This window comes from Solanum lycopersicum, chromosome 4, assembly GCF_036512215.1.
Source record: "Solanum lycopersicum chromosome 4, SLM_r2.1".
NCBI classification, from domain to species: Eukaryota; Viridiplantae; Streptophyta; class Magnoliopsida; order Solanales; family Solanaceae; genus Solanum; species Solanum lycopersicum.
Window position 1 is genome coordinate 51,493,320 of NC_090803.1, and position 144,179 is coordinate 51,637,498.

At 33.3% G+C, this 144,179-nt stretch overlaps 10 protein-coding genes and 2 long non-coding RNA genes across 16 annotated transcripts; 7 read left to right on the forward strand and 5 right to left on the reverse strand.

The window, feature by feature from the left end:
- The first annotated feature begins 32,205 nt into the window (after nt 1-32,205).
- LOC101263107 (ubiquitin carboxyl-terminal hydrolase 27) lies at nt 32,206-44,431 on the forward strand. The gene is made up of 10 exons (XM_004237433.5): nt 32,206-32,530; nt 32,655-32,778; nt 37,310-37,410; nt 37,486-37,716; nt 38,425-38,493; nt 38,582-38,710; nt 38,934-39,071; nt 39,341-39,403; nt 41,856-42,191; nt 44,015-44,431. Exons 1-10 carry the CDS (start codon nt 32,291-32,293, stop codon nt 44,282-44,284), a joined length of 1,701 nt encoding a protein of 566 aa, XP_004237481.1. The 5' UTR covers nt 32,206-32,290; the 3' UTR covers nt 44,285-44,431.
- Nucleotides 44,432-46,630: 2,199 nt separating this feature from the next.
- Nucleotides 46,631-47,421, reverse strand: LOC138347915 (uncharacterized). Its single transcript, XR_011220476.1, has 2 exons — nt 47,279-47,421; nt 46,631-47,174 (listed from the first exon to the last, which is right to left on the reverse strand). It is a non-coding gene; the product is annotated as an uncharacterized lncRNA (long non-coding RNA).
- A 7,071-nt stretch (nt 47,422-54,492) lies between these two features.
- Nucleotides 54,493-55,093, reverse strand: LOC138347916 (uncharacterized). The gene is made up of 3 exons (XR_011220477.1): nt 54,801-55,093; nt 54,651-54,708; nt 54,493-54,559 (listed from the first exon to the last, which is right to left on the reverse strand). It is a non-coding gene; the product is annotated as an uncharacterized lncRNA (long non-coding RNA).
- Nucleotides 55,094-60,643: 5,550 nt separating this feature from the next.
- On the reverse strand, nt 60,644-62,490 carry LOC104646971 (uncharacterized). Its single transcript, XM_010321499.3, has 2 exons — nt 61,942-62,490; nt 60,644-60,977 (listed from the first exon to the last, which is right to left on the reverse strand). Exons 1-2 carry the CDS (start codon nt 62,377-62,379, stop codon nt 60,933-60,935), a joined length of 483 nt encoding a protein of 160 aa, XP_010319801.1. The 5' UTR covers nt 62,380-62,490; the 3' UTR covers nt 60,644-60,932.
- A 277-nt stretch (nt 62,491-62,767) lies between these two features.
- Nucleotides 62,768-69,948, forward strand: LOC101262510 (uncharacterized). Of its 2 annotated transcripts, none has more exons than XR_011220725.1 (8): nt 62,768-62,868; nt 64,824-64,962; nt 65,140-65,351; nt 65,434-65,675; nt 65,754-66,000; nt 68,438-69,175; nt 69,271-69,494; nt 69,592-69,948. XR_011220725.1 is itself a non-coding variant. In XM_004237432.4 (8 exons), exons 2-8 carry the CDS (start codon nt 64,839-64,841, stop codon nt 69,682-69,684), a joined length of 1,755 nt encoding a protein of 584 aa, XP_004237480.1. In that variant the 5' UTR covers nt 62,768-62,868; nt 64,824-64,838; the 3' UTR covers nt 69,685-69,948. The 2 variants fall into 2 exon arrangements, 1 of the variants encoding a protein (XP_004237480.1); XM_004237432.4 differs by having other exon boundaries at nt 69,396-69,494.
- Nucleotides 69,949-73,225: 3,277 nt separating this feature from the next.
- On the forward strand, nt 73,226-80,967 carry LOC101248190 (probable serine/threonine-protein kinase At1g09600). The gene is made up of 7 exons (XM_010321622.4): nt 73,226-73,632; nt 74,263-74,550; nt 76,112-76,429; nt 76,510-76,728; nt 77,166-77,260; nt 78,436-78,523; nt 80,542-80,967. The coding sequence occupies exons 1-7, from the start codon at nt 73,243-73,245 to the stop codon at nt 80,896-80,898; spliced, it is 1,755 nt and encodes a 584-aa protein (XP_010319924.4). The 5' UTR covers nt 73,226-73,242; the 3' UTR covers nt 80,899-80,967.
- Nucleotides 80,968-103,546: 22,579 nt separating this feature from the next.
- Nucleotides 103,547-109,025, reverse strand: LOC101247907 (pentatricopeptide repeat-containing protein At4g14850-like). Of its 3 annotated transcripts, none has more exons than XM_010321494.4 (5): nt 106,008-109,025; nt 105,466-105,577; nt 105,224-105,366; nt 105,026-105,112; nt 103,547-103,914 (listed from the first exon to the last, which is right to left on the reverse strand). In XM_010321494.4, exon 1 carries the CDS (start codon nt 108,905-108,907, stop codon nt 106,163-106,165), a length of 2,745 nt encoding a protein of 914 aa, XP_010319796.1. In that variant the 5' UTR covers nt 108,908-109,025; the 3' UTR covers nt 103,547-103,914; nt 105,026-105,112; nt 105,224-105,366; nt 105,466-105,577; nt 106,008-106,162. The 3 variants fall into 3 exon arrangements, with proteins under 3 accessions (XP_010319796.1, XP_004237632.1, XP_025886508.1); XM_004237584.5 differs by having other exon boundaries at nt 105,224-105,360; nt 106,008-109,014; XM_026030723.2 differs by having other exon boundaries at nt 105,454-105,577; nt 106,008-109,014.
- A 1,033-nt stretch (nt 109,026-110,058) lies between these two features.
- On the reverse strand, nt 110,059-123,831 carry LOC101261911 (crossover junction endonuclease EME1B). 2 transcript variants are annotated; one of them, XM_004237431.5, is made up of 13 exons: nt 122,469-123,831; nt 121,914-122,057; nt 120,045-120,200; nt 119,866-119,936; nt 118,254-118,436; nt 118,018-118,171; nt 117,808-117,917; nt 115,893-116,068; nt 114,668-114,731; nt 114,310-114,428; nt 112,307-112,396; nt 111,314-111,428; nt 110,059-110,631 (listed from the first exon to the last, which is right to left on the reverse strand). In XM_004237431.5, the coding sequence occupies exons 1-13, from the start codon at nt 122,797-122,799 to the stop codon at nt 110,458-110,460; spliced, it is 1,887 nt and encodes a 628-aa protein (XP_004237479.1). In that variant the 5' UTR covers nt 122,800-123,831; the 3' UTR covers nt 110,059-110,457. The 2 variants fall into 2 exon arrangements, with proteins under 2 accessions (XP_004237479.1, XP_025886509.1); XM_026030724.2 differs by lacking the exons at nt 121,914-122,057; nt 122,469-123,831 and adding an exon at nt 120,726-120,886.
- Nucleotides 123,832-134,197: 10,366 nt separating this feature from the next.
- LOC138348167 (uncharacterized) lies at nt 134,198-135,079 on the forward strand. Its single transcript, XM_069296779.1, has one exon. It carries the CDS (start codon nt 134,198-134,200, stop codon nt 135,077-135,079), a length of 882 nt encoding a protein of 293 aa, XP_069152880.1.
- Nucleotides 135,080-135,243: 164 nt separating this feature from the next.
- On the forward strand, nt 135,244-136,940 carry LOC138348168 (uncharacterized). The gene is made up of 2 exons (XM_069296780.1): nt 135,244-136,188; nt 136,344-136,940. The coding sequence occupies exons 1-2, from the start codon at nt 135,244-135,246 to the stop codon at nt 136,938-136,940; spliced, it is 1,542 nt and encodes a 513-aa protein (XP_069152881.1).
- Nucleotides 136,941-139,352: 2,412 nt separating this feature from the next.
- Nucleotides 139,353-140,201, forward strand: LOC101247313 (uncharacterized). Its single transcript, XM_069296781.1, has one exon. It carries the CDS (start codon nt 139,353-139,355, stop codon nt 140,199-140,201), a length of 849 nt encoding a protein of 282 aa, XP_069152882.1.
- Nucleotides 140,202-140,510: 309 nt separating this feature from the next.
- On the forward strand, nt 140,511-141,053 carry LOC109118735 (uncharacterized). Its single transcript, XM_019213423.1, has one exon. It carries the CDS (start codon nt 140,511-140,513, stop codon nt 141,051-141,053), a length of 543 nt encoding a protein of 180 aa, XP_019068968.1.
- The last annotated feature ends 3,126 nt before the right edge of the window (nt 141,054-144,179 follow it).

Genomic DNA, 144,179 nt, shown 5'->3' on the forward strand with positions numbered 1-144,179 from the left:
AGTGTTAAGAAATTATGCACATTGCATCCACATACATACTTCTAATATGGAGGACCTTATGTATCATCCCGGCTTACCTAGACATTCTTCTCTTCATTAGTTTTTTAATATTTTATTATTATTATTATTATTTATTTATCTATTCATTTATTTATTTATTATCTTTATGATTATTATTTTTTAAGAGAGAGAAGAAATAAAAAAGAAAAAAATAATAATAATTTGGATCGAACCCCCTGGGTTGCCTACGTATCATGTTTGGCCCATGAATCAGATCTTGCGTAATTTGAGAAAGATATTAATTTTTTTTGCATGACATATCCACATAAGGTGACCGAAATCAAATCTTTTTCATTCATTTTCAAATATTCTAAATAATGATTTGAATTAAAAAAAAACAGAAGTACCTAGGACTTAGATAGACTATAAATGAAATAAAATAAGAAAACAAAAAGAAAGAGAAAAAACTAAAAATAATAATAAAATGAAATAATCACTACTACGAAAATAGACTAAAAAAGAAACTGAATCCTCGAATCTCAATCATCTCCAAGACCCTTATAAATCTTCGCAAACGCTTTCGGTAGATATGGAGCCAAAGCACGGGCCTGTCGGTCCAACCTCTCATCGTTATGGTGTAAATATCTAGCATAAACATTGTTGAGTTCATCCCTGAGTTGTAGTATTTGGACTCTGGCTTCATCCATATTGTCATAACAATTCTGTAACCAGTGGTGAGCAGTATTGACTTTATGCATCAAATTTTCCCTTTGTTTTTGGAGCTCTTCAATTTGAAGGTGGAGTGCATCTCGCTCGGCTATCCTTTGACCTCTCTCAATCTCACAGTCTGCATAATAAGCACTGAAACGCCTTGCTATTTCTCTTTGTCGTTCCATAGAGGCTTTAACTTGAGTTTGGAGTCTAGACTATGCGCAGATAAGCTGGGCCTTTTCTTTCTTATACTCATCTTCCTGTTGCTCCATAGCGCCTGTCGCAATGCTCAAGTCTTCTTGTAAGGTTAGAATGGTAGAGCGGTGTTTTCTAACTCTAACTTCAAATATCGTATCACGTTGGGCCAACTCCTCTTTAGCGTTTTTCAGGTCATTACTTAGGATATCCAGAGTAGATTTGTAGCTTCTTTCGACTTTGAGGTGAGCTTGCTTAATCTTAACCTCAATTTCTACTTCTCAATCTATAGGTCCTTTTATTGACCCTTCTGGCATAACCTTAGGAAGGGGCTGACCCTGAACCCAGTCTAAGTACGTTTGGTCCACCTCACCTCTTGTGCGATCCATCACCATATCGTGGAGACTTGAGAGTATGCTGTCACGACCCAAATCGGGTCGCGACTGGCACCCACACTTACCCTCCTATGTGAGCGAACCAACCAATCTAAACCTTAACATTTCAATATGATACCAACAGAAAGTAATGCGGAAGACTTAAACTTATTAACAAAATCAATAACTTCTAAAAACTCAACAACTATTATTATCCCCTTAAATCTGGAAGTCATCATCACAAGAACATCTATCCTCAAATTACTAATCTAAGAGTATCTAAGAAGCTAAAATACATAAAAAGCTAGTCCATGCCGGAACTTCAAGGCATCGAGACATGAAGAGGAAGATCCAGTCCAAGCTAGAAGCATTAGCTCACCTTGAAATCCGGTGTAATGAAGACTGGCTAGAGTTGCGGTTGAGTTGAAGACGACGGCACGTTTGTTGCACTCCACAAATAACAAGGAAAGAAACATACAAGTAGGGGTCAGTACAAAACACGGGTACTGAGTAGATATCATCGGCCAACTCAAAATAGAAAACAGAATATATCAGATAATATCATAAATCAACAACAATACTCAATCTGTAGCAACACCATGTACAAGAATCTTTGATAAATAACGTCAAGTACATTCATGAGGACTCAAGCCTCCATATCATGCTCATTTGGGAATTAGGTTCTTTTCATTTGAATTTATTAACATAATTCCGAGATTCATTATCTTTATTTCTCTTGTGTCGGAACGTGACACTCCGATCCCCTAATTCTACGTGTCGGTTCGTGACACCCGATCCCCTAATTCTACGTGTCGGTTCGTGACACCCGATCCCCTAATTTTACGTGTCGGTTCGTGACACCCGATCCCCTAATTCTACGTGTCGGTTCGTGACACCCGATCCCCTAATTCTATGTGTCGGTTCGTGACACCCGATCCCCTAATTCTATGTGTCGGTTCGTGACACCCGATCCCCTAATTCTACGTGTCGGTTCGTGACACCCGATCCCCTAATTCTACGTGTCGGTTTGTGACACCCGGTCCCCTAATTCTACGTGTCGGTTCGTGACACCCGATCCCCTAATTCTACGTGTCGGTTCGTGACACCCGATCCCCTAATTTCATTCCATTAATTCCTCAAGCCTTCTTTTATACCAAGACATCATCAATCTCATTACTTTAGTTCATCAAACCTTCTTTTATACCAAGGCATCATCATTAACAAGGGGTTTTCAAGATTTGGGATTCAATAGCTTCATCATGCTTATTTCATCACAATTATATAATCACATTCATGCAAGCATACAATTAAGCATATAGAAGACTTACAATACACCCAACACATATCATTCGCTATTAAGAGTTAACTACGAATAGTATAAAAGCCATAACCTACCTCCACCGAAGATTAGAAATCAAGCAAGCAAGTTCCCAAAGCTTTGTTCTTCTTCTCGTTTCTCCTCTTTCTCGTTTGTTTCTCCCTCTCTTTCTGTTCTTTTCTTTTTCTTATTCAAACCCTCTCTCTTTTACCCTAATTAGCATATAATTAAGTATAAAAGATGGTGAATTAACCCATTAATTAATTCAAGGTTACCTCTTTTAACCCCCAAGTAATTAGACTTATTAACATTAACCTACTAACTTTATAATTAAAGCAGAAATAGTCCAAAACGCCCCTTAAATTACTTAACTGAAATCCGACCCAGCCTGGGATTACGCAGCCTGTGACGGGCCGTCGTGCCTGCGACGGTCCGTCCTGCTGCTCCATCACAAATTCAGAGACTAAAATTCTCTGAAGAGTCTGTGACGGTCCGTCACGCCTGTGGCGGTCCATCCTGCTATTCCGTGACGAAGTTCAGAGAGTCGATTTCAGTACCCATTTTTCAGAATTTCTAAGTGTTTTGAAACGAGACCCCTCGACGGTCCGTCGTGCTCATAACGGTTCGTCGTGGGTTCCGTCGTCTCAGCCTGTTTTTCCAGAAATAAAATCTGTTGCTCAAAACGATTAAACAGGTCGTTACATATGCATTCCCCCCAAATCTTAAATATCTCTGATTGCCTTAAAGGTATCTCGGGATGAAACTTATACATGAATTCCCGCATATCTTCATTAGGTGGTAGAAACTGTCATCGCCCAAGTTGTCGCATAACTCTAAGTGGCATGTAAGGTTGGACACCTCAAAGACCCATTAGGACGATGAATGATCGAAAAGAAGACATGTATATCACCTTGGCCGATGGAAACCAGTGATAATTCCACACAATCTTATCAGCCTTCAGATTGCTAAGGTGTTGCTTCCAAGCTTCAATACCCTTCGAAAAACTATGATCTTTGATTCTTTCTTCGTGGCCTCCAATATAATCATTTCATTCTACTTTAAAGTCCACTGCATAAGGGTGATGACGAATGTGTTCAATCATCCATAGTTGTAATAACATATTGCATCCCTCAAAGTAGTCTTTTCCATCCTTGCAAATAGTTAAAGCACGATAGATGTCTGCCAGAATCATTGGTACGAGGGTGATATTAGGATTTTTCTCAAAAGCTGTAATGACTGCAGCTAAGTTCATGCTAATTTTTTCTCCCTTTTTTGGAAATACCATGATCCCCAAAAAAGTCACCACGAAGGCATCATAACTGTGTGCTTCTCAGGTCAGACGATACCCATTATTGCGAAGTTTCTTTCCATACACTTCGAATCCATCACTTTTGTCATACCTTTTGTACAAATTCTAACGGAACCCATCCATTATCGAGGCAACCACATTTATCATTCTCATTTATATGCAGTAATTCTAGAAACCTCCTCTCATTAATATGTTTTGTTATCATAGACTCTCCTTTGTGAAAATGTTTATCCTTACCAATGAATGCCCCTATCTCCTCAAGGGTGGGGGTGAGTTGACAACCAGGAAAACGGAATACATTCCTTAACGGGTCCCAAAAATGCACTAGTGCTTCTATCAAATCCCGCCGTAGCTCAACATACAAAAGGCTTCGTAGAAATCCCAAGTGTTTGAACATCATTCCTCGTCCATGGTTTGTCATATTTTCATACCATGTCTTCAAGAGTGTCGGGGTCTTATCCAATATCATGAATCGAGGTGATTGGTCCTCTCTTTGACTCTTATCTCCCTTTCCAATATGGATTACTATTTTCCTATATTATGATAGTGACAAACTAGGCTTAATAAAATATATATTTTTTTAATAAGAATAACGGAAAAATCATACACGCAAAAAAAGTAATTTTTTTATAATAAAATATTTTTTTTTAAAAAAAATAACGTAAAAATTATACACACAAAAAAAGTAATTTTTTTTTATTATTATTATTTTATAATAAAAAAATTTTCTAATAAGAATAACGTAAAAATCATACACAGATACAAAAAAAAGAATTTTTTTTTATTTTTATTTATTTTTTTTTAAAAAAATGGTTATTAAAGAAAGAATGAGAAAAAAAATAATATATATAAATAGCCTTTAAAATTTTTCCAAAACTAAAAATATTAGTATATTCAATTGTCTTTTATTTTTTATTGATTAAACTTTCAATCTTTTTTTTATATAGAAAAACTATGATGATAATGATAGATTTTTCTATTTGTAAAAGAAATATGAATTTTGATAGAAAAAATTGTGTTTAATAAAAGGATTATGTCAAAACTTTAATTTGGTATTTTTAGTTATAATTAATTTTTCATTATAATTCATTCATCTAATGCCGATCAACATTTGTATAGTCTTCCCAATAATGCAACAAGTAACACAAATAATGTTCATGATAATCTCAAGTAGGGATACTTCTCCTAGACAGGCTCGACCCTCGTGTCGAGCTCCCCATTAATTCAACATTATGCATGACGCATATAAATCGAATCCTATTAGGGATAGTAATTGTTGAGTCTTGTTTTACTAGGTAAACAATCTAATAGGGAAGGTGTCTAGACTGGCCATAAAACGAGCGGACTACTCGAGTCGAGAAGGGATAACTTACCAGTAGCAGGGCTTTCTGGCCTCACTATTAGTCCTTCCCATCCTAAGACACGTGTTACTATAGAATCCTTCCCAGGAGCGTTGCTGCATCTCTGGTATCTCATGGCTCGAGATCGTAATCGCATCTCCGAATAAGTATCTCAGAAGACTCAGATGAATGCGCGACGAAAGATAATTATATGATAATTCACATATTATCAAAAGGGTAAATAAGCAAGCAAATAACATATTATGCCATTAAACACAATATTCACAAATCGATAAGTACATAAATAAATAATAAATTCATGTAGAAGTCCATGTTTACAAGCTCGAATTTTAGTCCCCAGCGGAGTCACCAGAGATGTCACACCCCTTTTTCGTGCAGCGGCGTAAGGGTTTTTCCAATTTAAGTGACGTAATTAATTAGGGAATTATTTTGATTAATTTTTTTTAGAGTCGCCACTTGGAATTAAGCTACGGTGTTCCAAGTCACCTTTTTTGTTTAATCCCTAATCAAAAAGAAATGACTCATTGATTGGTCTGCGAACCAGTTCGGGTAAGGAATTCTGTTGACCGAGGGGAAGGTATTAGGCATCCCTCGAGTCCCATGATTCTAACACGGTCGCTTTATGGACTTTTATGACTTAACTAATTTTTGAATATTATATTGTTAAAACAAATGTATTTACCCCCAATCTTTGATTTATCCAATATATTTAAAACTATCCAATTTTATAAGCATGTCAAGTTTTTATACATTATTTTTTTTATTCCTTCAACATTTTGCTTGTTTCTTAATTTCTCTTTTTATTTTTCTTTATTGTATTTTTTTTTTTGGCTTTGCTGAATTTTTTTTGCCTTTTTTTTTGTGCAAATTTTCTTTTTTACATTTTTGGTTGCTTTTTTTTTTCTTTATTCTTTTTGCACATCTTTTTTTGTTTTAATAATTTTGTTACCCTTTTTTTTAACATTCTTTATATTAATATTTATTTCTTTCATCTTTATTTTATTAATTATATTTTTTGCTTGCATTTTCCCCCTTAATTATTTTGTTTTCTCTTTATCTCAATTTTCTTGCACATTTTTTAAACTTTTTGCCTTAAAAAAAACAAATCTTTTATTATACATTTCCTACTTATATTTCTTATTCTGTTCATCTTTTTCTTTCATTTTTTTTATTTCACACTTTGTTTTCCTTTTTTTTTTAATTTTGTTGTGGTGTTATTTTTTTCTTTATTTGTATATGCATTTTTAACCATTTTTTTCTTACGTTTTGTTGATCTCTTTTCTTATTTCTATTTTTCCCTCTTTCAAGTATATTTTTTGTCACTTTCTGTTTATTTATTTATTGTTCTTTTTTTTCTCTTCTTAAACCCAATAACAAAACAAATTAGATAAAATCTTAATTTAGGTACTAATTATGCAAAATACACATAAAATTCATTAATAGGAATTGCCAGCAGATAACCCATTTTATATATTTTAAAGTTATGCAAAGAGAATAATCACGTTCACTTGTCAATCGAATCAGTCATCAACAAATGTACTAAAGTAAAACTTAAACAAAATAAAGTTCATGACTATCTACGTATTGTATACATAAAAATGTAAATAAATAAAATCAAACCTTTGTACATGTGAAACATAATCATAAAGTCCACCGTTGTTACATTATAGTTAATGGGAATAAAACTCATGATTAATATAGTTATTATGTCAAAAAAATATTAATAAGTTTCAATGAACAACTTTAATGTACGAAATTCAATTCTTACTTAATGGTAACATACATTATACAACATAGGATATAAATAAATGTTACCTCTGACGAAAACTGGTTCACGAGAAAAAGAAAACAAAACAGCAATTAGGGGTCACGAACTTGGAATCGCAAGTATGGACCTCAAGATTTCTATCACAATAAATAAAAATACGATGTATATTGTTTTTTCTTTCTTCAAAAATCCCCCTCTCTATTGTGATTTTTTTTCTTCCCTTTTTTCCTCTTTTTTTTTCCCTTCCCCTTTGTTATGTAATTTTGTCTATATATTATAGTAGTGAAGGTGTGTGCAATGTGTACGTGTGTACATGTGTAGGTGGTCGTGGGAGAGTTGGTAAAGTGGGGGTAATGAGAAAAGTTTTTTTTTCTTATATTAAATATATATATAAAATTATAATCATATAATTATCAATTGTTTTGAGTAAATAAATAAATAAAAGCTAAATGCATATATATATATATATATCTTTTTTTTAACAATCAAAATAAACTTTTCTAATAAAAATTATATTTATGTAGATTGATAAAATTATTTATGCTCTAATTATTGGTGTTAAACTTAAATTCGGTCAAAAATTACGTGTCTACAACAACACTATACATGCTATGACAATTTTTACTTGTGTGTCAACATCATATGGTTCATGCCTTGTCTCACTTGTGTGCATTACGTTTGGTCATGCGATATGATATAGAATTGTGAGATGGAATCAATATTTGGAAATGCGATTTCACGTTGATTTCATCTCATGATATGACATCTCATGATATCATATCATGATATGGAATACCATATTCTCCAAAAATCATGATTTAGAATTTGTTTTACAAAAGAGAAAATGGCCAAAAACACCCCCAAGTTATTACAAAATTCTTAATTTCACACTTACTCTTTACGGTGGTCTTATCACCCCCCTCCCCTCCCCCCCCCTTTTGAACCTTTTAAAAGTGAAATATTTAGCCCCCTACAAACTCAGGCCAAATTTATGTTAGATAGTACTCAACACGCGCTGCCACGTAATATTATCCTTTTTCTATATAAAAATGTCACGGCCCAAATCCGGGCCGCGACTGGCACCTACACTTACCCTCCTATGTGAGCGAACCAACCAATCTAAACCTTAACATTTCAATATAATATCAACAGAAAGTAATGCGGAAGACTTAAACTCATTAACAAAATCAATAACTATTATTATCCCCAAAATCTGGAAGTCATCACCACAAGAACATCTATGATCAAATTACTAAACTAAGAGTATTCTAAGAAGCTAAAACAAATAAAAGCTAGTCCATGCCGGAACTTCAAGGCATCAAGACATGAGGAAGAAGATCCAGTCCAAGCTAGAAGAATTAGCTCACCCTGAAGATCCGGTGTGACGAAGACTGGCTAGAATTACTGTTGAGTTGAAGACGACGGCACGTTTACTGCACTCCACAAATAACAAAGAAGAAAACATAAAAGTAGGGGTCAGTACAAAACACGGGTACTGAGTAGATATCATCGGTCAACTCAAAATAGAAAACAGTATATATCAGATAATATCATAAAATCAATTAATATCCTTAGCATGCAGCATTTACAATTATCATAACCCTTCGTTACAACACCAAGCTCATCAATGAGGACTCACGCCTCCTCATCATACTCATTTGGGAATTAGGTTCATTAGATTGAATATATTAACATCTTTCAAGATTCATTATCTTTATTCCTCTCGTGTCGGTACGTGACACTCCGCTCCTCATATACTATCCTGGTACCGGAACGTGGCACCCGATCCATATTCTATCCTGGTACCGGAACGTGGCACCCGATCCATATACTATCCTGGTATCGGAACGTGACACTCCGATCCTCATTCTATCCTAGTATCGGAACGTGGCACCCGATCCATATTCTATCCTGGTGTCGGAACGTGACACTCTGATCCTCATATACTATCCTGGTACCAGAACGTGGCACCCGATCCATATTCTATCCTGTGTCGAAACGTGACACTCTGATCCTCATATACTATCCTGGTATCGGAACGTGGCACCCGATCCATATTCTATCCTGGTGTCGGAACGTGACACTCTGATCCTCATATACTATCCTGGTACCGGAACGTGGCACCCGATCCATATTCTATCCTGGTGTCAGAACGTGACACTCCGATCCTCATATACTATCCTGGTACCGGAACGTGGCACCCGATCCCCTAATCTCACTACTTTCGTTCATCAAGCCTTCTTTTATACCAAGGCATCATCATTAACAAAGTAGATTAGGGTTTGCAAGATTTGAGATTCAATAACTTCATCATGCTTATATATCAGAATTATATAATTACGTTAATGCAAGCATACAATTAAGCACATAGCAGGGTTTACAATATTATCAATACATATCATTCGCTATTAAGAGTTTACTATGAAAGCATGAAAATCATAACCTACCTCCACCGAAGATTCGTGATCAAGCAAGCAATTTCCCAAGCTTTGTGTTTTTCCTCTCGTTCGATCCTCTCTCTCGTTCAACTTTCTCTCTCTTTCTCTTGTTCTTTCTATTTTCTTTATTCAAACCCTCTTTCTTTTACCCTAATTAGTATATAATTAAGAATGAAAGATGACAATAATAACCCACTAATTAACTCAAGGTTAACTCTTTTAACCCCCAAGTAATTAGACTTATTAACATTAACCCACTAACTTTATAATTAACAGAAGAATAGTCAAAAACGTCCCTTAAAACGTATAAAGAAATCCGACCCAGACTGGGATTTCGCAGTCCGTGACGGCCCGTCGCGTCTGCGACGGTCCGTCCTGTTGCTCCGTCACAGTTTTCAGAGACTCAATTTCTCTGAAGGGTCTGTGACGGTCTGTCACACCTGTGACGGTCCGTCCTGCCATTCCGTTACGAAGTTCAGAGAGTCAATTTTCAGTACCTAATTTCAGATTTTCTAAGTGTTTTGAAACGAGACCCTGCGAGGGTCCGTCGTGCCCATGACGGTCCGTCGTGGGGTCCGTCGCTTCTGCCAGTTTTTCCAGAATTGAAATCTGCTGCTCAAAACGACTAAACAGGTCGTTACAATAGATACCAATTTACCCATCGTTCGTCCCCGAACGATCACAAGAAGGAAAACAAGGGCGAAAAGGAGTACCTGAATCTGTAAACAGATGTGGGTATTTTTCTCGCATATCCGCCTCCTTCTCCCAAGTGGCTTCTTCAACGGGTTTATTCTTCCATTGAACTTTGATGGATGCAATCTCCCTTGATCTTAACATGTGAATTTCCCTATCTAGAATGGCAACAGGTTCCTCCTCATAAGACAAATTCTCATCAAGCAAAACTGAATCCCAACGGATAATGTAGTTTCCATCCCCATGGTATCTTTTCAACATCGACACATGGAATACCGGATACACTCCGGACAGCCCTGGAGGCAAGGCTAACTCATAAGCCACCTCCCCTACTCGCTTTAGTACTTCAAATGGACCAATATACCTTGGGCTAAGTTTACCTCTTTTACCAAACCGCATCACCCCTTTCATTGGGGAAACTTTCAACAAGACTTGTTCACCCTCCATGAACTCTACGTCTCTAACCTTTCGGTCTGCATATTCTTTTTGCCTACTTTGCGCCGCTATAAGCTTTTCTTGAATAGATTTCACTTTCTCTATCGAATCCCGCAAAAGATCGGTACCCCAAGGTCTAACCTCGAATGCATCAAACCAACCAATGGGGGACCTACATCTCCTACCATACAATGCTTCAAATGGAGCCATATCAATGCTTGAGTGATAGCTATTATTGTATGAAAACTCCGCTAAGGGTAAGAAGTTATCCCAATGGCCACCAAATTCTATCACATACGCACGAAGCATATCCTCCAACACTTGAATCGTTCGCTCAGACTGACCATCGGTCTGAGGATGGAACGCAGTACTAAGGTCCAACCTAGTACCCAATTCCGCATGCAATGTTTTCCAAAACTTAGAAGTAAACTGCATACCTCTGTCTGATATGATGGAGAGTGGAACCCCATGTAACCGAACAATTTCTGAGACATAAATTTTGGCTAACTTCTCTGCATTGTAAGTCACCTTGACCGGAATGAAATGAGCAGACTTAGTTAACCTATCAACAATCACCCAAATAGAGTCATACTTACCCATTGTCTTTGGAAGACCAACCACAAAATCCATTGCAATCCTTTCCCACTTCCATTCAGGAATGGGCATCCTCTGAAGTGTTCCTCCGGGCCTTTGGTGTTCATACTTTACTTGTTGACAGTTTGGACATTTAGCAACAAAGTCAACAATATCACGCTTCATTCTGCTCCACCAAAAGTGTTGCTTTAGGTCACAGTACATCTTGGTTGCACCCGGATGTATTGAATACCTTGAACTATGAGCCTCTGTCAGAATAGTGTTGATCAAATCGTCAACTCGGGGTACACATACCCTTCCCTTGATTCTCAAATAACCTTCCTCATTGATTTGTGCTTTCTTAGCCTCTCCTCGCAACACTTTATCTCGGATCTGGATCAATTTCTCATCATTAAACTGCTTTCCCTTAATCTTGTCAAGAAAAGAAGATCTTGCCTCCACATAAGCCAACAATCCTCCCTTCTCATTTACTTCTAACCTCATAAGGTCGTTAGCCAGAATCTGAACTTCTCTAGCCAATGGGCGTTTAGAAGCTTACAAGTGAGCTAGACTTCCCATGCTTCCCGCCTTTCTACTTAAAGCATCCGCTACAACATTCGCCTTCCCCGGATGATATAGAATAGTGATGTCGTAGTCCTTCAGTAGTTCCATTCATCTCCTCTGTCTCAAGTTCAAATCTTTCTGAGTAAAGACATACTAAAGGTTATGATGATCCGTATAGACCTCACACTTAACCCCATATAAATAGTGTCTCCATTGCTTTAATGCAAACACTACCGCGGCCAATTCCAAATCATGAGTTGGATAGTTACGTTCATGCACTTTTAATTGCCTCGAAGCATAAGCAATCACATTCTTCTCTTGCATTAGCACTGCACCCAAACCCGAATAGGATGCATCACAATAGACAATGAAATTCTTACCTTCCACTGGCAAGGTGAGAATTGGTGCAGTAGTCAACAGAGTCTTGAGCTTCTGAAAGCTTTCCTCACACTCATCCAACCATATGAATGGGACATTTTGTTTAGTCAAGTTCGTCAGTTGGGAAGCAATAGAAGAGAATCCCTTGACAAATCGGCGGTAGTAGCTAGCTAACCCAACAAAGCTCCTTATTTCTGACACATTAGTAGGTCTTACCCAATTCTTTACTGTCTCAATCTTAGAAGGATCCACCATCACTCCATCCTTAGAAACCATGTGCCCTAAGAAGGACACTGCATCTAGCCAAAACTCACACTTAGAGAACTTGGCATAAAGTTTTTTCTCCCTCAACATTTCCAATACCATTCTCAAATGCTCCTCATGTTCCTCCTTACTTTTAGAGTATATCAGTATGTAATCAATAAATACGATCACAAAGAGATCCAAATATGGCTTAAAAATCCCGTTCATCAAACTCATGAATGCAGCAGGGGCATTCGTAAGACCAAAAGACATCACTATAGATTCGTAATTCCCATACCTGGTTCTAAAAGCAGTCTTTGGCACATCCGTTGCCCGTATTTTCAATTGATGATAACCGGATCTCAAGTCAATCTTAGAGAAGACACAAGCACCTTGTAACTGATCGAACAAGTCATCAATGCGAGGAAGAGGATACTTGTTCTTTATGGTTACCTTGTTCAACTGCCGGTAGTCTATGCACATCCGAAAACTCCCAACCTTCTTCTTTACAAACAGAACCGGAGCACCCCAAGGAGATGCATTTGGTCTAATAAAGCCTTTGCTTAGCAACTCTTGAAGTTGTGCCTTTAACTCTCTTAACTCCGCGGGAGCCATTCTATAAGGGGGTATAGAAATGGGGCGAGTACCCGGTTCAAGATCAATGCAGAAGTCAATATCTCTATCCGGTGGCATGCCAGGAAGGTCTGCGGGAAACACATCTAAAAACTCACGAACTATCGAGACCGACTCAATTGGAGGTACTTGGGTAGTACCATCCCTGAGATGTACCAAGAACGCTAAACAACTCTTGAAGACTGGAGGTTTCAACTTCAAGAACTTACTGAAAAGTTCATGCTGATCATTTTTCATTATAGGCCCAGTAGTCAGACGTGGAAACGTGCCTATGTCCAATGAGGCATCCATACGAGGAGCCATAGTGGATGCATGTTGTAGTGGTAGTTCCTCATTCTTCACTTGCTCAGTTTCCCATTCCTCACCCTCTCTTACTACTTCTTCAGTCGGTGGAGGAGTCACCGCCCTAGTATCAGAAGGGCTAGGTGCTCGTCCTCTTCCTCTAGAGGACGTCCTCCCACGACCTCTACCACGGCCTCTTGCCGCTACTCTTCCTCGAGCTACAGCCCCAGTGGCTGGCTCAGACGCTTCTTGTTTTGCCGATATTGGTGTTGGCGCAGTCGTTGCTCTAGTTCTAACCATCCGCGAAATAGAGTGAAGATGGCCAGATACCAATTTGTATCACCTAGATACCAATTGGACCCAAGTAATAGCACGAAAGAAAGAAAGAAAGAATGGAATTTTCCTAAAGTCTTATAGCCTCTCAAAGAAAAGTAAAGGCGTCCCCCTACCGTTCCTTAAGACTCTACTAGACTCGTTCTTGTGTGATGAGACCAACGAACCTAATGCTCTGATACCAAGTTTGTCACGACCCAAATCCGGGCCGCGACTGGCACCCACACTTACCCTCCTATGTGAGCGAACCAACCAATCTAAACCTTAACATTTCAATATAATATCAACAGAAAGTAATGCGGAAGACTTAAACTCATTAACAAAATCAATAACTATTATTATCCCCAAAATCTGGAAGTCATCACCACAAGAACATCTATGATCAAATTACTAAACTAAGAGTATTCTAAGAAGCTAAAACAAATAAAAGCTAGTCCATACCGGAACTTCAAGGTATCAAGACATGAGGAAGAAGATCCAGTCCAAGCTAGAAGCATTAGCTCACCCTGAAGATCCGGTGTGACGAAGACTGGCTAGAATTACTGTTGAGTTGAAGACGACGGCACGTTTACTGCACTCCACAAATAACAAAGAAGAAAACATAAAAGTAGGGGTCAGTACAAAACACGGGTACTGAGTAGATATCATCGGCCAACTCAAAATAGAAAACAGTATATATTAGATAATATCATAAAATCAATTAATATCCTTAGCATGCAGCATTTACAATTATCATAACCCTTGGTTACAACACCAAGCTCATCAATGAGGACTCACGCCTCCTCATCATACTCATTTGGGAATTAGGTTCATTAGATTGAATATATTAACATCTTTCAAGATTCATTATCTTTATTCCTCTCGTGTCGGTACGTGACACTCCGCTTCTCATATACTATCCTGGTACCGGAACGTGGCACCCGATCCATATTCTATCCTGGTACCGGAACGTGGCACCCGATCCATATACTATCCTGGTGTCGGAACGTGTCACTCTGATCCTTATTCTATCCTGGTACCGGAACGTGGCACCCGATCCATATTCTATCCTGGTATCGGAACGTGACACTTCTATCCTCATATACTATCCTGGTACCAGAACGTGGCACCCGATCCATATTCTATCCTGGTGTCGGAACGTGATACTCCGATCCTCATATACTATCCTGGTACCGGAACGTGGCACCCAATCCATATTCTATCCTGGTGTCGGAATGTGACACTCCGATCCTCATATACTATCCTGGTACCGAAACGTCGCACCCGATCCATATTCTATCCTGGTGTCGGAACGTGACACTCCGATCCTCATATACAATCCTGGTACCGGAACGTGGCACCCGATCCCCTAATCTCACTACTTTCGTTCATCAAGCCTTCTTTTATACCAAGGCATCATCATTAACAAAGTAGATTAGGGTTTGCAAGATTTGGGATTCAATAACTTCATCATGCTTATATAATCACAATTATATAATTACGTTAATGCAAACATACAGTTAAGCATATAGCAGGGTTTACAATATTATCAATACATATCATTCGCTATTAAGAGTTTACTATGAAAGCATGAAAACCATAACCTACCTCCACCGAAGATTCGTGATCAAGCAAGCAATTTCCCAAGCTTTGTGTTTTTCCTCTCGTTCAATCCTCTCTCTCGTTCAACTTTCTCTCTCTTTCTCTTGTTCTTTCTATTTTCTTTATTCAAACCCTCTTTCTTTTACCCTAATTAGTATATAATTAAGAATGAAAGATGGCAATAATAACCCACTAATTAACTTAAGGTTAACTCTTTTAACCCCCAAATAATTAGACTTATTAACATTAACCCACTAACTTTATAATTAAGGCAGGAATAGTCAAAAACGTCCCTTAAAACGTATAAAGAAATCCGACCCAGACTGGGATTTTGCAGTCTGTGACGGCCCGTCGCGTCTGCGACGGTCCGTCCTGCTGCTCCGTCACAGACTTCAAAGACTCAATTTCTCTGAAGGGTCTGTGACGGTCTATCACACCTGTGACAGTCCGTCCTGCCATTCCGTTACGAAGTTCAGAGAGTCGATGTTCAGTACCCAATTTCAGATTTTCTAAGTGTTTTGAAACGAGACCTTGCGACGGTCCGTCGTGCCCATGATGGTCCATCGTAGGGTCCGTCGCTTCTGCCAATTTTTCCAGAATTGAAATCTGCTGCTCAAAACGACTAAACAGGTCGTTACAATAAAATTAATTATTCTTTTATATTTTACTTTTTGTGTTATACTAAGAGCCTGTTTGGCTCAGCTTAAAAGCTGGTCAAACTGACTTAAAAGCTGGTTTTTGACTTATTTAACTGTTTGGCAATACTCAAAATAGCTTATTTTAAGTTAAAAAAACTTATTTTAAGCCAAAAGTTAAAAGCTGAGGTAGGGGTGCTTTTTTTTTTTTTAGCTTATAAGCTGTTTTAAGTTGACCATATTTTTATGTTTTTTCCCTTAATATTTTTGTACAATATCCAAATTACCCATATAACCCTAACATCTCTTTCTTCTATTTTTCCCTTTTCACGTTTGGCATAACAACTTCAGCACTTTTATCCAAACGCATAACTGCTTATTTTAAAAATAAGTTTCAGCACTTTCAAAAGTACTTTTTTAAAGCTGCTTTTATTAAGCCCATCCAAACGGGCCCTAACTTATTATATATCTTTTTCTTTTCCATTCCTCAATTTGTTTTTCTTTGAAGGCTTCTGTAGATTTGACGACTACCGCTCTTCGACCTTCATCAAAATTATACTTGCTTGCCGAAATAACGGTACCAGACTTGCGGAGGGTACTAAAATTGATTTAGATATAAAGATGGTGATATGAGAAACTCAATTGATGTTTATAACAATTTGAATAAATGTGTCTTTTTCATCAAATGATTTGTTACCCAGTGATTTCTTTAATGATTTTTTCTTTATTAATTGAAGTTATTACTTAGTGAACTCCTCCATTAATAATTAGTTTAAAGTTCAATTTTTCTAACTTTCAGTTTTAATTTTAATTTTGATTTTAAGCTATCAATACATTTTCAATGAGATGAAAAGTGGAGATATGATGAAAAGTATGTGATTTGAAGATGAAAATTGACTTAGTGATGAAAAGTTGATGAGGGCGGTGACCTGGTGGTTAAGGTGAGTCATCGTGATGAAGATTTAAAGGAAAAAGATAAAAGAAGGTAAAATATAAAAGGAAACATAATTTTTTTTAAAAAAAATAGAATATTACTATGAAATAAATTAAATTATTTATAAAGTTAATTTTTTAATTATCTTTTTATCTCTCTCCAAAAGAGAGTGAACTACACCCTCTTTCCCACATCAAGGAAGTAAATAATTTCACTTTAAAATAGTCCAAGGGGGTAATAGAACCCCTTTAAAGTGTGAGAGTGTTGAGAATCCGGACATAGATTGTTTGGGGGGGGGGGTGAGGGGGGGGGGACTTTTGATCATTTTCTTTTTCTAAAAAATAATATATATATATATATATATATATATATATATATATATATATATATATACACACATATATATACACACACACAAACACACACAATACCACAAGTTAATATTTTGATAAAACAATGTCACAATTATATCTATTAACCATTTATTTCATATGTAAATAATTTAATTATCACATCATTACTTTTTAAATTTATTATCCTCACCAACATAAAAATTATTATTGCTTTAAGTTTGATAAATATAAATGATAAAGTAGGAATTGATTTGGTGAATATAAATGAAAATGGAGGGAGTAATACTTTTTTGATTTTTCATAATAAAATACTTTTTTTTTGGCTACATATAAAAATGTTTAAAGCAATTTAATATGGAAAATGAAAAAATTGGTGATGTAAGTTTGATAATAACTACTTTCAATATGTTTGATTTAGCACGAATTAATGCATTGAAAATGTGTAATTGAACATAATTGATGCAAGGCATGAATCATATGCTAGTGACACGCAAGTGAAAATTATCATAATTTGTACATAATTATTTGCGAAAATATTAAAGGAGTGATGAAATATATATGGTCTATGAGCATGAAAATATAGTTGCAAATGATATTGACTAACAAATCGCTCAAAGTAACAATGTTGGTTCGTCTTCTCGATCATATGATCGAGAAATGCAAGTTTAACGTGAGAAGGTTGTCCGTACTATGTGAAAGGATTATATTAAAGACATGACTAGTACACTATAATTTATGTTCGAATTTTTTATTAAATAAAAGTTTAATCAATTAAAGTTAGATGAAACAGATAATTACGTGGAGAACAAATAGTGTTGTAATAATTTATTATGCGATTTTATATTTTTTGTTTATTTGATAAGCTTGAAAAAACAATTGAACTATTTTAATAGTTTTATAATTTATGAGATTGTTATGTTTATGAGAAAATATACAACACAAATTTCATATTGCATGTACAAACAAAACTTCATCTCATGATTTCATATCACAATATTATATCATGAGTCCATACCGCATGATCAAATTGGCCCTTAGTTTATCTCAATCATTTGTCGACTGAGATTGCTTATACCCCTTCAACCTGTGTTTCTACTTATTATGTAAATTATTAAAAATAAAAGTCAGTATAGATGAGTAATATTATAAATACATATTGTCACTTTAGCGAAAATTTATCTCTTTGACCCATTAATCTAAATTTAATCCACTATTCTTGTTCCTTACATGGTCTCACAAAAAAAAATCACAATTCTCTTTTTAGTTGTTTGGTCTTCAAATAAAATAATTTCAATGACTCAATTACATATTGGTTTGGTTACAAGTCAGAAAAATGATATTATATGTGGCTATGAATTTCATCTAGGGAAATTTACATAAATATACTATAATAAAAAAATATTTATCATTTATAGTAATAATATTTTTTTTCACTTGATCACTTTTAATTTATTTATAATACAAATTTAATACATATTACAGAGAACAATTTATTATTCACATATAATAAAAATTTTAATGATGAAAAATACATTTATCACACATTTTAATACACTTATAATATAATGTGCCAATTTTTTACCAAACAAACATGATATATTTTTAAAAAAATAATTATAATTCATACATATTGCATACATAATTCACTTTTAATACATATTACATATTTAACAAAGCATTGCTATAAATGATAGAAAACAAAATGTATCGCTAAAATCAGTAATTATTTTTTAAAATGTATTAATTTATACAATTTTTCCTTTCATCTAATCATCTTGATGTTAGATTGCATTTTCGTAGGCAATAAATCATTTTTAATTTTTTTGTTTAGTCAACTTTAAACTTAAATTCATTTTTGCTCAATAATTATTAATTAAGATTTATCTGTATATGATTAGAAATCGATCGAACTTATTATTTATCTTGCGAACATTTATAAACCATTCAGACAATCTTACACTTGATTTCTTCTTAAGAATCATAACAACCATCTTGTCATATTCAAGAAGAATACACATACCCTTCTTTTAGCAAATTAAATGATAACGTTAAAACATAACTAAAATTAAATGTTACAAATTGATGCAATTGTATGTCTCAAGGCAAATAAAATCTAAAATATAATGATCTACAATTTTTAAAAGTTAGATATATTCATGTACTATTGGAAATAATGAAAATATGTCAAATTCGAGTCTATGTCCTAGTCGAGACACGATACTTGAAATCATAAGTGATTCTAAGTTAACCCTGTACATGATATATATAAGCATATCATATGAAAACTAAAAGGATGTTGTAAGTTAAAATCATAAATTATACGGATTTTCGAAAAAAAACTAAATACTGATGTCCAAAATTTTCTAAATGAATAATATAATTTTTCAAGGCAAGACCCGGAGCTCGCTAAAAATCAACACAATTAAAGTGAATAAATTTTGTTGAATAGTGACTGGAGTCCTCTGAATGTGATGAGCTGAAAGTAGAGGAACTTAGTGAAACATTTGTCCGAAACTGAATTAGAGTGCTAAAATCTATATTATAATACGATGTAGCACAAAGTAGCGTCAATACATGAAATGTATTGGTATGCAAGGTAATGATTGAGATCAACAATTATACAACAATAAAAAGAAATAATGATTGAGATCAACAATTATACAACAATAAAAAGAAATACAAATCTAAGCATGAGTAATACACAAATGATGACCAAAGAATTGAGAGTCAAAACTATGATACATGACATAATATTTCAGAATATATATATATATATATATATATATATATATATATATATATATATATATATTAAAACTACTACAAAAAGGCCTTAGACACACACTAAACTTAAAGAAAAAATATTGCAAGTACCGTGAAACCACGATACATTAACACCCTCAACTTAAATTCGTTGTTTGTCCTCAAGTGACGCACTATGACTCACCGCAACACCTTTGTACAAAAAAAATCTTCATTTAAGCTTTCACAATCATCTGGCTATTAATCTCGATTATTTTCATTGTTTTTATGCATGATATCACTCTTAGGCTTTTTCATGTGGATCAGACCATGACACAGACTCACCACGCACCTCTACTCTCCTTTTTTATCTCTCACCAAGGTACCAACTTTTCAATATCGCAACTTGTTTCCTCACTTTAAAACAACATCCTCCTTTTTCACATAGTGATATCAATTTGAGTATAAGGATTATTTTTCAACGCTCGCTCTCAGAACAACTTCACACCTAATTGATATTTGTCGCCATAGGCTTGTCCGTATTTTCACTGCTTTGAGTTCACCATATTAGACTCTCACGATCACGATAGGACTTTCTTGGCTTGTAACGTAGGCTCACGGTCAAGTTGGGTACATTTGGATGCATTTTAGTGACTTGTTGCCCTCCTTGACATAACTGCTAAGAGTCCTACCTTTTCATCATTTATTATGACTTATTCTTCCTTTTCTTGTATTCTTTGCCTTATTTTCTCCTTTCTTCCTCCTTTTGTGCAAATGACTCCTCTTTTATTTTCATTTTTATTTTCAAAATTTCACTTGATTTCAACTTTGATTGAGTCATTTTTTTTTACATTAATTCTTTCACCCCCACTTTTCGGAACATTCCTCATAATAGCCACCCTCAATACACAATATTCAAAGTTGGGTCAAGACCAAGATGAGATTAGTTTCTGCACTAGCCACTTTTAGCTTATGCTTTTGGCACACTTTGAGGTGCACATGTCCAAGGAGGGACCAGGGCGAACACATTATACCCAGAAACGATGAATTAGGGTAGAATAGAAAGGTCCATTGTGAGCTCAAATCATTTGGATAAAAAAGGGATTAATTTCATGTGTTTTTTTTCTTTTATTTAGGCTAAAGATTGGCTAATATGAACAAGGGCCTATTATCCTTTCCTAATTGTCTAACATAGATTATTTTTTGCAGGACTAATCGGGCAAGTTCTAGCTAGGTAACAACAGTGGACTATTCAACTTTCCTCACACTCTCTTAACACCTCATTCCCCTACCAGATTATCGGACACCAAGATTGAGTGTTAGATTTAGGGTCATGCAATGGTGTATCTCTATGTCATGCTTAGAGCCAACACATTCAACATTCACTACGCCTAATCATGCAAGCATTCATTTTAGAACACGATGTCATTGTATTTAGCCATCATGCTTCAGATTTCACACCATACTTTGTACAAGGTACTAACATGTCGGTTCAACATTAACATAATTAGTCTCTTGGTAAAAAAGAACACAGGAAAGAAAAACCCCAAGAAAGGATCATAAGTTGGGCTACTCAAACTTCACCCATGCACTTACTTTCCATTTACCCCACCACCAACAACAAAACATGCAATTGTCCCTAATGCATAAGAAATATAAAACAGGATGATAGGTGAAGCAAACCTGAGGCGCATAGCGCCGATGATCAACAAGTTGGCTGGTCCGGTTTCGCGGAACCCACTCGCTCAGTAGTAGGGACGCCATAAGTAGTGTCCTCAGCAATGTCAGCACCCTAAAAAGTGTTCCTCTCAACATCAACAATCCTGGAGCTAGACGCCCCATCAGCCAACTCATGAGCACTCATCTGCCGGACCTCCTCATCCATCAATGAGGCTCTCGTCGCAGCCTCTAACTCAGTACTCTCTCTCTTCTTAGAACGAGCCTCATCACCCTTTATAATTCGATGCTTCTTGGCATGCTCACGTGGTGGAGGCGGTGGTGCAGCGTTGGTCTGGAACAATGCAGCAAGCACCGTATCCTTAGCAGCCTCTGCAGGTCTGGCCTCAGGCTCAGGTAACCGCGTATCCAGAATGTCATCCACATCATCCCTCAGACTCGCCACAGTAGCCTGGAGAGTCATCGAGTCAATAGTAGGGGATGGCCGAGCGAGAATTCTCAATTCGAAGGCGTCTAAGCGCTAGTGAACCGCCAGAATGTTCCTCTCAGTCTGCTGGGCAATCCTTTTCTTGATTTGATCCTCCGCCTCAGCAATGGACTTCTAAATCCAAGAATGGATATAATGTAGCAGTGTGGTCATCTAGGCCTCTAACTTCTAGACATTAGCAATCGGGACCAATGCTGCAGATGGAGTAGAGCGGGAGGAACTCGGAGTTGTGCTAGTACACGGGATAGACTTAACTGGGGTGGTGCGGGTAGGCTCTGATGTAGCAAGATTAGCATCTTGGTCTTGCTCTACCGTGTCCGCCAAGTTCTCACCTAGTAGCTGCACCTCCACTCTGGGCCATCTATTATGTGCCGCCTCATTGGCCTCATCCTGGATGAGACCTATATCAACTTTCCCAGTAGGAGTCCTGGGAATATCAATATGTCGTATGGGAAATCCAGTAGACCTGCACTACTCGAAAATCAAGCAGAGAAAAGGGCACGTGGTGGTGGCCTTAAAGGTCCTCTCATGAATGACCTGCCAGCAACAGTCTCGCAACATCCACCTCAAACCCTGCAACCATGGCAGCTAGGGGTGCATATCAGTCGGTTCGATTCGATTTTGAACATTACCAGTTTTGATTATTGGTTATCAGTTTGTATACTAGCTAAACCATTAATGAACTATTAAGTTACCAATTAATCAGTTATCGATCTTTATCGGTTTGGTTATCGGGTTAAGCGTTAACATATCACACATGAACAACTGATCGACCATTACCAAACCAACAAAAAGTACTCGATCAATTTGTAGGAACCCCTGCCTTCTCTCTCTTCTTTTACTTGCTAGTTTCTAACACATAATATAAAGCACAAAGCCACACACTAAAACACAAACAAAAAAACATTACATTTGCAATTAGGCCTGAAACAAAATACTGAAACACCGAAAGCCAACAGGAATTGTAAGAAGACAGATAATCATGGATAACAAAACACTGAAACAGTACATCTGCAAGTCCTTGAAAGATCACAAAATGAACTCTCACACTCACAGTTGACAATTGACAGTTCCTTAGTTTCTTAGAGTATGCTCACCCAACTCTCAATAGTTAATACCTACAAGGCACAAGTTGCTACAAATTAGCAAACTACAAAGCACAAGTTGCAAGCCTGCAAGCTGCAACATTGCAGAAGCCATAACAGAAATCAAAATGCAGCACAACTTCAAATTGTCTATCATAATCAATCAGCCACAACCCACAAACGCGCAAATAAAGTTTCAAAAATTCAATATAGAAGTCATATAATCTTAAAATTGAGTCTAAACATAGTTCTAATAGTTCATTTTCAAGTAAACAAAATAATAACTAGGCACCGATCCTTGAGAGTTCATGATTTTGGTTCCTATTTTCCAAACAACGCTTAACATGCCTTCTTAAGGAGGTAGTCCTAGTATTGCGTGAATGGTAATAAGCACAACCACAATAAATACATTTTACTGTTCACGGTCCATCTTCATTTTCTTCAAGTTTTTCATAGTGATTCCAAACAGGTGATCGAGCATTAGAACCATGAAGTTGAGGCATGTTCTTTTTCAAGTTTAGCAAAACCTAACGAGTAAAGAGTCAAGACTTAAACAATAAAAGTATTAAATAAACAATTCACATGTTTACATGTCATCAATGCAAAGTTCTTTTTCAAGTTTAGCAAAACCTAACGAGTAAAGAGTCAAGACTTAAACAATAAAAGTATTAAATAAACAATTCACAATTTTACATCAATGAGGTTTTTTTCTTACGTTCTTCAAGTTGCTCAAGAAAATCTGAATCTTCCTCATACTTATAGTTGTGGCTCACTCCGAAGCCAATCTTGAAGGCACACTAAAACTTGTACCAATACAGGATTTAATGAACTCCTAAATGAATCAAGTATAAGCCATCCAGTACTAATAGCACATTCATACGCCACATTTGAAACGGGAATAGCCAACACATCTCGAGCCATCTCCAAAAGAAATGGAAATCTTGGTGAGTTAACTTTCCAACAAAGCAATACATCAAAATTTGATTTTTTTAATTTTAGTTTCTTCATCAAGATATTCAACTAATTCTGACATTGAACTTGGACCTCCCTTTTCAGATTATGTTTATGTAATTCCTCAAAAAAAAATTCCAAATTCTCCTACAGAACTTGAAATAGAAGTATCCACCTCAGTTGAAGAAAATTGGCCACTTTTATAATTTGAAATGGGCTTTGTGTACTCATTAAACAAAGCTTCCATGTACGTTCGCACACCATTTTCTATAGCAGCCCCTTTTTCTCCAAACATCTTCTTAAGTTCAAAGCCAAGAGTTCTAAATTTGTGACGAGGATCCAAAACGCATGGTATGAAAACCATCTTATTCATTTTTTCAGCATCACCCCAATAGTTGTCAAATTTCTCCTTCATATTTTCTGTCATTTTATCCAAAACATGATCTTCATTTGATATCAACTGATTCAAGTAAACACCAACTTGACAACTTTCAAGAAAATAAAGATTATATGTAACATATCGTGAACCAGATATCTTCAAAGTAAGATTAAAAAACATTTCAAGAAATTTTGTAATTCTCTTTACGCCCTCCCAGTCACTATTCAAAAGTGTACCTGTAGAATTTTTATCAACAAACTTAAGATATAGTGACAAGCCAATATCACGATCGGCGTACTCTACAATTGCCCTTTCATATTCAATAACCTTGCTCAACATCATGTAGGTGGAATTCTATCTTATTGGAACATCCAAGCATAAAGACTTTTTAGCAAGATTTTCATCTTCACAACATTCTTGAAAGTTTTACTTCCAAGCAAGAGATTGCCTGATATATGTCACTGCTCGCCTAACTCGTTCAATTGACATATTTGCTTCTTTTGTACCATCTTGAACAATAAGATTTACAATATGATCCATACACCTTATGTGAAGGTGACTACCACCCATTAAGTTGGTTCCCCATTTAGTTAATTGTTTAGACAACTCAGTTATTGCCACACCATTTGAACCAGAATTATCAATTGTAACAGTGAAAATTCGATGCAATCCCCACTCATGTAAGCACTTACTAATAGGCTTTTCAAGATCTTCACCTCTATGACTAGTGATTGGACAAAAGCTGATAATTCGTTAATGGAAAGTCCAATTGTTATCAATCCAATCAGCAGTAATGACCATATAATTGATTCTTTGTATGGAAGTCCAAGTATCAGTGGTTAAATACACCCTTTGTTGGGTTTCCTTAAAAACAGCCATCAACTTACGTTTTTCTTCATCAAAAAGATCAAAACAGTCACGGGTCAAAGTGGTACGGGAAGGAATGTGGAAACAAGGTTGTGCTACTTTCATAAATTGTTTAAAACCTTCTTTTTCAACAAATTTGAAAGGAAGCTCATCAATAATTACCATACGACACAAGGCTTTTCTACACTCTTCCTGATCAACTTTCCATGGAACAACAACTACATCACCATTGTTACCCCCTATCATTAGTTAAAATGCTAATCTTGATTGTTTAATATCAATATTATAAGACATCTTTGTGCATTTGTTTATATGAGTAAGCACTGACGTTGTACCATGATCTTTTGTGTCAGCAAAATACTCTTTCTTACAATAGTTAAAAATAGCCTTTTCACTTCCATCAGAATCAGTTTTACGAGTAAAATGATCCCATGCACGAGATCTTTTTTTCCTTCCTTTCTTTACTTTAGACTCAATAGTTTGACTTTGCTCTATTTCATTTGAATTAGTAGCCCCACTTTCACCAATAACCTTATCAACTATGATATTTTCAGTCATGGTACATTCACCAAGAACTGCAAAAAGATATAAACACTAAGTAGTTTTATTAAAGAAAGAACTATAAAGTACAAAAATAAGGCTAAGTAGTATCAAATTTTTACACACTTAATAATAGAGAATTAGACACATCACAGTTCACATAAATGCTAAGTAATAATGATTCATCCATATATGTCCTCTGGAAGAGGTTTATAAAGCTCACTTTTGAAATATATGACAACAAAGAATGAACCTGTTTCATTTAGTACTCATCATCTTGTCTATATCTAAATTTTTTACTTATCTTCTGTTTTTACTTCTCATTATAAATGTATACATGTTGTTTCTCTTTTTACAACTTATATATTTGAAATAAAACATAGGATTTTAGTAACTATCATTAAAATCAACTTGATAAGATTGATCTAATATTTCTGAACTTTTTCGCTCCCGAATCTGAAGTTAAGAAGAGGCAATTCAAAAATTGTAGTGAGTCAAGGCGACTCTGTTTTCCTAAACAGCTAAACTCGTTTGTAAACAAAAATTAATGGTAAATAAAACTAACTCAGTAACTTGGTGAGAAATAATCTTAGAACTCCTCCTAAGCAATTTTAGTTTGGTATAACTTTGAAAGAAAAGTTGGTTTTGTTATGAATGAGAACATGGGACTTGGGAGCCTGTCATGCTATCAAACTCCAATTTTCGTACAATTTTTAGCTTGAGATGGTAAGCAAAGACTCCTTTCCACAGCTAACTAATTATCAATTCCCCATTTACTGTGTCAACCACTTTTACATTAAAATGCTTACTATCGGTAAACAGAAATCGCCTAACACCCATATCATCAAGAATGATTGTTTCACTAGTAGGATGAACTGCAAAGTAGAAGCAATCTTCTAGCCAGACGAAATCATCAATGTCAAATTCAAAACACATTCAACGAAGTACAGAATCCATTAAATGGACAACAAACTCTAATGTGACTTGTGTATGACATAGATAACTAATAAGAGACACTGAATCGTTACCTTGTGACTTGTGTCCTCGGACCTCTCCTGACGCCTGAGCGACTGCCTTACGAGTTACGCTTGAGTGACTGACTGTGACAGTGTGAATAATTGACTGGAGTAGTGGAGGACGGAGGTGAAGCAGTCGTCGCCTGAGTTTGGAAGATTTAGAGTGTTAGTACCCAATAAAAAATTAGAAAATTAGGAATGTATTGTAAAATTAGAAAATTAGGAATAAAAAATATTAATGTTAATATGAGTCTTATTGGGGTATCGGGTAGCCCGAGATTTTGTCTTCCCAACTCAATCCCCGAACCGATTACCCAATACAGTAATTTTCTAAACCGAGCCCTGAACCGTTAGCCTAATAACTTGTTAGCCCAATAACTCAAAAATCAGTTTGGGTTAATGGTTTTGACCCGATTTTTGCACAGGCCTAATGGCAGCTACCAATACTACTCTATCCCATGTGAAAATCTTTTCAGCAGCAGTGGGGGATAGGCAGTGACGAATCAATAGCCAGATGAATTTGGCCACGAATGTAAGGTTGGCTTTCTTTATCACACCTCTGGTTTCCAGCACCCAATGTGCACCCTTACCATCCACGAAAATGTGTTGGGCTATCCACCTCTTGGTGGTCTCTCTCACCCCCACATCATGCTGGAAATGACCCTCCTTTATCACCTTCCAACTATAGTCAAACTCGGGGTAAGGGGATCCCTGATAGCATCTGTATCATTGCCATATCAGAAACGATGAATAGCGGGTAACGAGATGTCCACCCTGCGGACACGAACTCGAACATGATAAAGTGGTGCCCATTTGACGGGATTAGACTGCCTATCCATAGAAGATCGGAGAGTCGCTACATAAGAAGTGTAAAACTCTTGCACCACCTCCTCGGTGTAGCGTCCAACGCTCCTAGCCATCCACTCTAGCCGATGGTGGGTGAAAAGAGCATGTACATCAGGGGCAGAATGGAGCCTCCCTGTAAGAACTCGCCACTCGACTGTCAGAGTCTGAGTCATGACCCCCTTATCGTTGAGCATTGGCGTCCCTGTACACCTGGTATTGTCCTTCTACACACCAACGATTGGTTTGATCAGCAACCGGTGCAGGGTCGTCGGTCAAGGGTGCTGGTGTGGAATCCGCACTATCAGCCTCATCAAACGAGGCAGAATGGACCGGTGCAGCAGGAGCCGGACGCTCCCTCAAATCCAGAAGCGTCCTCGGAGCAAGACGACCCCTCAGAACCAGCGGCAGACCCAGTTGGTATGCCGGTTAGTGTGCACTCCTCATTAGACTTGGAGGAGTGACTACGTCGGATGCCATCTTCGTGGGCATGCCCTGAGTGGTCCTAGTAGAACGTGTCGGTGTTTGGGTGCTTGGTGGCACGTATTCTGGATCGCCATCATTGTCCGAGCCAATCACCAGCTGACGTGAAGGTGCAACAGACTTTGAACGTCCTATGGAGTAGACTAGGTCTTGCTTGGGAGCCATTGGTACCTGCAAAAGAGAGTTATTAGTTTCATTGTAAACATCTTACACACCCAACAGAAGCAAGAACAAATTTAAAACACAAAACACAATCAAGTTTAGAACTACACAACTAAACGACGGGCACTCCTAACGGTCCGTTGACAGAACGACGGTCTTCTAACTTTAACTTGTAAAAAAAAATTAAACAATATTAGTTAGATATTGTCTATTAAAAAAATTCCATGTGTATGATTTTACCTTTTAATTTTTAATTTTTTTATTATTTCACGCGCTTTGAGGAGAGTGACTACATTCACTTTGTCATGTCAGCTCTTAGACTGGTATTTAACTAGTTCAGAATTGTTAAAGAAGGTATTTAAATGCTCGTATAGTTAAAGTACTAAAGTGAATTTTGCTGCCAAGTTTAGGGGGGATTTGATGTATTTTCCCTTTTAAAAAGGGAAATGCATAAGTACTCCCCTAATCTATGCTCAAAATCTCAAAGACACACTTATGATATACTAAGGTCCTATTATCCCCCTAAACTTATTTTATAAATAATTTTGTACCCCTTTTCGGTCTACGTGGCACTGCCTTGAAAAAAAATGTCAACACGCGTTGGACCCACAAGATAGTGCCACATAGGTCGAAATGGTAAAAAATTATTCATAAAATAAGTTCAGGGGGTAAATAGGTCCTTAGTATAGTATAAGTGTGTCTCTGAAATTTCGCGCAAAGATTGAGAGGGTACTTGTGCATTTTCCCTTCTAAAAACAAAATCTTAACATATTTATGTTTTATAAATAAAAAGATGTCCCTCTCCAAAAAAAGAAAACACAACACAAAACATTGAGTTTTTGAGCCACTCACATATAGTCTTAGTAGTTTATACCATTGTTTTCACCAATTTGATACACAAAATAAAATAAGTAGTGACATTTCATGAGATTATTTTATCTCATGTTTCCAATGAAATACTTTCATTATTTCATATTAAATGAATATTTTCTATTTTATGAGATTAATAAAAAATATTTATAAATTGACTAATTTTGCTATTTTGCCCTTTGTTTATACTCTCCCTATCTCATTATATAAGTCATCTCTTTCTAAAAATAGTTGAATCACAATACTTGTTATTTTATAAAATGTATGGATAAATTATTATATTTTGCCTATTATACCTTTGATAGAGTAGTTAAATTAATCATGAAAATGTATTCATCATTTATTATAAAGTTGACTTAAAAAAATTAAATAAGGGAAGAAGCATAAAATTACATCATTTCTTAGTGCAAGTACAAAATAAAAAGGTGACATATAAAATGAGACGGAGATAGTATTAATTAGCCTGTTGAAAAAAGAAGTTTTAGAGCTTCAAAATTTATTTAAACTTCTAAAGTCATATTAATTATAGGGGTAATTGAGAAAAAAAATTATATCATAATTTAGCAAGTGATAAATTAATATGAGACAAATACTTTTAGTAAAATGTCCATCTAATATGAGATGAAGATAGTACGAAATCAATTATCGATATAGTGAGTTTACCATTTTATCTCTATTAATTATGAAGCGGATAATTAAAAATTTAAGATTTTTCAAGAAATTGTATCTTTTTCAAAGTAATTAATTAAGGGTATAATGGATAAAATTATTTTGTCATTTCTTGATTTGTCAAAATCATATATTTATATAAAAGAGAATCCTAGGCCCGCCTATGTGGCGCAACCAAAAACAAGAATTTCGTTTTAAATTTATTTATTTTCAAAAAACTAGACTTCGTTTTTTCATAGAAAGATATGACTTTTATGAATAGTTGAGACTTTAATGAAGGGTTGCGATTTTTATCAAAAGTTTCAATTTTTATGAAAAATTGTGACATTAATGAAGTGTTGCGACGTCTTTCAAAAGTTGTGACTTTTATAAAAGTTGTGACTTTTTATGAAAGATTGTGAACTTTTCGAAGGGTTGCAATTTTTTCAAATAGTTATAACCTTTTGGATAAGGCACAACAAACATTTGATCATACTACCCTTTATTGTCTATAAATAGAGGAATTTTCTCTCTCTCTTTTTTTTTTAATTCTGATCTTCTTCTACTTTCACAAAATTAAATATTTGTTTGATTTGCTTGAGTAGAGTAACATACTGACACCAAATCGTTCTATCATGAGAGGATGTAATTCTTTAAACCTTTGGTATTGGAGGGGAATAGTTTTCTTAAGGGAATATTGTGCATTTAGTAGACTCGATTTTTTTCTTTCTATTGCATTCTATTTTTTATGTATCCTGGTATGTTTTTTATACTCATTAATTTTATGCATATGATGTTAATTATTATTTTTGAGACATGTTTTAAACTCTGTTATTTGTGTTTCTGCAAAATTATTGTCTCATTGAACATATACACTTATAGTACGTATATTCATGTGCAGAAAATAATTATTGTACTCAGTTCCAAGAATTCATGTTATGATATTCTATATTAAATTCTATAACTTTATATAAACTTACATATTATTTATTTTTGTATAGATATGTAATTTCTCAATTGTCAATTGAAGAAATTCAGTACACAAGTTCAAAAGTTATAATTGCTTTCATGTTAAAGCGTAATTTTTTTTGAATATGCTAACAAACTTTAATTTTTTCCTAAGACATATATTACAATTGTATAATCTGAGCAACTTAAACGGTTCTTTTTATCATGAAATGCTTTTGTATATATATTCTTATTTTCTTCTTTATTTTCCTTTTAATGTTACTTAAAGAATTCGTGAATAATATATTCATTGGAGGTTCTTTAGTTATGTGATAATGAAAAATAATCAAATTCATGTTGGAATACTGCTAATATTTTTTTATATACCTATTTTCCCATTATTTTCTATATATATATATATTAGTAAAAACTTATTTACAATTTCAATGCACTTATTATTTATGATCGCGCGACATGCGGGCAAATTACCTAGTTGATAAATATTTAGAAATAACTATAAAATAAAAAGTGGACAAATAATTAGGGACATAAGGATAATAATTTTATCATATTAGTACATATAATTGGATAAAATAACCACAAATTTTTCTATTTACATTATATACTAGTAAAATTACCCGCGCCTCGCGAGGGAACTTAAGATCAGAGAATTTATAAAATAATATTTTAAATGTATCAGTTATTAAAACTAAAACACTATATCATCTCACGTACAAGATTATTACGTGGTAACAAACATTAATAATGTAAAGAAAATGAAATTTATTACATCCTATCATTTCTCCTTACTAACATAAACATAATTTAATGACTAAATAAATTATACCAAGATCTGTAACATAAGCAATCATCGGTGAGCCACTCAACAGGAACAAAGTTCATAAATATTTAGTTGTGAAGAAGAAGAAGAAGAAGAAGTGAGAGGAAATCCCTTTGTTTATAGATAACAAAGAGTACCCTGCACAAATGTTTATTATGCCTTATATGAAAGGTTACAACTATTTGGAAAAATTACAATCTTTCGAAAGGTCACAACCTTTCATGAAAATCACATTTTTTCATATAAGTCACAACTTTTAATGAAAGTCGCAACTCTTCATAAAAATCATAATTCTTTATAAAAGTCACAACTTTTATAAAAAGTCAAAACTCTTCATTAAAGTCACAATTATTCATAAAAGTTGCAATTTTTTATGAAATGAGAGAGCTATTTTTGAAAATAAATAAATTTAAAAGGAAGTCGGTGATTTTCTTTTTATATATATATATATGATTTTTAAATTTTATCTTAAAATTATTATAAAAAAAGGTGTCAAACAAATATGTTTGCTCATAAGAAATAGTAATAAAGGGAAATATTTTGCATTTTATTATTATCACAATATAAATAAGTGGGAAAATGGGAAACAGAAGCAGCCTCTGTGGGCGTTACTTCTCTGAGTTGTTGAAATTTGTCGCCAATGAATATACACTCGTCTTCACTTATACACAAATTCAAACATGGGTTTAATTCCCATTGGTTTACTGTTCAAGTTTCAGTTGCTGCTACTGTATTAAGTATTGCTGGTGGTTTGATTTTTGCTATAAAAGATGGTGCAAAAATCACAAACATCATGCTATCAAGTTCAAAAAAAGATCATTTCACAGTACCTGGATTGCAAAATCTTGGTAACAACTGCTTTTTGAATGTTGTTTTACAGGTAAAGATTGCATCTTTTTCTTCAATTTTTTTTAAATCGGTTTAGCAAATTTGGTGTGGGTTTTGTTTGATTTAGCATTTCTTGATTTCTTGTTTATATATATGTGTTGATGATTTTGGATTAGGCTTTAGCTAGCTGTAAAAGCTTTGGCAAATTTCTGGAGCAAGTTGTGGATGAATATGAGGGTTCATCAATGGAAGGAAGTAGAGACTTGCCCGTTGTTGCTGCTTTGGCTTCGCTTGTTGAAGGTGAGTTTGAAATCCGATATAGTAGAATTTGTAACTTGTAGGAATAAATGATGGCAGGTATCTTGTCGAATCAGTTGAGATTGATTCGGACACCGTGGTTTTGAAAAAAATATGAATAAATACCTATTTAAGTTCTAGTCTAACGCAAATGTGGATACTAAGAAGAGTTTGTGCTGGTAGAACTGATAGCTAGGTAGAGTTTATGGAATAGAGCATGAGCTTAAGATAATTTAATTGCAACAACAACAACAACATAACCATTGTAATCCCAATTGTGGGCTTTAGGTAGGGTGGTGTGTATGACTGTACGTAGCCTATCCCTACCTTGTGAAGGTAGAAAAACTGTTTTAGATTATACCATAGGCTAAAAAGAAGCATTTTAAAAAATAAGTATGTGAAGCAAATATAACAATGACCAAGTCATGTTGAAAACAATGAAGAAGAGAATAGATGCGGCGACAAAATGATAAGATACCTGAAGCAAATGAAACAACATGTTAAAACTGAAGATTAATATAGTCGGAGAGTAAAAATAACAATACTGTAAAGGAAGCTAGACAATGCTCGTCCTACTAACTTTTTACCCTAATCCTCAACCTACATATCTTCCTATTTAGGGTCCTGTCCACAGCCTGTCTGATCACCTCTCCTTAAGACTTCTTTGACCTACCTTTACCTTCCTTATACCCTCAATTGCCAACCTCTCATACCTCCTTAATGGGGCATGCATGCATTTTCTGTTTACATGCCCCAACCATCTCAGTTCATTTCCCTCATCTTGTCCACTACATAGGTCAGCCCCATCTTGTCTCGAATAATTTCGTTCCTAATCTGTCTTAGTATGCCCACACAATCATATCAACATCCTTATTTCCGCTACTCCATCTTCTAGACTTGTGAGTTCTTGACCAACCAACACTCCACCTCATACAACATAGCAAGTCTGACATTATATAAAACTTACCTTTAAGACATGGTGACATTCTTTTGTATAGGATGCGAGCTTCCATTTCATCCACCTCGCTCCAGTACAATGTGTAGCATCTTCATTAATCTTCTCATTTTCTTAGATTATTGACACAAATACATGAAACTTTCTTATTAGGGATTGTTTGTGTTTCAATCCTTACTTCCACATCTGTCACGTGAGTTACGTCACTGAAGTTGCACCCTAAGTATTCTGTATTAAAACTGCTCAACCTGAACCCTTTAGGCTCCAAGTTTTTTCTAAACCTCCAACCTATTGCTAACTCCGCTGCGTGTCTTGTCAATCAAAACTGTCATTCACAAATAACATATACCATACATCTCTCCTTGGATATGTCGTGTCAGTTCATTCATTTCCAAGATAAATAGGAATAGGCTAAGAGCCGCTCCATTTTAGTGGATTATGGATTGATGAAGCAGAACTGAATATTCACATAATCCTTATACGTTGAAGGTGTGGCAAACTTTACAAAGACGAGAATGAACGCTTGTGGTTATATGGACACCAAAAAGCTGCAAATTGGAACATGTAAGCTGTTCTGTTTATCTCATTCTAGCATTTTATGTATTTTGATCAGGAAAACAAGAGTTTGTCATCGAATTTGGTGTTAACTCTACAATGATCTTCTTATTCTGATATAGTTATTATGCTGAAGAGAGTTGTTGTCCTTGAGGGAATGTAGGAGGTATCTATAGATAACTAGATGTGGAGACATGCACTGTTAGAGTTTGTAGAGAAGGATCGAGTCACAAGACTATGAACAGAAAAATCTAAATCAATTGACTTCGACTTTTCCTTGCCTTTGTTTGAATTCCTAGATTGACCTATTTTGTATACAACTTTAGCTCGTCAGTTAGAGTTCAATGAAAGAGAGAACTCCGATGTCTTGTTTTTGGTTAAAGACGACTTGCTGGTTTTATTCCTCAAACCCCCTTTTAAATTGGGAGTCTTATTACAACAATAGGAAGTTTAATTCTTGTGAAACTAGAAACATAAATTCTATTCTAGAATAATAAAGATAGAAAAACCTAATCCGTATGAAGATAGGAAACATAAATCCTATTCTATAGTAGTAAAGAAAGCTACAAAAATATAATTAAATAGTTAATTTAATTGGCTTTCCTTCAGGCATACGTCTTGCCTACAAAAGCATCCACAACATGCATACTTAATGTAGCGAAAATAACATTTTTACTTAACTGTATGCATCTTCTAAAGTATTTGAGTTTAAACCCAAATTTATAGCATATGGAAAAGAACAAACAACGCCATTTGTGGCTGTAAATATTAATATGTTCAAATCATATATGTTGTCTTTTCATTTAAAAAGTCATCATCATTATACACTATAAAAAGCGAATTAATTGGTGGCAATTTTAACATCAGTCTTTCAAAGAAACCGACCCCCTTCCCTTCCATAGCTCATGAATCTTTGCTAGCTCCACAGATGGAGATGGTGGTCTTCATTATTCGTGAAGTTTGAAGGTGATGGGAGTTGAATCTAGCGATTATTCTGATTCCAACGTCCATTAACTCTACATATTTCTCCATCTTCAGTTTCACTTAGTTTATGCAAACTTTTCTTTTAGGGAAACATAAAAGTAAAAAATAGAAAAAAAGAAGGAAAGATTAAAAAGAACATGCTAAACCTAAAAGCATCATTGAGGAAAATGAAAGCCATTTCTTGCCTTTATTTAATTCTTTTGATCAAATGCTCTTCAGATTTCCCTTTTCACATGTTCATTGGATTAGCCTATATTTAATTAGTTAATGGATCTTCAAACTTTTACTGTTTCATACTCTTGATAAATAACATAATTGCGTTAATTATGTTGTTAAATCTTTTTATCGTATTCTTAACTTCAACAACTAGTTAAGACTTTCTATACGTACTCTTAACTTCAACAACTAATTAAGACTTTCTGCACATATTCTTGACTTCAACAACTAATTATTGTTATGTATAGTAACAAACTAATAACACTCTTGATAAATGATAATTGCCTTAATTATCTTGTTAAGCCTCTTTCCCCACAAATTTTTACTTCAATAACTAATTAACGCATTAGTAAATTATGGTGCTTTTTGCATTCCTAATTATCTTCGAAAGTATAGCTGAAAATATTTCTTTAAATAAAAGGCTTTTTAGGTGAAGGATGAAATAGTCACTCAACTTTTAAAGGGTAATTTGGTAATTCAACTTCAACATTAGAAGCTTCCCATTTTAAAAATAGCATAGAAGATAATAGATGATTTATAAAAACAATACTAAGCTGTTATTTTAGTTTTTATTTGCTAATAATAATCTTTAATCAATACTTGTATTTAGCCAAACTGTTATGATAAACATACATTGAATGATTTTAGCACTACTAATGTCTAACTACTATTTAATTGTGATAAGTTTTCACCTTCTCTACTCTTCAGATATGTAAGTGTTGATTCTGCAATTTCCAAATTTGGCCATTGATCATTTGGCAACATAAATGCGCCAAAAAAAATGAAGTTGGTTATTAATTTGGAATCCTATCAAATCTAAATAATGGCTAGAATGCCAGTTACTTTAACAAAATACTGTGTAAACAGTGCTGATTCTAAACGTTGCACAGTTGCACTTATCCAAAAGTCTTTTTATTGGAAGTAAATTTTTCATAGATTCCCTATTAAAGATACATTAACTTTAATTTTACCTAATTTTATTTATTTCTAAATGCTTTTAAGTGATTGAACATAAATGCCAAGGGAATAATGCTTGCTGAACGGGTAAAATTGTCTAACACTTAAATCTCAATTTGTTAGTTCTCTGAGATTCAAGAAAGGAAGTTGAAAACTTTTATATTTTGGTTGTAATACTTAATCTGCATCTGCTTTGCTATAATAAGTTGGCACCAGTGTTGTCAAAGGCGCGCAAAAGCCCCAAAGCGAGGCTCAAAACGTGTTGAGCGCTTCACATCTCTTAATGTGCGCGCTTCAATATCGCCATCAAGTCTTTAAGACAAACATTTCCTTGGGAATGAGCGATTTTTGAAGAGGTGACATTAAACAATTGCTATTATCATTATTGAATTTTTCTTTTTAATTTCTTATTATTCATGCTTATAGTTATTAGTCTCGGACCAAACATGTATGTTTGTCTTTTTCTCCATTTGTGCCTTTTTTCATAAAAGTCTACGCTTTATTTGCGCTTGAAGCCTTAACAGACCTTAGAACTTTTTGCGCTTTCGCTTTTGATAACATTGGTTGGAACCAATGATTCTTATGTGTAAGTCTATTTTTAGCAAAGCCGCCTTGAGGTTTTGGGTGAGGGAGTTTGGCATAGACCCCTAGATGGTATTTTGATTTAAAAAGTATTAGAGGTACATGCTCACTCTTAAGTCTTAACTATAAAAGAGTGAACTTGTCCAGTATTTTACATTTGTTAGTCCTAATCAAAGAACTATGTTTTTCTTCAAGAAATCAACATAAAGTGGAGAACTCCTCCTTATTCCTTATTACAAGTAATGTCTAAATGCTCAATGAGAAGATTGGTGTGATGTTCTGCAGAATTATGTACTGTGCGACATGGAAGAACTGTTCTAAGTCCAAGGAGATTGATGCATGCCATGACTTCTCACATTCCTGGTTTCAATCTAACTAGCCAGCAGGTATTCTTTTCTTCACAGTATGCGGACAATTATCACTAGTACTAGTGTTTTAACTTACATATTTCCCAAATGTAGGATGCAGAGGAAGCACTCTCCCATCTTTTATCTTCTTTAAGAGCCGAACTGTCAGAATCTTTTGTTCATGATCACAGCTCTTTGGCGGATGTAATTACACTTCCTAATTCTAGGATTGTTACACAAAGGATGAAAGGAGAAAGTGAACAGGAGAGATGGAGGCAGAGTTTTCTTGGGCCTTTTGATGGGATTCTTGGTAGTTTTTTAAACTGCCAAACTTGTTCGTTTCAGGTTGAATGGTACTTGAAAGAACATTTAATATCATACAATTTAATTATTGCCTGCTGTATCTTTTTGCACATTATAGAACTTGTTTGCTAAATTTACAAAGAATATTCTAGAGTTGCTTTGCTGTGCTAGCCCAGGCGCTCATGCAATCTGTGATATTGATTTCAAGTTGCTGTAAAAGGGAACAAACTGTTACCTAATGGATAATTTTTTAAAGAAAAATAATTAACTAACTGGTGTCTATTGTACATTGAAAGTGAGAAAAGGTCAAAACATCAAAAGATTCAAAAGTCTTTTTACTTTCTTAAACTTTGTGCCAAGTCAAAACCATACAAACAAATTGAAACAGAGGGGGTACATTTTATGCCATCTTATTAGTATTTTTCCATGATTTCATCCCTAGGTTTGCTGGCTTTAATCTTTATCTTTCTTGGAGGACATGATCATGCAAGTTCTTTCATATTCTTATCAACATGCCTCTTCACTAGTTTTTAGTCCTCCTTCCATGCATAATATATGGCAAATCTCTATCATTTAGGTCATTATTTTGTTTGTGGGGCTGTATGAGGTCAAGTTTGGACCTTTTACTTTGTAAAGTTAGCTGTAAATAAGTGATAGCTTGTATTAAATGCTCTCTTCAGTTTTGGGTTCACGCCCTATATTCTGGATCTTCATTCATATTTTACTTATTCATATTGTGTTGTTTTCCAGATCTCTCTGGATTTTCAGTTGTTTCATAGTTTGCATCTTGTGCCAACATCAAGCAGCACTGGGGCTATTGTACGTTTAAAACTCCATTGTCGTATGTTTTTATTTCCTTAATTTGATTCCATATTCATGATGATGTATTTTTCAAACATAATGTCAGATGCCTGGGTGTTCTGTCGAGCATTGCCTGAAGCAGTTCTTTGTTGCGGAACAACTCGAGAACTATAAGTGCAGCCACTGTTGGCATACTGCTGCCGAAAAGTATGTCTCTGCCATGGATGAAAATGAGGTGACCTTGGTTTACACATTGTAGTTTAGCATACTACCTTAACCTTGAAGCTTGTGGCTGTAGTCTATAGGCTCAAATATGGCCTAGGCAAAATTTATATGTCATCATACAACTTTTCCTCGATTTGACAGGAATTTGGTCAATGGTTCTCTTCTGTGTTTCTGTTTTTAACATATTTATGGCGATCCTAGAATCTGTTTAATTAGATGGGATTTGTTATCAGGCTATTGTTGAAAAACTTAAGCTGTGCAATGAGGAAGATTCATGTGATTGCAAACAGCTAGCATGCCTTGCTAAATTTCCATGGTCAAATAGCTTCTCACGCACTTTCAAGCAACTCAGTATTGGCCGGAGTCCTAAGGTATGATTGTTGGTGTCATTTTCTTCAAGTCTTATTAAAGGGGCTAGAATCAGGTTCTTAATTAAAAAGGATTGACCATATAGCTGCCAACAAAATTATAAAACGAGGAAAATAAGGGATCGTCAAGGAGTAACATTTTACATGTCACTTGGGGCAAATAGGATTTAATTTTAATACTTGATGCTTCAGCGCTCTGTGATTTAATGGTTTTTTCATGTGTTTTATTTGTTGACTCTTTTGCATGTGCTTACTGTTGTGCCACCTTGCAGGTTCTCTGTCTTCATTTACAACGTGCTTCTATAAATGTATTTGGAGAACAGAACAAACTTCAGGTACTGATATTCTTGCAAGTGGGTTGTGTTCTTCAGTTAAGGAAGTAGATTATATTATTTAAGAAGAATGCAGCCAAATGAAGTAAATTTCACCTTTAATTTTTTTCAGTAGAAGCAATAGGAAGCCTATATTCTCTGTACGATTTAATTCACTGTTTTTTTATTTTCCATTCACCTATTTCCCATCATTGCTGATTTTCCACTTCAACCTTTTTAATTCCTGCTCCTGTTAATCACTTCTCCTTGTTTTTGGTTCAATTGTTTGGCCATCTATTCTTAGTAGCGTCACTGATTCCTCTGCCCTTCCTTATCAGATCCCCGCCAGATGCCTATGAACTTTCCAAGTCCTTAAATTTCTATCTTCCATATCTGAGCTAGCTGCTTCTGTGTTTCCAGTGTATAATTATAATCATCAGAATCCTCCTCTGCAGAGTAGTCTCCATATTTTCTAGAACACCTCTCTCCAAAATCAATTTGTATTCAGTTTTGGTTGATGCATTACTTGTCTCCATAATTATCCATCTCCGTCGTTCTATATGGGAATTTCATTCCTTCTGTTCCCATTATAGTTAATGTCTTTAGCAAGAAGGCAAGAATTTGTTGTGCCCGACTCTGTTCTACCCAAGACTAGAAGAGCTAACTTATCTGAATTTAGCATATGGCATATACTTGAATTGATTTGCAGCTTGCTTGCATCAGGTACTTTGCCTTTTGTTTCAATCATTTCTTAGTCCTGATTCAGCCGTCTGTAATTGATCTTCTTGCTTTTTGTTCTCACCAATTACTGTTTCCTGATTCTTGCCCCTGAAAATGCCTCTGTTCCTCTCTTTTTATACTGATTTGAACCTTTAGTTGGAAGACTCATTTTGAGAAGTGTCTTTTTTCGGGAAGTGTTTTTCAAAGAAGTACATAGTTTGGAGAGTAGCATTTTGTGTTTGCCAAATCAATCTTAAAAGTACTTGCTTATATTTTGCAGTAATTTGTTCTTCGCTAAGGTTCCAAAGTGCTACGAGGAAAAGCTACTTTTTTACCTTATGAGGCCAAGCACCTCAATTTTCTTAATTATGCAACAACAATATCAAATGGCCAGTGTGACCCCATAAATGGGGTCTGAGGAGGGTGGGATGTACAAAGACCATACTCCTGCCTTGGGTAAAAGGTAGAGAGGCTATTTCTAGTAAGACTAGTTTGCTAAAATAAGCATTTTACGAAGGAAAAAAGAGATAAGCACTTTGGTCTACTGAGAAGCTTTCCCAAACGGACATAGTCTCATGTCCAAACTTGTTTTATCTTGGTCATCAGCTTGTAAAAATCTTAGACTTACTGATAGTTGGTTCAGTAATGGCCCTTGAAAATGGTGGGCATGTCCTGTAATGTCATAAATCCATTTTGGTTAAGGTGGATATGTTTATTATGAACATCTTTTCACCAAGTGCTTCCTGTTATTAAAATCATCCACCTGCCTTCCCCACACAATCATTCGTCTGTATTAGCTGCTTGAATCACCAAAGAGGTGTGCACTAGCACCCATTGTTCCTCTTTTTTTATTTTTTAAGCAGCCAATGTTCCTCAAGCAGTCAGAAACTTTTCCTATTTCTTTGCAATATACCTCTCACAAAAGACTATCTTCTTTTAGGCACAGAGAACAGCTGCCGTCTTTGAAAATAGGCCACCTTTAGCTAACAGGTCTCGCTGTTACTCTGATCAAGAATCTATGAATTACCATTTTCTTGGCTGGCCATATTCGCCTGTCCATTGCATTCACTAAGTCACGTTATTTAGTCTTTCTCCGTTTCTTGTGTTTCAAGTTGAGCTCACTGCTCATCAAAAAAGGATTGAGCTCACCTCTGCATACATTAATATTTATCTTCTTATTGAATAAATAAAATGGCCACTGGCCGAAAATACATTAAAAAAAAATAAAAAATTGACAAACTCATGTAGTTGTGACTTGTCTGTCTAAAAGAAATGTATGTAAGGGCCAATGGCACATGGTTCAAATTTGGTAGATAATTGGTCTGCCTCTAACCCTTCTGCACTTAAAATACTAAGCTTCAGCAGCATTTGAATCCTGCTGCACGTCTAACCCACAGATCACACATTGCACTCTTACCACTAGACCAAAGTCCTGGGGCGTATTTTCTGTATCCTATTTCACAATTTATTTAAAATTGAATAGTCCACTAGATTGAGAGGACACCCTTCTACTTTTGGCTGACCCACATTATGTGATTCTTTTCTTTTGTTTGAATGCAAAATCAACTTATTAATTGCATAAACTTCAGAGTATCAGAACTACAACTTTTAGTTGATACATTTTGACTGTAGTGTTTTTGTCTGAACCTAATCGACAACCTAATATGGATTTGTTGTTTGATATTCAAATCTTATACTTTGCTTAGGTGCATTCTGCTTCACTGTAAACCCTCAAATGTTTGAATTTTGTGTTCAGGGCCATATTTCATTTCCATTGATTTTGGACTTGGCTCCTTTCGTGAAGAGTGGAGTGGGAACAAAGAGTTGGGAAGAGAATCTGCAAATTGGGCAAATCACACATCAGCAACCTTTCCCTTTGTTCAATAACTTAAATCTGCAAGCTAATAAGGAGATGTTGACTTTCATCACCCAAAGTGAAAGAAAATTTTCTACAGAGGTAGAAGATACGGCCGGTTTGCGTGACTCAGATAATTTTGGTATTAAAGCACTAAAGTCAAAATCAAGTTTGCTTGAGGCTGGAGACGACAAGAAGATCAGCTTAAATCAGCTGGCTCCACATTCTGGAAATCAGGTTGGTTGCTCTTGGTAGATAATGTTATTTACTCCTAAACTTTCTCGCATAACATATTATATGTATAATGATTCTATCCATTCCGTCACTGGAGATTTTCACCTACTCTCGAAGTGAACGTAAGTTGTGTAGCTTTACGTTTGTAGCAAGATTCTACTGCTTAAGGAAAACTTGCACCTAGTACTATTCCTGAGTAAAGTACCGATATATCTCTTGCTAGCCATCCAGAAAAAACCAGATCCGGCTCTGAGATTTCTCTTACTTGCATGCTGGTTGCTTATTATTTTTCTTAATAAATCACTCGGTTACTCCAAAGTCCAATCTTGTGATAATCTGAGGAATACAACAACAACAACACCGATGCCTCAATCTGAGCAAATTGGGATCCACTCTTTGAATCCTAACCATCCATGTCCGCTTCATTTAAGCTTGTGTAGTTTGAGGAATGAATATAGAATCTACAAACGGAGGGAGGGATATGAAAAGCAGTTCAAGGGTACGAGGTCCTCTTGTTATGTTATTTTTGGTAACTTCAGGTTTAGTTCTCTTGAAATATTAAGCAATGCTGTGAAAGACTTGTTAAATTTTTCTTATATCTGTCTTCAAACTGCAAGGCCAGACCTTTCAATGTGCTGTTGTTGAATGATTAGGGAAATATGTATAGAACTAGTTAGTGTTCGTTGGACAGCGTTGTTTGTCTTTAAATGTCTTTTCATCTGTGGCACATGTGCATTCATGATATGCACGCCAAAACGACTTAAATCGTGCATTCATTTACATATAATATATTGCAGTAGTTTCCATGTTTGTTAAAATGGCAGATGCATGCATATCAAGTTTAGGTACAGTTTAGATCCGAGATCTATAGGTCTTTAGACTGGAAGCTGATTCTGATTTAGCTACTCTTGTATGATAGAAACTCTTTATTGTCCATCTAGAAAAGTTGGGGCACACAAAGGAAAACTTTAATGTAGGTGTATTTACTGCAAGAGAAAAGAGGGAATTTCATTTGGCTCGTTAGACATCAGAATCTCTACATAGTAGCCCAGCCAAATAATTCTCTTTCACAGGTTCAATATCTCCCTAATAATTACTGTGTGATCAAATCTGCTCGTTGGAACCCCTGAACTTTTACTTTCCATCATTGTGACTTCTTTTTGCAGTCAAAGTTTAATCAATTTTTGATAGCAGGCGGTTTATTCAAGTCTGTTTGATAACTTTAACCATTGCACAAAATCATTAAGGTGAAGTTTGTGAAAATGGAAGCAATAAGTTGTAACGGACATGTGCTACATGTAGAGAGCATCCTTGCCATTCAACAAATTGGTTGTGAATCTTGCTTCACAATTAGGCATATAAAACTTTTGCTAAGGAAACCAATAGAAGATGATTGATCACTTATTTCACCGTGTGCAATTACAACAGTGTTAACTTCTTAGGAACAAATGGATACTAATCTAGAAGCAGGGAAGATTTCCATGTTATGCCTTACTGTGTTCCTTCTTTTTTTGTTTTCATCCATTTGGTGGTTCTTTTCGTTCATTTAACCAACATAGTCACATTCTAAGGATCAAACAGAATACTGTGATGTTTGCTTATAGTACAAACCTCGTGAGTCGTGGGAACAGATGGAGACTAATATTGGAGCAGGGAGGACAATGTCGCCCATCTGCTGTATTTCTAAAGTTGATTCTAGTATTGCGTATTTCACTTACACTATCTGTTTTTGCTACTCTATGCTTTCATATGTCATGTATTGTTAGTTTATTCGTGTAATTTGAAGCTCACGTGATGTTGTTCCTCTATCCTTTTTTACGTTGCAGGGTGAAACTTCCCGAATAACGCATTCCATAAGTCACAAGTACCAACTAACCTCTGTGGTTCAGCACTTTGGAATAGTTGGTAGTGGGCATTACACCGTTTTCAGACGAGTGAGAGACAAAATTAGTGAAGACAATCATGCTGAACTACTGGGATCTGCTGTTGATAAGTGGTTTTGCATCTCAGACACCGAAGTATATGGGGTCTCCGAGAGAGATGTTCTTGATGCTGAAGCAACCTTACTTTTCTATGAAAAAGTTTCTGATTGCTAAATTCTTGTTGTGTCATAGCGCTGTTTGTATAGCTTGAATTGAATAATTTGTGGTAGGCTGGTAGCAACTCACAAACTGTGAGTCTTTTGTTATGGGCATTTTGTGTTTTGCCTGGAGAAGTTCAATTGTTAATCAAGTTTCAGTGTACTTTATGCTGTTCTCTTTGATGTCTTATTATATCAGCCGCATGGCCTTTTCGCCCCTACCGAGAATATGAATTCGAATAACTGTTTAGCTTGGGATTTTGAAGGATGATAATTAGTAGCATCATATTGCATTATCTTTACGTACTTTGTTTAATCGATTTGATAACTAATGGAAAAGACACAAGTTTAAGATGATAATTAGTAGCATCATATAACAAATCTTGAAATTATTATAGCTTGCTTGCATTATCTTTACGTACTTTGTTTATTAGCATGTATAACTAATGTTTTTCACTAAATTTATTAATGTTGCCGTCATCACCAAATTCACTTCTCCACCATCCATATAAACTTAACTAAATTCATTGTCAGAACCACATCACTACCATTGAAATTCATCACTATCATAACAAAATCACAAAATCTATTGTCATTATTGAAATTAATTACCATCACTAGTTTTGTCACCCATCTCCAAACCCACCACAAAAAAATTATTACAATTGACGAGACAATCCTTTCATGGTCGAGAAAATCAACGGGGATGATAGAAATTATTACATTCGGATAGAGACGTAAGATTTTAAATAATAATTTTTCAATCACAATCTTAAATAAAAAATAATAAGGTGTCTTCCTCCATCACAAAGAAACAATCAAAACGACATGTATATTTACGTTTGACGAGATGGAGTGGAGAAGAAATTGACTTTTTCTTTTAACTCAAACTTTTTATTTCCACGTCAGTTTTATGGGTAATATTAAATTCACTTTTGAATATTTTAGGTGTGTAATAGATTTAAGCGTGTATCTGACTTTTCTAACAACTTTAGTGATTAATTTATGCCTTTTTCTTATAACTAATATAAGAAAAATCATGATATTTGCAATGTAAGAAGTTTTAATGCATGTATTAACCTGATTAAAAACACAATTGCCTCTCAAAATCTTTCTACATTTTTTCCACTATATTTATGAAAGATATTTTTATAAGCAAATAATTCATTTTAATAATTATGCAATGTATGTTATTTCTGATATAATCAACCAAATACAATATGAGAAATACTCTCAATATAACTAGTATCATTATTATCGATCAACTTAGAAAAATAACATGAATTATGATGCGAACTTGAAATCTCGAATTCAAGTCCTTTATATATAAAAAAATTATATTGTAAGCATTACACCCGAATGAATCCCACAATGTCAAAGTAAAGACCAACAAGTATTTATACGTGTGGAAGACCTCTAAAAAAGATGTACAACTCTACCCAGTAATTTAACATCTCTATTTACTTTAAGCAAAAAATATGTATTTTATTGTGTAGATTTACTTTGTAAATATAAGGGGGGAAAAAGAGAAAAAGAAAAAGTTGGAGAGACTCGATATCAACTCAATCTCTAATCAGGTTTGATTCCTTTTGAGTACTGAATCGTCTTTATTAGAGAACATTTTATCCAAATCATATAAAAGAAAATATATATCAATCTCAGAGGGGTGATTAAGAAGTTTCTCGATATTTCAATAAGAATTTGTTTCTCATCATGTATTTTATCAAATAAAATTTAAAAAAATCGTATCTTATATTATAAATTTTTTATCGATTCACGTTGCAAAAAAAACTTTATTTCTGAAAATAAATGAACGAATCTAATTACAAAAAATGAAGAAAAAAAAGGATTTAAGAATAAAAGTACTCCTTTTTTAATATAAGAGCACCTTCTCTTTTTTTTTTTACTGAATAAATTACCTACAAAAGGAATATTAAGGAAAAAACAAGAATAGAAAGTAAAAAGGACGAAATAAGAAATAAATCTAAAATTACTCAAATAAAATACAGCCGTCGCCCAAAATATATATTACCATTTTCAATTTATTTATTTTACTTTTTTAAAAAAAAAATTAAAATAATCTTTTTTCTCTTAAAAATTTATTAATTTTAACTTTTCATATGACATATTTATAATCACAAGATTAAACAATATTCTAGTGTGTGTGTGTATATATATATATTTAATTTTTTTATATACATCGTTTAAAATGACAATATTCATTTTTAAACTTTCTTAAGCTCCGCACCAAAACAAAATCAGAAAATAAATCAAAACTTAGGGAGTATCCAATTACAAATTAAAATCTCTCACAAATTATCATTTTGAAGCTTTGAATATCTCCATAAATGTGTATAACATGTATACAAAACCTCAACATTAATTCAATATATATTCATCTTCTTAATTCTCAAAGAAATTTCACAAAAACCTTCTCCACATAATAAATGATATATATCTCCTTAATTATATATACCCTCTATGATTATATATAATTTTTTTATCCTTGGATTTTCTTACTACGTACATGTATTTTAGAAATGGAAGTATATATATTACATCATATATAAAAGTACTTGTGACATCAAGATCTAGACTAGACACAACATATGAATTTGACATAATCCACTTGTATCCAGCTCTCAAATGAGATATATATACGTGTAACAAAAAGTAATAACACTCATAATATCATAAACATCATCGACTGATTCTAAATTTTGGATTCGTCACTCGATAATTCTCCAAATTCTAATTATGAATAGGAGGTTTCTTTCTAGCAGGAGTATAATCTATGTCTATTGCTACTGAATCTTCATACTCTGATTTCTCTTTAGTGCTTATAACAACTTGTTGGTTGCCATTCTTTTGAACTAATTCACAATTATCAACTTGTAAATTCCTTGCTGCAAAAATAGAAAATTAAATGAAACCAATTTAGTATATGAAAAAAATATATCTAGAAAATGGATTATTAGAAATTATATTTAAAAAAGAGAGAATTACATACCTTGACAAGTGATCAAGAAGAAGAAGAAAATGAAAGACATGATCAAGAACCAATGTGTTTTTTGATTAACAATAGCCATTTTTGATGTTGTTGTAATTTTTTTAAAAAATGAAATTTGGAATATGTTTTAAACAAATTATATTGTCTTATTATTTATAGAGAGACAAGATATATAGATGGAAAAAATTGGGCAATCAATTTTAAAAAATGTCAAATCATGTTGCAAAATTTTTATACTTTGGATAATAACATGAGGGCCCTCAAGGGGGTGACAGTAGGACTATAGAAGTTCATATCAACATTTTGCATGAGAAATTATATGATTTGCATGTAAATGGGATATGTTGGTTCAAATGATTAATGAGGTTAAAAACAAGATCTCAAAGACCACCCATATGCTTTGTCTGCTGTTTGTAAGAAATTGAAAAATAAAATATGGAATTTGAAATTTAAAATTTATAGGTTTTATTATGTATTAAAAATATTTGAACATTCGTTAAATGATAGCGAAGATTAAGTACGTTCTATTTTTATCACTGGACCAAGAGACTACTTTATTAATAGATTCCCAATAAATATATATACATTTATTATATAATAAAATTTTCCATATAAATATAGAATCTAAGTGAAACCTAGTGAATTTTGCATAAATTTGCTTACTAAAATTCCAATATAAGCATAGAATCTTTGCCCATTTTTTAAATAGGAAGGGAAGCGGTAAAGCTATTTTGATTTACACTACATTTGACTCTAATAAATGTATTATGCGACATAAAAAATATCGTGTTAACATAGATTTTTTCGTAATTTATATATATTATTAATTTAGAAAATATATGTTATAATAAATAGTACTGCTTATTTAAGTCAAGATTTAAATAATAAGTTTATCACAAAAAAAATATTATAGATTCTTTTGTGAATGTTCAATATGAATTGTCATATATATATATATATCTTATTTACGCGGTCATATGAAGATGATCAATGAAAATTTTTAATAGTTAAATGCAAAAATGTATTCTATACGAGCAATACATAGCGGGATACATATTGCCCAAATGGAACCTAAAAGATAGGATGGGTGATCCATAAGATCATTTGGTGAGGTTCAACCCTCAACGCGATCCCGATCTTCCTAGTGATATGTGGGACAAACATCAACCTAAGTTGTCCAAGTTGCCAAGAAAGAGTTCCTTTGCATGAGTAAGAATATTTATTTCAATTTGACGAGGTTCAATCATGTAATAATTAGTTGTATCTCACTAATATTACCTTATAGACGAGATTTATTGTATATTTTTCTTGTCATCTAACCAAATATTCTTTACACGTGTATTCCATGTTAAACTGTTTAGGTGTCATATGAACATGTTAATAAAATAACTACAATATATCTTTTAGAACGATTTTTTGTATATTAATTTTTAGGGAAAATACATTAAAAAAAATCTAAACTTGACAGCAAAACTTACTTTATCACTTAAAATATACGGGTGTTTAAATACTCCCTTAACATCTTTCAAGTGATTAAAATACCTCAAGGGAATGATGTGGCAGAGAGAGGTAAGTGTACTCTCCTGAAAGTGCGTGAAAAAGAGAAAAAAAGCTAAAATTTTAAAGTCTTACACATGACCTTTTTTTATTGGCTAATATATAATAAATTATTTAAATATTTTTTTTATATATTATATCTGTAAAATAAGTAAATTTTCTTATTATGAGGTAAATGAAATTAGTGGGTCCCTTTTTAATTTATTTTGTACAAAAAATTTCATTTTGTTGTCTTCCTAATACACATCTTTCTCCATTGAAACATATCATCCTCCATCTTCATCCCCATCTTTATCTTTCTATTTTGATTTCACTTATCTTTTACTAATCCATAAAATTTAATACCAATGTCGTTTTATTGACGTTGATTTCATTATATTATTGATGTCGATTTCACAAATGTAAACTTTCTTAATTTTTGGGTGACCCATTTTGATTTCTAGATTATTCAAACATTTCTCATAAAATTTATATTTTTTTGGATCAACTTTCTTATGCAATCTTCATTTCTTATTTGAGTTGTCAAGAAAGAATTGGCTTTCAAAAAAATCCATTCTCCAAGAGGATAGATTTGTTGGGAGGGTTCGAAGAGGATAATGTGAATTTTACTTCTTTAAAGTGACTTTAAATATTGTTGAATAGTGATGAAGAAGAAGAAAAAAAAGAAAGAATTGAAGATTGGAATAATGGAAACAACAAGGAAGGGTGGGTGTGGGGATGGGATAAGCATTTATAAATTAATCAGTTGATATAATTAATTTTAAAAAGTGTGTAAGAAAAAATAGTGAATAAGTAAACAAGAAATAAAAAATTAATGACATCGTTATGATGTGGCACTTATGTGGCTATGATGTGGCAGGTGAGAATGGTGTCACAGTCTCAGGGTGGGAAAAAAACACTTCAAAAATGTTAAGGGGGTATATAAACTACACGTATCTCTTAAATCTCTCTCTCGCACACTCATACCACATGTTAATCTTACGCCCAACAAGATATAGTTCATATAATTATAAACGATATTCAATTTATTAAACCAGACATGAAGAAAAAATAAAAACACCGTTAAATATAAATATATAATATATATATATATATATATATATATATATATATATATATATATATATTGCGAGTTTCTACATTATATATTGATATTAATTTTATATATAAATAACTTATATACTCCCAAAGTCCTTATCAACTAGTTGATAAACGTGATATAAGATTATTTGATACCTCTACATATAACTCACGTCCAAATTAACTATCGAATGACGCGTAAAATAATTTAAAATTTGGAATTTGGAAACAAAGAAAGAAACAAGATCAGGAGGGAGAGATTATAAAGTTAGACGAAAGGGACCGTAGCTCTATTATTATTTTTTGAGATAATGCAATTGTGTATAAAGTATTTCATGTGGCAAACAACCAATTGATTTTTTTATGGGGGCTTGTATATCAAAATAGTATGTTCCCTACTAAGATACAAACATGTATTTCAATTGGCAATTGGGAAAATAGTAAGACATTTTCTTTCTACAGGTATTAATTAAAATTATTAGTTGCGGAATAGGACTACGATATGTATAATATACAATTTTGAACATTCATAAATGATCACTATATTCATGTGTGGTCTGCCATATATATATATATATATATATATATATATAGCTAATAATGAACACATGTTACATCTCACCTTTTCCATCAAATGGAGACATATATAGACACTAAGGAAGATTTCAATCAAATTCATGTCAAGGCTACACATCCTAAGGCAACAACAACTTACTATGAATATGATTTAAGTAATAAATATATACTTCATTATTTAACTATAATTTTTAATGTTATATACATTATAATGTGTATTATATAGTTATTAATTAATATGATATAAATAGCAAATTAATTAATCATATATAGAAATTTCTAAAAAAATTATTGTGTAACTAAAATTTAAAATTTATATGTGGACAAGGCCATTGTCTGAAGTTTAAAATAGTGCTTTTGAAGAAGATAATAAAAATTTCGAATTTTTATACTTCAACTTCTTATTTGCGTTTTTGTTGATGTCTGTGGACCATGTCAGACAAGGTAAAATAATATATGGCTAAATACCCTTGTGAGTTCACGTGATGAGTACGTAGGTTTTAAAGGGGACATGAAAATCAACAAACATTTCATTTCAATCATTCTTTTAATTTTGGACCAACTTGACCTACTATATACTGCTTCCTTTGAACATCATGCAGTGAAATTCATGCCATCCTTAGACATTTTGTTATATGTGGACCATCTTGGACAAGGATTTAATTCGATATAATACGTGATTTTTTTAATTTAATTTTTTTTATACAAGCAATGGAAAAAAATACACGTCTAACAAACGGTTTATCTTACGTAAGCAATGTTTAGAGCTTGTAGTACTCTAGCAATAACAAACAGTGTACAAAAGGGCATAATGTCTCCTTGTGTATTAATTCTCGACTTACGATTGCTTTTTATTGCAATTTTTTAAAAAGAGGATTGTACCGATTATAGTGTAACGTTCTTTTCTTTCACATCATCGATTAATTCTGAAGACAGTAGATAAGACGAATAATTTGATGATAACTATAACTTCTTTCGGAGGCGATATAATTTCTAAGAAAAAAAAATAAATATACTCTTAAATTATCGTAAATAATATGCAGATGTTCTTCATCATATATATATATATATATATATACACCTTTTATACTAACGGACATACGAGTATCATAATCTTATTCACCAATTGACATTTATTAAATATTGGATCGACTTGATAAGATTGTGTCACGTGTCCCTATTTAGTCTTTCATTAGAGTCAAGCCCATATATGCTTTAATTTTGGATGACAAGAGCACCAATGTCCCAAACGCAAGGGCGGAGCTACCTTGTACCGAACCCCCTTTCGGCGAAAAATTATATTATTTATACACGATTAAAATAATTTTATATGTATATATAGTAGATGTTGAACCCTCTTCAACTACTTCATGTGTATTTCTACAGATTTTGAACCTCGTTATTGAAAATTCTGACCTCGCCTATGCTCAAACGTACGACGAAGGATATCTGTATACCATCTACAATAATTCAACGAAATATTTATGTTTTCTCCCTAACTTCTACGATGCAAACGACTGAAAACTTGATAGATGATCATCTTTGAAAAATAAAGAATTTTAATTTTACTTCATATCTAATGGTAAATAAATTTTTTTATAGACATTGATTAATTAAGATTAATTAGCCGTCATCTTGAGCCGTCTCTTCAAACAAAGTTAAGGCCAAAATAACTAACATATTAATTATTAGAAGCAATTATTATATTAAAAGAGAGAATTCAATTATTAGAGTGTATATTAGCTTTGGAGTGACCAAATGAAAATAATAATAATAATAATATGGTTCTATCAATGTCTTGACATAAGACATTGACACAAGAAATGGAATTTGAGAGAGGCCATGCCCTGTCACGTGCCCAACATCATCCTTGATGTTTTTGGAATTCCAAGATGATTTGAAAATGGTATAATCTTTGTCACAATTTTTAATATTTTTCGGTGAACAATAAATATATTATTATTATATAATATGTAACAGTCCGCAAACTATACAGACAATGTAAACCTTAACTTGAATTAGTTATTAGCTGATAATTATATTAACTAAGAACTAATTCAAGTTGAATAGATTTTTGAAAACTCAATAATAATTGGTGAGATATAATAAGAATATTTTCACTATTATTAGTCATCATTAATATCACTAGTTATTCTTCATAACATCGTCATTAATTATTATTGTTCTCAATTGACATCCACAATCACCATCTCACTTATCACCATCCTCCAACTACTATATAATTTTTGAAACATATTTTTTTTATATAGAGTTTAGATTAATTTAGTATGTCATTAATTTAAATTTTAAATAAAAATAAAGTTCATATATTAAGAAGCTGAAAATTAAACAATCTTAATTATTTAATATTCAAATAATATATAATTTTAAACATCTTAGTCTTAATATAACAGATGAGTTTCTAGTGTCTTAATCAAATTATAAATACATATAAAATGTTTTCTTTTTCTTTTCCCAACTTTTTTATCATTACTTAATTAACTACGATTAAATCAGATATACAAAAATTAAAAAAAATTAAATTAAATATTTCAAATTCATAAATCTCAGTTTCGATCCATGAGAAATAAAAATGAATAACTTTTTTTGCATAGAGCGTTTTGCCACCTTACTAAGTAATAACCTTATCTGATGCAAATCAAGATTAGTTTTGAGAAATAAAAATGAGTAATTTTTTTGGCATGGAACATTTTACCACCTTAATAGACCTATTCTATCGAATATCGAATACCTAAACTAGGTTATGTACAATTTCCCCCATATATATACCTATGACATTAGGAAGAAAACTTGTAACTCAAAATATTATAGTAGACATGACTCATCATTGAAGAGTCTCTTCTCCAAATAAGACAAATTAAAGTTCATATCATCCATCATATATCTTAGCTTCTATGTTATTGGCCATGGTTTGTCAAGATAGAGTGTTGTACATCTCCAACATAAGCATGTGAGATTATATTTGGCCCCCCTTTTAATGTCTTGAGTTCCTAATTAACATGGCCACTTAAACTTTAGAGACTCATAACATGTCAAATAATCAGAAAATGACAACAAATTTGGATTTTTGTGAGAGTACTACAACAGTAGGGTATTAGCATTTGTATAAGTTGAACAAAATCTCAAGTGAATGAACAAATAAGATCTTGATAAGGTGAAAATTCTTGTATTATATATGATTCGTTGGAGTATTAATATATAAGAATAATACATAAACATATTCTAAAATTATTCCCGATTATCGTTTGGATATGTATAAGTAGATATTAAAATTTGTATAAAATTGAACAAATAAACACACATATTCTACTTAGCAGTTATCATCATATGTGACAATCCACATGAGATATACTCGAACTTATTAATTTGATCAGTAAACCCCAAACAACTAGGGGTGGACATTCGGTATTTCGGTTCAGTTTCGATTTTTTTTTGGTTTTTTTGATTTTCGGTTTTTGTAAATTGTGTACCGAATACCGAATCAAAATATTTCGATTCGGTGTGGTTTTTTATCTCGGTCTTTTAATGAGTCTGCTTAGTGGGCTTTTTAAAATTTTAAACTTTACAATTTTTTCAATTTTTTGTTTGATTTTTCAACTTAATGGGCTAAAAAGTAAAAATAGACAATACATCAAAGAAGTGCATTACTAATTTACTACCAAATATCAATATATCAATATGCCATTAGGCATTAACACCATAAATTTTAAATTCACAATATCACTAAAACACACAATTTTAAATTCACAATGACACTAAAACAAAAGTTGCATTATAGATTTGTAGTTAATGTCTTCACAAATACAACATAATAACAAATCTAACAAGTAACAATAAAGTCTTTCATGAGCACATAATAAACAATAATAAGCAACAAATAATGTATTTTAAATTTCTTGTCTTCTTCCATGAGATTACTTTCAGTTCAAATGTCAACAATAACAAACAACAATAATGAGTTTCTTGACTTTCTTCCATGAGATCGCTTTCAATTTTCAAGTGTCACGTGCCAACAAAATTATTTCTTCATGGTCTTGACCCTTGGACCTTTTAAGATAAAATCAAATATTAGAAACTTAGAATACTACTTTTAAGATTAAAAAATGATATGATTAAATAAATGATGTATTAAACTCACCGCTTGCAAGTCAATCATAGATCAACAATGGAAGAGTTTCTTCCACTATTTGCCATCTCTATAGTTAAGAAAAAGAAACATGTCATACAAGATACAACACAATAAGTATTTTATTTTTTTCATAAATAAATAAAAAATAAAAAGTCTTACCAAGTTCAATTTTTTCAAGAAACTCCAAACTTTCTTCAACACAAATAGGCTTGGTTTCTTGTCTAAGCCAATCTTGGACACAAATAAGACATTGCACACATTTGGGAGTCAATGAACTTCTAAAGGGATCTAGAATTCGACCATCGGTGCTAAATGGACATTCCGATGCCACACTCGACATAGGAATAGCCAATACATCTCGAGCCAACTGTGAAAGTACTGAAAATCTAGGAGAATTAACTTTCCACCAACTCAAAATATCAAAATCTCCAAATTCAGGTTCTTGGTCTTCAAGAAGATATTTATCCAACCAAGATTTAACACCAAAACTTCCAGAATTATTCTTTTGTTTCTTCATGTGCAACTTAGTTCTCAAAGAATTTGACACATTTTGAGAAATACCACTAGCAGAAGAATCAGATGAGTCAGATGAAGATGCTTGACTTTTGAAACCTTTTTCATACTTACTTACATATATCGCAAACAAATTTCTCAAGTAAGCCTCTACTTTCGTATTCACTACATTTCCCGTTTTTTCCCAAGTAATTCTTCAAGAGAAAAACTAACATACACAAATTTATTGCGAGGATCCAAAACAGAAGCAATAAAAATCATTTTGTTCTTTTTTTAAGGAGTCCCCCAATATTTCTTGAATTTCTCTTTCATTCTCGAAGCCATTTTACTCAAATCAAGGTCATCACTTGCTATACATAATTTCAAATAAGCATCAAGTTCACATATATCTTTAAATTGAACATTACAAGTAATATACCGTGAACCTGAAACTTCAAAGTGAGCTCATAAAATTTTTCAAGAAACTTTGTGATATTCCTCACATTAGCCCAATCTTCATATTGAATTGACCCTGCAATACTTCCATCTTCACAAACATCAGTAGCAAGAAAAGAATTAAAATTACCATCATAAAGATCAAACCTCTCAAAAGCCTTCTCAAACTTTTCTGCTGTGTCTAACATCAAATAGGTGGAATTCCACCTAGTAGGCACATCTAAAGACAACATCTTATCACATTCTATCTTTTGCATTTCAACACATTTCAAGAAATTTCTTGTCCTTGAAGAAGATGATCTAACATATTTCACCATTTGTCTCACCCTTTTGATAGAAGGACCAATTTCTTTCAAACCATCTTGCACAATTACATTAAGTATACGAGCCATACATCTCACATGGAGATGCTTACCTTCCATCAAATTAGCTCCCCACATATCTAATTTTTTTGACAACTCTAAAACTGCCACATCATTTGAAGATGCATTATCAAGCGTAATAGTAAAAACGTTATCCAACTTCCAATCAAGTAAACAATTACTAATAGACTCAGCCAAATACTCACATTTATGACTAGTGATAGGACAAAAATTCAATATTCTTTTATGAAGCACCCAATCCCTATCAATAAAGTGAGCAGTCAAACACATATAATTGATTCTTTGCACTGAAGTCCATGTGTCTGTTGTGAGACAAATTCTTGGTTGTATTTCTCTTAAAGATTGTTTCAAATTTATTCTCATTTCACCATAAACTTCATAACAATCCCTTGTTATGGTTCTACGAGAAGGAATATAAAACAAAGGCTGGACTTTACTCATAAACTTGTTAAACCCTTCTTTTTCAACAAAACTAAAAGGTAGTTCATCCAAAATAATCATCTCAACTAAAGCTCTCCTACATACCTCTTGCTCAAATTTCCAAGTCTCTAAATTGTTATTTTGAATATTTAATAATTTTTGAATATTGGGTGCAACAGTCGGAGGTTTATACACTTTACACCGATAATCAAATGTTGTTTTAATCCACTTGTTCCATTTCTTGTTGTATTGGCAGCATAATATTGTTTACAATGCAAGCACTTTGCTTTAATAAATACACCATTTTCAAAAACCTTTTCAAAGTGTTGCCAAACAGGAGATCTAGGATCCATTTCTTTTTTTTTTATTATTATTTCTGTGTCAATTGACGGATCATTGCTATTACTAGGTGTATTATCCGTAGAATCAACCATACTTATTCGACTTTGATCAGCTACACCCATATTTAATTATTTTTGTTTAGCCAACTATATATATATATATATATATATATATATATATATATATATATATATCACAATAACTAGTAATAAAAACAAAATCAAAAAGAAAAAAAATAAAAAAAGTCAAAAAAAATTAAAAAAACAAACGGACAGACCTGTTGTCCTGACTCCTGCGCGGCTGCTGGCGCCTGGCTGGTTGAATGTTGATGGCGGACGGCACGGCGCCGCTGCTGCTGGCTGCTTGACGGTGTGGCGCGACTGCTTCTTCTTCTTCTGGTGGACGGCCGGACGCCGACGCTGCTGCTTCTCGCGACTGCTGCTGCTTCTTGCCTTTTTCTGATGGACGTCTGGACGGACGGCGCTGCTGCTTCTCCTAGCGGCGGCCGGCGCTGCTGAAGGAGAAGAGGAAGAGGAAAGGAGAAAAAGAAAATCAGTAGAAACTAGAAAGAGAGAGGAGTAGGACCATAGGGTTTCTATTTCTTACTTTCTTTGTTTTTTAAATATTTAATATTAATAATTATTAATTAATATAATATAAATTATAGTATAATATTTTGGTTTAAATCGAAATACCGAATCGAAATATCAAAAAATACAAAAAAGTAAACCAAATATCGAATCGAAAATCGAAATTCTTAAAAATTTTGGTTCGGTTCGGTGTTTCGATTTTCCGGTGTTTATGCCCACCCCTACAATCAACATCAGGTGTTGTTTGAGCTTTAGTATACACTTTAGCTTTTACGAACACGAATGTTTTTCTATGAAAGTTCGAATCTTGAACAATTTCGAAGCACGTAAGCTTAAACGCTTAAAAAATCATTCACAATATTCAATAATAGATTCAATCATATAACTAAATAAATCAAATGTACAATCATATTCACAAAGTTGTTGCTAAAATCCCATTGACCATCGATTGGAGGTTCAAGGTTCAAACTCGGCCACACTTAGCTTGAGAGAATGACATGCTCCATCCGCGCACCATATTAATATATTTCAAAGAAGCTCATTTTCTCAAATAATGTCGTTAATAATATTTTTACTATGATACTAAAAATTTTCAATGGAACAGTGTCGGTCGACACCACTTGAGATAGTTTTGATATTAAAAATAGGGTATTTTTGAAAAACTAGAAAACTTTGGTACTTATTATAGATAATTTTAATATTATGATACTATATTCTTCAAGTAATTTTCCCTTTGAAAAATTTCATTACTATATAGTATATACTCCTAAATTTATTCAAGAGTTGCTAAATTCTACTCTACTACATAAATACATTTGGGAAAATAACTTGTGTGTCTACTTTTTAAAAAATAATTACCATATTTGTCAGTATTATTTTTTTAACGATAAATGTCAATTTAATTGAATATTCAACTTCATATTTTTTCTCTTGCCCTAAAATTTTTCCACGCCCGTGATTGCAATTTTTTTCTCTCTCGCGATTATAATTTTTTTCCGGCGACTTCAATTTTCTCTCGCCATTGCAATTTAAAGGTTAGTGTTGAGTAAGCTCTGTTAGTTTAGGTTACTTGCACTGGAATCTGCGATTTTTGTTGGTCTCCTTTGCACTTAACTGATCCTTTAATGTGAGCTTGCAATTGTGATCTTAAAAGTTTAATTTATTCTTTTTGTTTGGATTTATGTTGAGATTTCGTTTGATTTATGTTTACGTTACTTGTCTGCCTTTTTGTTTGATGATTTATGTTGAGATTTCGTTTGATTCAAGTTCCTGTGAGTGTCTGGTATTCAGTTCTCTTCTCTAATAAGTATAATATCTTGTTAGCATCTATGTAATACAACTTCAATTCAGGTTTAATTCACTTGTTAGCATTTGTATAATACAACTTTAATTCAGTTTTAGTTCACTTGTTAGCATTTGTGAAATACAGCTTTAATTCATGTTTAATTCACTTGTTAGCATTTGTGTAATACAACTTCAATTAAGTTTTAGTTCACTTGTTAGCATCCGTGTAATACAGCTTTAATTCCGGTTTAATTCACTTGTTAGCATCTGTGTAATACAACTTCAATTCAGTTTTAGTTCACTTGTTAGCATATGTGTAATACAATTTTAATTCAAGTTTAATTCACTTGTTAGCATTTGTGTAATACAACTTTAATTCATGTTTAAGTCACTTGTTAGCATTTGTGTAATACAACTTCAATTCAGTTTTAGTTCACTTGTTAGCATCCGTATAATACAACTTTAATTCCGGTTTAATTCACTACTTAACATCTGTGTAATACAACTTTTATTCAAGTTTAATTCACTTATTAGCATCTGTGTAATACAACTTCAATTCAGTTTTAATTCACTTGTTAGCATCTGTGTATTACAACTTCAATTCAGGTTTAATTCACTTGTTAGCATTTGTGTAATACAACTTCAATTCAGTTTTAGTTCACTTGTTAGCATCCGTGTAATACAGCTTTAATTCAGGTTTAATTCACTTGTTAGCATTTGTGTAATACAATTTAATTCAGGTTTAATATACTTGCTAGCATTTGTGTAATACAACTTCAATTCAGTTTTAGTTCACTTGTTAGCATCTGTGTAATACAACTTTAATTAATGTGTAGTTCACTTGTTAGCATATGTGTAATACAACTTTAATTAATGTGTAATTCACTTGTTAGCATCTGTGTAATACAACTTCAATTCAATTTTAGTTCACTTGTTAGCATCTGTGTAATACAGCTTTAATTCCGATTTAATTCACTTGTTAGCATCTGTATAATACAACTTTAATTAATGTGTAATTCACTTGTCAGCATCTGTGTAATTCAACTTCAATTTAGGTTTAGTTCACTTGTTAGCATCTGTGTAATACAACTTTAATTCAGGTTTAATTCACTTGTTAGCATATGTGTAATTCAACTTCAATTCAGTTTTAGTTCACTTGTTAGCATCTGGGTAATATAACTTCTTTTTATATTTGATTCACTTGTTAGCATTTGTGTAATTCAATTTCTGACTTATTTATATGCAAGAATGATCACAATAGATACAAATTTAATTCGCCTGTTAGAGACCTGCCAAAAAATAAAAGACATACTCAACTGAGAGAAGATGGATTCAAGAAGGCGAAAATTACATGCAGCAATTGTGGACAACATGATCACAATAGGAAAACTTGCAAAAATGTCAGGCCTTATGATCAAGAATAAAAAAATAATTTCTTTTAGTAGTTTGTTTTATAAGCTCATTGACTGTACGAATTTGGATCATGTTCGGTTATATGGTTTATATTTTTAGTTCCACAATCTCGTGTTATTCAGTTTAATAGAATGCTTTTTTAGTTGTGCAATCTCATGTTATTCAGTTTAGTGGAATGTTTCTATGTGTATAGTTACATTTTATATGATATATAGATGAAATGATATAGTTTACTGGAATAACCCAGTTGAGCTTGAGGCTTGGAAATGTCTTGCTGAGTATATTTGTCAGGTTGGGAAATTTGGGTTATGCTTGGTATGTTTTTGGTTTGTTAGTATTTGTGTAATATAGCTTTCATTCAAAGTTTAATTCACTTGTTAGTATTTGTGTAATACAACTTTAGCTTAGGTTTAATTCCCTTGTTAGAATTTGTATAAATACAACTTTAATTCAGGTTTAATTCACTTGTTACCATTTGTGTAATGTAGATTTAATTCAAGTTTAATTCAGGTTTAATTCACTTGTGGAAATTTTAAGGTTAGTGTTGAGCATGCTCTGTTCACTTGAAAATCCTGAAACAATTATCATGATAACATCAATAAGGACACAAAGAAGGAACAACTTCAAATAGAAGACTTACATATAAACAACACAGTTAGGTATATAATATCAAGACTTACAAAATAGACCAATACAATTTTTCATAGCCATAGTAACTACAAATTGTTTTACATTATATAGTTTTCATAGTCCTACTAACTAATATAACTATATTCCTTTATCTAACTGGTCTTTCGTCTTCACTTTGAAGGTCACTCGCTTGCTTCCTTCTTGCATATTCCCATAATATAGCTCCAAATCTCTTTCGGAGAATGTCTGCCTTTATTTGTTGATTTAGAATATGTTGACCGTTACTTACGAACTCCGCAAATGCAGCAACGAAAACTCCACAATCCCTACAAAATTCAATATAAAATTATTATCAAAAAATCAATTTAATACAAAAAAAACACATATTTGACTTAAGCTCATGCCTCACAGAATCAGACAACTTTTTGTAGACATCTAAACCCTACGGATATGAATTGAATTTTCCACTTTCCACAAGGTAAAAATCTCTATTGATAATTTGGTATTGTTGTCCTCATATGAAAATAAAAAATCATTAATGAAGTATAGAACAACCAATGAAACAGCTGAGTCATCATCTATGAATTTTTTAGCTAAAAACAGTGCACGTAGATGACTCTTTGGAACTGTGATTTTTTCCGGAAAATAACTACTCATCAAACTACATCTAGAATTGGGAACATTGATAGAAGTGTCATCACTAACACAATTTAAGTTCGTAACTATCCCAAATTCTCTAAGACCAAAAAATAACTTTTTGTTATTTATTTCAATAGCAAACACATCATCCGGTGTGTGTTTTAACTCTATATTTATAAGACAATGAATAAGTTGTAGTTGTGTGCTCGATTTTGGAAGGTAAAGAAACTACCCAAAACATGTATTCCTAAACAACTCAAGTTGTTTATCAGATAAAGATAGTTTGATTTGTTCAATGACACTATGATTAGTGTAACATGACCACCTACTCGAAATATACACAACATCAGGATGTTTCCAGAATTTACGATCCTGCATATGCATTAAACATGAATTAAAAATGTGTTACTACATACTAAAGATGAATGAAGATGAATTTCACATACTATGTGTCGAAGAAAGGCAGTAATCAGTTGAATAAAAGATGAATTAAAGTTAAACTAAAGTTGAATTAAAGATGAATTATAGTTGAATTAAAGTTGAATTAAAGTTGATTAAAGATGAATTTCACATACTACATCTAAAAAACAAGCAGCAATCAACATACAACCATTGCTAAACAACAAATAACTAAGAAGTACTAGCACATACCGGATATCTACTCTCTGGTAAAATGACACTTTTGGGTAAACGATTTCGTGTTTTTCCATCATTCACCGACTTTTTCTTCTCCAATCCATCTTTATTTTTCAAACTTTTTGACTGAAATTGAGGAGGTAAATCCTCAAAATCATCATCACTGTCAACGAGTTTCTTCGATGTAGATGCCAAAGTAACACATGTTTTTTTCGATCTCTTCATTGTTTTAACCTCTTTAACTCGTTTTTTACCTTTCTTTTGCTTCTTGTTTTGTTCCTCATTGTTCTTCTCCCCCGATATTTGTGAGATTCCCAAACTAAAACTTGGAACTTCATCCATAGAAGTAGAAGACGAAACTTGAAGCTTCTTTCGACTTTTTCGATAAACTTTCGGATTCGAAGTATCAATATCCCTCACTAGACGCGGACTTCTTCTAAGACCTTCTTCCATAAAAATTCGTGCAAAAAAATGGAAAAAAAAATAAAAATCCTAATTTTTTGAACAGACGAAACGAGGAGAAGGAGAAAGAAAAAGAAAAGAGCGAGAGAGGATATGACTTGAGCGAATACATTTTACTTTGTTTAAAAATTGTATAAAAAAAAATAAAAGAGTTCTAAAATTGTTTCTAAGTTAATATAGCTAAAAATTGACAAAAATAGTAATAAATAAAAAGTATACTTAAAATTGATAATTATAAAATAAATTGTTTATGTAATTTTTCAATACATTTCGGGCTATTGTATAAGGCCTTTGTCCACATGGTAATGGGCTTTAAACTAAGCCCAGCTCAAACGAAATAGTTTTTTTTTTTTAAATCTGCATATAAATAATTGTACGAGAAAAAGGGAAATATTTTTTTCAAAAATAAAATATATAGGCGCTGAATTTGTTCTGGTTTTCTCAAAATTTCTCATTCCCGCCCACTATTTGTATCTCCAGGTAAGGAACAATTTTCTGTTTTTATCAGTTTTATTTAGTTGAATTTCGTTTATGAATCTGCTTGCTGTTTGAATCTATTGAATTGCGAGTCTTTTGGGATTTTTTAAAGATTTATTTCAGTCGGAATTATTATGTGAATATCTGCGTTGTTGATTTGTTTGTATTCTATTGATTTGATGCTTAAACAAGCGTAAAAGTACTTGGTTTTTAATCGAATTTGAACTTTGAATTCAAAGATGTTCGATTGGAATCGAAACGAGAATTGGTAAATGTTTGGCATTCGGTTTTTCTTTTTTGTTGGTTTAAGAAAACCCTAGCTCCGTTCTTTTTCTTTTTTCTGGAAGAGGATGCAGAAAATTAAGCTGAAAGAGAACAAATTTGATGTTTGTGGTCCATAGTTGATACTTTAGCTGAAAAGTTAGTTTTGGATTTGGGGATTGGAAGAGTTTCAGTTGGATTTGGTTTGAGGATATCTGTGTTGTTTCAATCCATTGATGTGATTCAGTTTTGCTATATCTTGCTTCATTAAAAAAAGGAACATGGGTTTGGTACCTTTTTCTGCTTTAGAATTAAGCAGAAAGAGAAGAAATTTGATGCCTTTTGATTGAACTAATGGTTTTGAATCTGATTTGGGGATTGGAAGAGTTTTAGTTGGAATTTGGTGTGAGAATATTTGTGTTGTTTCAATCCATTGATGTGGTTCAGTTTTGCTATATTTTGCGTCATAAAAAAATGAAACACAAGTTTGGTACTTTTTGAGGTCTCAGGTTCAATAGCAGAGGTAAAAACACAGGTTGATTTCTTCCTGTTTGTCCAAGCTTTGTTGGTTAGAGTTACCCAGTATTTGTGCTAGTGGGAAATAGCAGGTACCGCGTGAAATTAGTCGAGGTAGGCGCAAACTAGCTAACACTATAGTTGTAAAAAAAGTGTGCTATAAGGTGCATTATTAAGAAGTCCTTTATAATTTGTTAGGATACAAATAGGATAAAGACCACTTTATAAGGCTCGAATAGTCGAAGAGGTCTTTGAACAGAGAGCCATGAAAGGCCTAGGAGGAAGTTCATGGAAGTTGGCTTTACAGGAGATTCATTAGACCGTTCTCTCTTTGCAAATCTAAAGATTTAGTTCCATCCTCTAAATTTAGTAGCTTTAGTCAAAATATTAATGGGCTTGAAAGTGTTCTAGGTGCTATTTTCACGACTAAAATGTATGTAACTTTTGGAGCCTTGGACCTTATCCTATGTTTTATAATAATTGTGATACCAAACGTTTTATGACACCTTGGAAAGCCCTAAATCTGGCATGGAATTTGGAACCATATTCTTTTTCTAACAGGATAAGTGATGCTTGTCCATACCTAGGCCTCGAACCCAAAAACCTCAGCAAGGTGAATCACTTTTATCCACCTACCACCACCCTTATTGATACTTTATTATCCATTACCATGCCCGTTTTTAGCAGAGAGAGTATTTGGCTTATGATAACTTGTACTGGTGAGATAAAAAATGATTGGAAGAATATGATTCATTTGCAAGTTTGGTGCATAAGTTCAACGAAGAGATACTTACATACCTAATCTATGTTCTTAATTCTTTTGTTGCTCGAGGAACTATTTGTGACTTCTGATTACCTGTTGCTACAGTTTCGACTTTGAAAAACCAGATGAAAAGAACCATTGCTAGACCTATGGGCGGGGACACTTGCGAGGCTGATTACTTATTGCTTACCATTTTACCTTTGCAGTTCCGTATATTGTGGGGAGTTATCAACTTTACAAGAAGAAGTTGTTGATTTAACCATTTTTGTGCTTCTATAAGAACTGAAATTTTCAAGTCTTCTGTTGTTAAAGATTTGATAATGACATGTAATATAGAGAAAAAATTTGTTGAATGACATGAATGATGTTTCTGAAGTAAATTAAATGACAATACTCAGCTACTGAATTTATTTTGCAGAAGAGCTAAGCTGCCATGAAACCGAGCCGATGTATGAAGAGAAAGGCAGGTGATGTTCATGAAAAATACAGTGACAAGGAGAATGTAGCATCAAAGAAAGCAACATGTAGGATTGGTCGACAGAATCTGAAAGCAGCAGGTCAGGCAGCTGACATGAATCTGTAGACAGTTGTTTTCTTTTATCAACTCATTTACGTTTATATTAGTTGCATGATCCGGGAGTTTGGTTGCTGTATGTTGAGTGTTCTGATTGAAATCCACTTGTGTTTGGCTTGTCTCTCAACTGAGGATGTGACTTTTCTTGTCTACTTCCCAGGGGAATGTAGAAATCTTTCAGCTGGGGAAAATGATGTGACTTTGCCCTTACAAGCTGCTAAGGTGTCTTGTCAAAAGCTTCCAGGAAGGACAACGTGTTCCCCTGCAACAAAAGGGGGTGCCGCAGAAGGGAGTCAACAGCTTAATTCTTATAAAAAGATTAAGCTACAGCTTTTTCCAATAAATAGAAGTACCCGACAGAGATTGGAGAAGGTATATCTATGAATTGACGCATTAAGAGCTCTGCATAAAATGTAGTAGGAGTAACTTTTGATTGTTTTGGTATTTTTGGTAGGATGGCTGCAACCCGTTCCAGGAACTCACTTTAAGTGCTCAGAAGAAGATATCATCAGTGATTAAGCACCTTAATACAAAATGGAGTTCTACGAGTTTGGGGTTAGGGGTGCTCCTTCTATTCCCCTATGATACTAATACAGAAAACATAACATCGCAGAAAAGATGGAGCTCTAAAGATACCAATGTTTCTGCAGGAGAAGTGCATGCAGCAATAGGAAGTCCTGCCATTTTTCGCTTAAGGTTTTAGGCTGGTCTGATTTCATTTTTTAACATATATCTCTTTAATCAAAATGTATTAATTTGTCTCGAATTTTCTAGGTATGACTGGTTTTCTGATCTTAAGCTCAAGGCTTTTGAGGTACCTGATATCTCCCAGCCTTCCGCTATGCATTCACAATCAAGGGGTAATAAGAGAATCTTTGCTGCTGCAATGGACACAGCAAATGACAGAGTGGAGGGAGCTAAGTTGAAAAATGAAGAGCTTTTTGAACCAATCTGCAAAAATGAGCATGCAAATGTAACTGAGAATCAGAATATGGCTTTGAACATACCGGTTGATCACATGGTAAGTTATTATGCCTGTCTGATTCCTTCACTTAGTCTCTTGTTCTGTAAATCTTTTCAGTCATCCAATCTGAAGTCTTTTAGGCTTTTTCCTGATTTCAGTTTTCTCAGTTCTGAACTTATGCTGAAAAGTTGAACAAAATGAAAAATAATGCTGCCCCCTATATCCTGTGATCGTTGTAATCTCTGACGGTTCTATTGATACTGCTAGATCTGCCAGTGCAAAAGCTTTAATTAATTCATAAATGAGTGCCCAAAGCATTAGATGCACCCCATTACACCCCATTACAGATTTTTCTTTTTAAGCTAAATAAACTGATGTGCAGTGGTTTGGGGAGAAAAAAAATTGCAGGACAGTAAATTTTTTTTGTCCAGTTTAGTATTTTCTCCATTTATGTATGTATTTGTAGGTGTACTCTAATAAAACACAGATGTTTGATAGGCACATCCTTTGCTTGGCATGTCTAGTTATCTTTAGTTTTCCAATTTCCAGGAAACGTGTGCTCAGGATGCCCCGGTTGCTTAACCGGAAGCACGGGGGGGGGGGGGGGGGAGATGGGTAGGGGTGTGGGTGCCCTGATTTAAAGATTAGTCGACTTATCGCAGGGTTAATCGGCTTAGTCTGGGTACAGATTTTGCAAATATTACAGATTTTAGATAGACAAGTATCAACTTAATATTTAGAACTAAAAAATAGAGTCAGGGACAGACAGTTTATTTTGAATGTAAAATGGCAAAAGATGTTATTATACTAGTTCACACACTGATTCCTTGGGTTAACTAATACTGGTAAAGACTTTATTTTACTGTCAATATTAGGTACACTTACAATTTGTTACACAAGAGTGTAGTTCTTGAGTAAAAACAAGACAGAATGTTTTTGAATCAAAGAGCTGTATTTTATTCTGCTCTGGCTTTTGAATTTGTAGCTGTTGAACTTTTTCTTTGAGACTTAATGCATGTTGAATGCAGCTCAGTGTTCCCAAGTCGACCAGTGGTGGGGCTTCCTGTTGAGTAACCCAAGGGATTTTTCATTGCTTTGGCTGGATTACTTTAATGCCAACTATTTGAGTCAAGACTTCTTTCTTGATCACCTTGTTGAATTCTTGGCTGTCATCAATTTTAGTCTTGGCTTCTGATTTTTATTTCTTTTGAACTCTTGGGCCTCTCTTTATTTGATCTGGCCTTGTTTCTTCTGCGTGTAACGTCTTCTATCATGATATAGAGGTTGGGCACAAATTGTTCATCTCATTTTGGCCTGCTCTTTTTATCTCCTCTGATTTCTTTTGACTTCTTCCTTCATTGTCTCGGTTCGTATTTTCCACACATCTTTGGCTGATTTTTCTTCCTTCTGGTTCTCGTTGACTGACCCCTTACAACATCATTATTAAGAACTTCTCATGATTGTCCCAGAAGATCAGTAGTTGCTCAATTCATTTAACCTTTTCATTGTCAATATTAAAACTTAAATCTAACATTAACTTCTTAAATTATTATTTTATAGTTTAAAATCCATTCTTCAAAATTATTCGCAGACACAATAAAAGATATACCTTTTCTCCTCTACCCCTGCATTGATGCTTAACAAGGTGGACCTCTTTTTTGTTTGATAAGTAGGCATATCAAAGTGGATTGTGATACCTTTTTCCTGGGGATACCTAATCCACTCAGTTAGAGAGTTTGTTCCTGAAAATACTCTACTACTCCCTCCGTCCACTACTGTTTGTCATGGTTTATTTTTAGAGTCAAACTATATGATGAACTTCGACTAACATTTTAAGATATATTTTTTCATCATATTGATATGCAAAAAATTGCAATTTATACTACTTATTATATAGTTTTTGAATATCAATTTTTTTTAAAAAATATCGAATTAATGTAATCTAATTTAACTTTGAAAATTAGTCAAAACTTTCGAAAAGCGCCACATGACAAATAAACGTGGATGGAGGGAGTAGTGTTTTGGATCGTCTGAATCTGAAATTGGTAGGCTTGTCCTGCAATCTGCGTGAACCATAAGCTGACAACAGAACCAACCTCTAGGATACAACATGTTTACTTAACCTGTAGGCTGTGGTAGGTCAAGCAAACTGCTGTAGTGACAATATGGGGAGTACTCAATGCTCGAGATGTGTGCATAATCAAAATTAACATTCTTTATAGGATAAGATATGAATAAATAATTGTTGAAATTACCTTTCAAACTTATTGCCACAAAAGCTGGATGGTGTGGTTCCCTTACCACATATGAGGGGCTAAGATCATTTGTTAACCACTACCCTACCTCTGTGATTATATTTGATGTGTTCTAGGACTGGTCTAACTAAAATTTTAGTCCGTAGAGGTAATTCCTCTCAAAGGACGTAGATGTACTTTTTTACTAGTGGAAAATGCTATAGACATCTTAAAATTCAGTATTTGATACTCCTTTCCAGGTTGATGAAGTAACAAAGCAGAATGTCCTTTCAAAGATGGAGAATCCGTGGAATGATATTTTGACCAACCTAAGCATTGGAGGATTGTTTTCTGAGGCATCTATGCCAGGAAAGACCAGCAACTCAGAAAATAAATTGGATTTGCAGCCAATCCAGTTGGTTTCTGATATTAGTACTGGAGCTTTGCTGGCTGAAGCGTCTTTGCAGGGTAAGTTGTCTACTGAAATGAAGCAAGAAAACAGAGTGGATTTGGAGCCACCGCCATTTAGTTCTTATTTTAGCACAGGAAACTTCCTTTCTGAAGCATCTTCTCAGGGAAAGATTAGTGATTTCAATTTAGCTTCGAAAAAAACATCTGGATGGAAAGAAACTTCAGAGTGTGGTCACCACATTGACTCAAAATTTTCCTGGGATTTTAATTTCACTAACTTGAGCATTGGAGGATTTCTGTCTGAGGTATCCCTGCTGGAGAAAGTAAAAAAACATGACCAAAGAAATGAGGACAAACCAAGCTCGCAGGATGCGTTTGTTGCTGCATGCATGAATTCACAACGTGAAATTTCCAAGTCATTACCTCATGAATCGCACTCGTCTATCTTGGATGCTGAAGAGACATGCCATGCATTTCCAGTGCGTAAAGCTTCATCAGGAAATGGAAACGCCATAAGTTTGTGTGGAACAGCTGGTCCTGACAATTCAAGATCTTTCAGGATTCCATCATCCTCTAATGCTGCTGAGGTTTGTTTGCTGTAATCTTTTCTGGTTTTAGTTTCAAATAGCTTATTTTTTACTGACATTAGTTTTGGCTTTTGATAATACTGCTTCCAATTAAGGATCAAGTCTTTAAGTGTGGAGCTTCCTGAACTTGTTTGCTGTGCATCACTATTACACGACTTTGTGATATTCTCATGGAAGGATTTACAAATTCTTTTGCACAACTCAAAGTCTGATTATGCAGGATCAATCATCTCAGCAACCAAAGACAACACTCTTTTCTCGTTCATGGGTTGTTCTCAATGAAGACAGCAGCCTTGGGCTGAAGGGCAACATCAAATGGGTACTTTCTTCCTTTTCACTTTGCTTGTTCCATCTGAATTTTTTCTTCCTGTCCACAGTATAACTTAACATGGTCCATTCCTATGCTTGCTTTGCAGGAAGACTCTTTGGGACCATTTGATCTCGGACAGCCCATTTTGAGACCCGTTAGCGGTGGGGACAATGTTAGCCTCAGTGAGTTCGTTAAATAACAAACTGTAGAGTCTTGAATTGAATACCATAAACAGAAGAAAATTCTCCTCAGCTCGAGGATCAAATTCTTGATCAGTTGAAAGTAAAAATGATGCTCTGAATTGTTCATAAAAAGTTCTAAAATTATCTTGTGATTACATACATTTGTATTGTTGTGTGTAATATAGCCTTAATTTATGCTTTTCATTTTCTTCACCATCTCAAGGCAAAGGATTTTGTAGTATTTTCTTATGGTATTAAGAGAAATTTGTTTGAACATGCAATTTGGAAGTCTTTTAAGCTATGCTCCTTCCGTCTGAAATTGTTTGTCATATTGTGTTTATCGAAAGTCAATTTGATTAATTTTCAATGCAAAATTAGATTACATCAATTTGATATTTTAAAATCAAAAAATTTAGATATTTTAAAACTATATAAAAAGTACTACAAATTATAATTTTTTGCATATTAATATGATCAAAAAATACATCTCAAATTATTAGTCAATTTTTATAATTTTACTCTAAAAATAAAAACCATGACATATAATATTGAACGGAGAAAGAATTTTTTTTTAATGAACATAAAAGTTTCATGTGTTATAGTTCCTAAACAAGATATTGAAATCTGGCCATACATTAGTAAATCACACATCTCCATATTCTTTTTAATAATAAATATTTGCGAATCCTAAATAAATTGTGTCATAATGTCATAAAATAATATAGTTAACTTATTTTAAAAAGTAAAACATGAGTAAAATTGCAAAATTATGAGATTTTTGAAATTAATTTCATTGTTCAAGAAAGAACGCAAACATAAATTATTTCTTCCAATCCATCCACTTGGAATGTGAATATGAAAAGGATGATTTCATTTGGTTCAACTTGTTCGTTCTACTCTCTTTTTTACAAGGCCCCTAAATGACCGCTCAGAAGGCCTACCTGTTTTTTTTTCCAATCTGTCACTTGCTCGTCCCTCTCTCATAAAAATGGTCTCTCTCGATTTCGAAACGGAAAGGCTTGGTTGAAGGCAAAATTCGGTGTAATTCGCCATTTTTTAAGAAAAGAAAGGCAGGGTAGAAAGATACATGATAAAAGAACATGTTGCTATGTTGGTACATTAGATATATCTTTTACTTAATGCCAAAAAATTCAATTATTTTCTTTAATTTTTTAAATTTTATGTCAAATTAAAACAAAACATCACATTAAAATGAAAGGGAGAAGCATTTTATGCATATGGTTTAATGATTAGTGACAATATATACTCTATTGACCGGGCAAAAAATTTTCTATAAGTTCTAATCATTAGAGGCTTTGACAGTAACTTTTTTCTCGGTAAAATGAAAAAAGCATCGGTGCCTTAAACTTTGGTTATATACGGAATTTCAAAAAAAATTAAATCATAAATATCTATTATATATAAAAAAAGAGTATCTTGGTTTAGCTGTACAGAATCTTAAAAAAACCGAATCATAAATATTTATGACATATAAAAAAAGAGTATCTTGGTTTAGCTGTACAGAATTTTAAAAAAACTGAATCATAAATATTTATGACATATAAAAAAAGCATCTTTATGCATTAAACTCTCATTATGTATGAGATCTTGAAAAGAATCAAATTACAATATCTATTATAGGTATTTGTTTTGCATATATAAATTAATTATATACCGAATTGGTTGTATTTAACCGATAATTCTTGATTAATGTTTCTAAGCTGTAATATGCCTAAGGTTAGGAGGATATAAGCCTCATCCTAACTGCTGGCCCAAAGAAAAGTCCTACTCCCATTCTTTCAATTTATTTGTTTTTATTTTTACTTATTATAAAGTTCTAAAGAAGATACAAGATCTTTTAATCTTATGATTTTAAATTAAAAATATGTCAAATTTATTAAAATATTTTTAAATTTTATACTCTTAAATATGTCATGTCAAAAGTTTTAAAATTATAAAAGTTGTTAAAAAGGAAAAATAAACCTTCAGTTGAAACAGAACAAAAAAAATAAGATAAATAAATTAAAAGAAATGGAATAACTAATACGATGTAATTAATTTTTTAAATAATTTTGAAATTCCTCAAAAATAAAAGAGTGTTAATAAGAATAGTGGTAGGACTTACCCAACCTTCTTTCTTTTCATTTTTTAGGATACGAATTAGACTGAAGAGATAATTTTACATAAAAAGCGAACAATGCAAGAAAAAAAATGTCTAGAATAGTTGTCCATATTGCTGGATGATGAATATAATACAAAAATAGACAAGGAGCTATTCATTTGCGAGTATATATATATATATTAATATTGATACTTTTGTATATATATTAATTGTTGATATAATGAAGAAAAATGACCTAGCGGTGTGCGATCTCGCGTTGCTAAGTTCGAATCCAGGATTAGGCATTTTAGGTATTTTTTCAATTTCTTTTTGGGTTACGTTTGTTCTTTGCTTCTACCTGTTGCTACGGCTGTTGCTACAGTTGAAACAACTTTTTCGACAATGAAAATTATAAAGAATGATTTGCGAAATCAAATAGATGATAAATTCTCATATAGCTGCATGGTGCCCTTATATAGAGAAAAAAAAGTATTTAAAGAGGCTTATAAGGAGTGTATTATGAAAACATTTCAAGAGATAGAAGTCTCGAGTGCAATTGTAGTTACCAATTACAGTTATCACTTTACATATTTGATGAATATGAAACTATCCGTCAATATTTTTGTCATACTTTATTTTTTTTAGTTTATCCATAGATATTTTGTAATTTTTTGTTTTAAGAATTTCATTTAGCATAGTAATTAGTTAATTTGATATTGAACAAATAAAGAGCATGAACAACTTGGAGCACTATGTAAAAATCAGTTAAGGTATGAGTATTTCGTAATCAATCTTTATATATATATATATATATATATATATATATATATATATATATATATTAAAGTATGAACATTTTTAACGAAAATTCTGATTCCACCGCTAAATATAGATACATTGTTGGGCGTAAGTAAACTATAAATGTTCCTCTTCTAGAGTGTGCATGTAGATACGTAAGCCTCGAGGGCACTAGACCTTATTCCTCTAATTGTTGAGTTTAAAAATCAAAGTTTACGACAAATTAAAAGGATTGAATTCACAATTTCTTTTGATTGCTTCAATATTTTTGCCATTTGGCTTATACTTAAGAGTAGATTGTATATAATAATACCATAATATAATTTGACTAGGTTCTACTAGCCAAAACTTTGTTATTTTATTACAAATTAAACAAAAAATGTATCTCCATAAACAAGAGAAATTCCTTGATAAAACAGAAAGAATTTGGTTACTAATCATGGACATAATTCATGATTTTATTTTATTTTGCCATATTATTTTACATAACGATAAAAGCAAAGAAATAAAAGAAAATGACACTTTTCTTTTACAAATATTACATGAATATATATTTGCCGGCCAAATGTACAAAGAGAATTCAAACTTCTCTAGCATTTTTTTGCCATTTATAGTTATTATCACCGCTCATATCATTCCACATAATTTTGTGAGATTCGCTTCGTGTAAGGACATAATGGGTTGTGTAGTAGGCAAGGGTTATAGTTTCACTCCGGAGAGACTTGAGAGGATGAAAAATGAGAATAGTTATGTTAAAGGAAATAGAGTTGAAAAACAACAACGACAAAGAGAACAACAACAAATGAGGGATATGTCTCGAATTCGCGATCAAGAAGGGAATCATGTACTACTTGATCACGAAGAGAAAAGAAATGGAAATAATGGAGTTAAAATAGGAATAATTGATCAATTACAAAGAGTTATAATAAGTGATAATGGTAGGAAAATAGGAGGAGATGATCAATTGGTAGATGGATGGCCTAAGTGGCTTGTTGATAATGTTCCTAAAGAGGTTTTGGTTGGTTTAGTTCCAAAGACTGCTGATTCATATGAAAAGCTAGATAAGGTAAGTTCATTTCCATTCGGATTTAAAATTTAAAATTTTCATTTCTTTATATAATATTTCATGCACTTGGGCATTAAATGAATAACCTAGTACAAAAAGCATCTCGTGTTCACATTAGGGGACATCTGAGAAAGGGTCGTGTCACCCTAAGGGATTATGACGTAAACAATCTATACCCTGACACAAATATCAGTGCTAGTTGATTCTACAATTCGAACATGTGAGCTATATATGATCATACATAAACAACTTTAGTATCGTTACTTCAAGACTCTCCTTCATTATCACTTTTGACATTATGAGTTTAATATTTAACATTTGTTGAAATTTTAATTATAAGTTTCATGTAAGTATCTAGACTCAGTACATAAAACATTATTTGGATTCAATTAAACTCAAAATAAACTATCGCTCACTACATAGAGAATTAGGGTTGATTTCTCATATGGTCATATTTTTGATTTACCTATAGTCATCATAGTCGTTGATAATTTCAATTCCCTTTAACAAAGAAAGTGACTTTCTGAAACCACAACTGTAAATTCATTAAGTAACTCTATGGGAAATCAACTCCGCAAAAAATAATTGGTAATTTACCTTAATTAATACATTTTATTTATTTTTTTGCAGGTAGGGCAAGGGACATATAGCAATGTGTATAAAGCTAGAGATAGGAAAAGTGGGAAACTAGTAGCCTTAAAGAAGGTTAGATTTGATACAAGTGAACCAGAGAGTGTGAAATTTATGGCAAGAGAGATTATAATATTGAAGAAACTTGATCATCCAAATATTATAAAACTTGAAGGATTAGCTACTTCAAGAATGCATTATAGTCTTTATTTGGTATTTGACTTTATGCCATCTGATTTAACTAAACTTATTAATCACACTCAAGGAATTAGACTCACTCAACCTCAGGTAAGTAAAATTACTTATTTTCCTCATTTTATAGTAATTTTTGTATATATAAAATAGGTCTAATTGCACAATTTAGAGGAATTATATATGTCATAATCAATAATATTGAGTGCCTAATTGTTTAATGTTTTTCTTGTATAATTTAGAACCTGAGATTCTGGTTAAGGACATGAGATCTTACTTCATAGAGTATAGTTATCACAACTAAGAAACTATCAAAAACCAATCTTATCGGTTGGGTTTTAAAAAATTTCTTGTGCCAAAAATTGAAAAATGTAAATCAATCTCCAACCTCTAAAGGTAGGATTTTCTCACAAAAATAAAATTGAATTAAAGAGTATATAAATAAGCATAGCCTTAAATCAATAAGTTGTTATCTGTATTAAGGTTAGTCAAAAATACAAAAATAGAAATAAGATGAAATAGAAAGAAAACTTTTAATTCGAGTCCACAGAAATTACTGTGTTTTCTTAAGAAATTTAATTCCCTCACTGTACCCGAAGTTGTAGATTAATTTCTCCCAAGATGAAACCGATAAACATGTTAGAGAAGTAGCGGTACCTCAAACTTCAGCGAACGTAAGAACATTAACAAGCACACACAAACTCAATCGATGAACAATTTGCTTATGAGAGAAAATGTATGCAGATAGAAAAAAAATTCAGTGTTTGAAAAATGAAAAAGACTTCCTATTTATAGCCATTTTCATCAAGAAACGTGTTTGTTCAGACTCGCTTTTTCCAGAAAGTTGTGTCTTTTGGAAAAAATAACGACTTTTCGGAAATATGTATCTTTTGGGAAAAAAATAATGACTTTTCAGAAATCAATTGATATTATCGTTGCGCGTGAATTTCAAATAAATTTCGCTGCGCCAAAATTAATTATGTTATTTAACATTCTGAATTAATTTATAAGAGAAAACAATCGATTAACAAAATTGATTAAATAAATTTTGTCCAAAAAGATTACCAATCAAGTCCAAGGCCGAGCGACGACTGCGCAAGGGGACACCTTTTTCTTTAACCCTTTAAGAAGCAAAGGAAGTGTTTCCTAATATTAGGACAACAATTTGCTTTCTTCTACCAATATGAAAGAAATGACTTTTTATTTGCACTTTGCAAACGACTTTTTATTTTTCCTTCAAAATTAGCTCCCTCACTTTTTCATTTTTCTCTTCTCTTTTTCCATTCACATTTTGCTAAAACCCAACATACAAATAGTCCAGTGGTAGAAATACATCTTATCTTATCATTGTAGAAATGTGAGTTCATTGACCATATAGTGCATTTTACTATTAAGTGATAAAATAATATTGACTTTATCGCTATTGTATTTCGTTTTAAATAATAGTTAATAAAAACTGACTCATAACTTGTAAAGGCTAATTTTGTTAGATGAGATTGTAAGATAATCAAACATCGCATAAAAACATTATCAATAAACATGATATAGCTATATCTATTTCAATATATGAATAACTCAAACCTGACAATAAAAAACGATTCGTAATAATGTAAATATTATTTACACGATCAAATATATAAATAAGATTTTGTTGCAGATAAAATGTTACATGGAGCAATTGTTATGTGGACTTGAACATTGTCATGAAAGAGGAATATTGCATAGAGATATTAAGGGGTCCAATTTGCTAATAGACAAAAATGGGATACTAAAAATAGGTGATTTTGGACTTGCAAATTTCTATGAAACAAAGACAAAGAGGCCCCTAACAAGTAGAGTTGTCACACTTTGGTACAGAGCACCAGAATTACTTTTGGGTTCCACTAATTATAGTGTTGGAATTGATCTTTGGAGTGTTGGTTGTCTTTTGGCTGAAATGTTTATTGGAAGACCTATTTTGCCTGGTAGAAATGAGGTAAAAAAATATATATATTTTTTATTAATATCGTTTTCATTAGTGAATTATTAAAACTTTTTTTTTATTAAATTATACAGATTGAACAACTTCACAAGATATTTAAGTTATGTGGTTCACCAACAGAAGAATATTGGAAGAAAGTGAAGCCACCGACAACATTTAGACCACCGCAACACAAGCCATGTTTTGGACAATTTTTCCCCAATTTGCCTCATTCTGCTTTTCCCCTCTTATACACACTTTTGTCTGTTGAGCCTCACTTGCGTGGCACTGCTTCTACTGCCCTTCAAAATGAAGTAAGTTACAATAATTATCAAAATACATATTTTATTTTATTATAATCTCTAAAAAGATTTATCATTTATAAGAATTTTAAGAATTTCTTCTCGGGTATATCACTCTCCTCTGGATGATACATCTCTGTTTCCCTCTCGGATATGTCCCTCACCTTGCTTATACATCCTCTTACGTATGTAACCGGATGTCTGCTTATGTATTCGGATATCCTATCCTCTCTAATACATCTCTCACTTATGTATCACTTATATATCTAGAAGTCCAGTGATATATCCAAATATTCTATCTCTCTGATACATCCCTCACTTATGTATTCGAAAGTATCCAAAATCCATAAATTTTAAGAAATTTTGTGATTTGAAAAAAGACTAGGAAAATAATTATGTGCACCCATATTATTGAACACTAAAATTTAATTTGTTGAACATTGTGTTAGTTCTTTACAACAAGCCCATTAGCATGTGGGCTCTCCGAATTGCCTGTTTTCAAAGTGGAAGAAGATGGGCCGGCCCAATCCATTGATATCACAAGGTATCTTCGATTTTACATGTGCTAGTTAAATGAAATTTCGTATTTTGAAATAATATTGACAATTAAGACTTTTATCATAAACATCTTTAATCTAAGTTTCTAACATGTTAATATAAAAATCTTTTTTTTAAGCTATTGATCGATTTTATCAATAGCTTTTAGAGATTCAAAAATATATAAAATTTGAACTTTTATCTTCACCTTAATTTTTCTTTGTGAACTTTTATATTTACATAATTATAAATTACTACCTTTTCCAAAATGCTATAATTATTAATTACACATATGTGATCATTAAAATGATTATATGCTCCATCATTGTTCTATATATAGTAGGTATATTAATTATCCTTTTAGACAATAATCATCAAAAAAGAGACTTTAGGACCAAGGCAAGTTAGATCATTACACATTAGATGTCACGAAATTAATAATATAGTCACAAGGGTTAATAGTATAATCATAGTCTTATTGACATAATCCCATGCCATACAAGATGATATTCTTTATCTCCATTTATATGACATTTTACGTTTTTCGAGAGTCAAACAATTTAAGTTTGATTGAGAATTTGTGCATGGTCTTCAATTTTTTTGAAATGAAATTTATATATTTGTAAAACTATGTAAAAAGTATTATAAATCACAATAATTTATAATTTTTTCAAAATATTTTAAAGATCTATGAAAATTTACGATCAAAGTTAGACTTGTTTGAAGCTCGAAATCTGAAAAGTATCACATAAAATAAACAAAAGGAGTAATTATTAAATCACGAGCACAAAAAGACATTATTATATATTTAATATAAATATATAATATTAAGTTATTTATTTTATCTTTTTTCCTTTATTTTTGGGTGGTGTCTCTTTGTGGTCCCTTATTTTTTTTGGTTAAAATCAGGAATTTAATTCTTCTCGACATTCGACAAAAGATAATTGAGTCTTTTAAGTAATCTTATTATATAAATTATGGTCCCTGCAATAATGGAATGCATAATTATAATATATTTCTATTTGAAATACTCATATTATAACTAGGAAAATAGCAATTTTACTTTCTGTGTTATTTATATATGTATAATATTTTCATACTAATAACTAAATGGTGTGTTAGTTATTTTCTTGTGTTTTGCTATGATGATTAGTAAATAATTAAAAATAAATTGCATCACAGGAAGAGAGATTCAAAAGGCAAACGGGTTAAGAAAAATAGGGAGGGCTATAGAAAATTGCTCTCCAATATTTCTGAAAACTCAAAAGAGGTAAATTCTTTTTTCTTTTAATTACTATGTTTTTTTCTCTTGAATTTGTAAGAAAATGCATTCTATTCGTTTGAATTACCTATCGTAATTTTTAAATTTAATAAATCATTAGTTTTAGTTCTAAACTATTAATAACGTTAAAAACACTTATTTATATGACTAACTAAATTTAGATACACACCGATCTACTGCATCGCATAGCAAATAGTTTCAAATATTTGTAGCAGCATATTGAGACTCTTAATAAAAAAAAATTAAAGACGTTTGAAAATACCTCTAAATTTAAAAAGAATGTAAGGGCGTATTTCATTCATGTTGCACAAAGAAAAAGTTTAGTTAGTTAAGTAAATTTTGTCGAGCTATAGTTGAATCCGAAGCCTAAAGGGCTAAATTAATTTCAAAAATTCCCTCAATTTCTTTTTTAATCAAAAGGGCAAAATCACTGACCTACCAACGATTTTCTCCGAACTTTTACAAGAATGTTGCTGCCCATGCAGCGTTTACATAAAAAAAAAATTTTAAATCGCTGCCCATGCAGAGTTTTCCTTTAATTTTTTTTTTTTAAATCTCTACCTAGGCACCAATTTTTAGAGGAAATCTTTTTTTTTTTGAGAAATCGCTGTTAGGCTAGCGATTTCTATAAAACCTTTTTTCTTCTTTTTTAAAAATTTGGTGCCTTCGCAGCTAGACAACTATTTTTTTTTTAAATATTGCTACCATTTTATTTCTTAAAATCGTATTAAATGTTGGCGAATATTTTTAAAAATAATAATTGGCAGTAACTTATTTTTTTTAAAAAAATTCCACCAAAATTACTACTTGGCAGTGATTTTTTGTTTTAAAAAAAATTCAGCGATATTCCGAAGAAAAAAATTCACAAAATCCCGCCATTCCTTATATATATATATATATATATATATATATATATATATATATGATTTTTTTTTGAAAATAAATCATTTAGTGAAATATTTGTTAACAATTGTAATGCAATTTTTATTTTGTCCAAAATAAAAAAAAATTATCAATATATAATACAAATTTTTTTAAACAAATAATTTGCAGAAAATTAAAAAGAATTACTTTAATAGATGCCTTATTTTAAAAAAGGCAGAACAAAATTGCTACCTACGTAGTGATTTTTTTAAAAAAAGTTTTTTCATAAAAATGTTGCTATCGCAGCGATTTTAATTATTTTTTTTAAAAAAAGAATTCGTCAAAATCGCTGCATCGGCAGCAATTTTCTTTTATAAAAAAAGAAAAAAATATGAATAAAATCGCTGATAAGTCAACAATGATTTTACCCTTTTAATTAGAAAAAAAAATTAATATACTCATTTAAAATTTTTGACAATTTTTTTTTTCCTTTTAAACTTCCAACTCATCTATAGTTCTACTTCTTTTAAATAATAAAAAAAAAATATTAAAAAAAACACTCTAAATAGGACACAAAATGCCATAAATACCTCCACATGCATCCAACCAATTAATAACATACACACATGAGGTTGGCAATTAACTTCCACTTACCAAAACAAATTTGGAGATCAACCAATCATTCCCAAAAATAATTGGATTTATCATTCATATATGGTAAGGTTTCGATAATATATGCATTTTTATCATCATCAAGATAATAAGTGGAATATAATCTTTTTATCTTTAATCATATATTTTTCTTTTGAGCTTTTGAATTGAAAATTAATATTTCCTTTAATAAATTTTACATTATTTAAATTTGAATTAATTAATATTTCAACATGTACATCATATATCGAAAAAACGGTACACTAAAAATTACAAATTTATTACATGCATTTGGATTTAATACATATATGCTTATTGTATTACTATATCTTGATATAGTATAATAGATGATCTGTTTTAATTTTTAATTTTTATATGTAATTACTTATATTTCTCTTTTTTAGTAAACATAACAAAATAAAATTACTTTATAATATTGTCAGTATATATAACTGAAACTGATTAAATTTTCCTCAATTTTGATTTAACAGGAAAAGCAAGGGGAGTCAAGTAACCAAAGCCAAGATATGGGTGAAATTAGTAGTAATTCATTTTCCTTAAACATGATTAATAATAATAATAATCAAAGTCCTCCTCCATCACCAACTCCATTTTTCAAATTTAGAAACATTAATCAATTTTCTAAAACTGAGGCACATCCTAATGCTCTCAAAAACATTAAAAATTATCCAATTTTATTAGCCTCTATTACTGAAGCAGCCAAAAATTATGAAGATAATAGATTAAGTCTTAATCGTAGGTCAATCTCAACCATTGATTTTAGAAATCATCATGATCTAATGGACCACAAAATCTCTAACATATTTAGCTTTGAAGATACTAGTTAATTACTTAATAGTAAATTTTGATTTTGATCTTTGATCAACTGTATTGGACCTTTAATTAATAAATTTAATTGATGCACTTAGGTTTTCTATTCCTTTTGCTTGCTTTTTTTTTTTTTTTACAAACTTATTGAATTATTAATCAAAACATTACTTATTCCATTGTTATTCAATATTTGAGAGTCTTATAATTCTAAAAATACTTTTAATATATATTTTTTACATAAAGGAACAAAAAATAAAGCTTATTAACATTATACTTAATATGTTGAGTTTGATATCACAAGCACCAAAATTGAAGGATTAAAATGCAACCATTCCATTAATTAATTAGAAATGTTGCTCTTTTTTTAAAAAAAATTAATTTAATTGTTTACTCGTGCATTTGGTTCAGACATAATGTTGATTTTGATTGTGTATTATTTTAATTAATTACTTGATGAAATAAAAAAATACAATATGCAAAGATTTTATGCCATACCTAAATTACTGAGTAGTAATTTGTTTATTTGTTTTTTCAATTTTAAATTTTTTATTTCAATTTATATAAGAACAGATCATATTTACTTTTCTTTTTCTATTTATTGAAGCACCCATTGACTTGCTACAAACAAATTAATAATTTCCAATCTCTTTCAAGATTAAGACGTAATCCCATTAATGTCAAGTTAATGCTCAAAGCATTAGTGGGGCAATGGAGACATCGACATGTCCATTTCCAAATAATTAAACTCTATATATATGAATTTTTTTTTAAAAAAAGTTATATATTTTTGTGCTCTAATTTTGTTTGTTTGATTTTAATTTTTGCACGGAATTAAGAAATTAATAAAGACTTTTAGACTAACAATGCGTAAAACAGATCATATTATCCTTAATCAATTGGTATTAAACATGTTACGTGAAAAATCAGGATGACAAAGTTATCAAAAAAATCTTTTTGTAATCGACTAAAAAAAAATAAAACAAACAAATTGAAATGTAAGAAATAGTATATCGTAAATATTTTTAAAATTTTTTTGAGTTTGTCACTAATTAGATAGAAACACAAATTAGCAATTCAAGCTGTGGTTAAACTTCATTGGAACTAACCAAACGAGTACAAGAAACACATATATGTACAATAATCATGACTTAATTCTTCCCATTCATTACACAAATATGATGTTCATATAACCATCATACAAAAAAAAAACCATTTGTTACATGGCAATATCAAGAAGAAGTAGAGAATCAAGAAGGGGAAAAATATAAATAAAAGTTTTCCTTTTATTAAAAACACCACTAATCGTAATAATTATCGGAGAATTTACTCTTAATCCACTTGAAGCTGTTCATCAAAGATGTTTTAACTTTACCTTCAACGGAAAACATGTTATAACTAGCTATTCTTTTCCTCCTCTTCGTCTCAGAATTTCCCCCCACGGGTCCATTGAAGCTAAAAGATTTCGTTCGATCCTCGAAATCAAATCTTGCTTCTTTGTAAGATGCAGAGTGATAAGGGAAAGATTTACTCTTCTCCATGATCAAGAAAATGAGAAAAAAACTCAAAAAAATGGTTTATTAGTTAGAACAAGATGAAGTACGAAATGTGTATATCTTATGTGTATATATGTTATATTGTACGTTAGTGGGTTTTATGCATGGGCCCAGAAAGTGACTTGGATTTAATATTTTTTAGAAGATTGTGGTTGTTTTTCGAGATTATTTTTTTTAAAAAAAATGGATATCATCATTTGATGGCACGGTTTATTCTGGTCTTTAATTATTATTAACTTAAAATAAATTGGTCTGTATCAAATTTATATCTAGCTTCACATAAGTTCTTTAAGGACAAAATACATAAATATTATGATGTAATAATATAAATTTAATATATAAATAGTATGATGTAATAATATAAATTTATATCCCGCAAAAAATTATTTATCTTGAGGGGAAAAATAGAATCAGAATAAAATAGGGGTAAAAGAGCATATAACCCGGATATTATAGGATAAAATGTTATATCGCTTCTTCTGTCTCAATTTATGTGTTATTTTTCAAATTTCAAGACGCAAACAAGTCTTTCTTCGGCTGTAATTTTTTTTATATCTATTAAATATTTTAAATTGTCAATAAATGTGAGTTGTAATAGTTTTATTTAATCTTTTAATATAAAAATTTTATTTTAAAATTTTGAAATCTAAATTCACGATCTTAACTAAATAATTTGATCTTATATTATATTAATTGAACTAAATAATTTGATTTTATATTATGTTAATTGAAACAAAGGAAATATTATATAGGTGGATTTGATGTATGTGTGACAATTTGGTTGTTTTTGGGATATGATGAAGGAAAAGTGGTCACTTTGAGAAAATTAAGGCTTATTTTGTTACAAGATGATAAAAGATCATATCAAGGGGTAGTTGAGCCAATCTTGGGTAGTGTCCATAACCTTATTATATATGTATTATATAATATTTTTATTCCTAATCTTCTTTCATTAATTGTTATAATATATCAAGAAGGAAAATGATTAGATTGTTTATAGTTGGGTATATATTCTTGAGAAAGTGTGTAGAAGCCAAATTATTTTAAAGAACTTTGAGGGGTGGGTAAGTGAGTAAGTCCAATTAAAAAGACAAAAAGATTTGCTCACATACTATCTATTTGTAATTTTAAATCACAATTTCATATTGAGGTTTAGATATGTAATTTGAAATCATAAACTTAAATTCTCAAACAAATATATTTCGAGATTCAAAATCACTACTTTATTGTATGCAAATTTAACCTATAAATTTATATTTTATAAAAATAGATGCATTATTATAGATTTTATTATTTTTTAAAAATTATGCTCAGCGTAAAGAGAATATACATATTACGTGGAAAATATGCAAATAATTGTCTATAAAATTACGAGTATTTGAAGGTTCGTGACCGCAAATATTCTTCTTTCTATTTTTAAACAACACAAATAATTGTTTATAAAAGGAACAAGGGTTTGTTCATATAGTAAGCATCATTTATCTTTAATTCTAAGTTTGTATTTTAACATATAATGTGTGTATTCGTATTTGAATCATGATTTTATATTAATGTTTGAACATGTGATTTGAGATCATAATTTCATATTCTAAAAAGTACTATGATCTGAGATTTCGAATTGTTTTATTTTTTAAAAAATAAAAATCACACACACATATATATATATATGTATGTATGTATATATATATATATAACATCATGTTCAGCGTGACGAAACTATACGTACTATGTGAAAACATTATCTTCTAAAATAACTAGTTAATAGTATTATTGACTAATGAATCTTTATAAAATTATTTGTATTTGAAAATACATAAACACAAAATTTATTTTTTATAAAAGAAATGCGGACTCCTTTTATTATATATTTATTATTTTTTGTGGGCCATCACCAGAGTAAGGCAAATGGAGTTATCAAGTAGTGTGAAGTCCACTTATGTAGCGTCATAGCCCATATGTATTTGTGGGCCATATAGCATGGAAATGGGCCCAATAGTTATTCCAAGAGACACAAAATAACAGTAAGTGACCATTCCTCTTTCAACATGGGCCTACAAACAACTTTTCTCATTTTACTTGTAGTTGTAGTTGTAGTTGTGGCCCTTCATTGTCCCCAAAATATTTATATGAAAAAACACAAAACTTTTGTAATATAGTAATTTAAGGTTGAATAAATATAGTATTGTTATAATATATATTATTTACAATATAAGCGGGGGCAGATTTACGTTACAGTAAGTGTAGGGGTGTTCGTGATTCGATTTGAATCGGTTATATTAAAACTAAAATTAAACCACTTTAGTCGGTTTTTTAAATTTCTAAAACCAAATCAAACCAAACGAAAAAAATATCCATTAGTTTGGTTATTGTCGATTTGGTTCAATTTTTCTAATTTATTCTGTTTGAAAGTAATAATTTTTTTGAGGGCTTACGTATCTCGATAGACACAAATACTAAATACATGAACAATCTACAAAAAAATTAATGTCAGTTCAATCAAGCAATTAAGTAATATTAGAGTTATCATTACACGGATAAAGTGATTCATTCAAGAGAAAGTTTGACTATTTTATGTGAAGTAAAGAAGGTAAAGATTAAAATAGATTTTGATGGACTTGGATTTGAGATTGTAATACTTAGGCTAAAAAAGTGTTGGGCTTGAGAAAATGGTAAAGTTTAAGATTTAAGTTAATTTTCAAAAATGAGAAAGTTAGTTAACTAGTCAAAATCCCTAACATATTTATTTAAAACAACAATACTTTAAAATAGTTATTAAAAAGGTCAATATTTTAGTTATATAGCAAATTAAATGTATCCAATTCTAATTATTTATTTTCCTCCATTAAGACCCACATTTTGCAACAATACCTTTCCCAAACAAATGTCTCTCTCCAGTTTACAATTATCTCAAAACAAAAATTTTTCTCACTCATCCAATTCTCTTTTTTCTATTGTTCTGCGAATTTCATTGCTCTGTTTCTGTAACGACCTGTTTAGTCGTTTTGAGCAGCAGACTTTATTTCTGGAAAAACTGGCAGAAGCGACGGACCCCACGACGGACCGTCGCAGGGTCTCGTTTCAAAACACTTAGAAAATCTGAAATTGGGTACTGAAAATCGACTCTCTGAACTTTGTGACGGAATGGCAGGACGGACCGTCACAGGTGTGACGGACCGTCACAGACCCTTGGTGGAAATTTGGGTCTCTGAACTCTGCGACGACCTGCAGGACGGACCGTCGCAGGCACGACGGCCCGTCACAGGTTGCGCAAATCCCAGGCAAAATCGGATTTCCTTACACGTTTTAAGGGACGTTTTTGGACTATTCCTTCCTTAATTATAGATTTTGTGGGTTTATATTAATAACTCAAATTCTTGGGGGTTAAAAGAGGTAACCCTAAGTTAATTAGTGGGGTATTATTGCCATCTTTTATTCTTAATTATATACTAATTAGGGTAAAAGAAAGAGGGTTTGAATAAGAAAATAGAAAGAACAAGAAGGGAGAGAGAGAAACGATCGAGAAGAAGAGGAAAACACCAAACTTTGAGGATTAACTTGCTTGATTTCAATTCTTCGGTGGAAGTAGGTTATGGTTTTCATGCTTTCATAAGTAAACTCTTAATAGTGAATGATATGTATTGGTAGTATTGTAAACCCTACTATATGCTTAATGGTATGTTTGCATGAATATGATTATGTGATTGTGATAAGATAAGCATGATGAAAATATTGAATCCCAAATCTTGAAAAGAAACTTTAATATACATTATTAATGACGATGCCTTGGTATAGAAGAAGGCTTGATGAATTAAAGTAATGGGATTGATGATGCCTTGGTATAGAGAAGGCTTGATGATTTACAGAATGATATTAGTGGATCGGAGTGTCACGTTCCGACACATAGTATTAGTGGATTGGAGTGTCACGTACCGACACATAGTATTAGTGGATCGGAGTGTCACGTACCGACACATAGTATTAGTGGATCGGAGTGTCATGTTCCGACACATAGAATTAGGGGATCGGAGTGTCACGTACCGACACATGTAGGGGATCGGAGTGTCACGTTCCGACACATGTAGGGGATCGGAGTGTCACGTACCGACACATGTAGGGGATCGGAGTGTCACGTTCCGACACATAGAATTAGGGGATCGGAGTGTCACGTACCGACACATAGTAGTAGGGGATCAGAGTGTCACGTACCGACACAAGAGGAAGAAAGATAATGAATCTTGGAAGATGATAATATACTCAATTTAATAAAACTTAATTCCCAAATGAGTATGGTGTTGAGGCTTGAGCCCTCATGGATGAACTTGATGGTATTTACTGATGATTATAGTACTTGTTGTTGCTACATGTTGAGTTTTATAGTTGATTTATGATATTACTTGATATATACTGTTCTCTATTTTGAGTTGACCGATGATATCTACTCAGTACCCGTGGGTTGTACTGACCCCTACTTTTATGTTTTTCTTCTTGTTATTTGTGGAGTGCAGCAAACGTGCCGTCATTTTCGACTCAACAGTAACCCAAGCCAGTCTTCGTCACACCGGATCGTCAGGGTGAGCTAACGCTTCTAGCTTGGACTGGATCTTCTCCTTCATGTCTTGATGCCTTGAACTTCCTGCATGGACTAGCTTCTTATGTATTTTTAGCTTCTTAGAAACTCTTAGAATTAGTAGTTTAAAGTAGATGTTCTTGTGATGATGACTTCCAGGTTTTGGGAATAATAGATGTTGAATAATAATAGTTATTGATTTTATTAATGAGTTTAAGTCTTCCGCATTACTTTCTGTTTATATTATATTGAAATGTTAAGGTTTAGATTGGTTGGTTCGCTCACATAGGAGGGTAAGTGTGGGTGCCAGTCGCAACCCGGTTTGGGTCGTGACAAAACTTGGTATCAGAGCATTAGGTTCGTTGGTCTCATCACACAAGAACAGGTCTAGTAGAGTCTTAAGGAACGGTAGGGGGACGCCTTTACTTTTCTTTGAGAGGCTATAAGACTTTAGGAAAATTTCACTCTTTCATTCTTTCTTTCGTGCTACTACTTGAGTCCAATTGGTATCTAGGCGATACAAATTGGTATCTGACCATCTTCACTCTCTTTCGCAGATGGTTAGAACTAGAGCAACGACTACGCCAACACCAACACCGGACAGACAAGAAACAACTGAGCCAGCCACTAGGGCTGTGGCTCGAGGAAGAACAGCGGTAAGGGGCCGTGGTAGAGGTCGTGGGAGGACGTCCTCTAGAGGAAGAGGACGAGCACCGAGCCCATCTGGTACTAGGGCGGTGACTCCTCCACCGACTGAGGAAGTGATAAGAGAGGGGGAGGATGGGGTGAATGAACAAGTGCAAAATGAGGAAATGCCACCCCAACCTACCCCAGAGATGATCAATCAGGTTCTGACTTATCTTAGCGGGTTATCTGATCAGGGCCAGACACCCCCAGTGTTTTCTGCACCAGCACCTCAGGCTCCGGAGGTACAACATGCGGCTACTATGGCTCCCCGCATGGATGTTCCATTGGAAATAGGCACGTTTCCACGTCTGACTACTGGGCCTATAATGACAAGTGATCAGCATGAACTTTTCAGTAAGTTCTTGAAATTGAAACCTCCAGTCTTCAAGGGTGCTGAATCGGAGGATGCTTATGATTTTCTGGTTGACTGTCACGAGCTACTACACAAGATGGGTATAGTAGAACGGTTTGGTGTGGAGTTTGTGACTTATCAGTTTCAAGGGAACGCCAAAATGTGGTGGCGGTCACATATTGAGTGTCAACCAATAGAGGCACCACCTATGACTTGGGCCTCATTCTCTAGCTTGTTTATGGAGAAGTATATCCCCCGGACTTTGAGGGATAGGAAAAGGGATGAGTTCCTGAGCCTAGAACAAGGTAGGATGTCGGTTAATGCTTATGAGGCTAAGTTCCGTGCACTATCCAGATATGCCACTCAACTCTGTTTCAGTCCTCAAGAGCGGATTCGCCGGTTTGTGAAGGGGTTGAGGTCAGAATTGCGGATTTCGGCCTTACAGGTAGCGGCAACGGCAAAATCCTTCCAAGAAGTGGTAGACTTTGTGATAGAAGTGGAAGGAGTGAAGCCAGACGACTTCACCACAACATCGACATCAAAAAGGCTTCGAAAGGGAGGTGAGTTTAATGGTTCTTACACTAGAGGACAGGGTTCGGAAAGTTACTCAGTCCGACCAATTCAGTCTTCACTACAGACTGTAGTTGGGGGACCACCTCAGACCGGTCAACACTTCTCCGAGGGGCCTATGATTGACTCCAGAGAATGTTATGGATGTGGGGAGATTGGACATATTAGGAAAAATTGTCCCAGACAAAGTTATAGACCCCCAATAGCTAGAGGTAGAGGTGGTCATGGTAGAGGCCGTTATTCTGGAGGACGTGGTGGTCACCAAAACGGCAGAGGTAATGGGCAAACTGGGGCCACTACATCACAACATGGTAGGGGGAACGGACAGACGAACGATAGGGCCCATTGTTACGCTTTCCCTGGGCGGTCTGAAGCGGAGGCATCTGATGCTGTCATCACAGGTAATCTTCTGGTTTGTGATTGCATGGCTTCTGTATTATTTGATCCCGGATCCACATTTTCTTATGTATCTTCCGCATTTGCTAATGGTCTTAATTTACATTGTGAATTACTTGATATGCCTATTCGTGTTTCTACTCCGGTGGGTGAGTCTGTGGTAGTTGAAAAGGTGTATAGGTCTTGTTTGGTGAACTTTGTGGGGAGCAACACCTATGTAGATTTGGTTATCTTAGAAATGGATGATTTTGATGTGATTCTGGGTATGACTTGACTTTCTCCGCAATTTGCAATCTTGGATTGTAATGCTAAAACGGTGACGTTAGCCAAGCCTGGGACAGACCCGTTAGTGTGGGAGGGTGACTACACTTCCAATCCGGTCCGCATCGTCTCCTTTCTTCGTGCTAAGAAAATGATTAGTAAAGGGTGTTTAGCTTTCTTGGCACATCTCAAGGATGACACTACCCAAGTATCTTCGATTGAGTCGGTTTCAGTAGTTCGTGAGTTTCTGGATGTGTTCCCTGGAGATCTTCCTGGTATGCCACCGGATAGGGATATTGAATTCTGTATTGATCTTGAACCCGATACTCGCCCCATTTCTATACCCCCTTATAGAATGGCTCCCGCGGAGTTAAGAGAGTTAAAAGCACAACTTCAAGAGTTATTGAACAAAGGCTTCATTAGACCAAGTGCATCTCCTTGGGGTGCTCCGGTTTTGTTTGTAAAGAAAAAGGATGGCAGTTTTCGAATGTGCATAGACTACAGACAACTGAATAAGGTAACCATAAAGAACAAGTACCCTCTTCCTCGCATTGATGACTTGTTCGATCAGTTACAAGGTGCTTGTGTCTTCTCTAAGATTGACTTGAGATCCGGTTATCATCAATTGAAAATACGGGCAACGGATGTGCCAAAGACTGCTTTTCGAACGAGGTATGGGCATTACGAATTTGTAGTGATGTCTTTTGGTCTTACGAATGCCCCTGCTGCGTTCATGAGCTTGATGAACGGGATTTTTAAGCCATACTTGGACCTCTTCGTGATCGTATTCATTGATGATATATTGGTATACTCAAAGAGCAAGAAGGAACATGAAGAGCATTTGAGAATGGTATTGGAAATGTTAAGGGAGAAAAAGCTTTATGCCAAGTTCTCTAAGTGTGAGTTTTGGCTAGATGCAGTGTCCTTCTTGGGACACGTGGTTTCTAAGGATGGAGTGATGGTGGATCATTTTAAGATTGAGACAGTGAAGAATTGGGTAAGACCTACTAATGTGTCAGAAATAAGGAGCTTTGTTGGGTTAGCTAGCTACTACCGCCGATTCGTCAAGGGATTCTCTTCTATCGCTTCCCAATTGACGAACTTGACTAAGCAGAATGTCCCATTTGTATGGTCGGATGAATGTGAGGAAAGCTTTCAGAAGCTCAAGACTTTGTTGACTACCGCACCTATCCTTACCTTGCCAGTAGAGGGTAAGAACTTCATTGTTTATTGTGATGCATCCTATTCTGGTTTGGGTGCAGTACTAATGCAAGAGAAGAGTGTGATTGCTTATGCTTCAAGACAATTAAAAGTGCATGAACGTAACTATCCCACTCATGATTTGGAATTGGCCGCGGTAGTGTTTGCAATAAAACAATGGAGACACTATTTATATGGGGTTAAGTGTGAGATCTATACGGATCATCGTAGCCTTCAGTATGTCTTTACTTAGAAAGATTTGAACTTAAGACAGAGGAGATGGATGGAGTTACTAAAGGACTACGATATCACTATCTTGTATCATCCGGGGAAGGCGAATGTTGTAGCGGATGCTTTAAGTAGGAAGGCGGGAAGCTGGGAAGTCTAGCTCACTTGCAAGCTTCTAGACGCCCATTGGCTAGAGAGGTTCAAACTCTAGCTAATGACTTTATGAGATTAGAAGTAAATGAGAGGGGAGGATTGTTGGCTTCTGTGGAGGCAAGATCTTCCTTTCTTGACAAGATTAAGGGAAGACAGTCTGATGATGAGAAACTGCGCAGAATTCAAGATAAAGTAGTGCGAGGAGAGGCTAAGGAAGCACAAATCGATAAGGAAGGTATTTTGAGAATCAAGGGAAGGGTATGTGTACCCCGCGTCGATGATTTGATCAACACTATTCTGACAGAGGCTCATAGTTCAAGGTATTCTATACATCCGGGTGCAACCAAGATGTATCGTGACCTAAAGCAACACTTTTGGTGGAGTAGAATGAAGCGTGATATTGTTGACTTTATTGCCAAGTGTCCAAACTGTCAACAAGTAAAGTGTGAACACCAAAGGCCCGGAGGAACACTTCAGAGAATGCCCATTCCGGAATGGAAGTGGGAAAGAATTGCAATGGATTTTGTGGTTGGTCTTCCGAAGACAATGGGTAAGTATGACTCCATTTGGGTGATTGTTGATAGGTTAATTAAATCTGCTCATTTCATTCCGGTCAAGGTGACTTACAATGCAGAAAAGTTAGCCAAACTTTACATCTCGGAAGTGGTGCGATTGCATGGGGTTCCACTATCCATCATATCAGATAGAGGTACGCAGTTTACTTCTAAGTTTTGGAAAACATTGCATGCAGAATTGGGTACTAGGTTGGACCTTAGTACTGCGTTCCATCCCCAGACCGATGGTCAGTTTGAGCGAACGATTCAAGTGTTGGAGGATATGCTTCGTGCGTGTGTGATAGAATTTGGTGGCCATTGAGATAGCTTCTTACCCTTAACGGAGTTTTCATACAATAATAGCTATCACTCAAGCATTGATATGGCTCCATTTGAAGCATTGTATGGTAGGAGATGTAGGTCTCCCATTGGTTGGTTTGATGCGTTCGAGGTTAGACCTTGGGGTACTGATCTCTTGAGGGATTCGATGGAAAAAGTGAAGTCTATTCAAGAAAAGCTTCTAGCGGCGCAAAGTAGACAAAAAGAATATGCAGATCGAAAGGTTAGAGACTTAGAGTTCATGGAGGGTGAACAAGTCTTGTTGAAAGTTTCACCCATGAAAGGGGTGATGCGGTTTGGTAAAAGGGGTAAACTAAGTCCAAGGTACATTGGACCATTTGAAGTACTTAAGCGAGTAGGGGAGGTGACTTATGAGTTAGCCTTGCTTCCAGGGCTGTCCGGAGTGCATCCGGTATTCCATGTGTCGATGTTGAAAAGATACCATGGGGATGGAAACTACATCATCCGTTGGGATTCAGTTTTGCTTGATGAGAACTTGTCTTATGAGGAGGAGCCTGTTGCTATTTTAGATAGAGAAGTTCGCAAGTTGAGGTCAAGAGAGATTGCATCCATCAAGGTGCAATGGAAGAATCGACCGGTTGAAGAAGCCACTTGGGAGAAGGAGGCAGATATGCAAGAAAGGTACCCACATCTGTTTAAAGATTCAGGTACTCCTTCCCGCCCTTGTTTTTCTTCTTGTGATCGTTCGGGGACGAACGATGGGTAAATTGGTATCTATTGTAACGACCTGTTTAGTCGTTTTGAGCAGCAGACTTTATTTCTGGAAAAACTGGCAGAAGCGACGGACCCCACGACGGATCGTCGCAGGGTCTCGTTTCAAAACACTTAGAAAATCTGAAATTGGGTACTGAAAATCGACTCTCTGAACTTTGTGACGGAATGGCAGGACGGACCGTCACAGGTGTGACGGACCGTCACAGACCCTTGGTGGAAATTTGGGTCTCTGAACTCTGCGACGACCTGCAGGACGGACCGTCGCAGGCACGACGGCCCGTCACAGGTTGCGCAAATCCCAGGCAAAATCGGATTTCCTTACACGTTTTAAGGGACGTTTTTGGACTATTCCTTCCTTAATTATAGATTTTGTGGGTTTATATTAATAACTCAAATTCTTGGGGGTTAAAAGAGGTAACCCTAAGTTAATTAGTGGGGTATTATTGCCATCTTTTATTCTTAATTATATACTAATTAGGGTAAAAGAAAGAGGGTTTGAATAAGAAAATAGAAAGAACAAGAAGGGAGAGAGAGAAACGATCGAGAAGAAGAGGAAAACACCAAACTTTGAGGATTAACTTGCTTGATTTCAATTCTTCGGTGGAAGTAGGTTATGGTTTTCATGCTTTCATAAGTAAACTCTTAATAGTGAATGATATGTATTGGTAGTATTGTAAACCCTACTATATGCTTAATGGTATGTTTGCATGAATATGATTATGTGATTGTGATAAGATAAGCATGATGAAAATATTGAATCCCAAATCTTGAAAAGAAACTTTAATATACATTATTAATGACGATGCCTTGGTATAGAAGAAGGCTTGATGAATTAAAGTAATGGGATTGATGATGCCTTGGTATAGAGAAGGCTTGATGATTTACAGAATGATATTAGTGGATCGGAGTGTCACGTTCCGACACATAGTATTAGTGGATTGGAGTGTCACGTACCGACACATAGTATTAGTGGATCGGAGTGTCACGTACCGACACATAGTATTAGTGGATCGGAGTGTCATGTTCCGACACATAGAATTAGGGGATCGGAGTGTCACGTACCGACACATGTAGGGGATCGGAGTGTCACGTTCCGACACATGTAGGGGATCGGAGTGTCACGTACCGACACATGTAGGGGATCGGAGTGTCACGTTCCGACACATAGAATTAGGGGATCGGAGTGTCACGTACCGACACATAGTAGTAGGGGATCAGAGTGTCACGTACCGACACAAGAGGAAGAAAGATAATGAATCTTGGAAGATGATAATATACTCAATTTAATAAAACTTAATTCCCAAATGAGTATGGTGTTGAGGCTTGAGCCCTCATGGATGAACTTGATGGTATTTACTGATGATTATAGTACTTGTTGTTGCTACATGTTGAGTTTTATAGTTGATTTATGATATTACTTGATATATACTGTTCTCTATTTTGAGTTGACCGATGATATCTACTCAGTACCCGTGGGTTGTACTGACCCCTACTTTTATGTTTTTCTTCTTGTTATTTGTGGAGTGCAGCAAACGTGCCGTCATTTTCGACTCAACAGTAACCCAAGCCAGTCTTCGTCACACCGGATCGTCAGGGTGAGCTAACGCTTCTAGCTTGGACTGGATCTTCTCCTTCATGTCTTGATGCCTTGAACTTCCGGCATGGACTAGCTTCTTATGTATTTTTAGCTTCTTAGAAACTCTTAGAATTAGTAGTTTAAAGTAGATGTTCTTGTGATGATGACTTCCAGGTTTTGGGAATAATAGATGTTGAATAATAATAGTTATTGATTTTATTAATAAGTTTAAGTCTTCCGAATTACTTTCTGTTTATATTATATTGAAATGTTAAGGTTTAGATTGGTTGGTTCGCTCACATAGGAGGGTAAGTGTGGGTGCCAGTCGCAACCCGGTTTGGGTCGTGACAGTTTCTCTCTTTTTTATGTGAATTTTTTTCTATTATTTTCATAAATTGATAATAATCTCCCAAAAAATATTCACAACAATCGTATTAATTTTAGGTATGTATCTTATTTGAACTTTTATGTATTTTACTGATTTGCATCAGCTCAAAGCTTTCAATATATTTGCTTGTATAATTGCTTAGTAGATCCTCTATTTTCTATTAGGTTTTTTCATAAGAAAAAACTCAAAAATCCTCTTTAATGGCGGATTCAAAGAGGACTCCAAGAATTATATCTTGTAATGATAGAATTTTTAGCAATTTATGTCGTTTGATCTTTGTATTACTCTAGGACAAGTCGATGATGTAGGACTGACGGCTAGAAAGATGGAAGAAAGCAGATCTAAGCATCTACATGACCTAATCTGTATGCAATACCTTCATCACTTACGGAATATAAATATCATCAAGAGCTAGGACACAAATAATGAAAAGAAAAGGAAACTATAAGCTCTTTGTCTGTATTCTCTTGATTTCTTTTAAATTTAAATAATCTTATAATATAATAAGTATCCATTTTCTAAAAAAATTCTCAAGTCTAAATACAACATATGTAATCTTATATTCATTTTGTTTTCGTAGTACGAATTGAGTACAACTTTTGTAGTTCATATTAATTTTGTTGGAATTCTGTGGGATACAACATATTTATGTATTTCTTATATTTATATGCCTATTAATTTTGTATTTATGTCATCAAATTGTATTTATCCTCGAAAGTGATACAAATTTAATAGTTCAAAATAATATCTTTGCAGTTGATTATGTGAATAGAACATAATATTTGTTTAGATACAATTTTTGTAGTACCTAATATTATTTTGGTAAGGAATCCCTCTAAAGACTAAAATATTGTTGTTTTGAAAATTTTCCGAATCAAAATTTAACAAAATATTTTAATTTATTTATGAATAATATATAAATAATTATAAAATTTATATATCTAATTTATCAATTCGGTGGTTATTTTTGTGGTTGTTTTTTAGTTAAATCAAAACCCAAATCAAATAATATCAATTTTCAAAATTTAAAAATTAAAACTAACCAATCTAAATCAAATATCTTTTTTTAAAAAAATAGATTTGATTCAAATTACGGTTTAATTTGATTGTTGACCATAACCATGAACAGCCCTAGTAAGGGATGTCATGTGACACGACTTCGTTGGGAAAAATTATTAAATATATATATATATAATTAAAAGGTAAAACAAATAAAAGATAAAACCTAATAAAGCGAACACAAGGTTCTGTGTTCAATACTCCATTACTTCATTTATCTTTTTTATTTTTTCAGCTCGTATGAATTGACAAAATTTTAAACCAATTTATTGAATTAGATAAATAATGAATTATTGTTTGGTGCCTTATATATACATACTCCATTCATAATTTTTAAAAAATGTTTAATATTCCATCCGTTCATTATTATTCATTTAATATACTAAAAATAATTGTCCAACTTCACTTGTCTGGTTTGGATAATTAAGAGATAAGTGACCGTTTTGTGTCTACTTTAACTTTGTAATTAAAAACTCTTTCTTGATCGATCTTATAATTAACAAGGGTGATACATAAAATATGAGTCCGAAACTTAAAGGGTACAAAATATTAACAAAAATTCCAAAACGGTATATAAAATTTTATATTAACCAAAACGGTAAAATCGCTGCCGGTGCAGCGACTTACTTCACCTGAAAAAGTGAAATCGCTGCTGAGGCAGCGATTTTGCAAAAAAAGTTTTTTTTTGATAAAAAAAATAAAATCGCTGCCCAAGTAGCAATTTCAAAAATTTTCTTCTTCCACATCGCTGCCATGGCAGCGATTTCATATTATTTTTGAATTTTTTTTTTTTTTTAAAAAAAGCGATTTATAAAGAATTTTTTTTTGATATAAATCGCCGCCAGTGCAGCGATTTATAAAAAAAAAATTTTTTTTTTGTAAATCGCTGCACTGGCAACGATTTATTTAAAAAACTTTTTTTATTAAATCGCTGCAATAAGCAATTTTTTAAATAAAAATAAAATAAAATGTTAAAACAGCGATTTTATATATAAAAAAAATTATAATATTTTTTAAAATTTATGTATATAACTTATCAGAAAATATACATTATTTTTTAAAAAAAAAAATAAGTAAAGTAATAAATATATTTTCTTTCTAAAAAAAGATATTATATTGAATTTAAATTTAAATAATATTTGAATTCAAATAATTAATTTTTTTAAATAAAAAATTAAAGGAGAAAAATTATTGAATTTTTTTTAAAAAACAAAATGATATATATATATATATATATATATATATATATATATATATATATGTATGTATATATAAAGTTAAAGAGGATCATTTAACAATAGTAGACCCTTTGTTTTTATTGTAAATTTTGAAGAAAATATTTACATGTAAATAGTACATAATAATTTTAATTCTATAAATTGAAAATGAAGATGAGAATGAAGATGTAGAAGATTCGGATTCAGAAGAATAATTTTTTTTATGCACCTTTATTCTAAAAGACTGAAGATTCGAATTTTGAAATATTTAAATTTTGTTGTTTCGTGCAAGTTTGAAATATGTAAATTCAAATGACTGAAATTTTGGCTAGACTCTCCCATAATAGTCAAATGACTTTATTTACCTAAGATTATTGGTAGATTGGTAGATTGGAAGATTGAAAGTAATACGAATATGAAGGATAAGTCCAATTTATAGAATTGAAAGTATTATGTACTATTTACATGTGAATATTTTCTTCAAAGTTTACAATAAAAACAAAGGGTCTACTATTGTCATGTGATCCTCTTTAACTTTATATATATATATCATTTTGTTTTAAAAAAATTCAATAATTTTTCTCCTTTAATTTTTTATTTAAAAAAATAAATTATTTGAATTCAAATGTTATTTAAATTTAAATTCAATATAATATTTTTTTTTAGAAAGAAAATATATCTATTACTTTACCTATTTTTAATTTTTTTAAAATAATGTATATTTTCTTATAAGTTATATACATAAATTTTAAAAAATATTATAATTTTTTTATATATATAAAATCGCTATTTTAACATTTTAATTTTTTTTATTTAAAAAATTGCTTATTGCAGCGATTTAATTTTAAAAAAAATTAAAATAAATCGCTGCCAGTGCAGCAATTTATAGAAAAAAAAATTTGGTATAAATCGATGACAGTGCAGAACTGGCAACGATTTATATCAATTTTTTTTATAAATCGCTGCACTTGCAGCGATTTATTTTAAATTTTTTTGTTATTAAATCGCTGCAATAAGCAATTTTTTAAATAAAAAAAAATTAAATGTTAAAACAACGATTTTATATATATAAAAAAATTATAATATTTTTTAAAATTCCATTTTCCTTCTTGTTCATCAATCGGAAATCAAGACAAACCGGGCACTACGGTAAGACGTGAAAACACCCGATCCCATTCCGACCTCGATATGTGGAATCGTCTTGCGCCATATGTACTGAGATTGTTCGGGAGACATGGTCCAAGCGTATAACTTATAAGAAAATATACATTATTTTAAAAAAATTTAAAATAGGTAAAGTAATAAATATATTTTCTTTCTAAAAAAAGATATTATATTGAATTTAAATTTAAATAACATTTGAATTCAAATAATTAATTTTTTTAAATAAAAAAATAAAGGAGAAAAATTATTGAATTTTTTTTTAAAACAAAATGATAGATATATATATATATATATATATATATATATATATATATATATATATATATATATATATATATATATATAAAGTTAAAGAGGATCACATGACAATAGTAGACACTTTGTTTTTATTGTAAACTTTGAAGAAAATATTCACATGTAAATAGTACATAATACTTTCAATTCTATAAATTGGACTTATCCTTCATTTTTGTATTACTTTCAATCTTCCAATCTACCAATAATTTTAGGTAAATACAGTCATTTGAATATTATGGGAGAGTCTAGCCAAAATTTCAGTCATTTGAATTTACATATTTCAAACTTGCACGAAACAACAAAATTTACATATTTCAAAATTCGAATCTTCAGTCTTTTAGAATAAAGGTGCATAAAAAAAATTATTCTTCTGAATCCGAATCTTCTACATCTTCATTCTCATCTTCATTTTCATCTTCATTTTATAGAATTGAAAGTATTATGTACTATTTACATGTGAATATTTTCTTCAAAATTTACAATAAAAACAAAGGGTCTACTATTGTCATGTGATCCTCTTTAACTTTATATATATATATATATATATATATATATATATATATCATTTTGTATTTAAAAAAAAATTCAATAATTTCTCCTCTAATTTTTTATTTAAAAAAATTAATTATTTGAATTCAAATATTATTTAAATTTAAATTCAATATAATATCTTTTTTTAGAAAGAAAATATATTTATTACTATACTTATTTTTAATTTTTTTAAAATAATGTATATTTTCTTATAAGTTATATACATAAATTTTAAAAAATATTATAATTTTTTTTATATATAAAATCGTTGTTTGAACATTTTTTTTAATTTAAAAAATTGCTTATTGCAGCGATTTAATTAAAAAAAATTTTTTAATAAATCGCTGCACTGGCATCGATTTATACCAAATTTTTTTTTTATAAATTGCTGCACTGGCAGCGATTTATTTTAATTTTTTTAATTAAATCGCTGCAATAAGCAATTTTTTAAATAAAAAAAAATTAAAATGTTAAAATAGCGATTTTATATATATAAAAAAATTATAATATTTTTCAAAATTTATGTATATAACTTATAAGAAAATATACATTATTTTAAAAAAAATAAAAATAAGTAAAGTAATAAATATATTTTCTTTCTAAAAAAAGATATTATATTGAATTTAAATTTAAATAATATTTGAATTCAAATAATTTTTTTTAAATAAAAAATTAAAAGAGAAAAATTATTGAATTTTTTTAAAAAAACAAAATTATATATATATATATATATATATATATATATATATATATATATATATATAAAGTTAAAGAGGATCATTTGACAATAGTAGACCCTTTGTTTTTATTGTAAATTTTGAAGAAAATATTCACATGTAAATAACACATAATACTTTCAATTCTATAAATTGAAAATGAAGATGAAAATGATTCGGATTCAGAAGAATAATTTTTTTTATGCACCTTTATTCTAAAAGGCTGAAGATTCGAATTTTGAAATATGTAAATTTTGTTGTTTCGTGCAAGTTTGAAATATGTAAAGTCAAGTGACTGAAATTTTGGCTAAACTCTCCCATAATATTCAAATGATTTTATTTACCTAAGATTATTGGTAGATTGGAAGATTGAAAGTAATATGAATATGAAGGATAAGTCCAATTTATAGTTTTGAAAGTATTATGTACTATTTACATGTGAATATTTTCTTCAAAATTTACAATAAAAACAAAGGGTCTACTATTGTCATGTGATCCTCTTTATATATATCATTTTGTTTTAATAAAAAATTTAATATTTTTTCTCCTTTAATTTTTTATATTTAAAAAAATTAATTATTTGAATTCAAATATTATTTAAATTTAAATTCAATATAATATCTTTTTTAGAAAGAAAATATATTTAGTACTTTACCTATTTTTAATTTTTTTAAAATAATGTATATTTTCTTATAAGCTATATACATTAATTTTTAAAAATATTATAATTTTTTTTATATATAAAATCGCTGTTTTAACATTTTAATTTAAAAAATTGCTTATTGCAGCGATTTAATAAAAAATTTTTTTTTTTATAAATCGCTGCACTGGCGGCGATTTATATCAATTTTTTTTTTATAAATCGCTATATATATATATATATATATATATATATATATATATATAAAGTTAAAGAGGATCACATGACAATAGTAGACCCTTTGTTTTTATTGTAAATTTTGAAGAAAATATTCACATGTAAATAGTACATAATACTTTCAATTCTATAAAATGAAGATGAAAATGAAGATGAGAATGAAGATGTAGAAGATTCGGATTCAGAAGAATAATTTTTTTTATGCACCTTTATTCTAAAAGACTGAAGATTCGAATTTTGAAATATGTAAATTTTGTTGTTTCGTGCAAGTTTGAAATATGTAAATTCAAATGACTGAAATTTTGGCTAGACTCTCCCATAATATTCAAATGACTGTATTTACCTAAAATTATTGGTAGATTGGAAGATTGAAAGTAATACAAAAATGAAGGATAAGTCCAATTTATAGAATTGAAAGTATTATGTACTATTTACATGTGAATATTTTCTTCAAAGTTTACAATAAAAACAAAGTGTCTACTATTGTCATGTGATCCTCTTTAACTTTATATATATATATATATATATATATATATATATATATATATATATATATCATTTTGTTTTTAAAAAAAATTCAATAATTTTTCTCCTTTAATTTTTTATCTAAAAAAATTAATTATTTGAATTCAAATGTTATTTAAATTTAAATTCAATATAATATCTTTTTTTAGAAAGAAAATATATTTATTACTTACCTATTTTAAATTTTTTAAAATAATGTATATTTTCTTATAAGTTATATACATAAATTTTAAAAATTATTATAATTTTTTTATATATATAAAATCGTTGTTTTAACATTTAAATTTTTTTTTATTTAAAAAATTGCTTATTGCAGCGATTTATAAAAAAAAATTGATATAAATCGTTGCCAGTGCAGCGATTTACAAAACAATTTTTTTTTTTATAAATCGCTGCACTTGCAGCGATTTATATCAAAATTTTTTATTTTTTTTTATAAATCGCTGCACTGGCAGCGATTTAAAAAAAAATCTTTATAAATCGCTGCCAGTGCAGCGATATACCTTATTTTTTTTAAAAAAAAAGAAGATTAAAAAATAATATGAAATCACTGTCATGGCAGCGATTTGAAAGAAGAAAATTTTTACTTTTTTTGCAAAATCGTTGCCTTAGCAGCGATTTCACTTTTTCAGGTGAAGTCGCTGCACCGGCAGCGATTTTACCGTTTTGGTTAATACAAAATTTTATATACCGTTTTGAAATTTTTATTAATATTTTGTACCCTTTGAGTTTCGGACTCCATAAAATACCCCTGTGGTTGAAACAATATGTACAACATAATCGGAGGGAGTATGACTTTTAATGAAGTATATTTGAATCTATTTCATATCGAGCTAAGGGAGATATACGTGGATTGTACTTCAGCTGTATTGTATTTTATTTTTAATATGACTTAATAATATATTTTTTTAATCAAAATGTGAAACCGCTTATAAAAAAAATGCCACTGAATATAATGGGGATAACAAGAGTATATATGGAGTAACATGACTATGTTGTACAAGAACAATGGAGATATTCAAAATTGCAACAATTATAAAGGTACAAATCACACTATGAAAGTGTTGGAGAAGTAGATGATGAGGGACAGGTCTATCTCTGAGAACCGATTTGGATTCATGCAAAGGCAATCAACTACAGAAGTCATTAATCTTGTGAGGAGATTGTTGGAGTCGTACAAAGATAGAAATAGGACCTTGCACATGATGTTCATTAACCTAATAAATGCATATGATAAAGTTCCTAGGGAAGTGTCGTTATTGAGATGTTTGGAGCCTAGAGGTGTATTTGTCGCCTACATTAAGGCAATCGAGGATATGTATAATGACTTCAAGACTACAATGTACAAGTATCATTAGAGCACTCTGAACACTTCTTGGTCGCGATAGAGTTGCATCAAGGATCGACCATTAGCCTCCATTTGTATTTGCCTTAGTGATGGACAAATTGATGCAACATATTCAAGAGAATATGTCCTAGTGTATGTTATTCACAAATGTCATAATATTGATCGATAAGACGGGTGGTGGAGTTAACGTTTGGTTGGATGTTTGGAGACAGATTCTGAAATCTAAAGGTTTAAGGTTGAGTTGCACTAAAAAACAATACCTTAAATGCAAGTTTAGTGACAAAACCGCAAGGCGGAAGTAAAGATTGATTCACAAGGCATATCCAAGAAAGTTTCAAATACTTGGGTCTATAATCTAAGGAAATGTAAAGATTGATGATGATGTTTCTCATCGTATTAGAGACTGATAAAAATATATCACCAAAGTTTAAACGTAAGTTCTACATAGTTTGATTAAACCTATGTTGTTGTATGGAGCAAAGAAATGATGTGTTAAGAATGCACATGCTTAGAATACGAAGATAGAGGAGATGAGAATGCTCAGACGCATGTACGGGTATACCAGGAGAAACAATATTAGGAATGAAGTTATACATGAGACGGTGGAAATGTTCTCCATTGAGAATAAATGAGAAAGTGAGACTCATGTGGTTTGTACATATGAAGAAGAGTCGTGCAGAATAATTAAGTGTGAAAGTCTGACTACAGTAGGTAAAGAGAAAAAGTAGAGGTAGTCAAAGAAAAAATAGGGAGGGGTGATTAAACAGGAGATGGTATATCTTCAACTTACTGAACACATGAACCTAAATGTAAATGTTTGGAGGTCGGGGATTAGGTAAGAAGGATATCAGATAGCCAAGCATTGTAGTACATTTACATGGAGGAGGCAAAGAGCTCATTTTCTCTTCTCTTTTTAGCAGTATCACCTAGTATTCACATCGTATCTTATCCTTCTATCTTACTATTAGTTTAGTTGTTTTCTTTTGTTTATGTTATTATTCCGCAATCGTTATTTCTCTTTCTACCTACTTTAGATCACACTTTTTTTAAGGCAAGGGTATATCGGAAATAACCTCTCTACTCACAAAGGTAAGGATAAGATTTGCTTACATCCTATTCTCTCCAGATCCCCACATGTGAAATCGCATGTCAGATCAACAAAAGCAAGGTTCAAGCTTCTGGAGATGAATGATGATGACAGAGCAATTAATATAAACTAAGAACAGAGATCATCAAAATAAACAAATAAGTCAGGAAACTGAAGTGACCGATAATGTTAACTAATGACAGAAGGACAGAAGGAAATAAATGATTAGGTAAATACTATCCCCTCCGTTCCAATTTATATGAAGGTGTTTGACTAGGCACAAAATTAAGAGAAAAAGAAAGATTTATTGAACTTGTGGTCTAAAACAAGCCATCAAAATTTATGTGACTTTAAATCATCTCAATAAGGATAAATGGGAAGTTCGAAGTATTGTTATGACTTATGAGATAAAGAGAGATGTCATTCTTTTTGGCATAATGGTAACTATGATGTCTCAAAACTTGACATTCAAATTAAAAACTTCAAATTAAGCCAATTGAAGTCTTACCGCCATCTTTGTTGTGGTCTATAATTTTAGAAGAGTGACTCCGCGAATCAGCATCAACTTTAGTGCATCTGACTATTGCAACACTATATTTTGAAAGCTCTGATAGCAGGGTTTCGGCAAACCATGGATGGAGTCTAATCAAAACCTGAAGAAGAGAGAATTTTTGTCAACACTTGTTTCGCTTTCTTCTTTATTATGGAAAAAGAGTCGACTATTGAGTGCATAAAACTTCTTAGAAATAAGACTTAAAAGGCGCAAATTGCAATAGAAATCCCAGTGAAGGAGAAAATTCACAATCAAGCCTTCAGAAATCTCACTAAACAACCAAACGAAACAAAGGAATATAGAAGGTGGGCTGAAGGTTAAATGAGTACAGTATTCGCAGAAACTCAGAATATTTCCAACATAGCCACCTAATTGTACAAAGACCCATTATGATGAAAACAGAACAGAAATTAATTGAATTTCAGTAAAAAAGTGTCCAGCATAGTAGAATTTCAGACGAATTTCTGAATAATCGCTAAAAGACCCAACCCACAGTTTATAACTAGAAATGATCAATGTCAACTAAACTTCAAGTGAAATAAAGTTCGCAAGCATCAAAGCTCACAACAATTTCTAATAATGACTCGGATAAAATCCATTCTTAGCACCCAAGGGAGTAGTGACCTAGTGGTCAATGAAGTGGATTGAAAACCACAAGGTTTCAGGTTTAAGTGCCCACTTGGATTAGCTTATTTTAGCACCCCTATGGCTTTTACTTTTTGACTTATAAGTTAACTTTTTATAAGCCCGTCAAAAGAGGCCCGAAATCCAAGCAGAAATAAAACAGTAACTGATTTCTTTCCATTTGTCCAATTTTTCTCTGTAAACATTGTCCACATACAGCAGTCTTAAAATTTTGTGAGCACTAGACAAAACAACAGGTGATCTAAAACCCCCCACCCCACCCACCCTTTTTCTCCTTAAGTTCTCAGGAATTACAATTTCTATCCAGAGAATCAATATAATCGACCCAATTAATTCGAGATGCATGCTTGCTCAGTGATGCATGACTCTCACCAGTTCATGAAGTAGCAGACAGTAACAGAAAGAAATGCAATCAATATTAGGAAGGCATTGCAGATAACGTGTTGCTTATGACAAATGCAGTGACACCATAACGCCTATAGGATGAATTGTTAGAATTGTATGGCTATGTATTATCATATATTTAGGTAGCTTTTTCAAGAAAACCACAATTAAGAAGTACATACTTTCATCTACTTCATGAATGGAGGGAAACCTCCAATCGACATGAGTATCAAAAATCCAAATACCAAAGCTGCACATGCGCATCTTGCCTGCATAATTTCAATTAATGCAACGGAAAAAATGAGACTTATTGTAGGAGAAATTAATCACAAGGGAATGAAGGGTCAAGATAAAAATCCCACTAAGGAGAAATAAGTTACCTGGATGGAAGTATATTGGTTCCCTCATTAATATAGATGATTCCAATTTCCAATGCAGACGGAGACCATCAAGCAGATCCTTACGCTCAGCCAGTAATAGCCAAAGTCTCTTGACATATTAACAAACGAATCTAGCACTGTTCCTTTTTATTACAAACACAAGAAAAAAACATTTAATGAGAGAAGAAATTAGATAGATGATGAAGAAATCAAAGATCAAGGTTTGGTACATTTAAACATACAACTTTGGAAAGTTCTTCTTCTTGGTTAGCAGTACTGAGAACAAACATGGAAGTCAACAAGACTTGGAATTGTTTCTGTAGTTGTCATCTTGTTTATAGGATCGTCACCACACTGATCAAAATAAGAAAAGAATAAGTTAAATGAAGTCAAAGATCTTTCTATCCAAAAACATACTAAATGATAAGGAAATTATCTATATAGTTGAGTATCTTTTAATGTTATTAGCTTATGAAAAGGGCATTTTTCTATCATGACTATAAATTGGTAAACTTATTATAGCCAGACAAAGAAGTCATCTGACAGCCACTTAAACTACACAAATAGATAAAAAGAAATTGATACATCATTAATAATAATAATAATATATAAATCCATGCTAATTTTGCTTAAAGAAAGACCAACAGAAAGTGGTCACTTTTTATTGTGGTTATCAAAACAAAAAGGCATGGTGTGTATTTAAAAATTTATTCCTGCATCTCACTGGGAAAACATGCAAACATTTGGTGTTTGATTAGTAACAGGGTGATCTCAGAAGATATACCTTGATTGACCTCTAAGAGTTGCCTCACTTTGTCGAAATAGAGCTACTGCACCGGAGCAATGATCTGATGTATCATGTATCTAGTCTTTCAACTACATTCATATAAATAGGAAGTAGCGACATCATATGGGTAGGCATAGTACACATTCAAGTAATCACCAGTAATCCCCACATGAGCAAGAGCCGTCTTTGAAATGGTGGAACCGGTTAATATCTCTAATAATGATCTCCCTTGAGACAATTTTACAAATGAACTTGAATGCTGTATGGCAGTCCAAACAAATCCGAAGGTTCTTCTTCACTCTAATAGGAGCACCAGGAGGCATAGCAATCAGCCCAAATGCAACAGCTAGTTTCTCACTATGATAGGAGAGAAGAATTTCCTTTTGTCTCCTCTCTACATCATGGAGATCAATATCTACCATAGGAACATAACCAGCTTTATCCATTAGCTGTCCCAGTTCCTCCAGTTTGGCATATATATCATCACTTCGCGGATGACTTCTGTCTCCAACTATAAATGTGTAAATACTATCTTTCACTTCAATCCAACTCATACCGGGTTCCTTTTTTACTCTACTGTTCTTCATAAATCTTCTTACTTTTGCAACATCTCCCCACAAACCAACTGATGCATAAATATTTGCAAGGAGAACATGAGTGCCAGATTTCTCTGGTTCAAGGCTAAAAAGCATCTCGGCAGCATGTTTCCCTACCTCTACATTCTTGTGGATTCTTGCAGCACCAAGAAGAGCACCCCAAACAGAGGCATTAGCTTCAAAAGGCATCTTATTTACGAGCTCAATAGCATCATCTAGTTTTCCTGCTCGACCCAGGACATCAATCATGCATGCATAATGCTCTTGAGTTGGTTCAATCCTAAACGAGTCTTTCATTGTTTCAAAATACTTCTTGGCTTCTGCAACTAAGCCAGCATGATTACATGCATAAAGGACACTAACTAATGTTATGTGATTTGGAGATACACCATCTTTTAACATCTCGCCAAATAAATGAAGCGCCTGTTTCGCATGTCCATGTTGGGCAAGTCCTCCAATCATTGCCGACCATGAAACGATACCTTTCTTAGGAACCTCATGGAAAGCACAGCTAGCATCTTCTATACTTCCACACTTGGCATACATGTTAACTAGAGAGTTACCAGCAAACACATCTGACATGAACCCAAACTTCAACACATGAGCATGTATTTGTTTCCCCTGTTCGTATGCTGATAAATTTGCACATGCATTTAGGAGAGAACTGCAAACAAATGAGTCTGGCTTGAGATCCATGTCTTGTAACTTCAGATACAGTTTCATAGCTTCTTCACCTTGACCAAATAGAGCATAAGCTGTTATGAGAGAGGTAAAAGATGGCAAATCCAGAGTAGCGCACTCGTAAAAAATTCTAGCTGCATCATCCAACCGGGTGCATTTTCCATAAGAATCAACAAGACTGTTTATAACAAAGGTGTCACACAAAAATCCCGACTTCACAGAGAGTGCATGCACTTGTTTGCAGACATTGGCAGCCTGCAAGCCCGCAGCAGAGTTGAGAATGGCAAGTAAGGTTGTCTGATCAAATCCAATTCCTTGGGTGAATGTCTGAGTGAAAAGGTCTAGGCATGCATCATCTGCCTCATTCTGTGAATAACCAGAGATCATAGCATTCAATGCAATTAAGTCCTTCCCGGGCATCAGATCATAGATCAACCTCGCATCTTTTGTTAAATTACACTTGCAATACATATCAATAAGACCAACACTCACAAATGGATCCAAAATTATATCTTTCTTTATCAAAAGAGAGTGCAACCCTTTACCCAACTCAGGGAGCTCTAGTGCAGCACAAGCCTTGAGAGCACTCGATAATGTGAACATGTTTGGCCAAATTCCTGACCTCCTCATCTGATTCAACATATCTATAGCTTGCCCTTGGCATTCATGAAGAACACAACCAGCAATAATAGCATTCCATGAAACAATGTCAGGTACCACAATTCCCTCAAAAGCTGTAATGGCATCCTTAAGATCTCCCCCTTTTGCATACATGTCGACGAGTGCATTAGAAGAAAACGGATCAGAACCATAGCCAAGCTTCACCAAATACCCATGTATTTTCTTTCCTTCAACAATATCTCCTAAACCAGTACAAGCATTCAATATATTGGACAAACTGTATTCATCTGGTCTAACTCCACTACCAATCATATCATGAAACATACACATCGCCTCACTAAAAAAATCATTTTGCGTGTAACAAGAAAACAAGGCATTCCAAGAAACAACATTTCTTTCCGGGATTTCCTCAAACAACATCCTAGAATCCACAAACTCGCCACATTTCGCGTACATGACAACCAAAGTATTCGCAACGAAAACATCAGAATCGAATCCTGTAACCACAACCACCCCATGAAGCTGCTTACCAAGACAAAGCTCCTTCTCAGTAGAACATGCCTTAAGAACACTAGGAAAAGTAAACTCATTACATCTAAGACCCAAAGAATGCATTTTTAAAAAACCCCATATAGCATCTTTACCAAAACCATTCTGGGAATACCCAGAAATCAAAGATGACCAAGAAACCAAATCTGGTTCAGGACTTTCATCAATCAGTTTCTGTGCATATTGAAAAATGCCACATTTTGAATACAAATTAACTAAATGGTTCCTATATTTACTATGATTAGATAACCCAAGTTTGGTTAAATGGGCATGGATTTGAAGACCTGGGGTTAAAGACTTAGTTTTGGAAAGGTTTGAAAGGAGGTTTGTGTAGGAAATATAGTTAGATATGGAGGTCGAAAAGAGGCTATTTTGAAACTTGAAAATCGGAGAAGAAAGTGTGAATTGTAGGTGACTAGAAAGGCGGCAAATTCTTGATTCGAAAACCATTGCCCAATTGGGTTCGTTTTGAACAGCAACGAGCAGTTCGATAGCAGCTACTCACTGCTGCAAATATATGTGAAGCTTGTTTAAGTGAGTCGAGTTTGAAAAATGTTAATAAAAATTTAAAATGACATATGAAATTTTTTTTTTGTTAAAATAATAAAATCAAGTAGTTGTTCGCGGAAAAAGCAAAATCCTTTTATATAGCAGCGATTTGTTAAATTTGAATATATTTTTTAAAACAAAATCACTCCTTTATCAAAAAAAATATATTTTTTAATAATTTTTTTTATAAGTCTTAATTTGAACTCTTTCAGATGAGAAAGCATATGTTCTTCAGTGATTACAATATTTATTTTCTTTTGTTTTCTTCTCTTTTTTTTCCGAATTTATATTAGTTGTATTTTCATTATCATGATTTGTACCAAGATCTTTTCACTATACGAATATTTACTGTAATGATTCTTGTTGATTTGTTGCGGAAGTCATAAATCTTGTTACGTGAGATTTTTATTGTGCTATGTAATACAAATTTATGGTTAGTTTGATAGTTTTAAAAACTTATAGGTGTAAATCATATTTCTTAAAAAAATGAAATATGTTTCTCAAATTCTATGGCCAAACACATGGTAAAATTTCACCCAAATTTTCATCCAAATAATATTTGCCAAAAATATTTGAATATCTATGGCCAAACGCTAGCCAAGAATAGACAATTTTGAAATTTGTAGGGTAAGTGTCAATATATATTATCTCGTTAAAAATAAAATATGTCAGGATCAAAATAATTAGAGCATCTTGCAAAAGTTGATAAAGTATAATTATATAGCGATAATAAATTAAACGCCAAGAAAATACACCGACATATTACCATTTGATATGTGATTTGATCAACTAACTCATATATTGAAAAGTAAATTTTGAAAGTACAAAATCTATTGGGAATAAGCTCTCACATAACTTAAACGAATGTATTATGGATGTTATTGTATTGTGCTATGAGAAGAAAACACGAAACTTTTCTGAAAAAGAATAACCAAGTATTGAAAAGATTTATATTGTCAATAAACAAAAACAATTATGGTTCTAGGTTCTGACTTTTCTTTCAGAAAAAAAATAAAATTCTAGATCGAAGCAAAAATCTAACGAAACAGATATTTCGAAGAAAGTCCTAAATTTATTTTCTTTATATTTCTTCTTTTCCCTATTCGTCAATGGTTAAGAGAATGCAAAAATTCAATACTAGAAAACAAATTAAATCAGCATTCTCTTAACATGTGCATCTTAATCTTGATGCAAATAACCTACTGGATACAATGCTAAGCAATATATTAGATCATTGAGTTCAAGTCAATCGCCAAATGGACTAACATGAAGATTCCAAGTCCAAACTCCAACAACAAAAATTGATGTGAGTCGATCTGCTCCGGTCTTGGTAGACAAGATTACCTTCTTGGATACATGTGCCTGTGGGTCAGATAAGACGTCTGTTGAATTGGTCGATGTGTGCACAAATTAGGCAAACACCACCGATGTCACAAAAGATTATAGATCATTCAGCACTGACTGAAGAAATCAGCTCCACACTCGATATCATCTGTCTTGCTGCTTCCAGATTGAGCCATCAATATTCTGTAGACTCTCTTTGAACAAATCTCTCCCAATCTTCTATCATCTGACATCATCCCTTCCACTTTCAAATCTTTAAGCAGAAATTCTTTCTCATGCACCTGAAAATTTTTCAACAGTAAAAATATGTTGGGAACTCAACATCTGACCCTCCATTCATTGTTATTTGCTTAAGAGACTAGATAAGTACAACAAAGCAAGTGGAACTGAATCGTATGAAATGAGATGTTACTGTAACATTTCAATTTTTAGTATTATCAAGCTCTTGTTTGAACTGAATCGTATATATGGCACCTGGCATCCTCATTAACAAGAATGAATGACATTTACCAGAGAATATAGCTCCACAAAGTAGTTTGCCCTCTAGTAAATGACATTGCTTAAGCATACACTCCTCAATGCTCTCAGATGAACTGAATATAATGCTAATCTAATGTAAGTTTCTGAAGAAATTTTAACCCTCCTTAGAAATGTCTTCGTATTATCCAACATCTTAAGTTGAATACGCTGGTGAAAGGGAGAGGAATAGTGTAACAAGACCACTGCATCACTACCTTTTCTCTCCCTTAGCCACTGTTGATAGCCAAAATCCTAGTTGGCTAGTAGTTGGACTTACAGATTGTAGCAAGTATTTGCAGCGACAAGGGAAGGAAGTACCGTTCTTGATATTATCTACCCATACATACAAGGCCATGAAAGGAAAATAGTGAAGCAGAAGTCGCAGCATGATATCAGTAAATGAGAACCCTTTTCCAAGGAGATGAAGGATATTTTATTGCTTACCGATTTACTTGGATCCATGTAAACACGCAAAAGAGATTTCATTGTGGGATATTTCTTCCATATGGCAATAGCAAATCGTGGCTGAACCTTTGGAATAGCCACCAATGCTTTCAGCCTGCAAGAGACAAAAATTCCAATAATAATGCAATAACCACTACTACCTTATGTTGCTCGTACTCTTCAAAAATGCCGACTGTTGCGTGTCGGATTCACCAAAACTAGTGTATTTTTGAAGAATCCGAGACGGGTGCGGCATCAAAAGTGAAAGTCCGCGCAACTAAGCAGTACTACCCTAGGCATCGAAGGTGGGAAAACGCTTGTAAAAGTGGTATTCTTTTAAAGTTTAGTGATAAAGTATCTTACTTTTACAGTTAAACACACAATAAACCATTTTGAAACTAACATCAAGTAGAATCCTCATAGTAAGGTAGAAACTACCCAAGACAAAACTTGCTAAATTGGGATCATAACTCAAACATTCTTGTTGGAGTCAAATGGAGCAGTAGAAGACGGTACAATACAGCACTAAAGGATGGATATCTATCTAAGTCGATCAGGAGTGGTGATAAAATAAGTATATAAAAAAAACAGAAAAATGAGACTTAAGTCAAGATAGACATACAACAAGAAACTAGCAGATTTTGACTATACTAACTTGGAAAATGTTCCGCGCATATAACTTTATTCTTGCTTGCTTCAATAAGCTCTAAAAGATCAATTCAAGAGCTTAGCAACATGGCAACAATTCACTTAAGAGGGTTTCTCAAGGCAGTATAGGTTTAAATGAAACCAAAAAGGTAAAAAAATAAGGAAGATTCATTATTTTTCAACCAAAAAAAGGTTCTTATTAAGAGAACAATTGAGGCCAAGATAGTTAGTGATTCACAGCCTCCAGAGTTCACCAGAAAACTTATGCAGTTTTTGTCCATTACACATATTTATGGATCTGAGGAAATTTAAACTTATAAAATGGATAACAGCATAAGCACTTACCATGGGCTCTTTTTTATCTGGTTCTTGTCCACGCAATCCTTGGGAATAAGAGAACCATTTGCATTAACAGATAGTCTTGTTAACTTGTTTCTGTGGAAAACCAAGAACATCTTAGCAATGACATACGAAACCATAAACAGTAAGAAATGTTAACTTCTTTATCATCTCTATTTAATCTAGGCAATTGGCCCAGAGAACGGAAGTCCTGAGGCATCTGCATATTGAAATGTCTCAAGCATCACATCTCATTTGAACCAAGAGCAGAAAGGACATAAACGACTTTTACCATTCAGCCGAGTATAGTACTCTCTCTGAGGATCAGTCCCTAGGAAATGAACCAGGACTTTATACTCTTCTATTATAAATTTATAATCTTCAAAAGCATTTTGCTTTGATAAGACATAATATCACATTCCTTATCAAGGTCTTACAAATATAAGTATATCTATTTCACATTTTACCCCACAGAAAATAAGATATAGATGCCCGCATAAATTATAACACCACTAATAATACGGAGTTTATCGCTGAACCAACAGTTGCATTAGCTATTGCAGAGTTGTAAACAGGAAAACCAAATGTTTTATTAGTTATCCTGTAACATATGTAATTTGGAGTTTCATGTTGCAAACTAAATGTTAAAATAAGTAATCCATAATTTTTATGTCAGGTTTATTTTCCTCAGGCGTCCAGCCACTAAAATAGTTATGGTGCTATTATTTCTAAGTATTTCATTTGCTCACTTACAAAAACGGTCTATTACCATTTGGCACTGCACAAGTTTAGTTGAACTGTATACAACTACAACTCAATCAAAAGCTTGTTAGCATAATACCTCGGGACCCCCTAAACTTGGCACCACCTATTCGGTGCACACTTAAACTATTTATTTGTCCTAATTAACCCTCTATACTTGGCTATTTAGTAGTCTTCACCCCCATGGACAACCTCAACCCAGGGAGGAGGTGTGATGCACTCGCTGCCATGTGCATATTTTTTGTCCACGTGGTATCATTAATAATACGATATATATATATATATATATATATATATATATACCAAACCTTTTAAATTCATTTATTTTCAAAAGTAAATAAGCAGAAACCAATTCTTGTTTTCAATGAACTACCTCCTCTGTGCACTGTTCACTTTTACGTGTCCACTATTCCCAAAAATAGATTTTCACTTTCGAATGTCACTTTTTACCTATCAAGAGAAAACAATTATTATTTTTTCATGGTTTACCCTTAATGTTAATACTTATTCCCCGAATCATTTTTCAAGATCTAATACAAAACATCAATAAATAGGGATAGTGTGGTAAAACAACAATGTCAATCATTGTTTTCTTAATGGGTGTGCCAAGTTCAAATGAGACAAGTATAAGTGAAAGGAGGGAGTACAAGCTTAGCATTGTTGAATGAAATCATCATACCACCTGCCCACTCATCCAGAAAGGAAAGGAAAAAATTTAACCAACTATTTTCCTCCTGAAAGCAACATACTCACTCCATTCACTTTTCACTTGTCCAATTTGGACGTTGTACAACCCTTACGAAACAATGATTAACAGAAGTATCGACTATTATTCCACAATACCCATATTAATTGATGTTTAGTCTTAAGGTTTAGGGAAATGATTTAGATAAGAAATAATTAATGTTAAGGTTAAGACATGGAAAAAAATATATGTTTTTGTCTTAATATGTTAATAGTGACAAGTAAAAATGAAAATCTATTTTTAGTATAATGGACAGGTAAAAGTGAATGAAGGGAGTAATAAACAACAGACCCAATCTTTCCTAATTAAGAAGTTTAGTAGACAAAAGGTAGTAGCATACAGAACTCCAAAAATTCACTATTCAGTAGGTATTAATCAATAAACTAGCCCAATTTTTTAATTACAAAATACTACAAGCCCGACACATTGATATTATATAGATGGTCGCGTATATGGCAATTGTCCAAAAATACGAATTCACTGAAATATAAATATGACATACCTAAACTGACAAGAAGCTAAGCTGCAAGTCAGCCCAGCTACATGTTCAGCTAATTCAGCTTCATCAACACAGTGCCTAGAATGCACCTTAACAAAGTTAATTGTTAATTTTGACAGAACCTGCCAAAGAAAAGAGAAACTCAATACCCAAGGAATAGCACCAAAATTTCAAGCTTACACTAATAACATTCTTAATTATTTCCAATAAACTATGTCGCCGGACTCTTCAAAATATCGACGGTTGCGTGCAGGATACTCAAAAATTAGAGTATTTTGAAGAATCTGACACAGGTGTGGTAACAATTTTGGAGAGTCCGAGCAACATAGCCAATAATAACGAGAACCAGTGTTGCAACAACCTCCTCTATAAGTGGTCGTTTCCAACCAGTATGATTGGCAGGGTCCTTGTATTGTCCTTGTTCCCTATCACCAATAGCAGTAACAGTTATAAGATACTGTAGAAAATTAAATATATTTCTTTTGTCTTAAGCATCTTGAAGCTTTGACCAGTTGTTTCTTTGAGCTATACATGAAAGTCATTTGGTTGAACATAGAGGATTTGGGACAGAAAAAGTGCTTAGACTTGCCAAAATACGATGTCAAAAGCAAATATATTGACAAGCCAACCTTTTAGGGGCACACAGAATTCCACCAACAAAAAAGAAAATAAATATATGCCCAAGATTAAAATGTTCTATGTTACATGGATTCCATTCCAAGTATCAAATATGCTATGTATGACAATTACGTTCTGTAATCAGCAAATAATTTGTGTATTAAGAAGGATTATGAAATACACATATCCAAGTCATAGCAACTCAACAAGCTCATGTACCAGAGGAGTTGTCTAACAAATCAAATTTGAACTGCTGCATTTCTCTGTAAACTTCTAAAATAAAGCAAATAAAAATAAACTTCCAGTTAGAATTATTTCAGCTAATTTTTTATACCCTGGCTTCAATAAATAAACTAACATGCTGCTACTTTTTTACAACCGAGAAATCCCAGAGGGACTCTGCTACTTATTATTTCTTTCTTGAAAGAAGAACAATTCTTTCTTGAAACAAGAACAATTTGATACTAAGCACATGGTCTGAAAGCATAACAATAGAAAACCACAAGAAACCTAGAAGGTGCATCGTCATTGTACTTGATACAATTTGCACCTCAAAGCTTTCATTCCATCTTACTTAACATTCAACAAAAAAAAAAATGAACAACTAACTGTTAAATTCATGATCTGTCGCAACTTGATTTCATCTCTCAAGCATGTCACACACGAACAGAACACTGAAAAATAAAAGGCACCTATAACAGAAAGTTCTATAAATGGAGAACAGATGTACTGAACAATCCAATGGTCAAATTCAGGATCTTCTATCATACGTGAAAAAGGTTGAAAAAGAAAATTACGGCAACAACAGAGGTCTAAAAATAGAGAACAGAGAAAATTTATGTGTCAGAAAATAAATTAACAAACTTAACAATAACAACAACTACACCTCAATACCAAGCTAGTCAGAAAATTTGCTGAACTTAAAGTGAAAAAGAGTTGAGATGGACAAAAATGAAGTTACCGTCAACCTTTTGTTGATATATGCCAAAAGCTTGTTTGTGAGATAACAAACTGTATGAAGAGGATAAAGGCGTTGGACACGGGAGACATGACTCATCAATGATTTGCTATTCACAAGGTTGCAAAACTCTTCGGCCTCAAATATGAATAATACATATGGAACATCGATAACTTCAGATGAGATCTGCACAAAAGTAGTGAATCCAATGACCACAATAAATTGTAAAAGCTACAAAGAATAGCTACCCTTAGCTTTAGAGAACCAATTCAAAAACTTGCTGTAGCAGCACAAGCATACACATTGCCATCATACACAAGACAAGTTAAAAGTTCAAAAGAATGAAATCAGAGACCAGCAAGACAAATTTTTGCATAGTACAAGAAAAACAATTTGGCAAAGTTATCAAAACATTCACCAGCACCATGCTCTTTCACAGCCCAAATGGATATCCGATATTATTGTTAGTGTTGATTTTGAATTATGTAACCACCTCATTTAAAAACACAATTATTAGAGCAGGGACACTTATTACTTGTACAGGTCCCCATTCTACACCCACTCACATGCAAGCTTGATTCTTTTACTTGGCCTAGTAAATGAAAATATGACATTTTCCTTCAGCTCTAACACTATCTTTTGTTAAATAAGGTGAAGTATTATCTCAAGTTGCTCTTATACCATTTTCCATGTGATCACCTCATATAAAACCTTTAATTGCTAGACACAGGTGATAATAGTGAAATGAAACTTCAATATTTCCAAAATATGGAAGTACTTACAGATATCATGTAAAAAAGTAAAGAGACATTAACCTCTAATACTTTATTATCAGATTATTATTATTATTAGTTATTTATTTGGGGAGAGAATCATACTAATAGAGTGTTGAACTAAAGAATAAAGATTAGGACAAGTCCTTCCTCCACAAGTAAGTTCTTTGAAATAAAGGGGCTGACATGACTTATTTATATTGTTTTGATACTTAAACGTTGAACTAAAGTTGCTAAGTACCTTGGTTGATATGAGACTTATAAGTACATTTTAGAATTCCTTATGGTATCAGGTGATTGGCATAGTATGTGTTAAAAATAATGAATAGTAGAGAATATCACTTATATTGGTGCATTTTCAGCTCACCGAGGACATGACCTTATAAGAGGGTATAGAGATTGCAGACAAGGGTAGGAGGTTAGTAGGTAGCTAAGAGAGGTCCTATTACAAGCTTATGCTTGTGTTTGCTTTTGGTATTCGTTGTCATTTGTGGTATACTATGTTAAGGTGATCGCACCTTCTTGTTGTTGTTGCTAGGATTCCTTACATATAGTTGTAACTGCTTTGCTGTTTGTTGTCATGTTTCTCCCACCTGTTTTTTTCGTTTTTATTACTGCTTTGATTTGCTTGAGCCGAGGGTCTTTCGGAAACAACCTCTCTACCTTGGAGAGGTAGTGGTAAGGATTGCATACACTCTACCCTCCCTAGGCCCCACTTGGTGGGATTTCACTAGGTATGTTGTTGTAGTGGAAGGTAATTCAGTTTCGACATTGAAATACGTACATCCCTAGAAGCAAGGAAAACACTATCCAGTTTTTTAGAACCCCCAAAAGGCTAGCGTTGGTGTCTTACACCTTAAGGGTCTGTCCGCAACCTAGACTGGGTTGTGACAACTGACAACTAACACCCAAATATCACCATCACAAAAAAACCAAACTTTTGCAAAGATAATTGACATCCAAATGGATATAGCATAAAAATGCATATATTTCAGCAATAAATAAAGTCAATTATGCATCTATTATTCTACTGAAAGTTAAATGGGTACAGTAGTTAAGTATATGACATTAGAAACAACAAGTAAAAGGTGGTCAAGTAGCTTAAGATGATACGCTGACTAAAATTTGCCAAATTTCTGAAGAATAAGTTACCTTAGATAGTTCCTCTGGGACACTCATTGACCACACAATAGACTTTTCAATAGGATTTGATTTAATTTGGTAGGAAAGACCTTTCTCCGCAAACCTTGTTAGCAAATGGCCTGACTTGGTAACATTGCCATGTAAGACAGACGTTTATATGCAATAAAGGACGCATGGAATGGCGTGAGAAAGAAACAAGCAGAGAAATAAAAAATCTACCTCCAATTGAACCTAGTTCCACAACTTTGGTGTCAATTTGAGCTACAATAGACTTTTGTGCAAACTTTCCCTTTTCCCACTTCTGCTTTTCCTTTTCTAGCTTTTTCTGCTCAGCAGCTTCAGCCTTTTCGGCTGCCTTTTGCAATTTCTCTTGCTGAATTATGGATATACATTAGATTACATGCCATAATTACTTAACCTCCTCCAAATAAATAGGCTTTCGTAGGAAGGCTTACCTCTTTCTGATATCTCTTTTCTTCCTTTAGGCGAAGCTGTTCTTCCTTTGACATCCTCATTTTCCCCGTTGCTACATCCCCGCTGCTTTTGTTACTTCTATTGCCTTTACCTCTGCCTTTTGGTTTTGAGGCCTCCTCGTTTGGCTCCAAGGAATCATTCTCTTTGTCAGGATGATCATGGTCCTGTAAGCAAATTGCACCATTAAAATTAAATTTATATAGAGACAAGCCCTTTTGAGAATTTACAAAAGCTCTAGAGTCTAGACAAAAGATACAAACATTAAGAACATGTTTTAAGCCCTATCCTCCATGCTAATTATTTAGGCACATTTTGTGAACAGACTTGTAATCTTCAAATGCCTTTCCAATTTGACAGAATATGCACTCAAGAGTTCTGGACATGAATCAGCTCTCCAGGATGCACAGATCTCTAATATAGATTGAAATATTCTTACCCTTCTGATAAAATAAGAAGCCCCTAGAGGTTCAAACCATTTTAAAACAGTTTCAATATTCTCAATGTATGAGTAGGTTTATTAAAATGAAATGAGTGGTTCACGAACAAAACTCACACTGCTAATTGAAGCACAACTTGAGTTCATTCATTTAGTACAAACTCAGTTTACTCAGACCATTTGACTAAATGTTGTTCATGAGGAATTTCTTCCATATTTTCAATGGAAACAGATATATAGTTGAGCACTTAGGGTTTCTGTTTTCCACCTCAGTTCCTCAATGCTGAACGGCTCTAAGCCATAATCTCACTACCTTCTCTCACCTCTTTTTCAAAATTTCTCCTTTCCCTCTCCCCGTCAGTAATATTTCAAATCGGGCTTCTCCTTCTCTTATTCTCCAGTCCAATCTAAGCCGCACCTTCGCATTGCTATGGTTGTCTGCCAACTATTCTATTTTTCCAAAACCCTTAAACTCATTTTTGAAATCTCGCTTTACTCAGTACTTCCTTGATTGAACTCTGAGAAATGAGATCAATTTGATAGCATGATCGAGAGTGAATTTGAGTGGAACTGATAAGAAACTTCGCCAAGGATTAAAAACAGTAAAGTTTGTTCTTAATTTATGCTCGACTTCAAGTTTTTCTTGAGAATCCAGAAGCGACCAAACAGTAGTCCAAGGATAAGAGAGTAGTGCTGAAATTGAATAATCACAACTCTGTCCAGCTCACTTGTTCACGTTCCAATCTATAGGAGTATGTAGTTCCACTCCCTTATTCCTGAAGCAAGTTACGAGGTATCTTATCAACTTACAGGAATAAAATCAACTTAGTTTTAGCCATGTAGTCAGTAGTCCAGGTGTCAGAAAATCCTAAAGTTAACTGAACTTTTCTTTTTATTGTCTCCTTCTTTTGAAGCTATCCGCGCAAATTTCACACAAACTTCTGTCAATGATGTGTGTTTCAAGGAATGGTCCTACCGTAATGCAATGATAAAAGCTGGCTTTCTTTAAGTGGCACACATGCACAAGATGAGGGGTGTGGGGGAGGGTACTGAGTTACTCATATTAAGAAGAACAATGGAATGGAATACAGAGAGCCTATTGTTATGCACACAGATAAGAAAATGTTGAAAGATAAACTTGAACCAGGCAAACACACCACAGAAGGACCGGCTTCAGTCAAATTTCGATGAGAAAAGTCCTCTGGCATTTGCATAAAATTGTCAATACCTGTTCAACAGTTTTTCGTCTCAGTTGAATAGCCTAACAGTTAATTTCAGTCAATGGAAAATTTATTCTATAATCGTATTAACTAGTAGATTAAACAGAAGAGCTTACCAAGAGAAAAGGTGGACCCGAAAAGTCTGGAGCTCCATTCTGTCTCCTTAACAACTGCCTCCGTGGAACAAAGTTTCTCCTCCTCCTTCCAGGCACCATGATAACCACTATTCTCAGATTCATTATCAGACTCCAAACAAATTACTCCATCAATTCCTGAGTTAAAACAGCCCATTGCGCAAGGAAAGGTGAAAACAAAACTCTGAGGCTAAAGGGCAATTTCTTTTCTTAAGTAGTAAAATAAAGTAGTATTATGCCAAGAAAATAGGAAAACCAGAATATACCACCAAATGAGAAGAATAAGCAAGCATGTCAAAGCTAGGTTGTCATTTGCTTGTTTGTTCATATAAACCTAGATTGATAAACCCATGTACCCATTATCTTTGGGTTAACAAATAGTATAAGGACTAAAAATATCTCTTTAACCATCCCTTTTTTGCATCAGAGAAAAACGTAATGAGGAGTATGCCTAACTAGCGCAAAGTATTACGGCTGATCTCGAACGAGGCACAGGAAGAGCAAACAAAACAAGTGAACCATGTTGAACTAATACTAGAATCTGCCTTTGCAGAAAATAACTGATTAATCAAACACAACTCATAAAAGCAGGCAGGGTGATGCAGCACGAAGAGCAAACAAAACATCCACTCATCCAGGTTATAAAGAGTATTACAGAAGTACCCAAGTAGTAGTTCAACATGATGTATGTCCAGGGGAAAGGAAAACGACTAAAAGAGCAGCCAAGTGAGCGAAGCATCCCGCTTTCACACAGGGATCAAGGAAGGACCGCAGCCCAAGAGGGAGTAATGTAGGCAGCCTACCCTGATGCCAGTATCTGACTCCACAGCTCGAACCGTAACCTATACTTCACACTGACACAACTTTACTGTTGCCCAAGGCTTTCATTCGGAAAGGCAGACGCACTGAGCAGAGAAAATGGGTTTGATTACTGAAAGCAAAATGTAACCGGAATATGGTGCACTAATTTTCTGGCGCATTCTAGTAACAGACCAAAGATATTGTAAATGCACTTCATGTTCTTTGTGCAGTTAACTAGTAAAGTTAAGGAAGCAAAATCATGTAAGAATCACTAAAGAAAGGCCTGGAATGATTCATTTAAATACTTATATGAAAGCTTAAGCTTCAACTTGCTGTTGTACCGTCTAGAAGGCAAAGCAACCGTAATCGCATGCTAGATCAACAATAGCAACATTCAAACTTCTGGAGATGAGTGATGATGATGGCAAAGCAATTAATTTATTCTAAAAACAATGATCATCAAATAAAGAATATGTGTCAGGAAATTGAAGTACCGACCTATAATGTTAAATAATGACAGAAGGACTAAATAATAGATAAATACTATTCCCTCTGTTTGAATATATGTTTGTGCGCCCCACTGCTTTTCTATTGTTGTGATGTTCTTCTTCAATGTCATTTTTTTTCTTTCTATTACTACTTTGATTTGCTTCACTTGAGCCAAGGGTCTTTCCTAAACAGTCTCTCTACCCCCAAGAGATACATATAAGGTTTGTTTACACTCTACACTCCTCCTTAGACCCCACTTTGTGGGATTCCACTGGGTATGTTGTTGTTTTTGTTGTACTATTCCCTCCATCCCAATTTATATTAAGGTGTTTGTTTAGGCACGAGTTCAAGAGAAAAAGAAAGAATTTTAAACTTGTGGCCTAAAACAAGTCATCATAAATTATGGGCTATAAATCATCTCATTAAGGATAAAATGAGAAATTTGAAGTTGAATTGCTTTTAGATATAGAAAGATGTCATTTTTTACATAATAATAACTATGATGTCTCAGAACTTGACATTTGGTTAAAAACTATAAACTAGGCCAGTTTAAAGGCTTACCGTCATCTTTGTTGTGGTCTATAATTGAAGAAGAGCAATTCTTTGAATCAGCATTAGCTTTGGTGCATCTGACTATTGGAACACTATATTTTGAAAGCTCTGATGCCGGGGTTTCAGCAACCATAGATGGGGTCAAATCAAGACCTGAAGAAGAGAAAAAATATTGTCAAGACTTGTTTTCCTTTCTTCTTTTTTATAGTCCAAACTTGCTATATTTGACATTGTTTTCTGAATTATCACTTATAGACCAAAAACAAATCAAGCTAAATCTCAAGTGGAAGTGTCCCCAGCATTGTTGTGTTTTTGCATAATTCTTAAACAACAGCTTGGATTCCGACGAACCCATAATGCACAGACAAACAAAAGCACTTAAATAATCAAAGAATGAAATAGTAAAGGTCCAAATGTTGTATTATTCATATTGATTTCTACGAAATGAGACATCATGTATAGTAAAAACTAAAAAGACTAACACGCGTAAGCCAAACTGTGTGATTTCACACTAATTGCTGAACAATCACTTAATCAAACTATGATAAAGAAATGTGAACTCACAGGAAGACTTAGGGTCCGAAATTGAAGAGGAACCCAATGAGCATCTAACAAAGGAGACTTCAGGTTTGGATAAATCAGACATGGGAGTATCAGCCACGAAGGATGGAGTGGACTTTGAAGGCCTAACCGGCGTCTCATCATCATCTTCGATTACCAGAACTGTGGGATTCCAATTAGTAGACTTTTCGGTTCTTTGCTTCTTCTTGGATGGAATTGTCAGCGGCGTCGATAGATCAATGGTATCGTTCTGATTGAAGGAGAAACCATATCCTCCGTTGCCACCGTCGTCTTCGTCATCGGAGAGAATGTCGACGGAGATCGGCTGAGACATTTTTGAGAAGTTCGAATTTGAAGGGTCGAGGGTTTTAAGCTTCAGTGTTAAGGCGGGAAAGGAAATAGACTTAACCAAAGAAGTGTGTATGATTTGGGGGTTTAAAATTGGAGTGTGTGTGATTTGGGGTTTAAAATCAAATCAAAATCATAGTTAATGTTTTATTAATATCGAATAGTTTATTTAATTGCTTATATTGGGTAAATTTTTAATTCATTAAAAATTGTATTTACATATTTTCTATTTACACAAAGTAAAATAAAAGAAAGACGTTAAAATAAAATGTGCATGAATAAATTATCAAATGCTTATTTGACAAGAAAAAGAAAATTCTCTATAAGATGAATTGCATTGGCTTAGTCCAAAAAGGTAATACACACACATATGTTAATAATATTATTGTTTTGGCTTAACTCAATAAGTGATATCACATTCGACGAGATGAACATAGAGGTAACTGAGTTACAATATATGACTTGCTTTACTATGTTTATCATGTCAAGGTAACTTGAAAGATGCACAAGCATATGAACTAGTTAGCTATGAACTTCGGTGTCTATAAATATTCTACTCATATAGATGAGACACAGTAAATGTGAAAATATTAATTGTATGAACTGTTGTCTACGTACATAAAATTAAATAATTTGAGAAGTGAAGCATATTTTTAGGAGAGTGGGGAGGGGGGGGGGGTGTTGTATGTACGAACAAGGCTCCATGTTGGTAGTTGAAAACAAGAAGAAGTTATGTCATATGCGTGTTCGATTTGAAGGAAAATGTTATATTCTTGAAAATAAGTGATTTCTATTATAAAATGATGATTGAATACTAAAATCAAATAAAAACATAGAAAGAAGAAGAGGAAAACAAGTAATAAGAACAAAGAAAGGAAGAAAGTAGTAGTATTTTTATAAAATCAAATGTCTTATTTATAGATACAAGTTACTTGGAGAGGTTGTATTGCTATAGTGACAAAGTGAGGTCATTCATGACATTCACCAACTAATGTATTTACAACACTCCCCCTTGGATGTTCTCTCTCTCTCTGTGTGTGTGTGTATATATATATAAATGTACACAGTCATTTGTGATATAATGTTGCCTTGTTACAATTTGCTTGAAGGAAGGTGCTTGTAAGTTGATTGTAGGAACCCATTTATAGAGATACTTGTAAGTTGTTTATAAGAATCTGATTGTGTAAGTTTCTTATAAAATTTGCTTGCCGAGCTGCTTGTAAGTTTTTTAGGAACCTGTCTCTAGAATTGTTTATAGGTGTCTACTTGTGGAGCTACTTGTAAGTTGTCTTCTTGATTTCAAGCTTATTCAGAGAATTTTATAATAGACATCTAAAATATGATGTAATTCCTATTCATTGGAGTTTATCAATAGATAATGTGCTTCGTTAAAATCTTACTAGGAAAAAACCCCATGGGAAAAAAAATCCTAGTGAAGAAAAAAGAGTACACACATATCTAGTAATACACATTGAGAGTTATCTCATTAAAAACCTTACCAAGAAAATACAATGGGACAAAATCTTGGTCAAGAAAAAAAGAGTGCAGCGCATATTTACTCTCCCTGATTAAAACATCACTTAATTTTTGTAAAAAAATGTCTCCCAATTGTATACTTAGCTTTTCAAATGTTGATATTGACTATATCTTTGTGACCAAATCATATTCATGAAGACGTTGCATCCCTGAGCAGTGGCGGACCCAGGATTTTCATTCAGGAGGTTTGACAAATAAAAATATAAACGTGTAAATAAGTCTTTCAAAATGGGGCCTTTGAACTTTTTTGGATTTAAAACCACACTTTAGGCAGATTTTTAAAATAAAAAATGCTTGAAAAACATAGCTGATTTTTTTAAACAAAAATAAATTGAAACTATAAAGGAAAATAAATAAATGTTGTTGCAGAGATTTAAACCTAGGGCATATAGCTTAATATTCAGGGGTCTTACCATTGAGTCATCTATTTTTATTTGTTATTGTGGGGATTCAAAATATATACGTCTACAGAAATACAGAAAATTTACCTTATATATATATTGTATTTTTTTGCCGAGGGTGTTCGGGTGAACACCGTGAACCCAACGTGAGTCTGCCCCTATCCTTGAGCTTATGTTATATATCGTTTTCTTGTCCGTTGGATATGTTGAGTTCATCCAATACATCCTTGACAATCACTCAGTTTGTGACCTCGTCGGTGTATATAAATTGCTCATTCGACTTGTTCGAGGCAATAGCCAAGTGAAAAAGACTCCATAATAATAAAATTGGTTGTCTTGTAGGATAATATAATTATGACTGTATTTCTACATTAAAGACATTTATCACCTAGAGATCAAACTTCATATAAATCAAATGATTTTCTACAGTTTCATAACCAATAAACCTGGACAAGATTGGTTAGAATAAATAAACGCATGTCAATATTTGTTTCACTCTAATATTTTCACCGATAGAGTGATGTCACATTTTGCATGAACATTAGTAAAATTATTATACCATGAATAATAATAGCAGGATACATAAGTACATCAATTGCACTATGGCATGATACTTCTTAGCCATTTTAATGAAATCAAAATTGATCTTTATAATATGCAATCTTACAACCATTGGGTACTATTCAATGAGATCGCTTTATAACCTTTTAAATTCTTCAAGAATATTCATATAATATTTACTATCTAGCAAGTAATCATTCATCAATCGTATTCAAGTTTTTCATATATTGTCAGACTGAAAGAAACTTTATTGCATCCACAAATAGAGAACACATCTCCATATAATAATGTCAAGACTTTTGCGAAATCGTTTTATAACCCAAGACATAAGTCGTACTTATATCTTATAATTTTACTCATCATACAATAATCTATTTGTACACCCGCTGACATTATATCTTGGTATATGGACAAAGCAAGTCGAAATCATCATTTTTCCAAGTGAATAAAAATATTACTTGAATTACATTTTCTTTGGCCAATCATTTATTTGTTCACACTATTTGACAGCTTTAAATCAAGATCCTTATTATCATTTATAATTTTGTGCTCTATATTATATTAATAATATCGTCGATGATTTATTTGTTATCGATTCTAATATGACATAACTTACCGAGCTTTCTTTATTTTTCATTATTTTTAGGTACCTGAACCTTTGTCAAGTTTTTATGAAGTGTTATATCATGATGCTTTTTCTAAAGCACCTGCCTCATTATTATGATCATCTTAATTATTTGTTCATTTTCTTTGTCAAGAAGTTTCATCTTTTAAATCGATTTATCTATCACACTTTCGGTGAGTCATAAATTATGTCCTTCACGAACCTTTTATTTGAGCATTTATAACTGGATTATAATATATGGTCAGTGAATATGTCTGACAATAGACTTAAATTATATTTTCAACGAGGATCATATCAATGATATTTCATTATGTATAAGTTATTTTTCAGTTGCTTATCATCTCCCCAAATGTTAGAGAATCTAACATTCACTCAACTTTGTTTGGAAACTCATCTTTATGTATTTTGTAGTGGTAGAACAATTGAATAATATATCTCACATTTTAATTTCTAGATGAGAATTATTTGATTTCTGATCCTGAACCAATTTTGATAGGGATCTTTGCTGGCTTGATACATATAAGTGTTGTCATACTTTAAATAACATATCTCATATGAAATTTCTTTTGAGAGTTTTGCTCTCATAGCCAATGATTTAGCTATAATTTGAGGCATACAATTTTTTTTTCTTAAACCACTTGGATATATACCAACATTATTAATATAGTTTTATAATTTGAAATGTGCTCTTGATTTATCAATTCGAGCAAACAACCTTTGCAAAAATCAAATTGCAAGTTGATAATAAAGCATATGTGACCATAAATAGATGCATCTATATAGTTGTAAACGGTCCACATGGCAGGTGAAAGGACTCATATTCACCTTTTTATACATTTCAAAATTTCTGGAGATACAATCTCAACATTAGATGGTACAACAATAATTTTACCATGAAAACAAACAACACAACAGAATTCTTAAAGAATTTATTATTTCTTCAATATATATAATCACATGAATTCTCATTTATTTTCGTATCACATTTGAATCGGGATGATCATCAACCGATCATTCTAACTGATATTTGTTTTAATAAACTTCTAGTTTATTTTGCATGTGATTTCATCATCCTGTCCATAATTAGTCACCACAAACAATATGAAAAATAAGTAAGTTTTCACATTTATATCCACTTTATAATGTGAAGATATTAAATCTTTTCATATTTTATAGTTTCAATATATGTTTTCGTTGACTATTTCTGTAAAACTTAAAAAATTTATTTCGAGACTTGCTACAATTTTCATATCATGAGTAATTTTATTTATTTGGGTAGTAGCACCGTAGCTCATCAAAGCTCACAATTAACATTGGATACTATCACGTACTTCATAACATTGTTTATGTGGTAAACATCTCTTTGAAGGAGAAACTTATATCATTATTGTCATGGTCAAAATCATTACAAATAAAACTTGTTTTTTTAGTTTCTTTTTGTCATTAGTATCTCCTGCCTTTTGATTAATATCTGATAAAATATTATTATTAAATTTTTTTACGTACAAAGATACATAATAAATGACAATTTTTTTTGTGGTAAGAATTATTTCCTTTTTTTGTCATTTTGATTGTTCATCATAAAACATATCACAATATTTGTGATGTACTAAAAGTACTTGACCAATGACCATTTATAACAACAATTAAAAAAAATTCTTTATTTCTCTATAACCTCCCATAGGGGTGAGTTGTGGTATCTATTAAATCATACATGAGTATGTCCTAATTTATAATTTTTATCATCTCTTGACAAATTCATTTTCAAAAGTGATCCAATTTTTGTGATATTTATCACAAGTCACATTCTCTTCAAGGAATTGACTATATATATTCATGCTTCATAATTTTTTCTTTCGTTAAAAGTTCATTGTGATACTTTGAAATTTATCATATTCACATGACATACCTTGAAATCACTTTTGAAAGTCAAGTGTATTACCACTTTTTCATCTTTTCTTTGAAGGAGGATTTATAAACTTATCTAATTATTAGGTCTCATATCAAACATGTTTCTAATGACCTTTCATATCATTTAATGACAAAACCTTCACTCTTTGAATGACCATTTTGAGAACTGATAATGTTCTTTATTTTATATTTATCACAATGGTGACTATTATAATTTTGTCCATTCACATTGTGAACACCTATTTTTGACGTGTTTATTTTACTCCTATAATATTTTTAGTAAGAATTTTTTTTATTTGAATTTTTGGTATTTGTCTTTATTATTTTATTGGCTCAAATTACCCAATTTTGTTTAAATTGGGCTGATTTAAATCAATTCTGATGACCCAATTGATCTTGACCCGGTCCATAGAAATGATCAAGATTGAGTCTCAACCATTCATGATATTTTGATCCAAGGGCTATTATTGGACCCAAACAAAAATACAAAACTCCAAAAATAGTTTTTTTTTTATTATTTTAGATTTTTTTTCTTCTTCCCCTTGCTACCATGCCGCCGGCCGGCCACCGCTACCACCACCACCGCCCCGTGGCCACCACTTTTTTGGCCGGAATTTTTTTAAAAATTTACCATCTTTTCCTTTCACCCTCCTCTACCTAAATCTACAAACCTTTCATCCATATCTATAGCCAAACTCCGTAGATCTAAGGAAAACCAAATGTGAATTTTTACTTTTTCTTTAGATTTATAAAGTTTCGGTCATTCCCATCCCAAATCCTTTACATAAATGTGTAGAGCTCTTCAAGGGCTATCATTTGATATAAATTTTAAGTTCAAAATCCGTCAAAAAAATTTCCGGCAAAGTTTGGCGACCTTCATTTACTCGGAAGTTATGTCAATCTTTTCCCCCTCTCAATCTTTATCCAATTTTATCATTATCTTTTTTCGTTTGACCATATAAGTCGTTTGATGTTGGATTTGTTTTATTAATGTTCTTTAAGTTTATCATGTTGATGATTTGCTTGAAGTATTATTATTATTTATCTATTTTTTATTTCATTTTTTGTATGTTTATTATTTTTAATTATTTTTAGCATTATTTTGTTGTGTTTAATCTTTAAAATTGTTTAGATGTTTAGATTTTGTGTTAGTTGGTCAATTTTTTTTGGGTCTTGATGAAATGGGTCAACATTTGGGCCTATTTTAAATTTTGTCAGATGACCCATCAGCTATTATTCAAACAATGAATAAAAGAAATGGGCATCCAAATAACATTTGGATATTATTTTCTGATGACCCATATAACTATATTCAATTAATGAATAAAGTAAATGGGTCATCTAAAAGGGCAAATGAATTAGTTAATTAATCTGATTTTTCTTAAAACAAAAATTTAAAAAAAAAAGAAGAAAAAAAGAAAAGAATTTCATTGGCCATCTTGGGTGGCACCTTGGGAAAACAAAAAGTCCAATGCATGTATTGACTCTTAAGTTTTCAAGAAAAGTGTGATGTTAATGTGGATCACCTATTTAAACCCCCTTCTTTTTTCCAAAAGGGGGAAGAAAAAAGAAAACGAGAAAGAAGAAAAAAAAAAGATATAGAAAGAAAATTGTAAAAAAAAAAAAACAACTTAAAAATTTCTTCTTCTTAAAAAGAAAAAAAAAAGAAGATAGTGGTTTGAGAATTCAATTGAATTTTCTTCTATATTTGCTTGTCATCAACTCTAGGTATTTCTTTTTTTACATTTCAATGTAATCTTGAATTAATCTTTATGTTTTTTTTTTTGAAAAACTGTTGATATTTTTTGCTAAGCTTATTATGATTTTCGTATGATTATGTTTATCCTTATGTAGTCTATAGTGTTTCTCATATGATTGTGTTTATTATGATGTACATATATGTTATTAACCATTTCTAGTTTAAATTTTAGTTTAGTAATTAAAAAAAAGTAAATAAATAAAATAAAACAATCGCGATTTTTTTTAGGTTTTTGGTAACTTTCTTCTTTGAAGAATGAACTTAAGAAAAAGTAAAAATAAGAGAATGTAAAACTAGTCATTTTTGCAACAAAAGAAAAATGTAAATCTGGTTATTTCTGCAAAAAATGTAAATCTGGTTATTTCTGCAAAGAAAATAAAATCTGGTTATTTCTGCAAAAAAAAAATCTGGTTATTTCTGCAAAAGAAGAAATAAATGTAAATATCTTTATTTATTTATTTATTTTAAAAAAAATTTAAAAAAAAATCTCTTAAATAATATTTGAATTGATTATTAAAGTAAAAATACAAATTTGACTAACTTGACTTAATAATCCAACAATTAGAAAATTTGCTATTTTGCAATAATCTATCAAATAAGTCAACGTAGTCATTTTACATAAAAAAAATTTTTTTTTTACTAAATTGATTATTACTTAAATTTTTATCAGTATATATATATACATATATATATATATAAATAAATAAATAAATATATATATATATATATATATATATATAAATATATATATATATATATATATATATATATATAAATAAATAAATATATATATATATATATAAATAAATATATATATATATATATATATATATATATATATAAATAAATTAAAACTAGTATATCATTAATTTAAAAGAGTGTTTAATTATAATTTTGTAAAAGTTTTTTTTTCTTCTTTTGTTGTCATTGTCTAGTAGTAAATTTTTCTTTTCTTTTGGTAAAACCATAAAAAAAACGCTAGAAATTTTTTTATAATAATAAATAAATAAATACTAATCAATTATTGGTTTATATGTTGCACCATTTTCTTTTATTCATTCTTATCATTATTTTTTTTAAAATTGAGTAATTAATTATTGTTTTTTTTTTAAAAATAAAATAAAACTTCAAATACCATCATGTGTTCGGTTACGATCCTTGGTGTATATTTTTTTTTTAAAAAAAGAATGGTTTTGTGTGCGGTTACGCTCTTAGGCCAATCAGTTTTTTTTTGTTTTTATTTTTTTTAAAAAAATAATTAATACACTTTTCCCCTTTTATCCAAATTAAATAAATAAACTATTTTAGCCAAATATAAGTTAATAAAGCGATCGTGCTAGAACCACGGGACTCGGGGGTGCCTCATACCTTCCCTCCAGCTAATAGAATTCCTTACCCAATCTCTATTTTTCGTAGACCAAAAAAATTTATTTTAAATTAAGAACTATTTGTGACTTGAAACACCTAAAAAAACTCAATTTCAAGTGGCGACTCAAAAAAAATAATTTTTTTAAAAACCCGTCGTATCCTCAACAATTGCAAAAAATTAAAACATAAATAAAAGAGGTGTGACAGATTTGGCGGTTATACACTGTGTGTGCGGTTATGCTCCACAGGACTTCTGTATAGGATGAGTCAGTGTGCGGTTACACTCCTGATTCTAGGTTGTTACACATGTTAGGCGGGGTTGGACCACCAATTAAGCCGGAATAGCTCTGCTATCGGTCCGCTGACCCTCCCCGACTCGAGTTGTCCGCTTGAGTAAGCCAGTCTAGACACCTTCATAAATGTTAAACCTAGACAAAATGTCTCTGGAATGCTGTTTTTTTCATCATGTACATTTGACCTAGCGAAATTTAAGATATGTATCCATGCTAGACCAAAATGTTCATTTTGTATGCTATGTAAAAATAGTTGGTTCAGAAGGCTTTGACATTGTTGACCATCTTCAAAATAGCTTTGCGAGTTTAGTTTGTCTTTTTTTTTTTAAAAAAAAAGGTTAAATAAAAGGGGTAGTCTTTCCAAGAGAAGTTTTTCTTTTATGAACTACGCACACCTGATTCTCACTAAAAAGAGATACGTAGACATACTTTCAAGGGATCGGTGTTTGTAAAAAATTGGTGTTTTATTTTATTTTCTTAAAAAAAATATTTTTTTTTACTTTTCTTTTTTCACTCTGTTAGAGTTTGTCATAAAATCTTTAATGGATTCTATTTAAAGGTACAAATGACACCATCAACAAAAGGACAAGGTTCAAAAAGGCCTAGAAGCGAAGGAATTCCAGAGTTCATGATCGTAGATACTATACCAAAAGATTTATGGCAATGGTGGACTGACATAGGAAGTCATGAGAAAAAAAAGAGTAAAGGAACACTTGGGGCATTTAGTGCATCTTATGGAGATTGACCCTAGAAGGGATGTGATCGAGGCATTGATTCTTTTTTGGGATCCCAAGAATAATGTATTTTGTTTTTTTGATTGTGAGATGACACCAACTTCGGAAGAAATTGCCGGCTTCATGGGAAAGGGGTCTAGTGTTCGAGGTGTTGATCTACGCAATAAAAAACCCATAATTTCGAAACATGTTGATGCCAAAAAATTTCTGGAACTGCTCAAAATTAACCAAATAGAGAAAGAGAGTTTGAAAAATGGGTGGGTCTCTTTAGACTTTCTATACCAGAGATACGGTCAAAGAGATGATTTCAAGAACTATCGAAACCAGTTGATTAATCAAGGGGGTGAAGAAGCTTGGAAGGCAAATGGATGTTTTGCTTTTATGGTCGCATTTTTGGGGCTCATTATTTTCCCCAAAAGGGACAAGCATATTGACATTCGTCTGGCTGGTGTGGTGAAGGCATTGACCACAATGGAAAATCCAACTATTATTCCTATGATCCTGGCAGATATGTTTCGTGCATTAACTAAGTGTTTAAGTGGGGAAATGTACTTTGAAGGCTGTAATATTTTGCTCCAAATATGGTTTTTGGAACACCTTTATCACCATGATCGTGCGCCTAGATTTACTCCAGATTGGTGCAACTATGTTTCCTCTCATAAGGAAAGGAAAGCCAAAATTGATTTTCCAAAAGGAATAATAACGTGTGAAGAAAAACTTTCAGTGATCACTTCTGATGAAATAGTGTGGAATTATTACTGGTTCCCACCTAAGGATATCATTTGCATGTCTAGTGGTATCTCGTTTCTTGTGTTGATTGGTCTTAGAGGTGTTCAACCATATGCCCCACTTTGTGTTATGCGTCAACTAGCCAGAGTTCAAGAAATCCAACCCAATGATGACATAAGTAGGTTTGCATATGACACTCCACTAGGTTTTGCTTTTAATAGCGAAGAGATTATGAAGATTTGATACGAGTGTATTATTTCTGAGCTAAGTGAAATGGTTGTGGAGAAAGATAAGGGAAAGGTGGTTCCTGGGTACCTATCATTGTTTCGTGATCCAATGACATTTGGTGACATTCCCGAAGGATCCAACAGAAAAACAAGAGATCAACATATTATAAGACATTTGAAAAAAAAGTTGGAGAAGGCCAAATCAACCATTGCACGGCAAGAAATACAGGTACAAAGAGGAAAAATCACAAGTTAGAGTTGCAAGATATGGAAGGAGAATTAAAGCATGCAGAGTGAAGATTAGCCCGATTGGAGGAGGAATTGCATAATAGAATCCACTTGGCACGACAGATAAAAAAGGAGAAGAATTTTGAGATCTCTCGATTGAAGAGGGACTTAGAGGCATCCGAAGAGGGGCAAAGACAATTGATCATCGAAAGAGCAACACTTCGCCATCAACTTGAAGAAGAACAAGGGCGAGAGGTCCTCTTGAGGAATAATCTGGGTAATCATCAGACTTTGTTAAATGATTGTCATCAAAACATGGGAAGGGCTAGACTTCAAGTTCAACAACTAGCAGAGCAAACCTCCTATGTTATTAAAAATTAGCGTCGTATGAATGATCAAGAAGTGGATGAGCAAGCACGGACCATTGTTCCCCATCTGCCGAAGGTGTTTCTGAAATTGTATGAGACCTTGGGAGAAAAAAAAACCCCAAGAAAGTGATGAAGATTGAAGAGAAGTTTTAGTTGTTTTTGTTGTTCGTTTCATTTTGTTTGTTGAAAGACTTGGTTTTTAGTTTAAAATTTGGTGTTTAAGGATATTATGTTGATCCGGTTTGTTTTTAAACCTTTTGATTTTGTTGTTTTCTTGAAGTTTTGGTGAATGAATTCCAAATTAATCTGTTTGAGTTGTCTAAATTTTTGAACTACGTAATGATCTGATTCATGCAATAACATGATATGTAGGCAACCTCCAAAGGGTCCGATCAGAATTTATTTTTCAAAACTTTTTCTTTTTTTCCAAAAAAGGACAATAAGCAAAGCAAAGATGGGATGAAACAATGGCCTTCTGAACCCATGTTACTATGTGATTAATAAGTGTGTGATTGATTTATAAAATTGTCTAACCCCTAACAAGTTTGTTCATTTCACATCAACTCTAGTTAGATTTCGGTGGTTAGGTTTGTGGTAAACTGGCAGAGCACCTGTACTTTACTAGGTCTAAGGTAAGAGCGTCAATGACAACCAATACTGAAACTATGATGAATCCAGCGGACACTCCAATTGATTCAACAACAAGAGAGACAGTCACTGTTGAAGAAAACCGGACACTGAGAAATATTATGGCACAATTGTGGCAAGCCCGAGCCAATGGACAAGAACCACCAACGTCTATTCCTGGTTTTCCTGAGATCACTAATATTCGATCTTCATCTCCTCAGGTCCCAATATCAGAATCTTTCTTCCCTCCAGGGTATGGTTTATTTGATAATTGTGGGGCCGAGCCATCAACAACACGTCCTCAAGGCATGCCATTTAGAAATACTCCCACTGTCACAACAGCTGCACCGGTCTATACACTCCCACAACCGACTGTGATGCAAAGAGCAGCTCAAGACGGACAGTTCACCACTCATCCGGAGCAGTACTATACTCCTGGGATAGCATTTGGGGGCCCTAACTCTGTTCAATTCGGTTCCCCTATTGATGTTGAGAGGACCACTCCAGGCTCAGAGCAAGAAGAAATGTTGAAAAAAATGAAAAGCATCGAGCAACACATGAAGATCGTACAAGGGTTAGGAGGGCACAAAAGTGTCGCATTCAAAGACTTGTGTATGTTCCCAAATGTCCACCTGCCCCCTGGGTTCAAAACCCCTAAGTTTGATAAGTATGATGGACACGGTGATACCATAGCCCACCTTAAGAGATACTATAATCAACTTCGGGGTGCAGGGGGTAAAGAAGAATTGCTCATGGCTTATTTTGGTGAAAGCCTGACTGGTGTTGCCTCAGAATGGTTTATAGATCAAGAGATTTCCCACTGGCACATATGGGATGATATGGCTCAAGATTTTGTTAGACATATTTCAGTACAATGTCGACATTATGCCAGATCGTAATACACTCTCCAATACAAGAAAAACCAAGTGAAAGCTTCAGATAATATGCTATCAAATGGAGGGAACAAGCAGCCCGAGTTAAGCCCCCATTAAATGAGCAAGAATTGGTTGATATCTTTATAGAGGCTCAAGATCCTGACTACTTCCACCACCTCACAGCCGCAATGGGAAGACAGTTTCACACAACAATCAAAATTGGGGAAATGGTCGAAAGTGGTCACAAAACAGGAAGGATTGTGAGCCAAGCAGCAATCAAAGCTACCACACAGGTCATTCAAGGTGGTTCAACAAGTTTTGGAAATCGTAAAAGGAAAGAGGAAGTTATTTCACTGGCATCAGGGTCAAGGGGAGCTCAGAGAAAGTCTAATTGTCCTTACACATCAGTTCAGGGACAACTTAGCTATCCTCAGCATTACTACCCTTATGCCCCTCAATATCCAATATCTCCATCTCCGTACACGATCTTAAATGCTCAGTTATATGTGCATCCTCCCAATCGCCCACATTTTTGGGCCCCATCTCAAGGAAACTTTCGCCCACAACGGCCACCCTATCAGGTCCCTTACAACTCTCCTCTTATGCGGAATTATGCTCAAGATCAAGCGCAAAAAAAGAAATTCACTCCATCGGGGGAGTCGTACTCCAACTTGTTTCAAAAGTTAAGAAAGATAGGAGCGATTGAGTGTATCCCACCACACCGTCTGGATCCAAATGCTCCAGGTTTCCAAGCCAATGAAAGATGTGAATACCATTCAGGAGCCCCAAGACACAACACTGATAATTCTTGGAACTTGAAGGGAGCTATAGAGAAGCTGATCGAGCATGGAGTTGTTGTTGTGAAAGATGATCAAAACACTCCCAATGTGATCAATAACCCACTTCCAGCTGAAAACAACTTAGTGGGTATGGTTTGTGATGATCAAGAGTACAGACTCCTCAGCAAAATGGGAAAGTTGTTTAGGAAGATTGGAGAAGAAGACAAGTCAATGAAGAGTTTAAAACCAGTTGCCTCTCTGAGTGCGGAAGGTGTCAATCTTGGCACCAAAGTCTTGTGCGCCCCGGGGGTTTCAAAGGGGATTGAAGTTCGAGCAGCTATGCCAAAGTTGTATGTATCAAAAGGCTTTTCATAACACAACATGACCAAAGTGGCTTGACCAAGATGAAAGAGCCTATTTTTGTTAAGCCTGTTCAACAACTTCCAGTAATTGATTCAAAGGCTGTCCCTTGGAACTATAAAAAAACTGCAGTGGTTTATCAATGAAAGGAGATTGTCGAAGAAGTTGATGAAGTGGGAGGTTTGACACGCTATGGAAGATGTTACTCTCCAGAAGAATTAAGAAAAGGCAAGATGAGTGAAAACATCCAAGTACCACTAAAGAAAGCAGTTACTGAAGAAGAAAATGCAAAATTTCTAAAAAAGCTTAAGGTTCCAGATTACTCTGTCGTGGAACAATTGAAGAAGACGCTTGCACATATTTCACTGTTGTCTCTACTTTTGCTCTCAGAAGAACATCGTCTTGTGTTGAATAAGGTTTTGAATGAAGCATATGTGCCAAAAGAGACCATAGTAAATCAGTTGGAGAATATGACCAGGCGCGTCTTTGAGTCAAACGCCATAACTTTCACTAATGATGAGTTGCCCAAGGAGGGAGCTGGACACAACAAAGCTTTGCATCTTACAGTGACATGTGAAGGTTACTATGTAAAGAGGGTCATGATAGATGGAGGGTTAGGGGTAGACATATGTCCTCTTTCTACGCTGCAAAGCTTGAAAGTTAACACTGATAGAATTCGCCCCAGTAATGTATCTGTGCGAGCTTATGACGGATCAAGGAGGGATACCGTTGGTGAAATCAAGTAAACATGACAATTGGGCCAGTAGTCTTTACGATTGTGTTCCAAGTAATGGATATGGAAACATCTTATAATTTTCTACTAGGAAGGCCATGGATCCACATGGCTCGAGCCGTCCCATCAACTCTACATCAAGTTGTCAAGTTTGAATACAACAATCAGGAAATCACTGTTCATGGGGAAGATGATTCACCTATTTACAGAGATCCATCCGTCCCATACATTGAGGCAAAGAAAGGATGTGATTCTATTGTTTACCAGTCTTTTGAGGTTGTATCACTCGATCACTTTAAAAAAGGAGAATCTATCATCCAATCATGTATCTCTTCTTCCGCTTCAATGGTAGCAACGACGATGCTCAAATATGGTTATCAACTCGGTAAAAGTTTGGGAGTATATTCGCAATAAATCGTGGATCCCATTACTCTTTTAGGAAACCAAGGTACCTTTGGCCTCAGATACAAACAAAGCAAGAGAAATGGAGATAAATCTAAGAACCACAAAAGGACTAATTGGTCGTTGCCACAACCGATTCCCCATATTTCACATTCTTTTATCAAACCTCAGGGTCCAGAATTGAAAGATTCATTCACTCTTGAGGACATTGAAGAAATTATTGAGGATCTCAGTCAGTTGTTTTGTGAAGTAAATATGGTCCAAGTTGGTGAAGGCACAATTCATGCCTATATGCAGCTCGTGGGCTCAGGTGTTGAATTAAACGATTGGGAAGCCACTCGTTTCCCCATAAGGAAGGAGTCATGGTAGTTTGTTTTGCTACTCTTTTGTATTTTGTTATTTTCAGGGTTGTAGTCCGAATAGTTCAAAGTATTTTGTTATTGTCAACCCTTCTGTCCCTTTTTGATGTCAATGAAATGAAATTTCAGCTTCATAGTAAATTTTGTTGTTTTTTTCCTCTCTTAATTCTTATTTTCTATTTTTCAGTTTTGTAAATGACGACTTTGATAACATGACATGCATGCGGAATTCACTCCCTGATTTCAAAGAGTTGTTTATTCTTGAATCACCAAGTCAAGAGGTGGAATATGATGAAGAAGAGGCTTTTAGAAAAATTAATAGGGAACTGGAATAGTTTGAGCATAAACTGAAGCCTAATCTTAGTGAAACTGAGACAATCATTTTGGGAAGTTCCGAGGATGTTAAGGAAATAAAAATAAGTTTGCATATCAATCAGGAAATTAGAGAGGCAATAATACAACTTTTGTTTGAGTACAAAGATGTATTTGCTTGGTCTTATGATGACATGCCAGGTTTGAGTGTTGATTTAGTGGTTCATAAGTTGCCTGTTTATCCTGATTTTCCACCCGTCCAACGGAAAAGAAGAAAATTCAAACCGGACGTGAGTGAAAAAATCAAGGAAGAAATAATGAAACAATTGAATGCAAAGGTGATCCAAGTTATTCGTTACACTACTTGGTTGGCAAATGTTGTTCCTATGCCGAAAAAGGATGGAAAAGACAAGAGTTTGTGTGACTATCGGGATTTGAACAAGGCTAGTCCAAAAGATAACTTTCCATTGCCAAATATCCACATCCTAGTTGATAACTGTGCAATCTTTTGTGGACTGTTATGCGGGGTATCATCAAATCTTGATGGATGAAGAGGACGCTGAGAAAACGGCTTTCACCACTCCATGGGGAACTTATTGCTACATGGTCATGCCATTTGGTCTTAAAAATGTTGGGGCGACTTACATGAGAGCTATGACCATCATGTTCCATGATATGATGCATAAAGAAATTGAAGTATACGTCGACGGCGTAATCATCAAATCTAAAACACAAGTTGATCATGTGCAATATCTTAGAAAATTCTTGGAAAGAGTGCGAAGATATGACCTCAAGCCTAATCCAGCAAAATGTGCATTCGGGGTTCCATTTGGAAAACTTCTGGGTTTTATTGTTAGTAGAAGGGGAATAGAATTGGATCCCTCCAAAATAAAAGCCATTTGAGATTTGCCATCCCTAAAAAATAATACCAAAGTCATGAGTCTACTTGGGAGGTTGAACTACATCAGCAGGTTTATTGCTCAACTCACAACCACATGTGAGCCCATTTTCAAACTTTTAAAGATTGATGATGCTGTCAAATGGACAGAAGATTTTCAACGAGCTTTTGAAAAAATCAAGGAGTATTTGTCCAACCCTCCCGTTTGGTACCACCAGAACCTGACAGGCCTCCCTTTCTATATCTTTCAGTAACAGATAATTCCTTTGGGTGTATTCTCGGTCAACATGGTGATACAGGAAGGAAGGAGCAGGCTATCTACTACTTGAGCAAGAAATTCACTAGTGATGAGGTTAAGTACACCCTTTTGGAAAGGACGTGTTGCGCCCTAACTTGGGTAGCTCAAAAGTTAAGGCATTACTTATTGTCCTACACAACTTACCTCATATTAAGGATGGATCCTTTAAAGTACATCTTTCAGAAGCCAATGCCAACTGGCAGACTCGCGAAATGGCAAATTTTGCTCACTGAATTTGACATTATATATGTCACTCGCACTGCAATGAAGGCCCAAACTTTGGCAGACTACTTGGCAGAGAACCCAGTCGATGGTGATTACGAACCATTGGATACATATTTTCCAGATGAAGAGATTAACTCAATTGAGGAAGTAGGTCCAAATGGAAATCAAGCCTGGCAATTGTACTTTGATGGAGCAACCAACACAAAAGGCACAGAGATTGGGGCAATTTTAATATCGCCCACAGGGCAACATTACCCTGCAACAGCTCAACTTCACTTCTTTTGTACAAATAACACGACTGAGTATGAAGCTTGCATCATGGGTCTAAATATGGAAATAGATTTGGGTGTGCAAGAACTAATTGTGTTGGGAGATTCTGATTTGCTTATCCGACAAGCTCATGGCGAATGGAAAACTCGAGACCTCAAGCTCCTTCCATATAGACAATGTGTGGAAGATCTTAGCAAAAGGTTCAGGCACATCGAGTTTAGATACATTCCCAGGTTTCATAATGATTTGGCCGATGCCTTGGCTACTTTGGCCTCAATGCTTCCCTATCCTGAAAACACTTACATCACCCCATTAGAGATTCAAGTTCGGGACCAACATGGCTATTGTAATATAGTGGAAGCAGAACCTGATGGTGAGCCATGGTACTCAGACATCAAGAATTTTTTGAAGACAGGGAGATGCCCCGAACATGCCAACAAAAGCCAAAAAAGAACTATTAGACGTCTGGCTAATGGTTTCTTTTTGAGCGGGGATGTTTTGTATAAATGAACTCCGGATTTGAATTTATTGAGATGTTTGGATGCTTAAAAAGCCAAGAAAATTATGAATGAAGTGCACGCTGGGGTATGTGGACCACATATGAACGGATATGTCCTTGCAAAAAGATACTCCGGGCAGGGTATTATTGGCTTACCATGGAAAGATATTGCTTTCACTTTGTGAAAAAATGTCATCAATGTCAAATCCATGGAGATCTCATTCATTCACCTCATTCAAAGTTGCACCCCACGGCTGCTCTTTGGCCCTTTGTTGCATGGGGAATGGATGTAATTAGACCAATCGAGCCAAAAGCCTATAATGGACATCGATTCATTTTGGTTGCAAAAGGCGGTCGTGGATTTTGTTCATTCAAACATTATTTGTCGATTTAGTATCCCAAGAGCTATTATCAGAGATAATGCTGCAAACCTCAATAGTAATCTGATGAAGGAGGTATGCGAGCAGTTCAAAATTGTTTACCACAATTCTACTCCATACCGACCAAAAGCCAACGGAGCTGTGGAGGCAGCCAACAAGGATATCAAAAAGATTCTCAGAATGATGGTTCAAGGCACTAGACAATGGCATGAGAAACTGCCTTTTGCACTTTTAGGATATTGCACAACAGTACGTACCTCAATTGGTGAGACTCCTTATTTGCTGGTGTATGGAACTGAAGCTGTGATTCCAGCAGAAGTCAAAATTCCATCTCTTCGAATTATAGTCGAGGCTGAAATTGAAGATACTGAATGGGTCAAAACCCGACTAGAGCAACTCACATTAATAGATGAGAAACGATTGACGGCTTTCTGTTTTGGTCAGCTTTATCAGCAAAGGATGGCTCATGCATACAACAAATAGGTGCACCCAAGACACTTTGAAGTAGGTCAACTGGTCTTAAAGCGCGTTCTCCCGCACCAAGAAGAAGCCAAGGGAAAGTTTGCCCAAAATTGGCAAGGTCCATATCTTATCAAGAAAGTATTGTCCAAAGGAGCGCTGCACCTTACTGATGTGGAAGGAAAAATCACGAGCATAATTGTTAATGCAGATTCAGTCAAAAGATTCTACATCTAATGCATTCTAAGGTTCTGTGACAAGTTTGGGGTTGAAAGAACAGAGGCACCTCCTACAAAAAAGAATCTCTCATTGAAAATTCTGAACTAAGTTTGACCTGATTTCGAAAGGATACGTAGGCAACCCTTTAGGGGTTCGGTCATATCAAAAAAAAAATCAATTTTCCAGTATTTACAGAAAACTGGGGGTTTGTTTTAGGTTTTTTTATGAAGAATAATGTCATATTGTAATTCTGTTGATTTTGGCAACCGACTTTTTAGACAAATCTGAAAATGATATTAATCATCAAAGGCAACATCGGAAAAAAAACACTTATGAGTGAAAACCCTTGGGGGTACCATAAGTAAGTAAGTGCCAAAGAGAGAGAGAGAGAGAGAGAGAGAGAGAGAGAGAGTCTTATCGGTGAAAACCTTCACAGGCATCATAAGATGGAAAAAAATAATAATAAAATCCTATAGGCGAAAATCCTACGGGCACCTTAAGATAAAGGGAGAGAATATCATGAATGAAATCTGCAAAGATGATCATTTATGGACACCTCTGCATAAAGGGTACATAGATCAATTGACGATGACTCGGATTTTGAGAACTAAAAAAAAAAACAACTCAAACGGATCAGGGGGCAAGTCCAAGTGCATGTCATGGTTCAATCAAAGTCGACATATGCCTCCAGATTAGTTCTCTTTCTCATTTTTAAAGGAATATCCTTCATTAAGTTTATAGTCTTCTTGATCCAATCTTTCCTACTCTTAAGTTGATATTTTTATTTATCTATTTTTATTTAATTTTTTTTCTCTTCTCTTTTGATATAATCTCTTGGCAAAATAAAGTAAAGAGTGCAAAACTTACTACGGTTTCCCAAAAGTAAAACTGAGTATCTGAGTTGACAAGCCATTGACCAAGGACTAAAAACACCTCAGATCTTCACTGAAAATTCATAAAGGTCATCATTCTTTGGGACATCACTCGCACCATGATATGTGGTATTACCAAAAGATCAAGGCCCTTGGTTAACAAAGAGGGAACTTCAAAGGTTGCTTAACCAAGGAGTTGTAGTAGAGTTGGAGAAATTGATCGTGAGTATGGTCAAGTCGTTGGAGAACCAAGGCCACAAACCAACCACCATTTTAAACCAACAATTTTCTCTTTCATTTGCTCAACACAGAAAGAAAAAATGCAGGGTTACAAGTCAAAAAGGAAACATCACAAAAAGAAAGATCTCCAAAGTCTTCAAATGTTTGGTGTTTCATTTCATTCTACTCGCATTTTGCCTATCAATGCGAGAATTTTGTGCAATACGCACCAATCTGAATTCCGTGCAACAAGCACACGTCCTTTATTCATGGGCAATACGCACCATCCTTTGTTCATGTGCAATACGCGCCTGTATGAATTTCGTGCAATACGCACCAATCTGAATTCCGTGGAACAAGCACACGTCCTTTATTCATGGGCAATACGCACCATCTTTTGTTCATGTGCAATACGCACCTGTCTGAATTTTGTGCAATACGCACCAATCTGAATTCCATGCAACAAGCACACATCCTTTCTTCATGGACAATACGCACCATCCTTTGTTCATCTGCAATATGCACCTGTCTGAATTTCGTGCAATATGCACCAATCTCAATTTCGTGCAATAAGCACACATCCTTTATTCATGGGCAATACGCACCATTCTTTGTTCATGTGCAATACGCACCAATCTGAATTTCGTACAATACACATCAATCCGAGTTTATGTGCAGTGGGCACCAGTCTTTATTCACATGCAATACACACATCCTTTATTCATGGGCAATACGCACCATATTCATGTCTGGAGCAATACGCACCAACATTCATAGGTTATACACACCCTATTCACATTTTGGGGATACATCCAATCTTAAGACAATGCGTCTTATTTGGAACTCTCAGGGCAACACACTTCACTTAACATATTCATTCTAGGGTTATACTTCCTAGTTCAAGATTCTCATATGTTTTCTTCTTTTCTAAAGGAAACATATTCTACATGGGTTCTTCATTTTGTGATCTTGAGTTTTTGAGTTTCAACAACCCACTCAAGTTAAGACATGCACTTAAGAATGATCCACCAGCCGCTAAGATAGCATGAAGACCGATTTCAAAGATAATGTATAGAGCAAGTGAAAGATCTAGACAAGATCCTAAGAAGATACATCAATTAGGGATCTTGTAACATTTATAATGTAGAGAGACATAGTTCTCTAACTTTTTTCTTTGTAACTATAGGCAGTAGATGATGACAAGCAATATGAAGCAATCTTTTGGCCGTCTTTTCTGATAGTTTCGACTATCAAAGTTTCTCGAACTACACTGATCTGATTTCCTTTTAATCAAGGATATGTAGGCAACCTCTGAAGCAAGGTTCGGTCATCTTTTTTCAAAATGACTTCATCGGAGTTTGAAACAGTAAAAAATTAGCCACTTCGTTCGCTTTCTTTGCTTGAAAACTCTTCATGTTTCCAAGCAAAGAGGGGCATGCTGTGAACACCTAATTTTTGACATGTTTATTTTACTCCTATAATATTTTTAGTAAGAAATTTTTATTATTTGAATTTTTGGTATTTGTCTTTATTATTTTATTTGCTCAAATGACCCAATTTTGTTTAAATTGGGCTGATTTAAATCAATTCTGATGGCCCAATTGATCTTGACCCGGTCCATAAAAATGGTCAAGATTGAATCTCAACCATTCATAATATTTTGATCCAAGGGCTATTATTGGACCCAAACAAAAATACAAAACTCCAAAAATAGTTTTTTTTTTAATTATTTTAGATTTTTTTTCTTCTTCATCCCCTTGCTACCATGCCGTCGGCCGGCCACCACTACCGTCACCACCCCCAGTGGCCACCACTTTTTTGGACGGATTTTTAAAAAAAA

Bases quoted from the DNA above. Each gene is read 5' to 3' on its own strand.
- LOC101263107 (XM_004237433.5), top strand. From the start codon at position 32,291: ATGAATATACACTCGTCTTCACTTATACACAAATTCAAACATGGGTTT. The intron at 32,779-37,309 runs GTGAGTTTGAAA...GATGTTCTGCAG, and splicing joins TTTGGCTTCGCTTGTTGAAG to AATTATGTACTGTGCGACAT. The intron at 37,717-38,424 runs GTTGAATGGTAC...GTTGTTTTCCAG, and splicing joins GCCAAACTTGTTCGTTTCAG to ATCTCTCTGGATTTTCAGTT.
- LOC104646971 (XM_010321499.3), bottom strand. From the start codon at position 62,379: ATGGAAGAAGGTCTTAGAAGAAGTCCGCGTCTAGTGAGGGATATTGAT. The intron at 60,978-61,941 runs GTATGTGCTAGT...TGAATTTTGTAG, and splicing joins TACCAGAGAGTAGATATCCG to GGATTGTGGAGTTTTCGTTG.
- LOC101262510 (XM_004237432.4), top strand. From the start codon at position 64,839: ATGAAACCGAGCCGATGTATGAAGAGAAAGGCAGGTGATGTTCATGAA. The intron at 64,963-65,139 runs GTCAGGCAGCTG...TCTACTTCCCAG, and splicing joins ACAGAATCTGAAAGCAGCAG to GGGAATGTAGAAATCTTTCA. The intron at 65,676-65,753 runs GTTTTAGGCTGG...CGAATTTTCTAG, and splicing joins CCTGCCATTTTTCGCTTAAG to GTATGACTGGTTTTCTGATC.
- LOC101248190 (XM_010321622.4), top strand. From the start codon at position 73,243: ATGGGTTGTGTAGTAGGCAAGGGTTATAGTTTCACTCCGGAGAGACTT. The intron at 76,430-76,509 runs GTAAAAAAATAT...TAAATTATACAG, and splicing joins TTTTGCCTGGTAGAAATGAG to ATTGAACAACTTCACAAGAT. The intron at 76,729-77,165 runs GTAAGTTACAAT...ACATTGTGTTAG, and splicing joins CTACTGCCCTTCAAAATGAA to TTCTTTACAACAAGCCCATT.
- LOC101247907 (XM_010321494.4), bottom strand. From the start codon at position 108,907: ATGGTTTTCGAATCAAGAATTTGCCGCCTTTCTAGTCACCTACAATTC.
- LOC101261911 (XM_004237431.5), bottom strand. From the start codon at position 122,799: ATGTCTCAGCCGATCTCCGTCGACATTCTCTCCGATGACGAAGACGAC. The intron at 119,937-120,044 runs GTAAGCTCTTCT...ACTGTTGAACAG, and splicing joins CGGGTCCACCTTTTCTCTTG to GTATTGACAATTTTATGCAA. The intron at 114,732-115,892 runs GTTGACGGTAAC...TATTGGTGATAG, and splicing joins TTGGCATATATCAACAAAAG to GGAACAAGGACAATACAAGG.
- LOC138348167 (XM_069296779.1), top strand. From the start codon at position 134,198: ATGACAACCAATACTGAAACTATGATGAATCCAGCGGACACTCCAATT.
- LOC138348168 (XM_069296780.1), top strand. From the start codon at position 135,244: ATGGGAAGACAGTTTCACACAACAATCAAAATTGGGGAAATGGTCGAA. The intron at 136,189-136,343 runs GTATCAAAAGGC...TATCAATGAAAG, and splicing joins CAGCTATGCCAAAGTTGTAT to GAGATTGTCGAAGAAGTTGA.
- LOC101247313 (XM_069296781.1), top strand. From the start codon at position 139,353: ATGGATCCTTTAAAGTACATCTTTCAGAAGCCAATGCCAACTGGCAGA.
- LOC109118735 (XM_019213423.1), top strand. From the start codon at position 140,511: ATGGACATCGATTCATTTTGGTTGCAAAAGGCGGTCGTGGATTTTGTT.